Source organism: Cibotium barometz, chromosome 51 (genome assembly GCF_041138505.1).
Source record: "Cibotium barometz isolate CiBa-2024 chromosome 51, ASM4113850v1, whole genome shotgun sequence".
NCBI lineage: Eukaryota > Viridiplantae > Streptophyta > Polypodiopsida > Cyatheales > Cibotiaceae > Cibotium > Cibotium barometz.
In genome coordinates this window covers 34,476,685-34,620,863 of record NC_141096.1, presented here as the reverse complement: position 1 = coordinate 34,620,863, position 144,179 = coordinate 34,476,685, and the positions used below count along the sequence as shown (strand labels likewise).

The window sequence follows — 144,179 nt, the reverse complement described above, 5'->3', positions numbered from 1 at the left end:
AGAGTTCAAGAGTCTAGAAAGGAGAATAAAATTAGTCTCGCAAAGCTTTTACCTTTCAAAATTTTGATGGAAAGAAAGATAATCGAGCAATACTTACTTGCTTAGTCAACTTGATGATTACTTTTTGGGGGAGAAATTTTCTGAGAAGGACAAAATCAAGTGTGCTAGCAATCATTTAGTGGACATTGCAACTTTATGGTGAAACGTGACTAGAACCACCAAGCACAAACCTAAATCTTGGAAGAGATTTCAAAAGCTCATCAAGAAAGATTTCTTACCTTCACGATGCAAAGCTAGGGCTAGACAACGATGGTCCGATGGTCTATTTTCAGACAACTGCTTATGTAGATATATTTTGGCAAACCTTATTACAAATATAGGTAATTGAGAAAGTTCACATGTATAGTTGGAATCATTACCTGCTCAGCCAGCTCATGAGTCCTCCTATTCTGATCCTTGGATATATGCCAGATTTGGACAGCTTGAAAGCTTTCAAGCAACTTCCTGACCTTGAAGAACCATTGTTTCAACTCATCCTTGGTCACTCTCCAAACCCCTTGGACCTGTCTGATGACCAACATGGCATCTTTCTTTATGATCAATCTTCTGTTTTTTCTCCTCTTACACTCTTCTAGTCCCCATCATAAACCGATGTATTCAGCTTCATTGTTGCTTTTCACCTGTATTTCATAGCATCCACACCAAGCCTCTTGTCCCTGTGCATCTAGAAACACAATCCAGCTCCCTCCTCTGCCCATACTCTTTTTGAAAGCTCCATAAAAATACACGGTCCCCTTAGCATCCTGTAATTCTACATGTAGACTATGACTAGGAACTACTTGTCTGTCAACAGCCTTAGTTGTCTCAAGGATCAACGAAGAAAGTTTATAGCAGGTTTGAAACCCACAATTCGATTAGAGGTGAACATCTTTCGATCGCACTCTCTTAGCTCGGCTATTTCCTTATCCTTAAATTGTGAAAAGAAAAATGGCATTCCAAAGGAAGCAATGACATGTCAAACCTTGTCATCAAATTTCTTGAAGCCTAAAACCTTTTCAAAATCATTTAATAAATCCCTCAAAGGCAATAACATAAGTATTGATACCAAGGTAGATGATTCTCAACATGCTAATAAAGATGATTCAACGAAGTGTTTCAGGTGCAACGAGATTGGATATATTGCATCGAATTGTCCACGGAAGTCCAAGAATATTTCACTTGAGATAAATATGATCGATGATGACAAGATTATCCGACCATCCTCGAGCTTAATATCCTCTCACTGGTACTCTAACTCTTCTCTCTTTGAAGGACTATGGCAAAGTAGCCTTCTCTCTCATAGGGCTACGGCATAATATTCTTCCTTTAAAAGAAAACTATGGAGTTGTGATCGCTTCCTCTGAAAGACCGTATAAATCTAACCTTCTCTTCTAGGAGATTAGATAAGAATGAAGGGATATATACATCTCAAGGTCTAGAATTACCTTGAGACTACTTGCTACCTTCTTACAGTTTTCCTTGTGTAGAGACCCTGACAGAATTAGCAAATTGTTTCGCCCATAACTCTCTGATAAAAACTCAGAATATGGTTGTATAACCAGTCAAAAGAACCAGAAGGCATTTGGTATACAGGCTCGCGTGAGTAGAATAGGCAAAAACGTCTGTATATAGCCGCAAACACGCCTTCTTCTTCAGAAATGCGTTGCTTTTCCACATTTTTAGTATGCATGGACTCTAAATATGTAAAAGTACTCTAAATACAACCTACATCCACCAAATCTCTTCCTCACCAGGAGATGTATCGGGGTTGGGGCTTTCTGGCATCTAAGTTGCTTGAACTGACTCTCCCTGACTCACATTGTAGTCATGCCGACTCTTGGGAGGCTCACAGTTTTCCCAGAGCTAAGTAAACATCCACTACAGCTTGAAAAATTATGCACGCTTCTGCACAGCTTAGCAAACTCTAAGCAAAACCAATATTATATGCACGGTAGTTGACCGTGCTTGCTAATGGCAGAAACTCACTTAACACTTAATTTAACAGGAGGGAGAGAGACTACTTGCAAGACCAATTAGGGTCCCAGAAGGCCCCCACCCAAAGGTGTATGTGCTTTAATTGCTGCTGACGCAAAGCTGAAAACTGAAATGAGGAGAAGGAAAACCGTCCTTGACCCCTACACCTGTGTTTCACTTCACAGAAGCCGGATGCTGGAAATGCACACGCAATGCTGCGCTGCTGCTGCCTGCAAGGAAGCTGTGGTGATTGACCTCGGCTGCTGCACCGGACTGCTCGCACCGAAGAGCAGCAACTCCTGCATGAAGACAAAGGATGGGAGAGAAGCAGGTCAGCATGCCCTACGGCTGGTCGGCCCCTTGCTCAACCTACCCAACTTGCCTTAGGAAAGTTGTGAGGGGTGGTTGGCTGGCCCAGCAACCCAATTGATCTAGCGTTAAAGGTTGACCTAGGCCAATTTGGTCAAGAGCGCCCCCTTACACTTGGGCACCTTGCCTCCCTTGGGTAGCCCAGCAGGCACATTAAAGGCCCAAAAGCCTTTGAGGCTTTAGACCCCCATACTTTCCCAAGTAAGTATTAGTGCCTGGGACATGTGGGGTTCATACCTGTAGCATACACAACCTAATGACCACAAATTCCCGGTACCCGAACTGCCTAACAAGCTCGGGGAAACCCAGTACTGCTTTATATCACAAATGGGTTGCATTGACTGTATAGGACTAGCACAACAGACTGGTGCCAGACAGGCACAACACGACCAGACCAACCGCAGCTCCACACTCTTGATCCCTCCCTGGACTGGGGCTCACAAAAAGCACGACGCCCCGGCCACAAGCTCTTGCACTGGACTGAACAGTATGTCCATGTTGCATCCAAGTTCAGGATGCACATGACAAGAACATAAAAGTACATTGGTTTACTTAGAAAGATATCGAATAACCTTACCATAGTTTTAGCAGAGCCTTGTGATATTTAGGCTTAAGACAGACTAGATGAGGCTCCAAGCCTGATCAAGATTAATGTACTTTTAATAAAGCCTGTGAGTTAGAATTTGATGCAAACTCACCCTGAAAAGCATATCATCAACAAATATATCAAATGACAATCCACAAAGAGATCCATTAAATATATGAGGGTAAAAATCATCGCCATCCACAGAATGCACAGGACAATCCCATCCCTTGAGTTGCTAGAGAAACAAAAGAAACCCATTGAACAGGCTATTATGAGGCACGATTGCCATTAAAACCCCTGGCAAAAAGATTGCCCCTCTGCAGACATTATACTCGTGTAGACAACAAACAAAAAGCAGGATAATGTTTTTGAATCCTGTGCATAGACCTTTACTGCCTCCTATATACACTCCGCTATGCATAGACCAGGGCTTAATTCGACTCAGGATAAGAGGGCCCGCTAAGCTACCATGTACACATAAGCAAACACTGTCTCATACTGTACACAAATCAACAAGGCTAAGTGTAATTTGTGTCAAAACTCCTAATGCAATTATAATGTTGGTAAACAGAATGGCCTGAAATTAACTGTTACAACGTGAGTCAACCAGAATTTCAAATACAAACTACAACATGAATCAAGGTAAAGACTCCCAATCAACACAACTGACAATACTGCTACTAAGGTCTTACTGCGGAGGATTGTGCACTGGGCCCCTCCTCTGAGACTTACAGATTAAGACCACAAGCAAAGATCAAAAGATAGAATGAAAAAAAGGCATGATAAGTTCCAAAACAAAAATCTTTGATTAAAAAACTAAACATCAGATCAGAAGCAGCCAAGTAGAAGTTAAACTCAACACCTTAAAAACGTTAAGGGTACACAAGTCGAATCCTAAGAAAAATGCTTAAGTAGCACTCAGAAATTTCCACACTGCAGGTGCACATTTGTAGCATTCCTGTGCAAAGGGAGTGCACTCATCTCTAATGGCTAACTATTGCCACATTAAGCAGCTGCACCAGCACCCTTTCCTTTCTTTCTCTGAATCTTCTTTTGATAAAACTCCAATTCTTTTCCTTCAAGAATGTAGCTGAAAATAAAAACAACACACTCCGAGGTTTAGAGTGAGAAATTAAACATCCAAAGTTCAAAATGTAGAACCAAATAGAAAAAAAAAAATTGCAAGGAATCTCTACCCATCAGCACGACCACACTGGCCCGGACGAGAAGATATAGAAGCTAGTAGGCGCCCACTAGCAAATTGATCCTCCAGGTGTGCATCCAGCTTATGACCCTCATTTCGCTTCTCAATCTTTCGCTGCACATGACTGCTTAGCTTTTTTTCCTCCTCTCCTGCAGGAGTTTCTCCTTCCTGCAATAGGAGCAGTAAATGATTAAACCATGACACCTGACATAGCTAACGGCAGATGGCTTTTGACACATGCCATCCCAACAGTTGTACCACAGCTGTGTGTCCAGTGAGGGTAGAATGGACTAAACAGATGGCAAATCTTAGCTTTACTAATCAAAGATAGTGAATCCATAGCCCATCACATCAATGCATGGCATTCAATACTACACCCATCAGCAAACTATGCAGACAATATGCCAAGAAAGAAGAAAGTGTAGGGTATTGAGTCACTGGATCTACGACCTCAGAGTCTTTCTTGACACTAGTAGCTTTCTTCTTCCTGCCAATGTCAACACCATAGTGCTGGCTGTACCACTGGCGGAAAGGTGCAGCATCCACCTGCACAATAGCAGACTTCACGAGAGTCTGTGTTCTGACAAGCTCATTGTTGGATGCATTGTAGACCACATCTAGGATACGAGTCTTCCGAGTAACAGCCTCCGATCCCCACGAGTAGTTGCCTGTGTCCAGCCGCAGCGCACGGAACTTGAAGTTGCCCCCTCGCACACGGATCTTCCTCACAGTCTTGTTGCTGGACAGCTTTGTCATGGCCGACTGCCGTCCAAGCTCGTACCTGGCATTTAAACCAACATCAGGCATTGGCCATGGCTACGCAGTTTTGCAAAAACACAAATTCTACTGTTGGATAGAAGCAATTACTTCCTCTCTTTGAAAAAAAAAGGAACATGATACAATTTCTATCACCAGGCGGGCCATGGCATAGCGATGACACTGCCAAAAACCCAAATTTATTCTGTACAAAGAGAATCACAAACAATAATTATCCATCAATCGCCATGGCTCTTTTTGAAGAGAATCACAGATAATACTCCGCGGCCTGATTTCTTCTTTTCAAAGATAACCCTAGACAGGAACTCTGTCAACAATGGCCGTGGCATGAAACTCTCACCTTCAGAGATCATATAAATCACTTATTTCATCTCTAAAATAACTGCATACTTCCTTCGACACTTACTTTCTCTTCTTGCGCCATGTCTTCTTCTTGCCTCCTGTCGCCCGCCTCTTGTGTGTTGAGTCCCGCGAGATACCTAAGATCAGGATAGCTCGTGAGCATGCAGGAGTACTGAAACCAGCAGAGAGTCATGTCTTCATGAGCCATCAAAGAGAGAACGCATACATACCCATGACAAGCGCTAGACCACAGATGTATTCGCCTAACAGGAAGCCAAGAACCTAAGTCAGTTTATATACACTTTTTTTTCTCTCTTAAAAAAAAAAGATATTTTCTATATTATTAAAATAAAATTATGCCAAGGGAGATTCAAGCCAAAAGGTCGGGAGATCTCAACCAATCAAGGGCACTACTGTGTTTTGTCTATGCAGCTCTAAAAGATCCCCGTATATGTAGACCCAAGTGACCAAAAGAGTGTGACCAATGTCACTCCATATACTACAAATACACTAGGTGCCATAAACTTGAATACCCTAAGAGACCTCTGAGCATGTGGTCTTCCAAATATTCCACGGTGTGATACTAAGCAATAATCTCCCAAGTGGTGTCCGTTGTCCCACTATAATGGGATCTCACATGATCATCATGAGGATTAAGAGTGGGTGCACACATGTCAACTCGTCTATAAACCCAAGACAAATTGGGGGCAACAGAAAATGGAGGTACTATAGGTTGTGTCGCCTAAGGGGCACATTTTTACCATCTCCTAGTGCGACCCCTAGCTCTAGAATAGTGTCCAACAATGTGGCCCTTTTACTGGCAAACACGGCACTGATCTGATCTATCTACAATCTACATCCACTAAATAAAGAGCCATATGATCCTAGCCCATCACCACATGATCGTCTGTAAAAGGCAAGGGTCATTGAGAAGTGTCATGAATCATGATACCCCATCAATATTGGCCGTGCTACTAGAGCCATGGAAGGTGTGTCTAGAAGGGTGGGGACTTCCAGAACCTGTTCAAAGGTTGACCGTATGGAAGCCAAAAACTTCCAATAGATATGTGAGAGCACCTAAGAAAGATTGGATAAAAGTTGTGGTCGTCTAGCACCAGGTCAAAGTTCCAACGATATCGGAAGAAGAACAATTTCCTCAAGCCGAGAGGAAATGGACTATAAGGTTACCTCCACCCGAATTGAAATCTTTCCATTCCAAGCAAGCTCTTTGGGAAGTGTGAGAGAGGCAAGCTCTATAGTACCACTAGGAACAAAACCTAGCCTAAAGTGGAAGGATGAGTGAAAATCTTTCCAAAATGAGTGTGGTCCTGACTTCTTTATCAAAATCTACCTATAATGTCATAGGCTCATCTTTGGAGAAAAGGATTATTCTCCTGACCTCGCTGGTCGGGGTGGAAGATAACTGGATTGGGTAGAAGCCATACTGCCAATCAAAGGGTAAGAGGCTGACTTGAAAATAGTAAAAAAAATTCGTATGTTAACGCAAGCAAAGAAGCCTTGGAGGCAGGAAGAGGGGATTATCTATGCAGGAGAGGGGAGAAGAAGGTGAGAGGCAAAGAAGGCATAAACAAAGAGGGGGGGGGGGCAAGGTGAATGACAGGTGGGCATGAGAAAAAAGCGTAGAAAAGAGGGGGAATGGCAAGCAGAAGGAGAAGGGGAAGAGTGGAGCAGGAAAGAGGAGAAGATAGTAAGCAGAGAGGTGTGTAGATAGAGACGTGAAGCAGGTACGGAGATGTGCGTAGGTTAAGAGGTACATAGATCAAGACATACGGGAAGCTCGTCCTCACTTTTTTCTAATCTTGTCTCTCTGTTTTCCCCCCCTAGAGTGGGTATTGTAATTACATCCATCATGTCCACACTGTGGTGGCAATCACACCCACTATGTGGCAATCATGTCCACTATCTAGGTTCTGCAATTACATCCATCATGTCTATCTATTCATGTAATGAAGTAGGTTTGGGTGCACATGCACATGGGGGATGGGGCCTATGCACTTGGGCTTAGGGACATTTACATGTGTACTTTTGGGAGCCTTGGGCTATATTAGGCATAGTGCTCATGGACATTGTACCCTTTTTATCATATTCACTCTAAAGACATTCATGTCTTCTGGGTACTCTTGCCCAAGCTTTCATGGTGAACTTCTCCCATATGAGATGTGAGGATGGTGACCCACACCCATTTTGTCACTCCATGCTTTGAGTGGCCAACCCTAGTCTCTTGCATTGGTATCACAGCTCTTAGCTTAGATCCCTAGGATCAGAGTTCTTGGCTTAGATCCTTGCTTAGGGAGTGATTAATGATAATCATTTTTTATGTATTGTTAATCTAATTTTTTGAAATGTATTTTCTTAATCTTGTTAGTGTTAATCATTTTCGAAATTGATTTTTACACTGTTTTTAGATTTGCTAATTTCTTGTTTGACAAGATTAGTAATGAAATCTATGTTAATCATTTTAGAATTTATATTAAACACTATTTTCAAAACCCTAATCCACTTTACTGTTTGATTTCTTGAACGTCTTGATCTTGATTTTTAAAATTAGGGTTTACAGAGATTTCAGCAACAACCAATATTGAGGGATTTTCTTGCATTATCTTGCTTAGAGAGCCTACAATTCCAATTATTAATCCTTTAATATCTTAATTCTTCAAGAACAAATCCTAGATTCCCAGATCTTGAGTTCTTGGAAGAAACATTGCAAGAAGCAGGTTGCTGTGGAGAAAATCAAGGTTACTGTGCAAAGTTTTCAGAGAAAACTGTGTAGATTAATATTGCAGATTTTCATATTATTGTGTAGAGAGTATTCAAATTGTAGAGTTTATGCAGAGTACAGTTTGCTGTGCAGAAATTCGATACAATTTCAAGAAAGTATGCAAAATCTTGGTGCAGATTTCAAGATTTAAGACAGTAAGTACATATTTTCAAGAATTGGTGCAGATTTTATAAATTTCACTATAGATTATTGAAAACAATTTTTTCGTAGGCAACAGCAAGGTTCAATAGTGCAGATTAACATACAACAGCAAAGTTCAACAACAAAACCAGGAAAGTCATTAAGTTTTACCTCTATTACTGTTCTGCAAGCATTTTCAAGGCTATTGATTAATAAGATTTATCTATCATACTGAAAATGCAACATGCATGTTGACATGGTGAAAGATTTAATGTTTGCACACATGTTAAAGTTGTAATACATAAAAAATGTTGTAAAACTGGTACAATCCCTCTTAGATTTGAACTGAGACCTCTGGTTAGACCAACGTGCTTCCATTACACCAAGGGATTCTAGTTTTCCATGCATAATGTTTAAGAATAGCATGAAAAGCAGAGTGCAAGCGACAAAAAAAGGTTGAGTTATACAAGCTACTAGCCATTAAGGACACAGATAACATATAGGTTGTTGGATTAGATGTAGATTGAGGTTCTTACAGAGAAGAGCTATTAGAAGCACAACATTCCTGCATAATACTAAATTTCAAGCTCATATGGTTAAAGTCATACACACTGTAAGAAGAACTTAGCTCCTATCTCTTGAAGCCACACAAGAAAATCTTACAATTGATGGAGAACACTATTGTGAATGACAACAAGAAGGGTGGGCAACAATACTTGCAGGCAACTTTTGCCAGTTTGCAGATTGGATATAGCTAAACCTGAACATTTAAGCCACCAATGCAACTAACTAGGAGATCTATGGTTTCATTGCCTTCCTTTTGGCTCAGCCAATAACTAAGAGCTATATAAGATCATGGCTATGGACATGAAATGATGCATCACAAGCAGTTTGAGTGCATGCAATAGCTTACATTTGTTCGCTCTAAACACCTATTAGTTGTGTGAATGGACCCTGCAGTCACATTCATTTGCAGTGGTTTATCGCCGATGCACAAGGCAGCAGCTTACAATGCCATGATGGCTATGCGAAGTAGACGTATTGCCTCCTGTTATTGAGCCAAAGACATTTACCTCACCAAAAGCTACCACACAGGCCTCGTGTAAGATTCCTCTCCCTCCAGCTTTTGAGGTGTACAAGTTTAAGAACCTCCCCTTCTGATCTTATAAGTATTCCCCTCTCTGAAATAAAAGAAAGATCATGTTTTACCTTGTTTTGGTCTGGAAAGAGAAAATGTCTAGAGAGAGGTAGTCCAGAATTGAGATATTTTTGGATATAAAAATCCTCCTAGTGTCTAAAATGGTTTCCCCTGAACAGAAATTCAAAAAGAACTTTTCAATGTGGAATTGGAATTAATTGAAAATAGGTATAAAAGACCTTAGCCTAATTTTACAATTCCCCCCATAGAGTGGGTTACCTAGAGTGGGTGCTGTAATTACATGCATCATGTTGAGATATCGAGCTCAACTAGTGATGTGAACATTGATGACCCACTTGGGTGATAGCTTCTACACTTATGCCACTAGCATGGTTGGTGAGATTATGGGTAATATGCTACGAAAGGTCTACAAGTTGTGTGATAGGCGCTTTGGTGTACTATAGTTATGGCATACTTATAGCACTAGCTCATGTAGTCGGGTTCATATTATGGACCGACATTTGAATGTTATAGTAGGAGTGTTAGTCGTAACCTCTATGGGGACGCCCATTATTCTATTAGGACCTTCAAGACCCTTGGAGAAGGAATTCTAATTTCTCAACACAGAAGTTAAAGCATAATATATATTTGCACAAATTAAAAGCATAAACCTTAATAAACCAAATGAAATAAACCTTAAAAGGAAGGGAGAGGACCCACATGGTGGGTGCCCATTCTTAAAAGTTATTCCAGTAAAAGCATGCTAGTGTGTGATGAGCATCCATGCTTCCACCATACGGATTATTGAAAAGCAAGAGTGGAGGGCACTATTATATGTGGATTATTGCACTAAGAATGTTGAGCTTCTGATATGAGAATATAGTTTATGCTCTCTTAAAAATATTATTCTACCCTCTTAGATAATTCGGGGACACTTGGATTATCTTTGCATCAAGCCAAATCATGTTAATATCATGGGTGATGCCATTATAAATATTAATTACATTTGGTATACCTTGACGTATGGTTGGGGCCTCCAATGTTTGTTATAGTTGGTTTGTATAGAAGGGTGATTCCTGAGTTACTTATGCCTCACAAATATGTGTGTGGTTATGGTTTGTATACTTATGAAATATTTGTTTACCAGTTTGTTGTTGGTTATCTTAGAGGTGAAGTGGATTCAGAAGATTGAGGAGAATACGCACAATATTATTCGTTGGCCCACATTTTTGTAAACAAGCTTTGTATATACATGTGCTACCTTGTGCACATTTTGATTACATTGGAAAGCTTTGATTTATCAAGCTTAGACTTGAACTTTAATATAAAGAGTGATATGCTTTAATCGTAGCCTCAATTTATGGACACTCTATTTCGAGCATAAGAGAGTTCCGTGCAAGTAAAAGCACCTTTTTGTATTTTTGGAGGCTATGGCCTATTTTGGAATGGAGAATCACGTAAATACTCATGTGTGGGGAGAGGCCACACATATGAGGGGGGATGATTACACCGAATGTTTGAGTCGTTACCTTGAGCTAAGTATTTTATTTGTTATTCATTCAATTCTTGAGTATGTTGAATTTGTGGATTTGATGAGTTATTTGAATTGAATAATCTATTTTCTTGCAAGTACCTATTTTCTCTATTTTCTTAGAATTGGATCTGTGTTTATGGGTCTGGGAAGATGGAGGTAAGATTTAAAAGCTTGAAAGCTTAAATAAAAAATTTTCAAGAGTTGTAGGCTTTTAACTAAAGGTTAAAGACCAAAAGATAAAGGAGGTGGTAAACCACTCTACAAAAACCACCAAACCACCCTTTTTCTTGAAAAATGGTTTTTCCAAATTCTTAGCCTCTCCATGATCCAAACGTATGGATGACTTCAGCTTGAAGGAGGCATGAGCCCAATTAATAGATTGCTAAACCTCTGCCCTCTACAAAAGAAAATCCATTATGGATGGTGCACAATCTCCTACAACTCAATTTTGTGAATTAGCATTAAATCACAGTTTTCGGGGTGGTTTATTTTTGGATTAAAAAAAAAGCTTAAATCAAAGGGAGAAGCTTAATTTTGTGTAAGGAAAAGAATTTTTATCTCTTTCTCTCTAATCGATGGTGGCGGAATCTCGAATTGTTGGCGGTCTTCTCGTTTTTCCTCACTTGCGCACCATTGACGGTGGGTTTCAACAGTCGAGAGCAGTTTTTATTTAAGAAGCTTAATCTTCGTCAGATTTATAAAAATAAAAGAATTAAAAGCTTACGAAGCTTAAGCTTCTTAATAAAAACTGCCCTTATCTCTTTTTCAAAAAATTGGAAGGCTTTTTGCAACCAAAATTTTGGGCATCATGAAAGGGGATCAAAAATCAAAAGTTTTTGGAGGTGTTATCTTTGGCTTCGGTTTCTTCATCACATCAAGATTTGACAGGATTTTTGGATACTCAATGAATTTGAAGTGGCTTTAAAAATCTTGCCAAAGTCGACCAAAACTCAAGCTTCTTGACCACTCTTGGGATTCATTTGGAATTGGAGTAAAAGATGGTGCTAAGGTCAACAACCCAAATTCAACACAGTTCAAGAGCTAAGTTTCTCATCTTTATTTATTTATTTGCATCATAAAATTGCACTTTATTTATTTATTTATTTATTTTCAATGTCCAATCTACCTGCATAGCTCACTATGCAAGAGTAATTTTTTGCACTTCAAGAGAAAATTGCAAGTGAGCGTGAACTCGATGCAAGCGCTAGAGCAACATGTCAAGTGTTCTAAGCGCAAGTACGACTCTTCCGACTTTGAGAAGGAGGAAAGTGATCATTTTAGGGGCACTGTCAAAGCTAATTTGCATGCTTAGAGTTCCCAGAAAGATTCATAGATTAGCTTAACGAAAGGCATTCACTTTCCAAAACTATGATGGCAAGAAAGATGTACAAGTACTTATTACATAGCTCAGTCAATTGGATGACTATTTTTCACGCAAAAAAAAATCTCAAAAAAGGACAAGATTAAGTGTGCTTGTAATCACTTGATTGAAAGTGTTGCTTGATTGTTGGAATGTGATCAAGCAGGGTAAACATCGACCTATGAAGGGAAAGAGTTTCAAAAACTCTTAAAGAAGCACTTTCTACCTTCTCAATACAAGGCTAACGCGCAACGATGGAACACTTTACGCCAGGTCGGGAAAGAGAATGTCTAAGCCTACATCGACAAATTCTGGGACATTATATTATACAGGTTAAGGTGATTGAGAAAGTCAAAGAAAAAGAGAAACGAATAAATTTATTGCTGTTCTTAAGCCTACTATTAGTGCTTATGTCAATATGTTTCATCCTCATAGTCTTAGTTTTGCTATGGATCTTGCTTTAAATTCTAAACGTAAAACATCTATTTCTAGAGATTTCAGAATGCAGGATAAGTCTTTTTTGAAGTCCTCTAAACCATCCTTTCCTTCAAGTACTTTTGATAAATCCAGGATGCACAAGGGTAAAGATGTGGTCAAAGGAGATGCTTGGAAAGACAATAACAAAAAACCCTCTAATGGTCAACAGAAGAATTGAATAATCAATGTTTCAGATGTCACAACAAGGAAGGACACCTTACACCAGACTGTCCATAGAAGAAAAATACCTCTACACCTATGTCTCATCTCAACTTTCTTAAAGAGGATAACGATGATTCTTTCAAGCAAGAGGGTAATTCTGATCTTGATTATTTAGATCAAGGTAAGGTTTAAATTCATGCTTTATTGAGAATTCAAGGGAAAATAAAAGGAAAATCAATTTCTACTTTGAATGATGATGGTACCTCACATGAATTCATTTCTGAAAAAGCATTGAAAGAACTTAACCTAGACGCATCGTACTCTAGTTATAAAGTGAAAGCTACAATTGCACTAAAGAGGTTAAGAACGTAGAATTGCAGATGGATTCACTGAAAGAAAAGAGAACATTCCTAGTTTCTCCTTTGCAAGGTATTGATGTTATCTTAGGAATGCCATGGAGACATGAGCATAATCCCCATCTTGATTATGAAACCTTTACCATGTGGTTAATGGAAGGTAACAAAGAATTTGTCTCCAATGTAAGGCCAAGGGTGACTTAGGTGCACTTTTGACTCATATCCAAACAAAAAGAGCTGTAAGGAAAAAGGAGAAGACGTTTTTTGTTCTTGCCAGCTTAGTGCTTAGGTTGACTCTAAACTAAATGTGTCTCATGATTCTTTCATCTCTAAGTTCTCTAACTGCTTTATGGACAATCTACCTCTTGGCTTACCTAAAACTGGTCAGAAGTCATAAAATTAAAATAATCCCTGGTAGCTCTCTGCCATGTAAAGCTCCATATCTAGCTAACATGCCTGAAGAGATGCTTAAGCAAAAAGAGATTCAGAGACAAGTTGAAGAGCTGTTAGAGAAAGAATTGATTAGACCCAACAATTCTCCATTTCATGCTCTAGTTCTTCTCGTTAAAAAGAAGAATATGACATATGGAATGTGTATTGATTATCGTGCTTTAAATAAGATTACTGTAAAAAATCAATATCTAATACCACGAGTGTCATCAAGAGCACAAACAACATTTAGAAAAAATGTTCTCACTTCATTAAGAGAATCAGCTCTATGTTAGTTTTGATAAGATAAAATTCTTTTAAGAGGAAATTGAATACAAGGCATATTGTTTTTGTTTTAATGGTATTCGAGTAGACCCAAAAAAGATCAAAAGCATTGATAACTGGCCTAGGCCACGTGATATTCATGGACTCTGACCTTTTCTTCGATTATATATCTACTATAGGAAGTTTGTTAGAAATTTTGCATATATTGCATGTCCTTTAATGGAACTCCTTAAGAAAGCTAGACATTTTGATTGGACTAGTAGACATGACCATTTCTTCTCTAAGCTTAAGAAAGCATTGACTCATGTACCAGTTCTTGCATTACTAGATTTTCAACGACCATTCTTTGTTGTAGTTTTTATTGATGCAAGTGGGCATGGTTTTGGTGTTGTTCTCATGTAAGAGGGACATCCCATTGCTTATGTAAGTCGTAAGCTTAAACTAATAGAAAGAAATTATAGTACACATGACAAGGAATTACCTGCTATTGTACATGCTTTAAGACTTTGGAAACATTACTTAATGGGATCTGATTTCTTAATCAAGACAGACCAACAGAGCATTCGCTCGTCATTTGTTGACCCAACCATTGCTTTCTAACCGACATATCAAATGGGCTTCATTTATCCAGAGTTTCCAACCCATGATTCAATATCAACCAGGCAAACAAAATGTTGTGGCAGATGCTTTAAGTAGATGTCCTAGTGTTCACAACATTTTTGTCATTTAGAGTGAGCCTCTTTGAGTCCTATGAGAGAATCCTATGATATTGACCTGAATTTTTCTGAGGTTTGGACTAAACTTAGAGACAATAATTGGAACCCTATTGATGATATCTATGGACTTCATTACAGGTTTGTCTACTATATCGGGTCATAATGACATGATTTGGACTATATTTGATCGTTTAAGTAAGCAAGCTTATTTCTTACCTTGTAAGAAAACATTGATTTCTCAGCAAGCCATGCATATGTTTATCAAGCAAATATTTGTACATCATAGATTGCCAAAAGTCATTGTTTTTTACAGAGACTCTAGATTTTGTAGTAACTTTTGGATCACTCTTTTCTCCAACTTAGGCACTAAGATAGATTTTTCTACACCTTTCCAATGGACAAACTGAGGTTACTAATATAACTATCTTGGATCTACTCAGAGCCTATGTTGCCCAACAATCTAATTCATGGAATAAGTACATTCATCTTCTCCAGTTTGCTTACAATAATCGAAATTGTATATGGAAAACCTATTCCTATTCTGGCTACTAGACTTTCCCACAAATCAAAGTTGCTGATTAATTCACTAAAATGATTTTAGTAGCATTTTAAATGATGTAAAACATTCTATTGCACAAGATCAAGAAGAATATGTTAAGAAAGCAAACGGTAAACGTAAAGCTATCTCTTTTGAAATTGGAGATTAGGTACATTTGAGAATTGAGAAGTGTAGACTTAAGAGTGTTGAAAAATTCCCAGCTATATGTACTTTTGATAATTGAGAAGTGCAAACTTAAGAGTGTTGAAAAATTTCTAGCTATTAAGCTCGTCCTAAAATTTCATGGACCTTTTAGGTGATTCACAAAATTAATGATGTTACTTACAGACTTGAATTACCTTCTCATTGGCAGATTCATAACTCATTTCATGTGAGTTTGTTAAAACCTTTTAGGGGATCACTTACCACTCATCCTGTGTATGAGGAACAAAATCATCCTCGTAAAGATGTAAGATGGGTGCTTGAGAAATACTTTCGTGTGTGGGCCTGAGATCCTCCGTTCTTTTCAACAAACCCGCAATTGAGGGTAATTGCAAACTCAAGCAAGAGGGAATGTTATGAGAATATATTTTAAGCTCTCTTAAAAATATTATTGTACCCTCTTTGATAATTCGGGGACGGTTGGATTATCTTTGCATCAAGCCAAATCATGTTAATATCATGGGTGATGCCATTATAAATATTAATTACATTTGGTTTACCTTGACGTATGGTTGGGGTCTCCAATGTTTGTTACAGTTGGTTTATATAAAAGGGTGATTCCTGGGTTACTTATGCCTGATAAATATGTCTGTGGTTATGGTTTGTATACTTATGAAACATTTTTTAACCAATTTGTTATTGGTTATCTTAGAGGTGAAGTGGATTCGGAAGATTGAGGAGAATACGCACAATATTATTTGTTGGCACACATTTTTGTAAACGAGCATTGTATATACATGTGCTAGCTTATATATATTTTCATTACTTTGGAAAGCTTTGATTTATCAAGCTTAGACTTGAACTTTAATATTAAGGGTGATATGCTTTAATCGTAGCCTTTATTTATGGACACTCTATTTTTTGGCATAAGAGAGTGCCGTGCAAGTAAAAGCACCTTTGTATTTTTGGAGGCTATGGCCTATTTTGGAATGGAGAATTACATAAATACTCATGTGTGGGGAGAGGCCACACACATGAGAGGGGGGATGATTGTACCCAATGTTTGAGTTGTTATCTTGAGCTAAGTATTTTATTTGTTATTCATTCAATTCTTGAATATACTAAATTTATGGATTTGATGAGTTTTCTGGGTTGAATAATCTATTTTCTTGCAAGTTCCTATTTTCTCTATTTTCCTAGAATTGGATCTGTGTTTGCTTCATCATAAAACTTATGGTTCATAATTATTGCTATAAATAAGCAATTCATATTATTGGGTGCTTATTAAGCATGAGCATAGTAGTTAGACTTAAGGACCAATGGAGTCATACGAGAGATGCCAATCGTACAAGCTTGGGTATAGTATAATTTGAAAAGATTGGGGGAGGAGAGAGAGCCTGAGCTCTTTCAAAGCACACATAAACTCACATAATGGATAAGACAAACATAAATATGGAAGGCTGAAATCTTCTTCTCCTTGTTACTCTCAAAAGAGGCCTATAAAAGATAAGTGAAAACTAACATAAGGACTAGAGTAATATGTACAAGCGGTCCATAATGTGAACATGCTAAGTAGGTGAGCTGGCAAGATAAGTATGTTATAACTTGTTTGGAATAGGTAGGTGTAGTCTAGCTGTAGAATCATTGGCGAGGATATGTCATGTTAGCTACCAAACACACAAGTGGTGTAAAGGTAGAATGGTCACCCATGCACGTCATGAGTGTCAGCTCGTGTTGATCTTGACATCTCAACATCCCCCTTAAGCTCAACTCCATCTCGAAGACTCCAAGCATAGTGCATAATCTGTGAAGCTTCTCTGCTCCCAAGGTCTTGGTGAAAATGATAGCTACTTGTTCCTTTGTGCTGACGTATATGAGATTAACATCTCTTTCTAAGACCTTCTCTCTCATGAAGTGATAATGGACCTCTATGTGTCTGGTACGTGCATGAAACACTGGGTTCCTAGCCAACTCTATGCTACTAAGGTTGTTGCTAGATAACAACTTTCCTATCCACATGTAGCCCCAAATCTCCAAGTAGCTTACCTAACCAAGCTACCTCAAATGCTGTCCCATTATGCACCCTGTACTTTGCCTCTCTACTTGATAAGGCAATTGTCGGCTACTTCTTACTACTCCATGTAACAACACCACTCTAGAAAGAACCACCACCAGTGGTGGACCTATGGGTTGAAGAGGGCCTACCATGCAGAGGGAGAAAGATTGCAAGCATGGAAGGTAATCAAGCATGTAAAGAAGATGTGTTGGTCAGAACATACATTTTTTATCAATGCTTTGGACCATAGTACCCCATTGGCACTCTTTGCACAATCACTCTGTTTGGAGAGAAGGTGACCTTCAAGAAATATGATGGTATGTTCAACTCCATTCATAGTCTCATAAATTTGAAGCTTATTTTTTGTGTTATTGTGGCAAGATTAGTCATACCTAATATCGACGAAGACACTACTGCCACTTCATTTTTTGAGGATCTTTGAAAGTGACCTCTTGCCCCCATGTATCTTGAGTGTCCTCCACAACGAGTTTCAAAATTTTCATCAAAATTTGCATCCCCTACTCTAGTACACCAACAAGGTCGCACAGTTGTGGGCGTCAATAATTGGACCTATAGATTTAGTGGGACATCGGTTGTTTTTGTCCTGGAAAGTTTCTAAGAAGCGCTTGAGTCAACCCAAAACATGGAGTTCAAGAGCAATCATGGAAAGTTGAAGGTGGTTCAGTCCCAATCCACCATGCCTAAGGTGTGATAGTTTGGCAAATAACACGTAACCTTGGCGCAATTGATAGGATCCCCTAGCTCCAATTTTGCAGAGACCACACCCAAGTTGACCCCTTCCTAAAAGGTGTAGAAAAGGGTTTGTTTGAAACCAAATTATAGCAGTACCAACACACAGTAAACAGTCATGTCCACATGACATCCTCCACCTCTTCCGTGATCTCATTTATTGCTCAATCTTTCTTAGCAATACTTCAAGGCTAGCCGTAATTGTCAGAACCATCCTTAGTTGGAACTTCCTAGAAGATAAATAGTAGGACTCCACTTAGCGTTGATGCCAACAAACAAGGACATGTCCAAGTTTGTGAAGGTATGAATCTTAGGATACATTTTGTAATCCAATGGGTGGAATTTTTACAAGATTTCATAGTCGCAACATGACTAGTGTAAATGTAATTTTACCCATTGGTGGTTTTGAAAGTTCCAACCCAAGTATTCTATTATCAAGGAAAGTTTAAATGTCTACTATATATGTCTCAGTAGTCATTAAGCATGCACATAAGGCATGCAAAAACTGCTATTTGTTTCTATGTAAGTATTATAGCAGGCAAAACTATAGTCATATGAGAGTCCTGAAGATGTGTAAGTATTATAGCAGTCGTATGGGAGTCCTGAAGCTATGTAAGTATTATAACATAAAAAACTACAGTCATATAAGATTCCTAAAGCTATGCGAGTTGTAAAACAAGCATAACTATAGTCATATGATAATCATGAAGCTAGAAGGACTACTATTAAAGTCATATGTAGGTTCTAGTCATCATTAAGATCCATGTTCCAACACAATTAGCCAAAAAGAGCCCTCTTCACTTGGGCATCTTAAAAGGCCCAAAAACCTTTAAGGATTTTGACTCCCATTTTTTTAAAAGCTAGTATTGGTACATAGAACTTCCAGGAGGGTGTGTACATAGTAGACGCAACCTAATGACCATGGATTCTCAGTGCGCAACAACTGCCTAAGCAAGCAACCAAAAACCCAATGCTGATTTACATCACTAGAGTAGCACGATGGACTCTTGTGTGACACATGCACAACATGACCAGACCAACCTCAACGGCACACTTGTAAACTAATCCCTCAACTAGGGCTCAAAAAAGGCACAATGTCTGACCCCATGAGCTTGCAACAGTGATTGACCAACATGTCAACGTGGCATCCAAGTGTAGAATGTCACGACATCCCCACTTGCTATCTTGTTGATAGAGTTGGCACTGTTTTCAAGCAAACCATCAACAACATTGGGTCCTTGCAAGAAAACTTCTTAGAGGATCTATTCCTCAAGGATAAAAAATTGTTAGGGTTTTGGGTGGGGGGATTTTGAGGGGCAGGTGGGGCCTTAGGCAACAAATCCATGGACTTTGATATCCCTTGGACTTGATACTTAGTCTAGCCTGATAGAAAATGAAGTTATTTAGGAGTGTCGGACCACTAGATGTTCAAAATTTTATTTCCTCTTGTGGTCCTCCTAGTACTTGCCTTGTGCTTTGGTTCAAACTTCAAATAATTATAAGAAAACATGCTCATAAGATCAGCCATAAGTAAATGAGATCTAGTTAACACAACATTGTGCAAACTACAAATGTTAATACAATGGAGAAAAAAAAACTCATAGCAAAGCCCACTATCTTATTTGACTACTATATAACATTAGGGTTTGCTAGTCTTTGTTGTTAATTGATATATATAACAATCTTTCCTAGTCTTACATGTATGCATATACATTATATTTTATTTATCTTCAAAGGCTAGGTTTGTGCTAAGTAGCCTAATTACGGGTACACGTAGGCTATAAGTGACTTATGTGTACTTTATGGGTGTGGGATGGTGTGAGAGCCTATAAATTTGAACAAGTGAGTGTTTACTCTATTATTGGATCCCTAGCCTATATAACTTCCTTGAGGGCTTGTAAGTGATCATATTTTGGAGGGGAATCATGACCCAATTGAGGCCTAGACTTTGGTTCTTGCCAACTCCTCCAGTGGTATGGAACATCATAGTTTTGGTGTAAAACATGATCACGGTTGTTAACCCTCATTGGAAACCTTTTGTAATTTATTCTTGGAGAAAGATTTATGAGGATTAGCATGTAATTAACCCTAAAATACAACCTATCTTATTCCAAGATAGGTTGTTAACCCTCATTGGAAACCTTTTGTAATTTATTCTTGGAGAAAGATTTATGAGGATTAGCATGTAATTAACCCTAAAATACAACCTATCTTATTCCAAGAGCAAGAAATGCATAAGATTTTGAAGAAGAGAGTACTTCATTCAGAACTCGAGGCATTATTGCAAACAAAAGAGAAGAAATGCAAAAGATTATTGAGCATTGTGACCTTAAGCCTATTTAATGCACTACAACAGAATCAGGGTATAGCAGCGAAACTAGCAACGCTTTTATAACTAAAAGGGATGTACAAAAATGTCGAGCCCATTTTGCTGCTATTTTCATTGCAACAGGATCGCTGCTCAACAAAATGAAAATAGCAAGGAAAAAACGCTACTACTATGCTCCTGAGTGAGTAGTGAAAATAAGCCTGCAAAAAAAAAACTAGGGCATGTGAGAACTCCCTAGTCTACCCCAGCTCTAAAACAAAGTTGTCTATCCAGCCTTTATGAGCTTCATGAAGCTATCAGCATGCCTAAAAAAAAGTTGTCTATCTAGCCTTCATGAGCTTCATGCAGCTATCGGCATGCCTAGATAGCACTCGGCATGGGTGCTCTCAATGCATGTCGGTAGATCTTGATACATGTCGATAGTTACCATCATGCATTAGAAGCTACCATCATGCCTAGGTAGCACCGACATGCATTGGCTACTCCTGGTTCATGTCATTAGTTATCGACATCATGCATTAGAAGCTAAGAGCATGCCTAGGTATAGCACCCGTGCATTGGGTGCTCTCGATCATGCCCTTAGCTACCAAAAAACTTAGGTAGCACCCGACATACATTGGAAGCTCTCGATGCATGGCTCCTAGTGCATGTCGATAGTTACCGGCATGCTTATATATAGCACTCAGCATACACTGGGTTCTCCCGGTGCATGCTTTGATGCATGTTGGTAGTTAGCGGCATGTATTAGAGGCACCTGCATGCATTGGGTGCTCTTGGTGCATGCCAATAGCTTTCGGTGCATGCCGGTACTTATCGGCATGCATTGGAAGCTATTGGCATGCCTAGGTAGCACCTGGCATGCATTGCGAGCTCCCTGTGCATGCTAGTAGCTACCGGCATACGTAGCTAGCATACTTAGGTAGCACCTAGCATGCATTGGGAGCTCCCGGTGTATGTCGATAGCTAGCGGCATACTTAGGTAGCATCTAGCATGCATTGGGAGCTCCGATTGCATGCCGGGAGCTACTTAGGTAGCACTCGGTATGCATTGGGAGCTCTTAGTGTATGTTGATAGTTACTGGCATACTTAGATAGCTCGATATGCATTGGGAGATCTCGATGTATGTCGGTAGTTATCGACATGCATTAAAAGCACCCAGCATGTCTAGGTATCACCCGACATGCATTGGATACTCCCGCTATATGTCTGTAGCTATCGGCATGCATTGGAAGCCACTAGCATGCCTAGGTAGCACCCGACATGCTTTGGGTGCTCCTGGTGCATGTTTGTAGTAGTTACCAGCATGCATTGGAAGCTGTCGGCATGCCTATGTAGCACCCGACATGCATTGCATGCTTCGGTGCATGTCGATAGCTACTGCTATGCATTAGAAGCACCCGCCATGCCTAGGTAGCACCCAACATGCATTGGGTGCTCTTGATGCATGCTAGTACCGATACTTATTGGCATGCATTCAAAGCTATCGGCATGCCTAGATAGCACCCGACATACATTGGGAGATCTTGGTGCTACATGCCAGTAGCTACTGGCATACTTAGGTAGCACCTAGCATGCACTAGAAGCTCCCGATGCCTACGGGTAGCTAGCGGCTTACTTAGGTAGCATCGAGCATGCATTCGGAGCTTTGAGTGCATGTCCGGAGTTACTTAGGTAGCACTTGGTATGCATTGGGATCTCCTGGTGTATGTTGGTAGTTACTAGCATACTTAGGTAGCACTCGGTATGCATTGGGAGCTCTTGATGTATGTCGGTAGTTATCGGCATGCATTAGAGGCACCCGACACGCCTAGGTGGCATGTGGCATGCATTGGATGCTCTTGGTGTATGTCAGGAGCTCTACTGGCATGCATTGGAAGCTACCGGCATGCTTTGGGTGCTCGCGATGCATGTTGGTAGTTACCGGCATGCATTGGAAGCTACTGGCATGCATATGTAGCACCCGACACGCATTGCATGCTTCGATGCATATGTTGGTAGTTATCGACATGCATTAGAAGCACCCAGCATGCCTAGGTAGCACCCAGCATGCGTTGGGTGCTCTTGATGCATGCCAGTACTTATCGGCATGCATTGGAAGCTACTGGCATGCCTAGGTAGAACCCGACATACATTGGGAGCTCCCGGTGCATGCCGATAGCTACTGGTATACGTAGGTACCACCTAGCATGTATTGGGAGCTCCCGCTGCATGCCGGTAGTTAGTAGCATACTTAGGTAGCACCCAACATGCATTGGGTAGCTATTGGCATGCTTAGGTAGCACATGGCATGTCAGTACCCACATGCCTAGGTAGCACTCGGCTAATGCATAAGCCTTATGCGTAAAGCTCATGCATAGGCCTTATGCATAATATGCATAAGGCTTATGCATAGCATTCATAGCTTGCACTAGGCTATGCATTCCTAGCCTGTATAAAGTTATGCATAAGCCTCATGCATAAACAACATGTATGGAGCTTATACATAAGCCTCATGTATGCAGCTTATGCATGATGTTTATGCATAAAACCTCATGCATAAAGCTTATGTACCTGGCTTATGCACTAGCCATATGCATAAGCTTTATACATAAGGCTTGTGCATGTGGCTTTATGGCTAATGCATAAGCCTCATGCATAAGCTTATGTATAAGGTTATGCATAAAGACTTATCTCACTAATGCATAAGCTTTATACATGAGGCTTATGCATGAGGCTTTATGACAAGTCTCACGCATAAACCTTATGTATAAGCCTCATGCATCAGGCTTATGCATTTGGTAATGCATAAGTCTCATGCATGAGGTTTATGCACTACCCTTATGTATGAGGCTTATGCGTATGGCTAACGCATAAGCTTTATGCACTGGCCTCATACATGAGGCTAAGGCATATGGCCACCTCTTGAGAAGAGCTATCCTATCCATAGAGGGGAGAAAAAATAACAAATCCTAAAACTTACAAACCCTGTAACATGTAAAAGCATAAGAGAGGAAACATAAAAGGGGGAGATCTCTTACCTTATGAGGCTTGTATGTGTGGATAACCTACAAAATCAAACCAAATAAGGAAAAAAAAAGTATTAATAACCCTAATCGTAACCCTAATAGAAAGCATATACAAAACCCTAATCTTAATAAAAATCTTGATGAGAGATTTTGCATAACACAGAAAACTTATTGAATCTTTCTTTTTTCCTTCTCATTGAAGCTTAACCCTAACCCTACCTTCTAGATAGAAACCCCAGTAGAGAGCTTTGATGGAGAGGTCTCCATCAAAGCTCTCTATTAGGGTTTCTATGTAGAAGCTAGGGTTAGGGTTAAGATTCTACATAGAAACCCTAATCGAGAGCTTTGATGGAGAGCTCTCTATTAGGGTTTCTATGTAGAAGCTAGGGTTAGGGTTAAGCTTCAATGAGAAGGGAAAAAGAAGAAAACAAAAACTTAAAAGAGAGGAAAGAGAAGGAAAATACTCAAAAGAAAGCTTTCATGGAAAGCTTGTTTGCATTGGAGGTGAAGAAAAAGAGAAGACATACCTTGCTTGAGTTTGAGGAGGATAGGGTAGGAGAGGTAGAAGAGATAGATTAGATATGAACCTGCAAAAAAACCCAAGGTATCAAGGTTAGGACATGCAAATGATAAAATCGGCGGACCGCAATAAAAGAAGTGGGATTACTTTTTCCAAGCCATGCTACTGTGAGCAGCATTTTATTTTTTTACAGTGTAGTGGCATTTTTTCACTGCTAAAAATGTAGCTGAGCACCGAAAAAAGCATTGCTGCATAGTGAAAAAGCCCCAACACTTTCTCTTCTGAAATGCTGTAAAAAACACTACTATGTCCCCAATGTGTGTTGTAGTGATGGTGGCCGTCATAGTAGACGCACGCTAGGTTGGATATGGTGCCATTGTTTTTTGCTCCTTTCATGCAAATCGCATTGCCTACACTGCCCACCCCTTTCTTCAACTTTCCATATTCTTAATGCTTAGAAAGGAGCCATCAAAACCCTAGTAATCTCACAGGGTACAGGCGGCCAATTTCCATGCTTCTTCACCATGTTTTTTGAACTTCTTTTCACATGTGTAAGCTAAAAATGGCTCCACACCCATTTTCTCCATGACAAGGTGCTAAAATGATGGAAATAGACAAATGTTTGCTTAATTTTGGCTTAAAATCCACCCGTTTGGTGCTTGGTTTGTTTTCAAGATCCTTATGGCCATGAATGGAGTTTCTATAGGCCCTAGCATCCCAACTTGAAATAATTCAATGCTTGAATCAATATTTTTCAAGAAGATTTGAGAAAAAATCAAGAAACTGCATGACATCAAGAAAACTTCTCAAACTTGCTAGGATCAAAACCAAGAGCTTGCCAAGATCAAAGCAAAGCTCTAATACTATTGAAAGAAAGCTACATCTAGATTAGCCTAGCTTAGCATGGATTATCCTTGGATTAGCCTAGCTTAGAGAGATTAGCTTAGGATTAAAAAGAGAAATGATAATTTTTTATTAGTAAAGTGATTAGTGTCCAATCAAGATTAAGTTTAACTTATATACATGGCTACACCTTAAACACTAGTTTTAAAAGTGTCCAGGGCATGCCCAATTCTAGTCCTAACCCTTGGCCCCTTGTATATACCCTTAATCCCTTGGCCTTGGGCCCAAATTTAATTAAGTCAAATTTTAACTTTGCTACACATGCTCACCAAGTAGTGCCAATGCAAGCAAGTGGAGAGGAGGACTAAATAATACATAAGGGTGATGGATTAAATCAAGAATCAAATTTATGATTTTCTTTGTATGAGTATGCTTTATTTTGAACCCCAATGTACATTTTGCTTGGAATTATCCATGTCTAATAATCCATGAGACTATACGCATGATGGAAAACTAGGAGAGAAGAAAGAAGTTAGAGCCCAACAATGAACAACCATTAAGGGAAATGTTGGCCTTCATACCTTCTTCTCAAGGCATATGCAAAAGAAGAGTAAATAAAATCAGACAACCATTATGAATAATGGTGGCCTCTACATGTCACAAAGATGGAGGATAAGGTGTGGGGATCAGAGGGGGTACTGTAGGGTCACAGGGAATTACTTGAATAAACCCTCCATTAAGCTAAGGAATATGAAAACCACATAAAACAATTTGGTGATGCAAATGGGGTATCATTATAGAAAATAGAAACAATAGATTGGAGGGAAACTAGAATGGGTAAATAGCACATTAGCATCGGGGTTTAACTTCAATCAATTAGGGAACCCAATATGAGTAGAGGTAATGGAGAATTATAGAGGTGGGTCATTCATCACCAAGTTGAGGGTTAGCTCTATTATGAGTTTTTCTCATCTTAGCCCTCTGTTTACCTTCTTTCCCTTCTTTCCCCTCTTCTAAGTTATCTTCTTTGCCCTCTTCTTCCTCTCTTTTCTTTATCTTCTATGCTTTCAATCTTTCCATGAAAGCTTCATCTCCCTCTCCTATGGTCTCAAGCTTCATCTAAGTTCTATTATGAGTTTTTCTTTTCTTTTCCCTCTTCTAGATCATTTTCCCCCTCTTTTATTTATCTTCTATGCTCTCAAGCTTTCCATGAAAGCTTCATCTCTCTATATCTTCTATTCTCTTAAGCTTTCCATGAAAGCTTTATCTAAGGTCTATTGTGAGTTTCCATTCTTTCCCCTCTGTTGAAGCCTTACCCTAACCCTAGCTTCTACATAGAAATACCAATATAGAGCTTTGATGGAGGAGAGCTCTCCATCAAAGCTCTCTATTAGGCTTTTTATTTAGAAGCTAGGGTTCGGGTTAAATAAACCATAAGTTTCTATTAGTGTTAGGGTTAGGGAGACTCATTTTTCTTTTCTCCTCTTGCTCTTCTTCTCTTATCCTATTCCCCTCTTTCTTTCTTATATAATAAAATGCATAGTATACTTTTTAAGTTTTTTATTTGACTATTAATAATTACTAATTTAATTTATTTTTATTTGATTTTGTAGGTGCTTCTTCTACATCTTTAAGTCAACACTCAAAAGTCTCTTGAGGTAGGAACTCATGTAGGTGATTTTGTAGGTGCTTCTTCTACATCTTTAAGTCAACACTCAAAATTCTCTTGAGGTAGGAACTCATGCCTTTCTCTTATACTTTTACAGTTTTGGTATGCCTTTGATTTTAGTATGTTTTATATGTAAAGAGCTTCAATGCATGAAGCTTTTTTTACATAGTATCTCTATGCATATAGAGCTTCTATGCATGAAATCTCTAATAGAAAACTTAATGGAAAGCTCTCCATAAAATCTCTCTATTAGAGAGCCTTCTCCTCTTAATTTTGTACTCACTTTTTTAATCTTGGTTTGATTTTTTAGGATCTCATTCTCTACATCTTCAAGTGAAGACTTATAAGCCTCATAAGGTAAGAGATATCTCTCTTTTATTTTATGCTTTTTTTTCTTTTACGATTTTTATATGGCATGAGGCTTAGCCTCATGCATGAGGCTCATGCATTTATTTATGTTTTAGGGCTTAAGCACTCACTTATTTGTATCTTGGTTTGATCTAAGCCTAAGCATAAGCCTCATGCATGAGACTTATGCATTTGCCTCATGCATATAATGCATAAGCCTAAGCCACATAAGCTTAAGCTTCATGCATTAGGCTAAGCCACATGCATTAGGTTAATTCATGAGTCTAATCATAAGCCTAAGCCACATAAGCTTAAGCTTCATGCATTAGGCTAAGCCACATGCATTAGGTTAATTCATGAGTCTAATCATAAGCCTCACGCATTATGCATGAGCCTCATACTTAGCCTTTATGCATAGAAGCTCATGAAAATAGTTGCTTAATAGATTCTTAGTAGCTATTTAATAGTTATTTATGCATAAGCCTTAATTAATAGCTTCTTATAGCCATTTTATGCATGCAAGAAAAAGGTAATGGAAATGTGAGAGAAGAGAGTGAAGCTGCAAGCATCAATAATAATCAGTATGTGTGAGGTGAGGACCTCGATATAGCCCCTAACTCCATATATTTTCATTATGTTTTATTTTGTATATGGTTATATGGTCAAAGGCCTTACCATTATTAGCCTTGTGTATAAGTCTTTCAATTTACCAATAAGTAAAAACCATTTTGTATTCACTTATTTCTTTTATGTTTTCAAGTTTTACTATGTTACTATCTCTTATGTATTCTTAAAAAAAAGATGGGGTAGACTGGGTGACCAGTCTGCACAAGCTTTTTTTGATAGATTTCTTTTTTGCTACTCTACTCACACAACGATTTTTTTTAGTATAATTAATGTTTAGTAGCGATCTCATTTGCAATGTCGGTAACAACAAAATAGCCCTGACATTTTTCAAGACTTATAGTTATGAAAACATTTCTATTTTTGTTGTTATACCCTAATTCTATTATAGTGTTGCACACCCTATGTTGCATGCATATTCTCTATGCTACATGCATAGAGCATGCATGCATAGGGCTTAAATACCCTATGCATGCATAGAGTATAGAGCATGCATAATGCATGCTCTATCATGTATAAGGATTGCATATATATGGTTGCATAGAGCATGTATAATGTCTATGTATGCATAGAGTATATGTGCACACATAGAGCTTGCATACTCTATAGAGCACGCATACTCACTATGTATACCTAGAGCATGCATATTGCTCTTTGCATGCATAGAGCTTAGGACATACATAATGTATACATTGAGCTTGCATACTCTACATACATGATCTATGCATACATGTAGAGCATAGAGAAAGGCTTTATGCATACATCATAAATAGAGAGCGTACTCTTTATGCATGAATATTGTATATAAACTTTTTATGTATACATAGTGTATCCATGCAGTGTATATATACTATTTATGTATACATGTAGTATATGCATAGTCTTTATGCATGCTCAAAGTATCATGCATAGAGTATGCAAGAGAATACTCTCTATGCATGCTCTGAGTATCATGCATAGAGTATGCAAGAGCATAGAGCATGCATAATGTATGCTCTATACATGCATAGATCTTCAATACTCTATGCATGCATAGAGCATGTTTATTCTTTATGCATGCATAGAGTATGCATGCATAGAAAATAGAGCATAGAGCTGGCATAATGCATGCATAGAGCATAATGCACACATAGAGCATAATGCAGGCATAGATCTTGCATACTCTATACATTCATAGACCATAGAGCATGTATGTATAAAGCTTGCAAACTCTATGCATGTATAGAGCATAAAGTATGTTTTATACATACCTAGAGAGCATAGTCTTTATGCATGCATAGAGTATGAATACTTTTTATGCATTTATATAGCATAGAGCATGCATAATGCATGCATAGAGCTTGCATACTCTTTATCTGTTGGATGAGGGTGTAGATGCTCTACACACACACAGAGACACACATGTACACATAGTGGAATCGAGCTTAGAGAGCGAGAAGGATACCAAAAACGATAGCTAAAAGTACTCCTCCATGATAATTATGATATTAAATGAGTGGAGTACAAGTGTACATAAGTAGCCCTACCCCTAGCCCCAGGGCTGATATGGTTAACACACAAGAGTGTGTTCACAAGGGGAAGAAATCCCTCCTAGGAGAGGATAAAAAGTGCATGTGTGTAGGGTTGTTTGCACCAGAGCTTCCAAGGCTAACAAACCCCCCTGTGAAGTAAATGGTGTGAACATGTATACGGTGTAGTAGACTACCCTGGAAAGGGACTGGGTAAACGCATCTGCCACATTGGTTTGTGGAGGCACATAAGTCAAGACTCTTCCTGACATAATGAAATTCACCTCAATGTGCTGTGTCCATGCATAAAACCCCCCACCCTCGCCGGCTCAGAGGGAGTTCTACCTGCGCTCCCTCTACCCACTCTTCGCCTGCTCTTTTTTCCCAGCCACCGTCGACAAGAAGCGTATGCTGCTCCTGGCCAAGTTATGGACCTGGTTCTTCATCCTGGACGACATCGTGGATGAGGTGTCAGGCCCCTCCAGCAGCCAGCTGGACATTTTCCACCACCTCACGGCGGCGCTGCGCCACGAAATCTGGCAGCCGCTGCCCCCTCCCGCCGACCGCCGCATGGCAGCCTTCGTCGGAGCCCTCGTCCCAGTCCTGGAGGAGATGAGCAGCCACATGTCCCCGCGCAGCTCCTTCAGGACTGCAACTGTGCAATGCTGCATCAGGCCTTGGTGCGCATGCAGAGGGAGTCCGACAACAGCGGCGAGGTCCAGCTGATTCAAGAGCTGTCGGACTTCATCCCTTCGCGCACCAAAACAGCCTATTCCATGCCCCTCTTCATGCTCGCAGATTATTCCCTAGGCATCGAGATGCCAGAAGACTTCTGGAGCTCAATGGAGACGCAACAGCTAATCGAGGCGGCAACGAATCACTTCGTGTGGACCAACGACCTTCTCTCCTTTCGGAAAGAGTATATGCGAGGTGATACCTACAACACCCTCTCGGTGGTCCGCCTCTCCAGGGAGGAGGCGGTGGCAGACCCGTCACACGAGAAGGCGAGCTTCCAAGATACCTACGACGAGCTGTGGCGGAAGATCAAAGAGCAGGAGCAAGAGTGCATGCGCCTCATGGACGAGATCATCAAGGGCAGCTCCCACTTAGAGCACCACCCCAGCTTGGTTAAGGTAATGGACTTCATTGGCTGCTCGTTGTCAGGAAACATGTACTGGTCCACTGTCACCGCTCGCTACCAAGGGTATGACCCCCTCCCTTGGAACTGTGCCGCTGTGAGATCCCTCAAGCCAAATAACACTGTCCAGTTCAATCTCAAAGGAAATATTCTCATTCTCTCTTACTTTTTGACTTTTCTCATACTTTCTCTCTTACTTTTGGAATTTTTTATCTTCACTCTCTACAAATTGAATCTTTCTTGTCAGTTTGAAATCTCCTTTCTCATTAACTCCCACCATATCTCCCTCTTCCACATCAGCAAAACATTCTCGTATTTAGGTGGGTCCCAAAAAGTAATTTTTTTTATTTTTTATTTTTTTACATTTTGAGGTGAAAAAAACACCACCCAACCAATATGTATGATGAAAATAAAATTTTCCCTCCAAAAAGCTTGTAATTCAAGGGTCCCGTTAGAAGCCTGTCAGGAGCCAGTACATCCTTGTAATTCAAGGGTCACGTTAGAAGCCTGTCAGGAGCCAGTATATCCATAACTAACTGTTAGGTCCCCACAACCCCATAAACATAACTAACTGTCAGGAACCACTACATCCATGAGATCCCGAAATTGTGGAGACCCCAAAATTTTTTTAAATTTTTCTCATAAATGTAATTTATGAAAAACTCCATGTTAGTGTAATTGTATATCAAAAATATCATTTTCTACTTAGAAAAATGGATTTGTGTTAAACTTGCAACAACAAAGTTTTAACAGTCTCTCTCACTCACTCTCTCTCTCTCTCTCTCTCTCTCTCTCTCTCTCTCTCTCTCTCTCTCTATGAGGATCTCTCTGCTTAGCTATGGAGCCTTTGCAAAAGCTGTGTGTATAGCCCCTTGTGAATCTAGAAAACGAAAGGTTGATTTACACATTCGTATTCCCTGCGCAAGAGGCACGCAAGGCTGCAAAAAGTCATGCTCGGCTTGAATGGATGCAGACCAATGCTCCCCATAGGCATGGTGCTTGGCGTGCACAAATGAGGAGACAAGGGAGGCATTGGGTTGTGCACGCACCAGCATAAATCTAGATGTAATAAGGCTAAGAAAATAAGTTTAGTTAGGTTTTTTTCTCCCTTAAAAAAAACTATTAATAGTTCCTTCTCTCACTTCATTTTCATTTCACTTTTTCAGAGCTCAAGATCTATGTAGACACCCATGTAAGGACCAGAAAGTGTAAGGGTTAATTCTAGACATGTAGTGGAATTAGATATACCTTTCTTCTCATCAACTTGAAACTTGACTCTTCCACATTGTCAAACCCCATGTGTTGACGCAGGTCTCCTAGGCTCCAATGCTTGCTTGCTATCACTCGCTCAATCCATATATTTTGCATCATCACAGCTACCTCAATAGGCATAATTTCTTCTTCTGAGGCTTGAAGTGGGATCCGTGTCCGTGCTTTTGCATTCATCTTTGGCAGTGCAGATGCATGTACAAAATAGAGCGTGCCTTTAAGAACGTGAAAGACATTGTAGAATCTACTACATTGCACTTGTACACATCACCTTGATGTGACCCCTCATTAACCTCCCAACCCTCTCCTAGTAATCCTTGAATGAGATCAGACCATACCTCCTTACAAATGTACATTGTTTTTGTTTGGTGCATTGGCATGGAATTGAAGATGTGCATAAAAACATGTAAAAGGACAAAACCAATTTAGCCCTACTGACCTAGATGCCTTTGAAAACTTGAGTGATGTCTTGATATCACTTACCATCTTAAACTTTAAGCATAAGATGGTCCAAGCATCAGGTTTGGGCCATTCGGGATCGTCAAGAGGGGAGTTGGGGATCTCTTCTAGCTTGCCAAAATAAACCTGGTTTTTTATCTACAAAATATGAGTGAGAAAAGAAAAAGATATTGTTCTGTACAAGATCACTTGGGCTTTGAGATACAAACATTCCCTCTCCAATGGATGCATGCATAGCATAGAAAACTCCAGTGAGGCTTTGGAGTGGTTGTTACTCAACATAATTAGAGGGGAAAATATCTGCAGAGAGACATAAGAAAATGGAGAATCATAAGAAAATTGGAAACAAAAAATCCAATATTAGCATGTTGTTAAAGCTGTGTTTATGTTACACTGACAATTTGAAAGAAACCTTGGTCGTTGGCCTTGAATGTATAGGTCTCCAAGGGTATACACATGTTGCACTATGGCAACCAATCCTTCCTTCTTAGTATGCTTGAAGCCTTGTAGTCGCCCCTTCCAATGATGTAGCATATTCCCTAGTTGACGCACTTGATGTGGTCCCTTAGAGCTTGGCTGCATGTAGACCCAAGCCCCAACCCTGAATCTTGTTGGAGCCCAAACTCCATTCTCATCTCTTGTGTTATGCAGCACAAACTCTTCCACCTTCTCCCTAGGTCTTCTCACATTACTCGAAGAGGCCATGGTGGTAAGAAAAGAGAAGAAGGGAAAAGAAAAGCTTGTTTTACAACAGAGGAGTGGAGAGGAGAGAAAGTTCAGGGTTTTCAGTGCAGCAATGGAAAGCTTAAAAGAGGGTTAGAGTTTGAGAATAGGCTTCCTGAACCTAGAGTAGACTAAAGAGGGATAGAGTTTCTGTAGTAATGGAGAGGGAGGGAGCTTGAGAGAGAGAGAGAGAGAGAGAGAGGGAGATTGAGAGGGAGGGAGCTTGAGAAGGAGAGAGATCTTGAGAGGGATGGAGTTTCTACAGCAATGGAGAGCTTAGAAAAGGAAGAAAGAGGGAGAGGGAGCTTGAGATTGAGGGAGCTTGACAAGGAGGGAGAGCTTTAGAGGTATGGAGTTTCTGTAGGCAACAATGGAGAGCTTAGAAGAGGAAGAAAGAGGTTCAAAATGAGCTTTCCAAACCTAGAGTATGTTGGGGAGAAGTTTGAGAGGAAAAACACGCTTTTGGGAAAAAAATAAAAAATTTCAATTTTTAGGGTTTTTAATCTGCGCGATTCTAGGTAGGGGGACCTCTAAGTTTGGGCCCAAGAGGTAGGGGGACAAGAGTTGTAATTAGGCCCCATTAGCAAACAAAAGCCTAGGCCCCCTAGGGTCAAAGAAGTAAAAAATGTGCACCCAGTCCTCTTCCTATTGGTCCATTCCTAATCAAAAGTTAATCCAAGAGGCCCTCTTTGTGTCCAAAAAATTCCTAATGCATACACGCAGTGGTCAATGTCATACTTAAAACAAAAGCCGCCGCCTATTCCAAAACCCTATCGCTTTCTTTAATTTCATCTTCTTCATCACCACCAAAGCATCACAAGTGCAAGGAGCTTGCAGGCGGGTGGAAGGAGCACACGGGTGCACACAAAAGCCAAAAAGGAGACTCACTTGTCAAGAGGTGAGTCAGTTGCACCTGTCTCTTCCCTTCCTTTTCTTTATGCAAATGTCCCTTTTCTTTATGCAAGTGTCTCTATCCTTTCTTCTCTTTCCTGCAAGTGTCCCTTTTCTTTATGCAAGTGTCCTTTTCTTCATGCGAAAGTGATGTTGGTCGGTAGGCGGCCTTTTTTCGGCACTTTTTTTCGCAGAGTCGCATGTATAATCGCGTGTATCAGTTTTTTCACGGGGAGATACACGCGATCCTGGATGGGATTTTACACGCTCATTTACATGCGACTTCATGATGCATGATACACTTCATGATACATGATGCATACAAATGGATTCTTTTTGCAGATTCTTCATGGATCCAGGTTCTTCATTCGATCCATTTGCGTATGACACTTGGATGATGGAGATGCTAAATCATTTTGGGTGCCACCCTGGCGCAGTTGAGCTTACAGAGTATATGTATGCCCATCCTCCTCCTAGATTCCGTGGTATAGTCACCCCGCTCCCGAGTGCCCATGTCACTCCACAACCTTCTGTGCCTGCGAGTCCGGTGAGGAGACATACTCCTTCCTAGACACACTCACGCACCCCCTCCTAGGCACTGTCCAACATCAGGGCTCATAGCCACCATCACGTACTCCCTCACTCACAGCCACCGTCATGCTCAGTGTCACGTCCACAGTCACGTACACAATCCCCCAGTCGTGAGTGACTGCACCTGCAGAGTACAAAGGAGAGCAGACACCGCAGTAGGGCATTAGGGCCAAAAACGTCTCAAAATGGACTGTGTAAGGAATTTCGCTAACTTGCTAATTAGTAGAATGTTGACGGTCAAAACGGCTCCAAATTTAGCCGTTTTGGATATTTAAAGCATATCTATCTGATTGAATACGTATCTAAGTACATATTTTAAAATCTAAAAAAATATATCGTTTTCATGCTACTCTTTAATGGCTCGTCTCGAAATTTGTCCTCTTTTAGTGACTGCGCGGCAAAATGACCATTCCCTCCAAATGCGCTCTTATCCATTCTCCAAAAAAATTTCACTCCTCTGCTTCTCTAAAAATTTCACAAGCTACATCTCATTCTCATTCTTCTGTGTCTCTCATGTTCTAATAGCTCTGCTTATATTTTTAACTCTGTTAGTAATGAGTGATACATCTAATCGCAAGTTTCATTTGAATATCAAGCTCAACCAAGAGTATGCAACTACACGGAGTGTCTACCAAAGATCCCTTTCATGTGCAAATGAAGCTCAACATCTTCGCAATGAAGGAAAGAAACATATTGACCTATGGACAGATGGAAGTCTATATCCACCAGATCCCAAAACAGGAAGGTATCCTTCTTTTCACACACCACATGATTTGATTAGATTTGTTGGTGATGGGATGGATGGCTTACTTGGTTATAGTTCAAGACTATCTCAATCACATATTAATTATGCAGAATATACTACATATCTTCAAAATACTTCATCTTTGAATGTAACAAAAATTATAGAACTTGAAAACAAAATAGTGTCTTTGAAACAAGAAAATGATCAATTGAAAACCTTAAAAGAAACTCCAATAGGATTAAGAGCACGAGTAAAACGAATGCGGGATGTAGTTAACTTAACAGAGAGATCCGGACAAAGAAAAAAAAGGTTGAAACTTGTAAGAGATCATGTTACTAACCTTCTAGGATTTGACATGTCTAATGCTCAGGAAAGGGTAAGATTTTTGAACGAGCTTATGAATAGGTCGGATATCTTGAAACTTTTGGAACTTCCTGAAAATCAAACTAAAAAAAAACTAGTCTTTCAACATCTATTAAAAGATATGGACTTATTAGTCTAGCCTTTCCAAATGCAAGAAGTTTGTGACACAGTGGGAGTGAGTAGAAAGGGATACAGAGCCATCTCTAAAACCTGGTTCAGGGTCCTTAAGTATTACAAAATCAAAGCTTTTGGGTTGCCTAGACCTCACAATGTTGGGAAATATAGAACTCTGTTAAATGAGGAAATTTCTAAACATTTCGGAGAGTATTTCCATATTGAGGGAACAATGCCATATGAGAGACAAAAAAAAAAAAATCATCTTTTGAATACAACGTTTATAATAATATTTGGATGAACATTAGAAAGTCCAATCTTTTATGGTGAGATATTACAACATAAGAGAAATAGATTGTGAAGGAAAACTTGTATTTGTTTTAAAATTAGATGAAGCTCAAATCCAAAAATGTCAAAAAATGGAAAGAATATCTATATCCCTAATGAATAAAGCATTGGACTATAGTCAAGGTAAGCTTGATTCTCCATACCACAAAACTCAATCAGAAATGGAGCTATGGTGGATTGGATCAGCTCATGTGCCAGTAGAGAGTCATGAAACATTAAAGTGGCTCTTTTCACATACAGACATTCCTTCAGTTATTCAAAGCCAAAATCCAGGTGAACACCTTCATGTAGATGACATAGGTGATTTCATTGTGGAATGGCATTTGAGTGCCGATCTCAAGGCGTTGAAGTGTATGTTTGGTGTATGTGGAGGAGCAAATACCAAATATCCATGTCTTTATTGCATGGCAACACAGGGACAAGAGAATGGCTTGCAGAAAATGAGATTGGAAAACCACCATCCAGAAATAATGTGAATGTTCTCGATTATCCAACTTCTATTAAAATATGGGATCCAATTCTACCAATACATTTAAAAAATGTGCATATATGTACATTGCATGCAGAGATAAGAATCTTGGACAAATTGCTCAGACTTCATCTGGACTATGCATATTCTATTAAGCCGACTAAACTTGCAGATGAGTGCATAGAAAAATGCGAAGCCTTGCTCTCTCAAATGGGTTTTCATGGTGGGGAAGTGCATCTTAAAAAAGATCCTGTTCTTTCTGGAGGTACAGGTGATGTTTTGCAAGATGTTTCAATGGGAGGAGCAAAAGCGAGAAGATTTTTGAGCAACCAAGACACCAAACAAGTCAATGCAATGTGGAACTGTTGGAAACAGCTATGTTTCATCACCACAAATGTCAAAAGTAGACCAGATGTAGCCTTTGGAAAAAACTCGACAATTTTTTCAAAGTCCTTAGACAACAAGTTGGTTCAAATACTTATGCAGATGATTTCAAAAAAGCAATAAAGCTTTTGATAAAAGCTATCATAGATGCCTGGGGAGAAAAAGACATAACTTATTACTTGGTGAGTGTTCAGACTTATCAAAACAGTTAAAATATAAGTGTAATTTCTTAAATGTACTAACAAAAAATTATCTTTGTAGCATATTCTTTACTTGCATGGACCATATTTTGCTACAGAAGGACCCCTTGCAACATGGAATACACAAGGAATGGAAAAGTCTCATTATCAAGCGAGAACTTCCTTCTTTAGATGTACCAGAAGAGGAGGAGGTGGTCAAAGAAGAAGCAATGCACTTAAAGAATTACTCAATTGGTTCTACAGGAGGCAATTACAAAGGATGAGATCAAAGACCCAGCAATCTGAAACTACACCAACACCTCAAGACAGAGACTAATGATTACTAACACATTTGTACCTCTAACAAAATATTTGCTGAAATATAATGTCCTTGCAAAATATTGTGTACATTAGTTTTTGATTCTCTTGGGACTACTTGGCATGTCACCTCTGTATCTCAAAAATTTTCTCCTTCTATAACCTCCAAGAAGATTGATATCTGACACCTCAGCTGCAGCTGCATAGCTAGAGTAGCAAAGAAAGTATCCTGCTCTTGAGGCATTGAAACCTGCAGCATATCCAAAGATTCTAAGAGCAGCAGCTCTCTCCAGAAGCAAAACCTTGTTAGCATTTATTTGAAGGGGAGTGTATCCCATGAACCTTGACAACACCTTCAAGGCAAATATTGGCAACTCAGCATCTTCAGAGAAGTTCATGTGGAATGCACAGAACACAGCCTTATCCAATGTAGGCAAGTAGTGCATGAGAGCAGATGAAGGCCTTCTTGACCTAGTGTCTGTAGATTTCACTCTGCTGCCTCTAGCTCTTCCCAGAAAATCATCCTTATCAAGCAATTCAATCTGCAAGACAAAAACCTCAATTTAAAAAAATTACAAACACAATAACATTTTACAAAATATTAAATGGAAGCTACCTTCTGCAACTCATCCTCAATTACTACTTTGTCTTTCATCAAGTTGCATGAGCTAACCCTTTCCACTTTCTCAGAATCTGCCTGAAGCTTGAAATCTCTGCCAAAAGACTCAATACCTAACTCAATAAGCCTGCTCTCAAAATCCTCATCTCTCAGGGAAGGTTTCCCCTCATCCACTTTTTTAAGGCACAAGGCAAGTGCATCAGTAGTAGCAGGGATAAATGAGTGGTCAGATGTTTGCAAATCAAGTGCCAAAAACTCTTCCTTTGACTCTACTTCTGTATCAATAAAGTCTTTGGCCACTTCACAAGCTTCTGAAATTGCTGCAATACAGTAGTCTTCTCTGATATTGAAGAGACATTGAATAAAGGACAGATGAATAAAATCTTTCTCATTGATGTAGAAGAAAGGAAGGTTTGGAAGAGTAACAAAGGATTTAGATATGCTTGCTTCCTCTGAGGGCTCTTCAGTAATAGTGAAAGCCCTAAATTCTGCAACATCAAGATTGGCACTTTCTCTCTCCTCAGCTTGAACATCAATTTCTTCCTCTTCTAAAATCTCACTTTTCTCTAACTTTGAGACTGTGGTGACATTTAAGTTTTCTTCCTCATTCTCTACATCAATTTCTGGTTGTTGCTCTTTATCCTGTATTTTTGCTTTCAAAAATAGGAAGAAAAGAAAGGAGACATCCTTGGGGACAAGGTTGCAATGCTTTTTATGGATTGGACAAGAAATGTGTGAAGGGCATGTGAAAGAGGTTCTTTTTGAAAATCTACTGAACCTCTTTGTTACCTTGGCTCTCTCCACTGACAGCTGTGTAAAATCTGTAAGATGACAAAAATCATGGTCTCCGATACGAAAACAATGATCTTCAATTGACATTTCAAATTGTTTGTACTCATCTTCAAGAATGTCCTTAAGCTTCAACAAAACATCTGAAAGAGAAAACCTTGGATTGAATATCTCCACTGCATCAACGTATATCTTTATATCATGACCATCTTGCAAAATAGCATTCAAGAGTTTTTCACTTGGGCTTTCATCAACAAGTTCATGTCGACCCGCAACACTTTGACTCATTGAGATACTTGAGAAAAATGCTTGAATAATTCTGATGAGCCCGAACGAAGCGAAAATGATAGGTCCAAAAAAATTGGAATTCCTCTATCGCTTGGTGCGGGCAATGGCAATTCAAGGGTCCCAGAAAAAAAACTGAGTTTTGCAAAATAGGGGTAGGAAGACAGTACGGTGCACAGCTTGATTTGACGCGAATAAGTGGCCCAAAGCGTGATAAAAACACCTGAAATAGTGACCGTTTAGGCCACGTGGCAAAAATGATTATAAGACACGTGTACCCAACGGTCATTTGTACGACAGATTCGGGGTATAAAAAGTAAATTTTGTTGAAAATATTCATATTTTTCACCGACACTGTATCAAGCGAGATCAGGCCACCTTATTTTCACAAACCTACTTTTTCATTTCTTTCCCATATCAAGCGACTGCACCTTTCCAGGACATTCGGAGTCCTTCAATCGCTTCGTTCCATCCTTTTCCCGATTGCCCGAATCAAGCGATTAACCTCATCCGACTTTTTTGGATCTGCGTCATCGCTTCATTCGGGACTCCTGCATTTGTGATTTCCCGAATCAAGCGATTATCCCTTTCCATTATCTTTGGATTCGCTCTATCGCTTCGTTCGGGCCACCTTATTTTCTTGTCTTATTATACAAATCTCTTCATCGTGTCTCTTTTTTCAAGCTTCAATGGCAAGGACAAAACAGACTGCAAGGAAAGTCTACCCACCTTTGGAGACTGAAAAAGCTGAGGACAAACCAGGACCTTTCAAAGAAGAAAAGCCTCTTCCAAAGCCTCGTGCGAGGGCGACAGCAAGAAAGAGATTAAATTATCAGGTGAAGTCCTTAAGAGAGATAAGAGCAGCACAGAAGTCTACTAGTCTTCTCATCCCTCGACTGCCTTTTACTCGGGTTGTCAGGGACATATCAGAAAGGTTAGTTGGCAAAATGAGAAACACAAATCTTCAGAAAGTGCGATGGGAGACCCAGGCCCTCAGGTGTCTTCAAGAGGCTGCTGAAGATTTTTTAATCGACTTTATGAATGATGGCTACATTGCTGCTACATTTGCTCATAGGATCACTCTTATGAGCAAAGATTTTGTGCTTGTGTCCAGACTTAGATATAAGTTTGACAAAGCTTTGGAGCCCATTCCAAGTCAAGATATGAGAGCTTTTGAAATTCTTAATATCCCTCCAGCAAGGCAACCCAAACAATCAGTTGTTATTCAAGATATTTCTCATACTTATGATACAAGAAAAGCTCAGGATATCAAAGAAGAAGTTGAAAAAGAGAGAGAGCAGGAGAAGATTACAGAGGATGCCATTCTTTCTCAGCAACCTGAAATTCTCCATGCATCCAATTCAGAGCTTTATCAGAATGTGACAGGTCAAATGATAGTAGATGTGTCCATGCATGGAGAGGATGAGGTTTATTGTGACATTGCCCCTGAAGACACAAGTATGCTTGTGAATCACAATATTGAGATATCTGACACAGTCCTCTTCATCTGTCTGAGGTTTGTGTGGATTTACTTTTGTTTTCTTGATGAATATCTCAGACTCCATATATTTTGTTGACATGTTTTGTTTGTGTCTCCAGATGTCTTATGAGGGATCTACATGAATCAATGGCTGTGCAAGTGACCATTCTTGATCCCCTTGTTACACAGTGCCTTTTCAATAGGCAAGGGGATCTTGCAAGTTTTCTCAAAAACTTTGATATGCTTACCTGCAATTACATTGTATACCCTTATGTTGAAGTGTAAGACTCATACTCAATTATCTTTTGCCTATAATATACATTACAATATCTATAACTAATTACAGTATTCATCTTATCACAGAGGCCATTGGAGTCTTATTATCTTCAATCTATTGGATAGAGATGTGATCTTTATGAACTCTTTAGCATCCATTCATGGGAGAAGTAAAATGTAAGAATCAACTTTTCCATGGTTTATGTTTCAGAACAATTTCTTGTATGTTTTCAATTATTTGGTTGACCCTCAATATTTTATGCTTGCAGTGCTGCCAAACTTATCTTGAGTTTTCTAGGTTCTACCTATGTAGACTACAAACTTGAAGATTTCAAGTACTACAATCAGGAAGTTCCTTTGTAGAAAGACTCAACATCTTGTGGATGGATGGTGCTTGCTAATGCTTGGAGATATCTTGAGTCAAGATTTAGAATGACAACACTTACTGTAAGTTCATGAATGAAAACCATTGATTGATTAAGTGAATACATTTAGTGACCTATTTTCTTACTTTCTTATTTTCTTTTGTCTTAGTTGCATGAGTATACAGATTCTTGGGTAAGTTGGGTAAGGGAGAAGGCAGTGTCCATGGTTTTGAGCAGATCCATCAATCCATATGATCCTGATTCTCCCTTTCCACCTAATAAAGGAGCAAAGGATACAACTTCAAAGAAAAGGAAAAGGGAGAAGAAGGAAAGCAATGTCAAGGATGACTCATCCAAAAAGGAAAAGACCTCTGCCAAAGAGAAGAAGAAGAGAAAGAAGATCCCTACTAAGAGCAGATCTTCCAAGGGGAAAAAGAGCCATTCTAAAGAGAAGACCCATTCTAAAGGAAAGATCCCTCAGGCTACAGAGAAGAGCCCTACCCTCTTGCTAAAGAGAAGAGCCCTTAGCCCTCTTGCTAAAGAGAAGACCCCTAGCCCTCCTGCCAAAGAGATGAGCTCTTCACCAGCTCAAGGGAAGAGTCCTATCAAAGAGAAGATCCCTAGTCCTCCTGGCAAAGAGAAGAGCACTTCTCCAGCTCAAGAGAAGACCCCTATCAAAGAGAAGACCCCTGTCAAAGAGAGGAGTGCTTCTAAAGGTCTTCCGTTTCACTCACCAGTGAGATTTAAAATTCAGAAGCGTCGTTTATCCAACAAAGGTAGTAAGAGGGCAAATGTTGGCTCTCCATTAAATTACTTTTTCATGTTCCCCAAGAAGACTGCCAAGTCTCAAGGCCAACCTCCAAAGAACCTTCTCCAAAAGCAGACCCCACTGCCAAATCTCCCTCGCCAACACCTGAAGGTCTCAGAGAGGAGCCCAACTTACCACCATTAGTGGAATTCACTCTAAAGTCTTCCTCTCCAACACCTCAAGAGCTGAAAACTCCAGAACTTGAACCTCAATCAGCAAAATTTGATCGAAGCAAACAGAAGAGAGAAAGATTCTCTAAAGATGCAGGGTCATCTCATGCCAAAAGGAAAGTTGATTTTGTTGAGTGATTCCACAAATTGGCTTTTGTTTTGTTCATTTTGTCCATATGAACACACCCTTTTAGGGACAATATTCCACAAATTGGCTTTTGTTTTGTTCATTTTGTCCATATGAACACACCCTTTTAGGGACAATATTCTGTACTTAATTAAATTCAGTATCAATAATTTGATATTCAACTGTTAAACCTTGTTCTGTGTTGCGAACAATATGTTAACCATTTTTGTGAAGAAAAGACGAAATCTAGCAGAATATATTGATTACATTATTGGAGAAATCCTTTTCAACTATACAAACTTGCCCTTGCAAGTGGCTCAAATACAACTTTTTTTGGGGGGAGACATGTGATGCATGAGGTTACACTCTCCATCTTTGTATTGACAACAATATCATCTACTTTGAATCTATATTCAGGTGATATTTCATCCAGAAACTCAAGCGACTCTCTTACATGTTGTAGTCACCAGTTTGATGTTACTATGAGTTTTCTGGGATCTATGAATGGATGGACTATGATGTTAAATTCAAACTCTGGATAATTCTCTTCAGAATCCAAAGGGACCCAACTACCAAGCTTACTTTTCCATCTCCTATAGTCATAGCCCAAAACTAGGGATTGGCGACACAGTTGGTATGAGATAGACAAAGAATTTGGGCTTACTCTACAACTGATATTGTCCCCCATATGAAAAGTTTCCTTGGTACTCCATCCTTCTCCAAGTACAGTGTCCAGATCAGTCAGAGATAGTCTTCTATTAAGCCACATCGTTCTTGTCCTCTCCAATTCCATTGTTTTGAAACATGCCACAAAGACATGTATAGGCAAGAACCATTGAATTTTTATCCTTCTTGAAATCCTTCCAGGAGACATAGCTTTAAGAATATCATCTTTGATTTTCGATTTGAAGCTTGTTATGGTATGTGGATCAGGAACTTCCCATTCTAGTGACATTAATGTGGGAATAGGTATGTCATATAATTCTCCATGAACACCTTCTCTTGATGGAACCCTGTATTCTGCAAAATACACAAATAAATCCACTGATTTGTAAAATGAAGGTGGTTTGTCTGCGTACATGACATCTGCAATCCCCTTGTGAATTGCTTTGAATGTGCCACTTAAGCTCTCAACAAGCTGCCACTCCACAGCTGTTGACGGAAAAATAACTGAAATTAAACAAACAACAAATATATCAGAAAGAGAAATATTGTGTTGTATCAAATAGATAATGTTTTGTTGAATTACAGTAAGAATGGAGAATTGGATGTTGTTGAATTACAGTAAGAATGGAGAATTGGATGTTCATCCAAGTTCAACACCATGTCTTTGGCCATGTAGACATGTTGAACTTTTGCAAGCCAGCCATTGTCGGTCACTTTGAATGCAAGAACACGACCTTTCCAATGGGATTTCACTTCATTTCGCTTGGTTCTTTTCACCCTGTGGGCACCTTTGCAAGAGGGAAGCATTGTTACCCAATCATTCACACGAAATGACATGGGTTTCCAAACACCATCTTCTCTCGTGTTATGAAAATCACAAGAAGTTATATTATGAGAAGGACGACGTGAGGATGCCATAGAAGCTCACAGATGAGAGAAAAATAGTGAATCTTTTGAATAGTGAATCTTTTGAAAGTGCAAAGAAAGGAGAATAAACCATATACCAAAATGAAGGGAAGGTGGAAAGTAGACGTTTGAAAAAATTTGGTGTTTTGTCATTAATAGCATTGTTTTCAAGGCCTGAAAAGAGGATTTCCTATCTTCATGCTTGATTTTTTGAAATAAAAAATGGAACAAGATGTCACTATTTTGGACCCAAACTTCAATGTTAGCCATCGTAAACGTCTAAATTTAGACGTTTTAGCCATTCGCCACTAAAATAGAACCGTTAAGAAGACATTTAGAGGAGACAAGAATGCCATACTTTTGTATACGTGTCAATTCACAATTGGACAATTTCTTAATCCTTAGATTAACAAACAGCCCTTTTCTAGCCGTTTTTGGCCCTAATGGAGAGCAGACGCCGTAGTAAGGAGAGTGGAAGTGGAGGATGGGGAGGATGTGACGGATGCTTTGGTGGGGGAGGTGGTATTCTTCGCGAGATGAGAGAGGAGATAGAGGGATAAGAGTTGGAGGAGACAGTAAGGATGAGGAGGTGGTAAGAGAGGTAGAGGGAGATATATACTATGATGTGACGGATAGGGGCGAGATAGTGATGATGGATAGGGGCGAGATAGTGATGATGGATGCGAGGGGGAAAGAGATAATGGAATACATGCGTGGGGTAGTATCAAACTTGTATAGAAATTGTTTTATTAAATTTAAAGATCAAAATAGCCGATTAGTTGGGGAGGTGATAGATGCTGTACATAGTCGGTACCCCAATCCCCCACATGCGACATTCTCGGATGTATGGGGAAGGACACGAATAAGGGAGATCTTAAGTAATAAAAGATCTCACCTTAAGAAACTCGCGTATGATGATCGGGTAAATCAAGCTGGGGGTGGCTATCCTGCCGAGAAACCTGCCACTACCCACAAACGCGAGTGAAAGAAGGCAAAGAAAGGAGAAGAGGATGGCGTGAAGAGCAGGCAACATGTGGAGGCACGATGGATCCAGATGGAGACCATTGGATCTTCGCATTTTTGGATGTGGAGGCGTTGAGTCATGGGAGGCAGAGTTCGTAAGTATCTTGCCACCTTATTCGATTCTTTACTTAATTCATTGATGCGTTGATTGTTTTAATCTTACAAATTGTGTTGATTATGTTATAGCGATGGGTTATGGGGAGGAAGCCCATAGCCCACGAGACTATGTATGCTCGCCCGCGCGACATAGTAGACGTGACATGTGGGCCCCTCTTCAGAACCAAGGGACGTATTATGGACGTGCAGTTTAAGATGGCCATGAGACTCTACGGTTGACAGGTACTTGAAAACTCTAAATGAATGATTTTGGTTTATTAAATTTTGAATTACATATATATATATATACTTATATATGATATATTACTTCAACAGGCACAAGCTGCTGCTGTACTTGCTGATGCTTCTGTTTGCTGATGATCCATCCGCCACCGTTGCTCCTTCTCTTGCTGGACGTGATTGACAGGGTGAGCACTACTCTTCAGACATGTATATCAATGTGATCTCATCTAATCCATAGTATCACATCTGTATTGAGGATGTGGTTGTATATATATTTTTGTAACTAAAGCCATGGGCTTTTTTAGACAAACCAATTTGATTTTGTATATATTTATTTATATTGAAGCCATGGGCCACTTCAACATATGGACTCCCTTGTATATTGAAGCCATGGGCTACTTTGACATATGGACTCTCTTGTATATATGTTTTTACATAATGAAAGCCATGGGCTTATTTTAGCACACATAAAATTTTGATAGTATTGCATTCATGTCTTTCTTGAATCGTGTATTGATAATGTCGTTCTTGAATCGTGTATTGACAATGCACAAAATGTTCTCCATGGTGGATGGTGCAATGCACCCAAAAAAAATCCAAAGAGTGCTATTGGGTGCTCGAATAGCTTTCAGGCACCAAATACCACTCTCTGGATTTTTTATTTCTGCTCGCTGTTCGCATATATCTGCGCGTAAAGTCTGCCAAAGTCACGTTTATATGCGTAGAAAATCTATTAAACACGCGTGTATCGGCGCAACAGAACTGGTAAAATGCGTGTATAAGCCTGTGTATCAATGCATCTGACGGCCGGGCATCATACACGTGCTTTTACACGCATGTCTATGGCCGCGATTATACACCCACTGATACATGGGCCTGCTACTTTTTTTTCACGTCATTTTCCATGGCTAACAGCGCGGGTATGAGCTCGATCCCTTGTAGTGTTTGGCATACACGAATCTAATAAGGCATAGGATCACTTTGGCTTACACGAATCTAAACATCCACCTATCTCATAGGAAACCTAAGTGACAGCTATACCACACTTTGGTGCACCATAGTGTGCCACATAGTCATGTACCATGTAGCTTACATAACAAGTGATGTATTCAAAAGTGAATGCCCCAACCTCATAAACCGTAGGATCACTTTGGCATACACAAAATCTAAAGGTAGACACCTCAAAATCAACATCCGTATATAAACACAAGAGTCATCCTCAAAATCCACATGAATGTCTCCACTGTAAAGCATAGAATATGTGTCGTCATAGTGAATATATTTTTCATCAAGACTACCATCATCCACATATTCATAGACAACCTCGTCCTCCATGATGAACGGTAGTACCATAATAATCAACACTAACCACCAACCTATTGTCCCTATGAGTCATCAATGCACCATATGGAACATCCTCATAAAGATCACAATCATAAATTTTCTAATTCTTTGTGAAGGATTACTCAAACAATGCATTGCAATAGATCTTCCATGTGCATGGGTGCTAGCATCGAACGCATACCAGAGAGTCCTTCAGGAGAGCCAGATCACAACACACAAGCATGTGGGTGGTGCTGGTCGTCCTAGTGGCACCTCGGGTGATGGTGCTAGTAGGAGTGCTGTTTCACATGAGCAGCATCATGTCCTTACAACAGAGGAGCTTACACACGCAAAGTGGCAGGCGCACGGACCATCGCCGATTATACAGATTTTAGGTTTACAGACAGAGACGTCTTGCAGTAGCACAGCGTAGAGAGAGAGAGAGGGTTGTAGCAACTTATGGGACTCGTGAGCTCCCGAGTACACTAGCACCAGCTTATGATCCTACCTTTGAGGCAGACCTCCTCACAGATATTCAACGGAACTTGTAGCCGGCCAACCTCCTCGATGTACATAGCAGCCTTGACGTGCACGTCCACCAATAGTGAGAGAGATGACGATTTTGATTGGGTTGTTGTTGATAGTGACAAAACTCAGGCTAGCTAGGTTAGCTCACTTATATTATACATATATTTTTTGGCACAGTGACTAACCTCCGACTAGCTTGGGTAGATCATTTTCATTATGCCTTGATCTATTGAGTTAGTGACTAAACTCGGAGTAGCTAGGTTAGCTCACATTCTAATGTACTTGGTTGATGTTTATATCATTATAAGTTTTTTCATTATTGAGGATCATTGCATTTTAGTTGATGTTAATGATTTTTGAATTTTTTAACACTTTGGCTATTATATTGTTTCTTAAAAATCCCCCTACCATCAAACACAAACATGCTTCGATGTGGGGAGGACCCGCCCCCACACATGCTCGCAAAGTTTGGTCACCATCGGAGCATATTTGGATAAGCAATTAGTCCCCAGTGATGATTTATCAACTCTCTTGGTCCTTGAGAGGCCATGGAAAATCTCGCTCTTCCCCATGCCATCGCACCCAAACATGCTCCGATGGTTCCCCCCACATGCTCCGATGGTTCCCCCCACATGCTCGCAAAATTTGGTCACCATCGAAGCATGTTTGGATTACCAATTAGCGCCCAGTGCAGATTTTATGAGCCTACTGGTGCTTGAGAGGCCATGGAAAATCCCGCTCTTCCCCATACCATTGTACCCAAACATGCTCCAATTGATGACCAAACCTTGCGAGCATGTGGGGGGTCGGTCCCCCCTACATGCTCGCAAAGTTTTCTCTCCATCAGAGCGTGTTTGGATTAGCATTAGCACCCAATTATGATTCTTCAAGTCTCTTGGTGGTTGAGAGACCATGCAAAGTCCTGTTGTTCCCCATGCAATCGTACCTAAACATGCTCCAATGGTGACCAAACTTTGCGAGCATGTGGGGATGGATCCCCCCCACATGCTTACAAAGTTTGGTCACCATCCGATTATGTTTGGATTAGCAATTAGAGTCTAGTGCAGATTCTTCAAGTCTCTTGGTGCTTGAGAGGCCATGGAAAATCCCGCAATTTCCTATACCATCGTACCCAAACATGCTCCGATAATGACCATACTTTGCAAGCATGTGGCGGTGGGTCCCCCTCACATGCTTGCAAAGTTTGGTCACCATCGGAGCACGTTTCAATTAGCAATTAGCACCCAAGGATGCTTTTTCAAGTCTCTTGGTGCTTGAGAGGCCATGGAAAATCCCGCTCTTCCCCATGCCATTGTACCCAAACATGCTTTGATGGTGACCAAACTTTGCGAGCATATGGGGGTGGGTCTCCCTCACATTCTTGGAAAGTTTCATCAACATCGGATTATGTTTGGATTAGGAATTAGCGCCCAGTGCGGAATTTTCAAGTCTCTTGGTGCTTGAGAGGCCATGGAAAATCCCGCTCTTCCCCATACCATTATACCTAAACATGCTCCGATGGTGACCAAACTTTGCAAGAACATGGGGGTGGGTCCCCCCCACATGCTTGAAATGTTTGGTCACCATATCGGATCATGTTTGGAGCATGTTTGGATGAGAAAATAGCGCCCCGTGTGATGATTTTCTAAGTCTCTTGGTGCTTGAAAGACCATGGAAAATCCCGCTCTTCCCCATGCCATTGTACCCAAACATGCTCCGATGGTGACCAAACTTTGCGATCATGTGGGGGTGGGTCCCCCCCACATGCTTGAAAATGTTGGTCACCATCAGAGTATTTTTGAATTAGCAATTAATGCCCAGTGTGGAGATTATTCAAGTGTCTTTGTGCTTGAGAGGCCATGGAAAATCCCGCTCTTTCCCATGCCATCGTACCCAAACATGCTCCGATGGTGACCAAACCTTGTGAGCATGTGCAAGTGGGTCCCCCCCACATGCTTGCAAAGTTTTGGTCACCATTGAAGCATGTTTGGATTAGCAATTAGCCAGTGTAAAATTTTCAAGTCTCTTGGTACTTGAGAGGCTATGGAAAATCCCGCTCTTTCCCATGCCATCATACCCAAACATACTCCGATGGGGTGACCAAACTTTGCGAGACTCTGGGGGTGGGTACCCCACATGCTCGCAAAGTTTAGTCACCATCAAAGCATGTGTGGATTAGCAATTAGTGCCCAGTGCGGATTTTTCAAGTCTCTTGGTGCTTGAGAGGCCATGGAAAATCCTGCTCTTTCCCATGCCATCGTACCTAAACATGCTCCAATGGTGACCAAACTTTGCGAGCATGTGGGTGTGGTTCCCTCCATGTGCTTGCAAAGTTTGGTCACCATTGGAGCATGTTTTGATGATAAAATAGCACCCAGTGATGATTTTTCAAGTCTCTTGGTGCTTGAGAGGCCATGGAAGATCCCGCTCTCTCCATGCCATCGTACCCAAACATGCTCCGATGGTGACCAAACTTTGCGAGCATGTGAGGGTAGATCCCCCCACATGCTTGCAAAGTTTGGTCATTATCGGAGCATTTTTGGATTAGCAATTAATGCCGAGTGATGATTTCTTGGTGCTTTTTCAGAGGCCATGGAAAATCCCGCTCTTCTCCATGCCATCGTACCCAAACATGCTCCGATGACCAAACTTTGCGAGCATGTGGGGGTAGCAATTAGCATCCAATGATGATTTTTCAATTCTCTTGGTGCTTGCCATGGAAAATCCCGCTCTTCCCCATACCATCATACCCAAACATGCTCCGATGCTGACCAAACTTTGCGAGCATGTGGGAGTGGGTCCCCCCCCACATTCTTGCAAAGTTTGGTTACCATCGGAGCATTTTTAGATCAAGAATTAGTGCCTAGTGATGATTTTTCAAAACTCTTACAGCTTGAGAGGCCATGGAAAATCCTGCTTTTCCCCATGTCATCGTACCCAAACATGTTTCGATGATGATCAAACTTTGCGAGCATGTGGGGGTGGTTACACCCCACATGCTCACAAAGTCAAGTCGCAATTGGAGAATGTTTGAATTAGAAATTAACGTCGAGTGATGATTTTTCAAGTCTCTTGGTGCTTGAGAGGCCATGAAAAATCCCGCTCTTTCCCATGCCATTGACCCAAACATGCTCCGATATGTTGACCAAACTTTGTGAGCATGTGGGGGTGGGTCCCCTCCACATGCTTGCAAAGTTTGGTCACCATCGGAGCATGTTTGGATTAGCAAATAGCACCCAGTGTGGATTTTTTAAGTCTCTTGGTGCTTGAGAGGCCTTGGAATTTCCCGCTCTTCTCCACACCATCGTAAACAAACATGCTCCGATGGTGACCAAACTTTGCGAGCAAGTGGGGTGGGTCCCATCCACATGCTTGCAAAGTTTGGTCACCAACGAAGCATGTTTGGATTAGCAATTAGTACCCATGATGATTTTTCAAGTCTCTTGGTGCTTGAGAGGCCATGGAAAATCTTGATCTTCCCCATGCCATTGTACCCAAACATGATTCGATTGTGACCAAACTTTGTGAGCATGTGGGGGTGGGTGACCCCCACATGCTTGCAAAGTTAAGTCACCATCGGAGCATGTTTGGATTAGCGATTGATGATTTTTTAGGTCTCTTGGTGCTTGAGAGGCCATGGAAAATCTCGCTCTTCCCTATGCCATCGTACCCAAACATGCTCCGATTGTGTGACCAAACTTTGTGAGCATGTGGGGGTGGGTCTCCCCCCACATGCTTGCAAACTTTGGTCACCATTCGGAGCATGTTTGGATTAGCGATTAGCGCCCAGTGCGGATTTTTCAAGTCTCTTGGTGCTTGAGAGGCCTTGGAAAATTCTGCTCTTCCCCATGCATCATACTCAAACATGCTCTGAGATGGTGACCAAACTTTGCGAGACTGTGGGAGAGGGTCCCCCCTAATGCTCGCAAAGTTTGGTCACCACCATCAGAGCATGTTTGGATTAGCAATTAGTACCGAGTGCGGATTCTTCAAGTCTTTTGGTGCTTGAGAGGCCATGGAAAATCCCGCTCTTCCCTGCCAAACATGCTCTGATGGGTGACCAAACACGTTGCGAGCATGTGGGGGTGGGTCCCCCCCACGTGCTTGTAGAGTTTGGTCACCATCGGAGTATGTTTGGATTAGCAAATTAGTGCCTAGTACAGACTTTTCAAGTCTCTTGGTGCTTGAGAGGCCATGGAAAATCTTGCTCTTCCCCATGCCATCGTACCTAAATATACTCCAATGGTGACCAAACTTTGCAAGCATGAGGGGGTGGTCCCCCCCACGTGCTTACAAAGTTTGGTCACCATCGGAGCATGCTTGGATTGGCAATTAGTGCCCAGTGATGATTTTTCAAGTCTCTTGGCACATGCTCGCAAAGTTTGGTCATCATTGAAGCATGTTTGGGTACGATGGCATGGGGAAGAGTGGGGTACCCCACATGCTCGCAAATTTTGGTCACCATCAGAGCATGTTTGGACTAGCAATTAGTTCCCAGTATGGAGTTTTCAAGTCTCTTGGTGCTTGAGAGGCCATGGAAGATCCCGCTCTTCCCCATGCCATCCCACCCAAACATGCTTCGATGGGTGACCAAACTTTGCGGGCATGTGGGGGTGGCTTTCCCCCACTTGCTTACAAAGTTTGGTCACCATCGGAGCATGTTTGGATTAGCAAATTAGTACCCAGTGCGTATTTTTCAAGTCTCTTGGTGCTTGAGAGGCCATAGAAAGTCCCGCTCTTCCCCATGCCATCGTACCCAAACATGCTCCATTGGTGACCAAACTTTGCAAGCATGTGGGGGTGGTCCCTCCCACGTGCTTGCAAAGTTCGGTCACCATCAGAGCATGTTTTGCCTAATAATTAGTACCCAGTGATGATTTTTCAAGTCTCTTGGTGCTTGATAGGCCATGGAAAATCCAGCTCTTCCCCATGCCATCGTACCCAAACATGCTCCAACGGTGACCAAACTTTGCGAGCATGTGAGGGTGGATCCCCCCCACATTGTTGCAAAGTTTGGTCATTTTTACCAGAGCATTTTTAGATTAGCAATTAGCGCCTAGTGATGATTTCTTGGTGCTTGAGAGGCCTTGGAAAATCCCACTCTTCCCCATTCCATCGTACCCAAACATGCTCCGATGATGACCACACTTTGCAAGGATGTGGGGGTAGAAATTAGCGTCTAATGATGATTTTTCAAGTCTCTTGCTGCACCATCATACCCAAACATGCTCCGATGCTGACCAAACTTTGCGAGCATGTGGGAGTGGGTCCCTCCCATATTCTTGCAAAGTTTGGTCACGATCGAAGTATTTTTAGATCAGTAATTAGTGCCTAGTGATGATTTTTCAAGTCTCTTGGTGCTTGAGAGGCCATGGAAAATCCTGCTCTTCCCCATGCCATTGTACCCAAACATGCTCCGATTGTGACTAAACTTTGCGAGCATGTGGGGGTGGGTGACCGCCACATGCTCGCAAAGTTGGGTCACCACCCCCATCGGAGCATGTTTGGATTAGCGCCTAGTGATGATTTTTTAGGTCTCTTGGTGCTTAGGAGGCCATGGAAAATCCCGCTCTTCCCATGCCATCGTACCTAAACATGCTTCGATTGTGACCAAACTTTACGAGCATGTAGGGAGAGGCCTTGGAAAATTCCGCTCTTCCCCATGCCATCGTACCCAAACATGCTCCAATGGTAACCAAACTTTGCGACATTGTGGGGGTGGGTCCTCCCACATGCTTGAAAATGTTGGTCACCATCAGAGCATGTTTGGATTAGCAATTTTAGTGCCCAGTGCGGAGTTTTCAAGTCTCTTGGTGCTTGAGAGGCCATGGAAGATCCCGCTCTTCCCCATGCCATCCCACCCAAACATGCTTCGATGGGTGACCAAACTTTGCGGGCATGTGGGGGTGGCCCCCCCCACCTGCTTGCAAAGTTTGGTCACCATCAGAGCATTTTTGGATTAGCAAATTAGTGCCCAGTGCCTATTTTTCAAGTCTCTTGGTGCTTGAGAGGCCATAGAAAATCCCGCTCTTCCCCATGCCATCGTACCCAAACATGCTCCAATCATACCGGGCATGCTCCAATGGCGAGCATGTGGGGGTGGGTGACTGCCACATGCTCGCAAAATTGGGTCACCATCGGAGCATGTTTGGACTAGCAATTAGCGCCTAATGATGATTTTTTAGGTCTCTTGGTGCTTGAGAGGCCATGGAAAATCCCGCTCTTCCCCATGCCATCGTACCTAAAAATGCTTCGATTGTGACCAAACTTTGCGATCATGTAGGGGTGGGTCCCCCCCACATGCTTGCAAATTTTGGTCACCATCGGAGCATGTTTGGATTAGGGATTAGCGCCCAGTGCAGATTTTAAAAGTCTCTTGGTGCTTGAGAGACCTTGGAAAATTCCGCTCTTCCCCTTGCCATCGTACCCAAACATGCTCCAATGGTAACCAAACTTTGCAACACTGTGGGGGTGGGTCACATGCTTGTAAAGTTTGGTTACCATCAGAGCATGTTTGGATTAGCAATTAGTACCCAGTGCAGATTTTTCAAGTCTCTTCGTGCTTGAGAGGCCATGGAAAATCCCGCTCTTCCCCATTCCATCGTACCCAAACATGCTCCGATGATGACCAAACTTTGCAAGGATGTGGGGGTAGAAATTAGCATCTAATGATGATTTTTCAAGTCTCTTGCTGCACCATCATACCCAAACATGCTCCGATGTTGACCAAACTTTGCGAGCATTGGGAGTGGGTCCCTCCCATATTCTTGCAAAGTTTGGTCACGATCGAAGTATTTTTAGATCAGTAATTAGTGCCTAGTGATGATTTTTCAAGTCTCTTGGTGCTTGAGAGGCCATGGAAAATCTTGCTCTTCCCCATGCCATTGTACCCAAACATGCTCCGATTGTGACTAAACTTTGCGAGCATGTGGGGGTGGGTGACCGCCACATGCTCGCAAAGTTGGGTCACCACCCCCATCGGAGCATGTTTGGATTAGCAATTAGCGCCTAGTGATGATTTTTTAGGTCTCTTGGTGCTTGGGAGGCCATGGAAAATCCCGCTCTTCCCCATGCCATCGTACCTAAACATGCTTCGATTGTGACCAAACTTTGCGAGCATGTAGGGAGAGGCCTTGGAAAATTCCGCTCTTCCCCATGCCATCGTACCCAAACATGCTCCAATGGTAACCAAACTTTGGGACATTGTGGGGGTGGGTTCTCCCACATGCTTGAAAATGTTGGTCACCATTAGAGCATGTTTGGATTAGCAATTAGTGCCCAGTGCGGAGTTTTCAAGTCTCTTGGTGCTTGAGAGGCCATGGAAGATCCCGCTCTTCCCCATGCCATCCCACCCAAACATGTTTCGATGGGTGACCAAACTTTGCGGGCATGTGGGGGTGGCCCCCCCCACCTGCTTGCAAAGTTTGGTCACCATCAGAGCATTTTTGGATTAGCAAATTAGTGCCCAGTGCCTATTTTTCAAGTCTCTTGGTGCTTGAGAGGCCATAGAAAATCCCGCTCTTCCCCATGCCATCGTACCCAAACATGCTCTAATCGTACCGGGCATGCTCCAATGGCGAGCATGTGGGGGTGGGTGACTGCCACATGCTCGCAAAATTGGGTCACCATCGGAGCATGTTTGGACTAGCAATTAGCGCCTAATGATGATTTTTTAGGTCTCTTGGTGCTTGAGAGGCCATGGAAAATCCCGCTCTTCCCCATGCCATCGTACCTAAACATGCTTCGATTGTGACCAAACTTTGCGATCATGTAGGGGTGGGTCCCCCCCACATGCTTGCAAATTGGGTCCCCCCCACATGCCAGCATGTGGGTCCCCCCCACATGCTTGCAAATTTTGGTCACCATCGGAGCATGTTTGGATTAGGGATTAGCGCCCAGTGCAGATTTTTCAAGTCTCTTGGTGCTTGAGAGGCCTTGGAAAATTCCGCTCTTCCCCTTGCCATCGTACCCAAACATGCTCCAATGGTAACCAAACTTTGCAACACTGTGGGGGTGGGTCACATGCTTGTAAAGTTTGGTTACCATCAGAGCATGTTTGGATTAGCAATTAGTACCCAGTGCAGATTTTTCAAGTCTCTTCGTGCTTGAGAGGCCATGGAAAATGCCGCTCTTCCCCATTCCATCGTACCCAAACATGCTCCGATGATGACCAAACTTTGCAAGGATGTGGGGGTAGAAATTAGCATCTAATGATGATTTTTCAAGTCTCTTGCTGCACCATCATACCCAAACATGCTCTGATGCTGACCAAACTTTGCGAGCATGTGGGAGTGGATCCCTCCCATATTCTTGTAAAGTTTGGTCACGATCGAAGTATTTTTAGATCAGTAATTAGTGCCTAGTGATGATTTTTCAAGTCTCTTGGTGCTTGAGAGGCCATGGAAAATCCTGCTCTTCCCCATGCCATTGTACCCAAACATGCTCCGATTGTGACTAAACTTTGCGAGCATGTGGGGGTGGGTGACCGCCACATGCTCGCAAAGTTGGGTCACCACCCCCATCGGAGCATGTTTGGATTAGCAATTAGCGCCTAGTGATGATTTTTTAGGTCTCTTGGTGCTTGGGAGGCCATGGAAAATCCCGCTCTTCCCCATGCCATCGTACCTAAACATGCCTCGATTGTGACCAAACTTTGCGAGCATGTAGGGAGAGGCCTTGGAAAATTTCGCTCTTCCCCATGCCATCATACCCAAACATGCTCCAATGGTAACCAAACTTTGCGACATTGTGGGGGTGGGTCCTCCCACATGCTTGAAAATGTTGGTCACCATGAGAGCATGTTTGGATTAGCAATTAGTGCCCAGTGCGGAGTTTTCAAGTCTCTTGGTGCTTGAGAGGCCATGGAAGATCCCGCTCTTCCCCATGCCATCCCACCCAAACATGCTTCGATGGGTGACCAAACTTTGCGGGCATGTGGGGGTGGCCCCCCCCACCTGCTTGCAAAGTTTGGTCACCATCAGAGCATTTTTGGATTAGCAAATTAGTGCCCAGTGCCTATTTTTCAAGTCTCTTGGTGCTTGAGAGGCCATAGAAAATCCCGCTCTTCCCCATGCCATCATACCCAAACATGCTCCAATCGTACCGGGCATGCTCCAATGGCGAGCATGTGGGGGTGGGTGACTGCCACATGCTCGCAAAATTGGGTCACCATCGGAGCATATTTGGACTAGCAATTAGCGCCTAGTGATGATTTTTTAGGTCTCTTGGTGCTTGAGAGGCCATGGAAAATCCCGCTCTTCCCCATGCCATCGTACCTAAACATGCTTCGATTGTGACCAAACTTTGCGATCATGTAGGGGTGGGTCCCCCCCACATGCTTGCAAACTTTGCGATCATGTAGGGGTGGGTCCCCCCCACATACTTGGAAACTTTGGTCACCATCGGAGCATGTTTGGATTAGGGATTAGCGCCCAGTGCAGATTTTTCAAGTCTCTTGGTGCTTGAGAGGCCTTGGAAAATTTCGCTATCGTACCCAAACATGCTCCAATGGTAACCAAACTTTGCAACACTGTGGGGGTGGGTCACATGCTTGTAAAGTTTGGTTACCATCAGAGCATGTTTGGATTAGCAAATTAGTACCCAGTGCAGATTTTTCAAGTCTCTTTGTGCTTGCGAGGCCATGGAAAATCCCGCTCTTCCCCATGCTATCCCAGCCAAGCATGCTCTGATGGGTGACCACAAACTTTGCGAGCATGTGGGGGTGGGTCCCCACCTTCTTGCAAAGTTTGGTCAACCATCGGAGCAAGTTTGAATTAGCAAATTAGTGCCCAGTGTGGACTTTTCAAGTCTCTTGGTGCTTGAGAGGCCATGGAAAATCTCGGTCTTCCCCATGCCATCGTACCCAAACTTTCTCCAATGGTGACCAAACTTTACAAGCATGTGGGGGTGCCCCCCCCACGTGCTTACAAAATTTGGTCACCATCTGAGCATGCTTGGATTAGCAATTAGTGCCTAGTGATGATTTTTCAAATCTCTTGGTGCTTGAGGGGCCATGGAAAATCCCTCTCTTCCCCATGCCATCGTACCCAAACATGCTTTGATGAATGACCAAACTTTGTGAGCATGTGGGAGTGGGTTACTTCCACATGCTCGCAAAGTTTGGTCATAATCGGATTATGTTTGAATTAGCGATTAGCATCCAGTGATGATTTTTCAAGTCTCTTGGTGCTTGGGGCCATGGAAAATCTCTTGGTGCTTAAGAGGCCATGGAAAATCTTGCTCTTCCCCATGCCATCGTACTACCCAAACATGCTCCAATGGTGACCAAACTTTACAAGCATGTGGGGGTGGTCCCCCCCACGTGCTTACAAAATTTGGTCACCATCTGAGCATGCTTGGAGCCTAGTGATGATTTTTCAAGTCTCTTGGTGCTTGAGGGGCCATGGAAAATCCCTCTCTTCCCCATGCCATCGTACCCAAACATGCTTTGATGAATGACCAAACTTTGTGAGCATGTGGAAGTGGGTTACCCCCACATGCTCGTTTGCAAAGTTTGGTCATAATCGGATCATGTTTGAATTAGCGATTAGCATCCAGTGATGATTTTTCAAGTCTCTTGGTGCTTGGGGCCATGGAAAATCTCGCTCTTCCCCATGCCATCATACCCAAACATACTTCGAATGCTGACCAAACTTTGCGAGAAATCAGGGGTGGGTCTCCCCCACATGCTTGCAAAGTTTGGTCACCATCAGAGCATTTTTGGATTAGCAATTAGGGCCTAGTGATGATTTTTCAAGTCTCTTGGTGCTTGAGAGGCCATGGAAAATCCCGCTCTTCCCCATGCCATCGTACCCAAACATGCTTCGATGATGATCAAACGATGATGATCAAACTTTGCGAGTATGTGCAGATGGGTCAGCCCCGCATGCTCGCAAAGTTTGGTCACAATCGCAGCATGTTTAAACTAGCAATTAGTTTCAAGTCTCTTGGTGCTTGAGAGGCCATGAAAAATCCCGTTCTTCCCTATGCCATTGTACCCAAACATGCTCTGATATGTTTACCAAACTTTGCAAGCATGTGGGGGTTGCCCCCCACATGCTTGCAAAGTTTGGTCACCATCGGAGTATGTTTGGATTAGCAATTAGCGCCCAGTGTGGGGATTTTTTAAGTCTCTTGGTGCTTGAGAGGCCTTGGAATTTCCCGCTCTTCCCCACACCATCATACCCAAACATGCTTCGATAGTGACGAGACTTTGCGACACGAGCAAGTGGGAGTGGTTCCCATCCACATGCTGCAAAGTTTTCTCACATCAAAGCATGTTTGGATTAGCAATAAGCGCCCCCAGTGATGATTTTTCAAGTCTCTTGGTGCTTCACAGGCCATGGAAAATCCTCCATGCCATTGTACCCAAACATGCTCCGATGTGACCAAACTTTGCAAGCATGTAGGGTTGGGTCACACCACATGCTCACAAAGTTTGGTCACCATCAGAGCATTTTTGGATTAGCAATTAGCGCGCCTAGTGATGATTTTTTAGGTCTCTTGGTGCTTGAGAGGCCATGAAAAATCCTGCTCTTCCCCATGCCATCATACCCAAACATGCTCTGATTATGACCAAACTTTGCGAGCATGTGGGGGTGGGTCCCACCCACATTCTTGCAAACTTTGGTCACCATCGAAGCATGTTTGGATTAGCGATTAGTGCCTAATGCGAATTTTTCAGGTCTCTTGGTGTTTGAGAGGCCCGCTCTTCCCCATACCATCGTACCCAAATATGCTCCGATGGTGACCAAACTTTGCGAGCATGTGGGGATGGGCCCCTCCAAATGCTCATGGATTAGCAATTAGTGCCTAGTGATGATTTTTTAAGTCTCTTGTTCTTGAGAGGCCATGGAAAATCCCGCTCTTCCCCATGCCATTGTACCCAAACGTGCTCCGATAGTGGTGACCAAATTTTGCGAGCATGTTCTCGAAAGTTTGGTCACCATCAGAGAATGTTTAAATTAGCTAATCCAAATATCCTGCGATGGTGACTAAACTTTGCGAGCATGTGGGGGAGAGGTCCCCCCCACATGCTCGCAAAGTTTGGTCACCTCACCCCCCCATGCTCGCAAAGTTTGGTCCCCATCAGAGCATGTTTGGATTAGCGATTAGGGCCCAGTGATGATTTTTCAAGTCTCTTAGTGCTTGAGAGGCCATGGAAAATCCCACTCTTCCCCATACCATTGTACCCAAACATGCTCTGATGGTGACCAAACGTTTCCAGCATGTGGGGTGGGTCCCTCCCACATGTTCACAAAGTTTAGTCCCCATCACAGCATGTTTGAGCTTATGTGGCTTAGGCTTATGCATTATATGCATGAGGCAAATGCATGTCTCATGCATGAGGCTTATGCTTAGGCTTAGATCAAACTAAGATAAAAATAAGTGAGTGCTTAAGCCCTAAAACATAAATAAATGCATGAGCCTCATGCATGAGGCTAAGCCTCATGCCATATAAAAATCGTAAAAGAAAAAAAAGCATAAAATAAAAGAGAGATATCTCTTACCTTATGAGGCTTATAAGTCTTCACTTGAAGATGTAGACAATGAGATCCTAAAAAATCAAACCAAGATTAAAAAAAGTGAGTACAAAAAAAGCATAAAATAAAAGAGAGATATCTCTTACCTTATGAGGCTTATAAGTCTTCACTTGAAGATGTAGACAATGAGATCCTAAAAAATCAAACCAAGATTAAAAAAAGTGAGTACAAAATTAAGAGGAGAAGGCTCTCTAATAGAGAGATTTTATGGAGAGCTTTCCATTAAGTTTTCTATTAGAGATTTCATGCATAGAAGCTCTATATGCATAGAGATACTATGTAAAAAAAGCTTCATGCATTGAAGCTCTTTACATATAAAACATACTAAATCAAAGGCATACCAAAACCGTAAAAGTATAAGAGAAAGGCATGAGATCCTACCTCAAGAGACTTTTGAGTGTTGACTTAAAGATGTAGAAGAAGCACCTACAAAATCAAATAAAAATAAATTAAATTAGTAATTAAAATTTTATTAATAGTCAAATAAAAAACTTAAAAAGTATACTATGCATTTTATTATATAAGAAAGAAAGAGGGGAATAGGATAAGTGGAAGAGGATAAGAGAAGAAGAGCAAGAGGAGAAAAGAAAAATGAGTCTCCCTAACCCTAACACTAATAGAAATCTTATGGTTTATTTAACCCAAACCCTAGCTTCTAAATAAATAGACTAATAGAGAGCTTTGATGGAGAGCTATCCTCCATCAAAGCTCTATATTGGTATTTCTATGTAGAAGCTAGGGTTAGGGTAAGGTTTCAAGAGAGGGGAAAGAAGGGAAACTCACAATAGACCTTAGATAAAGCTTTCATGGAAAGCTTGAGAGAATAGAAGATATAGAGAGATGAAGCTTTCATGGAAAGCTTGAGAGCATAGAAGATAAATAAAAGAGGGGGAAAATGATCTAGAAGAGGGAAAAGAAAAGAAAAACTCATAATAGAACTTAGATGAAGCTTGAGACCATAGGAGAGGGAGATGAAGCTTTCATGGAAAGATTGAAAGCATAGAAGATAAAGAAAAGAGAGGAAGAAGAGGGGAAAGAAGATAACTTAGAAGAGGGGAAGAATAGGGGAAAGAAGATAACTTAGAAGAGGGGAAAGAAGGGAAAGAAGATAAACAGAGGGCTAAGATGAGAAAAACTCATAATAGAGCTAACCCTCAACTTGGTGATGATTGACCCACCTCTATAATTCTCCATTACCTCTACTCATATTGGGTTCCCTAGTTGATTGAAGTTAAACCCCGATGTTAATGTGCTATTTACCCATTCTAGTTCCCCTCCAATCTATTGTTTCTATTTTCTATAATGATACCCCATTTGCATCACCAAATTGTTTTATGTGGTTTTCATATTCCTTAGCTTAATGGAGGGTTTATTCAAGTAATTCCCTGTGACCCTACAGTACCCCCTCTGATCCCCACACCTTATCCTCCATCTTTGTGACACGTAGAGGCCACCATTATTCATAATGGTTGTTTGATTTTATTTACTCTTCTTTTGCATATGCCTTGAGAAGAAGGTATGAAGGCCAACATTTCCCTTAATGGTTGTTCATTGTTGGGCTCTAACTTCTTTCTTCTCTCCTAGTTTTCCATCATGTGTATAGTCTCATGGATTATTAGACATGGATAATTCAAAGCAAAATGTACATTGGGGTTCAAAATAAAGAATACTCATACATAGAAAATCACAAATTTGATTATTGATTTAATCCATCACCCTTATGTATTATTTAGTCCTCCTCTCCACTTGCTTGCATTGGCACTACTTGGTGAGCATGCATAGCAAAGTTAAAATTTGACTTAATTCAATTTAGGCCCAAGGCCAAGGGATTAAGGGTATGTAAAAGGGGCCAAGGGTTAGGACTAGGATTGGGCATGCAGCCCTGGACACTTTTAAAACTAGTGTTTAAGGTGTAGCCATGTATATAAGTTAAACTTAAACTTGATTGGACACTAATCACTTTACTAATAAAAAATTATCATTTCTCTTTTTAATCCTAAGCTAATCTCTCTAAGCTAGGCTAATCCAAGGACAATCCATGCTAAGCTAGGCTAATCTAGATGTAGCTTTCTTTCAATAGTATTAGAGCTTTGATTTGACCTTGGCAAGCTCTTGGTTTTGATCCTAGCAAGTTTGAGAAGTTTTCTTGATGTCATGCAAAGTTTCTTGATTTTTTCTCAAATCTTCTTGAAAAATATTGATTCAAGCATTGAATTATTTCAAGTTGGGATGCTAGGGCCTATAGAAACTCTAATTTATGTAGCATTCATGGAAACCCCTAGGGCCAAGAGGAATTAGAACAATGTCTTATCTGTAAGTGTGGATCTCTAGTTCTCTTCAGAAAACTAGCGTTGACAAATTCGCAATTTGCAGCTGCAGCTCTCGGCGGTTTGATAAATTGATTAGTTGGGCTGGAGCATAGGGCTTGTGGCTATGTGTGGCTAAAGAAACAAACCAAGCACCAAACGGGTGGACTTTGAGCCAAAATTAAGCAAACATTTGTCTATTTCCATCATTTTAGCACCTTGTCATGGAGAAAATGGGTGTGGAGCCATTTTTAGCTTAACACATGTGAAAAGAAGTTCAAAAAACATGGTGAAGAAGCATGGAAATTGGCCGCGTGTACCCTGTGAGATTACTAGGGTTTTGATGGCTCCTTTCCAAGCATTGAGAATATGGAAAGTTGAAGAAAGGGGTGGGCAGTGTAGGAAATGCAATTTGCATGAAAGGAGCAAAAAACAATGGCACCATATCCAACCTAGCGTGCGTCTACTATGATGGCCGCCATCACTACAGCACACATTCGGGAGATAGTAGTGTTTTTTACAGCATTTCGGAAGAGGAAGTGTCGAGGCTTTTTCACTATGCAAAAATGCTTTTTTCGGTGCTCAGCTACGTTTTTAGCAGTGAAAAAATGCCACTACACTATAAAAAAATAAAATGCTGCTCATCAGCAGCATGGCCTGGAAAAAGTAATCCCACTTCTTTTGTTGCGGTCATGCCGATTTTATCATTTGCATGTCTTAACCTTGATACCTTGGGTTTTTTTGCAGGTTCATATCTAATCTATCTCTTCTACCTCTCCTACCCTATCCTCCTCAAACTCAAGCAAGGTATGTCTTCTCTTTTTCTTCATCTCCAATGCAAACAAGCTTTCCATGAAAGCTTTCTTTTGAGTATTTTCCTTCTCTTTCCTCTCTTTTAAGTTTTTCTTTTATTATTTTTCCCTTCTCATTGAAGCTTAACCCTAACCCTAGCTTCTACATAGAAACCCTAATAGAGAGCTCTCCATCAAAGCTCTCGATTAGGGTTTCTATGTAGAATCTTAACCCTAACCCTAGCTTCTACATGCATGAGGCTTATGCATAAGGTTTATGTGTGAGACTTGTCATAAAGTCTCATGCATAAGCCTCATGTATAAAGCTTATGCATTAGTGAGATAAGCCTTTATGCATAACCTTATACACATAAGCTTATGCATGAGGCTTATGCATTAGCCATATGCATAAGCATCATGTATAAAGCCATATGCACAAGCCTTATGTATAAAGCTTATGCATATGGCTAGTGCATAAGCCAAGTACATAAGCTTTATGCATGAGGTTTTATGCATAACCTTATACATAAGCTTATGCTACATGAGGCTTATGCCTTAGCCATATGCATATGCATCATGTATAAAGCCATATGCATAAGTCTTATGTATAAAGCTTATGCATATGGCTAGTGCATAAGCCAAGTACATAAGCTTTATGCATGAGGTTTTATGCATAAACATCATGCATAAGCTACATACATGAGGCTTATGTATAAGTGTGCGCTTTTGCCGCACAGGTCGTAGCTGGGGACTTGCCGGACACCTATGCGAGCCACGAATGGCTGCAAGCATACAACCAGGAAGGCAAGCTCAAAACAGAATGCAAAAGGTGTGTCACTCACCGCTTAACTGCCGCCTTGAAGGATTCCCGCGTCGCAGCCGTGAAGGAGGAGCCGCCGTCGCCACTCTACCGCCTCTCCGCCGCCGCCGTGCCGCTACACAGTGCTCAATCGCTCTCTCACTCACTCTCTCTCTCTCTCACAAACGCAGGAGAAGGAACCCAAAGAGATAAGGCAAGAGCACTCTTGTATTCACAACACATGAGAATGAGGATTTTAGGGTTACATTTTGACTCATATAGGTGACTTGGCCGTTCACACTTGGGCGCCCATACATGGTCGGCCGACCCTAACCCTTATCCTACTGATATCCAAAGTGCGCCTCTCATCGGCGATCACCCAATCCCTTCATCCTTAACATATGGTGCCGACAAGCCTGGCCCATGACTCAGAATATTTAAATTAATGACGTAAAATATAGTACGTCGCCATGTCCGCCATGGGTTAACATGCCCCCCTTCCTGATGTAGATTCCGTCCTCGGAAGCTATGGTATGGTAAGCTCAGGAGGGTTGTTGTGGTAGACCGTCTGCAAAACAGGGAAGTAGAGTGAAGGTATGCTAGAATTCAAAAGATATAAAGTGTATAAATTCAAGCATGTGAGACCACAATGGATGTTGCTATGAGAACTTAGTTTAAAAGTCACATGAGTGAGCTAGTGTAGCAAATTAATAGGAGTTTAAAATTATTGAAAGGAATTCAAGAGTTAGCAAGGTGTCACAGGTTAATCGAGGTTTATAACTGGCCTAAGTCAAGGAAAATAACCAAGCTTAATAAATAAACAGATGACCACACTGTGTCTACTCTAAGAACAAGTTAATACCACACGTCTAGGGACACAAGAAACATCACAGTTACAGGAGCCTTTTGCCTTTTTAAAAAAAAAAAAATAATGCACGTGACAATTTTTACACACAATGGCGACCTTCCTAAGGCAAAACTAACATCGATCCTGGTACCATGTTTAACACAAAGCATTATCCAGGAATCTATTAGCTCACTTTAGGCAAGGCTACCCCCTACCAACCAAGGCATCGGTCTGGAGTAGAATACTCCTCGCCTACCAAGTATCAATAAGGCGATAGGCTAACATTAAAGCACACTAACCCTTGTATTGCCATTTATTGTAGGCTTTTTTTTTTAAAATCTATTTCTTTTGATCTTTGCTCCTGAACTAAAATGTGTTCTTACATCCTTTCGACAAGGGGTAAAAGCTATGTCCTAGAGGTCAACACACACACAGCCAGGTGTTCAAACATTAAGATGGTTTGACCCTAGACCTAAGACAATTGTATTCCAAGGTTAACTAAAGACGTCATGCTGCCTAGGAATATTTCCAATAAAGTTAAGCTCATTAATGATTTACACTAGCATGCAAGCAACTTCAAAAACTAAGTAGTACATTGATAATTTCCATGTGGTCATGCATTATAGTTTATGCAATTGATTGAACAGTAAAAACGAAAGAGAGTGGGTATGGAAGAATTACACCTGTAATTGGAGATCTCCTTGATTTGACGAGACAGCTTGCAATTTGATGTAGATATATTTTGATGAACGTTGCGGCAGTCTCTGGACTTGGAAGCGAACCCACCTCAAACTTTTTAACCTGTACAATCAACTAACAAGCACTATACCTCGAGAGGCACATCAGTGTGAAAATTTCAAGACTTGTTTAAGGAATCTAAACTAGAAAAAACTTGGAAACGCTAACCTACCTACCAGTCACCACACTACTACTGAGGATACGGTAAGAGGATGTTGTAGAGTCCTGGCTCTAGCCCTAAGGCTAAGCCTCTATCCGCATCATCCAAATAAATAAAATCAACCTCAGTAGTGCCATGAGTTTCATCCGTCCATTCATCATTGTCAGATATTTCCTTTTCATTTTCCCATCCACATAAACTCATCAAAAATGTAACCATGCGAGGATAGTCATCTTGTGGAAAAGGAAAGCATTGGGCTATCGGGGATATGTCCTCTACGGAGTAGGGGTCGGTCATGGTCAATAGGCGAATTAGCCATTCTAATTCCTCAATATTTTCCTCTCTGGCTAGTACATCTATATGATCCCATTCAGTTTCAATTACAGGATAGCACATGTGGAATATCTGAGAAAGGTACAGATGATACCTCTCACCAAAGGTAGGAGTGGATGAAGTGTATGATGATCGGGCATCTGCCATATCTGCAAACACAGATATAGCATCAGTAGGTTTATGACAGGACAATCTAGTTCTTGATTGTATACGGATATCTCTGCTCTTAACGTGCTCTTGCTCTTTTTACTATTTTTTTATTTTGTTTTCTTTGTTTTGTTTATGTATGAAGCTATATATATACATCCCCTTGAATTTGGCAATTACATGGTCAGGGGAGAAGGTTAAGGAGGAAGCATTAGAATGTCGAGCGTGAGTACATGCTCCCCCTTTCCTTGGGTAGATCATATTATTTGCAATGATGTTGCAGCCTCTTGGAACCAATTTGTCCAGCGGGTCATAGGTTGTGATGTGGGCAGATAGCTTTTTATGACCCTTGTGGCCACATCCAATTGTAGAGATGGTAGTGTACGCTCCCATTGACGAATGGAGGAAATGGTTTCCGACGATACTATTACAAGGGGAGACGTAGACTCATCGGTTTTTTGTTGGGTGTTGACAAGAGTAGGTGTAGAGCATGTAGAAACTTCTATATGATTGTGTGCCTGGCATGAGGAGCTAGAAGCTTCATGTGGCTCCCCCCTTCCTGAGCTAGGTGGTAATGATCGATATCGTTTGGGAATCCAAACTAACTCTGGAAGTGGTGCGGAGCACTCTGTTACCTTTCCCTTACCACGGTCTTGAATTGTCATTGGGGTGGCAACAATTGATTTGCAAGGTTTTACAGGTGATGTAGAAGGATTCGCCTTATGTTTAGGGACCCAAATCTGGTCATTCCCCTCGTAGTACCCTTGGGCTACTAATAATTTTTTAGGGATCCATCGCGATGTTACATTGCCCTTTCTCGGGTGGGTAGCTGCTTTCCTTTTACGAGGCTTCTTGGTGGCTGAACGAGATTGAGCAGGGGAAGTAGCTGTTAACGAAGCTTTGGGGACCCATTTGTATGTACTCTTTGGCATAGTAAGCGAAGCTTTAGGGACCACCTTGCCTGTTTCCACTCTTGGCGTTGAAGCGTTAGAGGGGTGGTCAACAATCGAAGATGGTTTTGCCACTGGACTTGGTGATTTTTCGTTATCCATCATTTTGTCCAGAGTCGATGGCTTAGGTGCGGGATTTTGAGCGGTCAGACCTAGTGTTGGTTCTTGCGTTGTGACTTGTCTGGTTGCCCAATCGATATTGCACTTGGTGGCCATCATCCATTTGCGCCCTAAGATTACAGTCCCTTCCATGGTGCCAGCAGGCATAACCAAAAAGCTTTGAATTATGGTTCCCTTGTCATAAGCAACCGGAGTGTGCAGAATTCCTGAGACAGGGGTTTTCTTCTTGTTGATTCCTTGAACTTGGATAGAACTCTTGGTTAAAGGTGGTTTTCCCAGTTGACACCACACGCCATATGATAGCAAATTATGTTGAGCTCCTGTATCCAATAATGCATTATACAGCACCTCCCCGTAAGGACTCTGTAACTCAATTGGGTATCTTAGAGGTGGGTCAAATTCCAGTGCATCCTCCTCTGCTTCCTCGAAAAATACTTGCGTAATTCCCAAGTTGGCTTCTCGTTGTCTCCTAGCACGCTGTTGACGTTCTTTGGCTTCGACTCTTGCTTGTATCTTTTTAAGCTCAGCCTGTTCTTTAGCTGCCTTCTTTTGATGGATTGCGTGTAACTCCTCCTGGCTCAGGGGGTCATAGTATATTTTGAATTTACTCCCATTAAGGAATCCAATGGTTTCAACTCCGTCGAGAGTCTCCACTCTGATGGTACCTTGCGGTGTAATTTCACATACTCTATATGGTCCCTTACCAGCATATTTGAGCTTCTTCTTTTCGTTTCGCACTCCATACATCAGGACTTTATCCCCAACCTTGATGTCCTTGTCCTTTAGATGGCGATCAAACCATTTTTTCCTTCTATCCTTCTCCACAAGGGCATTGTATACAGCCAATTGTCTTTCTTCGTTTAGTCGCTCAAGGATATACAGACGCTCTGCTAAGGGATTACCATCCCAACCCTCTTGAGTAGCAACACGAAGACTAGGAATGACAAATTCCCACGGCATGACTGCTTCTTGGCCATATACCATTTTGAATGGTGTGCAATTAATAGCCACTTTGTACGCAGTACGATAGGCCCATAAAGCTGTTGTAAGCTTTAGATCCCAATCCGTGCGATGAGCTTCAACTGTCTTTGTCAAAACAGAGATTAATGTCTTGTTTGTACTCTCGGCTTGGCCATTCGCTTGCGGATAATAAGGAGTAGATTTGTGATGGGATATCATGAAATTTGTTGTGAGCTCCTTAATCACGTCATTTATAAAATGCGTTCCATTGTCGCTCACAAGTTCAAAAGGACAACCGAAGCGTGTGATTATATTTTCAAAGAGGAACTTGGCTGTTGTCCTCGCATCTGCCTTACGTGTCGCTTTCGCTTCAGCCCATTTGGTCATATAGTCAGTGGCCACAATAATATAGCGAGATTGTGTGTTTCGGGCCGCTGGGCTAATTGGACCTACAAAGTCTAAACCCCACTTTTCAAATGGTTGGTTTACTTTGATTGGATGTAGGGGCATCTGATCTTTCCTCTGGGGTTTCTTATATCGTTGGCATTCATCGCAACCCTTCACAAAGAGTGATGCATCTTGGAACATAGTGGGCCACCAATACCCTGATTGTAAGATCTTTCGCGCAGTTAAGTCTCCTGAGAAGTGACCACCGGCTACACCCATATGTGCCTCTTGTAAAATGTATAGATACTCATCCTCTCGGGCACAACGCCTAAGAACGTCATCCTTTCCTCTTTTATAAAGAGTCCCGGCTATCAGGCAATAGGGTTCGCATTCTTTGATTAGCTTTCGAGCTAGATCTTTACGAAGCTCCTTGGGTGGAAAGCCATTAACCAAAAAGTTAACAATCTTCTCACTCCATTCAGGCATTGTCTCCACCATGAACAGGGAAGTGTCAGGTAAGTCATCATCAACCCCCGTAGGAGCCTCACCATTAGGTATGCGAGACAAATGATCAGCCATAACATGTTTTTTGCCAGGTCTCACAACAACAGTGAAATCAAACTCAAGAAGAATCAATAGCCATCGTGTGATTCTTCCTGTGGAGCATGGTTTGTTTACCAGATACAACAATGCTTGATGATCCACATAGAAAATGGCAAGGAGGTAATAACGAAATTTCCTTACTGCATATATCATTGCCAACCCTTCTCGCTCCGTAGTGGTGTAGTTCATCTCAGCATCGTTCAACTGGCGACTGGCAAAGCTAATGGGGTAGTCTAGCTTATGTTCTCTAGGTTGAGTTAACACACACCCAATAGCAAAGTTTGATGCATCAATATGCACATGGAAGAGTAAATCCCAGTTAGGCATTCTCAAGATTGGAGCACTCGCCAAGGCCTTCTTTAATAGCTCATAGGCACGGTCACATTCTTCGGTCCAAATAAACTCGATGAGAAGCTTATACAATGGTCGAGCTATCTCGGCGAAGAAGAGAATAAACCTTCGATAATAACCAACGTGGCCCATAAAGCATTGGACTCCCTTGTAGTTGGTGGGTGGGGGTAATTCCAGAATGACCTTGATTTTACTCTCATCAGTGGAAATCCCATTTTTGGACACTATATGCCCTAAGATAACTCCGTGTTTAACCCAGAATTGGCATTTGAAAGGATTCAAGGAGATGCGATATAATCTACACCTTTCAAATATTTTTCGTAAACACATCAAGTGCTCGTCCCAAGAGGAATGAACACAAAGATCATCTAAGAAAGCTTCACAGAAGTCCCTTAGATATTCCTTAAAGGCCGTGTTTTCAATCGTTGGAATGTTGCAGGTGCATTGGTCAGGCCAAAAGCCATGACGCGAAAGGCAAACACTCCAAACTCCGTGATAAATGCTGTTTTAGCTTGGTCCTCGACTGCAATTGTGATCTGATTGTAACCCGAGTACCCATCTAAAAAGCTATATGCCTCCTTGCCTGCCACTCTTTCAAGCATATGTTCAGAATATGGCAAGGGGTAATGATCCCTTCTGGTGGCTGCATTAACCTTTTTGAGATCAACGCACACTCTGAGTTTCCCATTCTTCTTTGGCACGATGACTATCGGAGAAACCCATTCTGAGTGCTCAATAGGATATATGAATCCACATTTTACCAGCTTTTCAATTTCCTCTTGTACAATCTTTGCATACTTAGGATTCATTGGGTAGGGACGTTGCTGGACTGGTTTAGCAGTGCTAATCATTGGAATCGTGTGTTGCACCACCGAGGGTGGAACACCCTTCATATCATGATATGTCCAAGCAAATATGTCCTTGAATTCTTTAAGAAGCTTCGTAAGTGCAGCTTCTTCCGCCTTGGTGAGGTCTTGAGCAATATAAACTGGTTTAGACTCCTCACCCGGATCTGCTAGGTCTATCTCCTTAACTACCGCAGGGCCATCGTAGACACCGCTACTCCCATTGGTAGGCGTTCGTTGGGCTTTTGTGTAGACTACTTTACGTTCCCCTGTGGTGAATGATTTGAAATGCTCGGGTGTGGGGTGTAAGTCTACTGGTTCCTGTTGTGCCAGACTTTTTTCTTTCAATTCCGCTTCCTTTTGCTGCTGAGCCAACTCTTGGTTTTGTCGCCTTCTTGCAGTACGACTTAGTTTTGGCTTCTCTTCGATTTCTAATTGGGCGACGTCATGAGGTTGCGGAATACACCACATGACACTTTGGAGGTATTGTCCCCAATTATCCGCTATCTTCCGATGAGCATAACTAAGCCATTCTGCAGTGGATCGCTCCTTGTTTATTGCAGTTCGTACCTTAGCTCGATAGCGTTGGCGCTTATGTCTCGTTTTCTTCTTACCAAGTTTTTGATTATGGCTCCTACATAACTAAGCCATTCTGCAGTGGATCGCTCCTTGTTTATTGCAGTTCGTACCTTAGCTCGATAGCGTTGGCGCTTATGTCTCGTTTTCTTCTTACCAAGTTTTTGATTTTTGTTTCTATCAGATTCGAACTCACTTGGTCGATCTTCACTTTCCGATGAACTGCAAGAGGTCACTGTCCTAGGCCTTGAGCACCTTGCTTCCACCTTTGGGTGAATATTTGATTCATTTTCCCCATCAGGCTCAGGGTCAGTGTCTTCTTGAGATTCATACTCAGAGTTGCATTGGTCAGAGTCTTCGCTACTTTCAGTGTCGGTGGAGTTTGCCACGTTCTCGCCATCAGGAGTCAAGTGCATAACACCTATCATGTTTATTGGCACTAACGGTGGCATATCTTGCCCCTCAGGTGTTACCCAACTTGTGCCTCTATTTCCCCATGTGTCTATGGTTGCCGCTAGGTGTACCCAATCCACGTTATCCGACTCAGTCATACCCGGTAGGACATCCATATAAGGAGAATCTTTCCCATCATCAGTCTCTTTTTTGCATGTATAGCAATACCTTAATGGGGCGGAGTGAATAGTGGTATCCGATCGATTTTCAATGATAACCTTGCTTCCTAAAGGATGTGCACGACCATTCTCAAGATCAACTCGAATGACAGAGTCCTGGAATTGTAGGTAGACATGGTTTTTCGACCAGTCATGCACCATTTGTGCTTCCCTCATGAAAGGACGTCCTAAGATCATTTGATATGACATAGGATGCTTGGAGAAATCCATTACAATGAAGGTATGTTTTACCTTGTATCCCAGGACCTTGATCTTAAGGTCCCTTAACATTCCAATAGGTTTAGCTATGGTTCCGTTTGCCATCTTAACCACTATGTTTGTGACTTCGAGATGAGGCCTTCCCATAGATTCCCAACAGTTTTTAGTCACAATGCTCACTCCAGCACCACCATCAAGGATTCCCTTTAGAGTTAATCCCTTGGTAGTAATGGGGAGGGTGGCATTAGATTCGTCACCTTCAAAGTACTGTCCCAACTTGTTCACAGGTATTTCCACGACCGAATCTTCATCAAAGTTGGGTTGTAGATCCCAATGCTCCCCTTCATCTTGAAGCGTGTCGGGTCTATCCATATTTGCAAATTGTGGTAGCCCTGCCTTTAGTTCTCCATTGAGAAATGCCCGAAGAGCTAAGAATAGCTCAGGATCTCCGTATAATTTGGATATGATCGTGGTTCTGATCTCAGAGGACATGAAATCCATTAGCTTGGACACATTCAACGGTACTTTTCGAGACATCGCCCCTTGACTAGGGACTGGTGAAGATGGAATCACTTCCTCTTCGATGGGGTCAGGCATTCCCTCACTAAACATTCTTTCCAGCAAGAAGGGTGTTTGCCCACTTCCGGATGTCCTATCCTCACTTTCTTCCCGAATGATACTCGGTATAGCTAACGGTTTATGGTTCCGGTGAGGCTGAACTTGCGTAGGAAACACTGTGTCTGAAATTTTGACTTTTCTCGGGTTTGGCTCTAGTTCTCTTTGTGTTTCTTCCACCAAACCCCTTAAGTGTTGTACTTGTTCAATCTCCTCAACTGGGTTTGGGTAAGTTCCAATCTTTTTCTTGAGGGTTTTTGGCCCACGTGGCTTGTCTTGGGGAGTCTCAGTCAGTTTGGGTGGTCGAGAGGGCATTAACTGACTTGGTTGTGGGGCCGAGGAAGTTTCCTTCTGTTTTCCCTTATTTATGTACTCGCTTGATTCCCCTTCATTGAGCTCCCGAGTGGGTTCCTCCCTTAAGGTAGTGGCTTTGGTCCCCATGGTTTCTATTGAATCGGAATCATCTTCAGGATCATTCATATACACGGGGTCATCTCCTGTCCCTATGTTAGTCTTCGAACTGGGCTTGGAGCTCGTGGCATTAAGCGATCTCTTCCGCCTTGTTTTCTTTTTCTTTGCCTGAGCGATTGATGCAGTATCCCTCTCTTCAAGAATGTAGTTTTGATTTTGAAGCATTGACCGTGTAACTACATTCACAGGTACAACGGGTGTGGTTCCTTGTACTTGGTTGGTGACCTCAACCAAATTCAATGGCGTAATCTTGGGTGCATTAGGATTATGTGGACATTGAGCGATCAAGTGATCTATGCCACAACGATTACATGTAAGCACCGGCATTCCCGATGTGCTCGCTTGATTTGGTTGCATCTGAGTAGAGATCTTCTGTAGCCTATTAGGGCACTCTGCTACACGATGCGGTCCACCACACTCGTAGCATTGAAGAGGTGGTCTCCTCGCCAAGGTATTAAGGTTTTGCCCCCTTGTGGCGAGAGCAGCCGCTTGATATACAGGCTTAACTTGCCCGAAATGATCCTCCATGTAGTACTGGGGAATCATTTCAAACGTATCAATTCCGTATGGAACAGTGGGGTCTATCTCCTCTTCATAATCCCCACATGCACTATGTGACTCACAACCCATCTGGTTTATTGGGGTAATCCTTGGATGTGGAGGTTGTGGTCCTAGCACTGGCGGTGGTAACGGCACAGACTGGACTACATTCGGATTCCTTGGAACTATGTGCTGTGACGGTTGCTCGATAGGTTGTGCAGGCATTAGCGCGGGTACTTGAGGTGTGTTTGACCAAGCTAGTGGTGCCTGGTTTGCCAACATTCGCTTAAGTGTTAGGCAATCTTTAGATTGATGGCCATACTTACCACATGCATTGCAATTCCCATTGAATTTGACTCTGAATGTGGGACATTCACTCGTGCTATGTGGTCCTAAGCACACCGAACACCATTGTTGCTCTCTCCTTGGGTACATATGGCTATTCTGAGGAGCTCGATTACCCCTGAAGTATTCTTGGAGAGCCTTAGTAAGGTCGGTCACAGACATTTCAGATATCTTGGGCTCCTTGGCAATTGGTTTTACCGTCATTGGCTCGTGCCCAGATACTTGCGAACTAACGGATTTTGTTTCTGAAGACACCTTTTTACCTGCAATCATCAAGTTGTCTTCTAACTAGATTGCATTGGCAGTGACTGCTTCCCACGTTGTAAGACCTCTAATGACTAGGCCATTGTAAATGTCCTCGTGGCGCAATCCTCGGATGAATCTATCGAGGAGTTGGTTGTTATTGAAGCGTTCATCGGGAGTGCAGCGAGAATTTAGATGCTTCAATCGACTTATAAAGTCTCTCACTGACTCCCCTTCCTCGCGTTCAGCTTTTTGGAGTTGAGATGCTACCCCCCAAAGCACACCCTCACGTATGTATTCTTTCAAGAACAATCTCTTGAGAGTGGGGTAGTGAGTGCGCTCTTCAACCCTTAAGGTTCGATACCAATCTCCGGCCTTCCCACTCAAGGTTAAGCCTAAGGCTTTACACTTATGCAGCTCATTGTGTTCTTCCAAGGAATCACACACGTGCTCAAAGACTTCAATGTGCTTCCTAACATCCTCGTTACCACTGAAGTTTTGAGTGAGCTTAGCCACTTGTACTGCCTTGCTTCTAGGTTCTCTCTCAGGCATACCCCGCATGTTTTCCGCAATAGATCGTCCGATCGTCTGAGCAAACGCTGCGAGATCACCTAGGTGAGCAGGCATAGTTGGTGGAGGCACTTCTGGGATAGCCTGGCTGATAGGAGTTGGCGTTGGTCTGAGTAGGTTGGCAAATGACGTAGGATATGATATGTGACTAGGCCTAGCTCCCCTTGGATAATGGTTATGATAAGGCGGTCTTGGAGCATACGCCATTGGCATACTAGGAGGCGTAGGAGCTACATGAGCATGAGTAACAATAGGTACATAAGGCCGATAGGCACTGCCACGCACTGTTGTAGGTACTGTTCCACTAGGTAGTGGTGTCGTACTAACTACAGTGGTAACAGGTGCGCTTTCTGTCATGCTCATCATTGGGGTAGGCATTGCGGATTCCTTAATGGAAAGTTGAGCCAAGGTTGGAAAACTAAAGTTACTACTCGTGGGCTCAACCTGCATTGAGACTCCAGGCGAAACAACATATGAAGGGTCTATGGGACTCACCGAGGGAGTCTCCAATTGTGATAGGGTTGGTTGTTTGGCCTTGCCCGTATCCAAAAACCTCATAGGGCCAGTGGAAACTAGGTCCACTCCCCTATTTTGCCTCTCAATTTGGATAATTCTATGAATCACCTCACATATCATGTGTTGTTGCTCCTCTAGATTAGTGGCGCTAGATGTAGATCGTAGGACTTCTAACCAACCTACATGGTATGTGTAACCCGTGTATAGGTCCGTTAGAGTCTCTGTGTGTAGATCATATTCCCAGTTTTCATTGAGAAATATCCCATCTAGACTTGGTGTGCCAAACGGTTCTCTTGAAGTGGACGCAATGTCACTTCTTATGGATTGGCTTCTAGGGACCTCTACTTTAGGAAGAGCATCGGAATGTGGTAGCTCAGTAGGGCCCTCATTAAACGAAGTGGGTAGAATATCCACATGGACACTCTTTGGGAGGGTAGGGTCCACATAAGATGTGAATGGCGAATCTACTACCCCTCCTTCCTCATTTACTTCGCTTGTCGCATGCTCAGAGCGTGTAGCTCTACTAAAGGTCTCTATTAAACGACTAAACATGCTAGATCCGGGCTGTGGGACCCACACTGGCATGTTTTGGCTTGTCTCCTCAGGGTTCTTGGTAGGGTGCCCTTCCATGGCTTCTGAGTCAGAGGATGAGTCACTATCCACTATTCGTGGATCTTGGGTTGCACTCGCTTGGGTTCCAGCCGAAGGCCAAGATGCCAACGTGGAGGGATGGTGTGAGCCTGCGTAGACTGAAACGCTTTCTAGTGGTTCAGGCTCTAGCACCCGACCAGAGCGTAGATGCATGTGACGTGGGTACCCTACGTGCGTTGGTAACTACCCTTGAAACTCACACAAGTGGTTTCTTAGGGTATTTTGCACCTCGTTTTTACTTGTTTTTAGATTGTTTTTAACTCGTTTTTGACCCCCTTACTTACGGTCGAACTTGGACTAGGGCGTGTGATAGCTCGAAACGAGCGTATCGTTTAAAGGGTCCTAGTGTGCTTTACAGCACCGTGTTCGCCTATATAGAGCTCCTGTAGTCCTCAAAATAGTCCGTTTCCTTTGGGGGGAAGGGGCAAAAGCCTATTTGCTTGTGGAGGAAAGGGTGAGGGCTTTATCCCACATGCTCACTTTACTCCTTGGGGAGTGGGCTACATATAGGGCACGACTTCCCATAAGCTCTCACTTGAGAGAAAGCTATGGAGGCTCACTCTCCTATATATATATATCAAAAGACCGAGACCGAGACCGAGGCCGGGGCCGGGGCCGAGGGTCAATTGGGGTTCTTTCTTTTCAAAATTTTTTTCTCCAATTAGAAAATCTTTCCTCTCCACATGTTTGGTTCTTTCTTTGAAAATAAAATTTAATTTTTTTGTTTTTTATTTTTTTTAATTTTTATTTTTTGTTTTTTTTTTCTGAGATAAGTTCTCTAGGGTTTCTAGCCTTGGCCGCGGCGCAGTTCGCACACACAGCACAGATCTGGGGATTCAGAAACCCCCTCGCACGCAGAAAACCAGATAACCGATCGTGCGCCCACACGCGGGGCGGAAAATTAACAAAAGAAACAGAAATGCAGAAGACAAATTGTAGAAACAGAGATTGCAACCACTGAAACACCTCAACAGCAAACACACAGTCGCTTTCCTATAGTGTAGATTAAACTTCACGCAGCAGCCGAGCTGCAAACTGGAGCTTGGTGCAGGGCAACTCCCCGGCAGCGGCGCCAAAAATGTGCGCTTTTGCCGCACAGGTCGTAGCTGGGGACTTGCCGGACACCGTATGCGAGCCACGAATGGCTGCAAGCATACAACCAGGAAGGCAAGCTCAAAACAGAATGCAAAAGGTGTGTCACTCACCGCTTAACTGCCGCCTTGAAGGATTCCCGCGTCGCAGCCGTGAAGGAGGAGCCGCCGTCGCCGCTCTACCGCCTCTCCGCCGCCGCCGTGCCGCTACACAGTGCTCAATCGCTCTCTCACTCACTCTCTCTCTCTCTCACAAACGCAGGAGAAGGAACCCAAAGAGATAAGGCAAGAGCACTCTTGTATTCACAACACATGAGAATGAGGATTTTAGGGTTACATTTTGACTCATATAGGTGACTTGGCCGTTCACACTTGGGCGCCCATACATGGTCGGCCGACCCTAACCCTTATCCTACTGATATCCAAAGTGCGCCTCTCATCGGCGATCACCCAATCCCTTCATCCTTAACATATGGTGCCGACAAGCCCGGCCCATGACTCAGAATATTTAAATTAATGACGTAAAATATAGTACGTCGCCATGTCCGCCATGGGTTAACAATAAGCTCCATACATGTGGTTTATGCACTAGCCATATGCATAAGTCTTATGTATAAAGCTTATGCATATGGCTAGTGCATAAGCCAAGTACATAAGCTTTATGCATGAGGTTTTATGCATAAACATCATGCATAAGCTGCATACATGAGGCTTATGTATAAGCTCCATACATGTGGTTTATGCATGAGGCTTATGCATAACTTTATGCAGGCTAGGAATGCATAGCCTCGTGCAAGCTATGAATGCTATGCATAAGCTTTATGCATATTATGCATAAGGCCTATGCATGAGCTTTACGCATAAGGCTTATGCATCAGCCGAGTGCTACCTAGGCATGCCGATAGCTACCCAATGCATGTTGGGTGCTACCTAAGTATGCTACTAACTATTGGAATGCACCTGATGCTCCCATTACATGCCATGTGCTACCTAATGCCGATAGCTACCCAATGCATGTTGGGTGCTACCTAAGTATGCTACTAACTACCGGCATGTACCGGTCCCAATACATGCTAGGTGCTACCTACGTATACCAGTAGCTATCGGCATGCACCGGGAGCTCCCAATGTATGTCGGGTTCTACCTAGGCATGCCAGTAGCTTCCAATGCATGCCAATAAGTACCGGCATGCATCAAGAGCACCCAATGCATGTCGGGTGCTACCTAGGCATGCTGGGTGTTTCTAATGCATGTCGGTAACTACCGACATATGCACGGAAGCATGCAATGCATGCCGGGTGCTACATAGGCATGCCAGTAGCTTCCAACGCATGTCGGTAACTACCGACATGCATTGTGAGCACCCAAAGCATGCCGGTAGCTTCCAATGCATGTCGGTAGAGCTACTCACATACATCGAGAGCATCCACCAATGCATGCCAGGTGCCACCTAGGCATGTCGAGTGCCTCTAATGCATGCCGATAACTACCGACATACATCAAGAGCTCCCTCGAGTGCTACCTAAGTATGCTAGTAACTATCGACATACACCAAGAGATCCCAATGCATACCAAGTGATACCTAAGTAACTTCGGACATGCACTCAGAGCTCCGAATGCATGCTCGATGCTACCTAAGTAAGCCGCTAGCTACCCGCATGCATCGGGAGCTTCCAGTGCATGCTAGGTGCTACCTAAGTATGCCAGTAGCTACTGGCCTGCACCAGGATCTCCCAATGTATGTCGGGTGCTATCTAGGCATGCCCGTAGCTTTGAATGCATGCCAATAAGTATCGGTACTAGCATGCATCAAGAGGGTGCTACCTAGGCATACTTCTAATGCATAGCAGTAACTATTGACATGCACCGAAGCATGCAATGAATGTCGGGTGCTACATAGGCATGACGACAGCTTCTAATGCATGCTGGTAACTACTACAAACATGCACCAGGAGCACCCGGGTGCTACCTAGGCATGACGACAGCTTCTAATGCATGCTGGTAACTACTACAAACATGCACCAGGAGCACCCAAAGCATGTCGGGTGCTACCTAGGCATGCTGGTGGCTTCCAATGCATGCCGGTAGCTACAAACATACACCTCCCCAATGCGGGTGATACCTAGGCATGCTGGGTTCTTTTAATGCATGTCGATAACTACCGACATATATCGAGATCTCCCAATACATATCCAGTGTGCTACCTAAGTATGCCAGTAACTATCGACATACACTAAGAGCTCCCAACGCATACCGAGTGCTACCTAAGTAGCTCCCAGTATGCAACCGGAGCTCCCAACGCATGCTAGATGCTACCTAAGTATGCCGCTAGCTATCGACATACACCAGGAGCTCCCATGCATGCTAGGTGCTACCTAAGTATGCTAGTAGCTACGTATGCCGGTAGCTACTAGCATGCACATGGAGCTCACAATGTATGCCAGGTGCTACCTAGGCATGCAGATAGCTTCCAAGAGCACCCAGGTGCCTCTAATGCATGCCGCTAACTACCAACATACACCAAAGCATGCACCGGGAGAACCCAGTGTATGCTAGGTGCTATATAAGCATGCTGGTAACTATCGACATGCACTAGGAGCCATGCATTGAGAGCTCCCAATGTATGTTGGGTACTACCTAAGTTTTTTGGTAGCTACAGGCATGATCGAGAGCACCCTGTCGGGTGCTACCTAGGCATGCCGTTAGCTTCTAATGCATGATGTCGATAACTAAGGACATGAACCGGGAGTAGCCAATGCATGTCGATGCTACCTAGGCATGATGGTAGCTTCTAATGCATGATGGTAACATGCATTGAGAGCACCCAATGCATGACGACGAGTGCTATCTAGGCATGCCGATAGCTTCATGAACCTCATGAAGGCTGGATAGACAACTTTTTTTTAGAGCTGGGGTAGACTAGGGAGTTCTCACATGCCCTAGTTTTTTCTTTTGCAGGCTTATTTTCACTACTCAGGAGCATAGTAGTAGCATTTTTTTCCTGCTATTTTCATTGTTGAGCAGCGATCTTGTTGCAATGAAAATAGTAGCAAAATGGGCCCGACATTTTTGTACATCCCTTTTAGTTATAAAAGTGTTGCTAGTTTCGCTGCTATACCCTCATTCTGTTGTAGTGCATTAAATAGGCTTAAGGTCACAATGCTCAATAATCTTTTGCATTTCTTCTCTTTTGTTTACAATAATGCCTCGAGTTGTGAATGAAGTACTCTCACAAAGTTATTAATACATAAGTTGTCACCATATGAGCATGTTTGGGTACAATGGCATGGGGAAGAGCGGGATTTTCCATGGTCTCTCAAGCACTAAGAGACTTAAAAAATCATTACTGGGCACTTATTACTAATCCAAACATGCTCCGATGGTGACCAAACTTTGTGAGCATGTGAGGGGGAGCATGTGAGGGGGACTCACCCCCACATTCTCCCAAAGTTTGGTCACCATCAAAGTATGTTTAGGTACAATGGTTTGGGGAAATGCGGGATTTTCCATGGCCTCTCAAGCACCAAGAGACTTGAAAAATTCGCACTAGTGGGTGCTAATTGCTAATCCAAACATAATCCGATGGTGGTGACCAAAATTTTCAAGCATGTGGTGGAGACCCTCCCCCATATGCTTGCAAAGTTTGGTCACCATCGGAGCATGTTTGGGGTACGATGACAAGGGGAAGAGCAAGATTTGTGATGGCCTCTCAAGCACCAAGAGACTTGAAAAATCATCATTGGACACTAATTTCTAATCTAAACATGCTCTGATGGTGACCAAACTTTGCGATCATGTGAGGGGGACCAACCCTCACATGCTCGCAAAGTTTGGTCACCATCGGAGCACATTTGGGTAGGATGGTATGGGAAATTGTGAGATTTTCCATGGCCTCTCAAGCACCAAGAGACTTGAAAAAATCGCACTAGGTACTAATTGATAATCCAAACATAATCCGATGGTGACCAAACTTTGCATGCATGTGGGGGGACCCACCCCCACATGCTCGCAAAGTTTGGTCACCATGGGAGCATCTTTGGGTACAATGGCATGGGGAACAATGGGATTTTGCATGGCCTCTCAAGCACCAAGAGACTTGAAAAATCATCATTGGGCACTAATTGCTAATCCAAACATGCTCTAATGGGGAGAAAATTTTACGAGCATGTGGAGGGGATCCACCCCCACATGCTCGCCAGGTTTAGCCACCACCATTGGAGAATGTTTGGGTACAATGGTATGGGGAAGCGCAAGATTTTCTATGGCCTCTCAAGCACTAGTAGGCTCAAAAAATCCGCACTGAGCGCTAATTGCTAATCCAAACATGCTTTGATGGTGACCAAACTTTGGGAGCATGTGAGGGGGACCCACCCCCACATACCCGCAAGTTTGGTCACCATTGGAGGTACAATGGTATGGGGAAGAGCGGGATTTTCCATGGCCTCTCAAGCACCAAGAGAGTTGATAAATCATCACTTTGGACTAATTGCTTATCCAAATATACTCCGATGGTGACCAAACTCTGCGAGCATTTGGGGGCGGGTCCTCCCTACATCAAAGCATGTTTGGGTTTATTGGTACGGGGATTTGTAAGAAACAATATAATTGCCAAAGTGTTAAAAAAAATTTTAAAATCATTAACATCAACTAAAATGCAATGATCCTCAATAATGAAAAAACTTATAATGATATAAACATCAACCAAGTACATCAAAATGTGAGCTAACCCAACTACTCTGGATTTAGTCACTAACTCAATAGATCAAGGCATAATGAAAATGAGCTACCCAAGCTAGTCTGAGGTTAGCCACTGTGCCAAAAAATCTAATAAGTGAGCTAACCCAGCTAGTCTAAGTTTTGTTACTATCAATGGCAACCCAATCAAAATCGTCATCTCTCACTGCTGGTCGTCGACGTGAACGTCGAGGCTACTGTGTATGTCAAGGAGGTTGGCCGGCTATACGGGTGCCGTCGCATAATTACGGGGAGATCTGCCTCAAAGGCAAGATCATAAGCTGGTGCTGGTGCAGTCAGGAGCTCACAAGTCCCATAAGCTGCTACAATCCTCTCTCTCTCTCTCTACGCCATGCTACTACAAGACGTCTCTGTCTATAAACCCAAAATCTGTAATCGGCAATGGTCTGTGCTTGCCACTCTGCACGTGTAAGCTCCTCTACTCTAAGGACACGCTACTCATGTGAAGCAGCACTACTACTAGCACCATCACCCGATGTGCCACTAGGACCAGCACCACCCACACACTTGTGTGTTATGATCTAGCTCTCCTGAAGGACTCCCTGGTATGCATCAAACTCATGTGCACTCCACTCAATCTCTGGAGGCACCTCAGGATCCTGATCTCTGTCACATCAGTGGCGTCGAGTCCTAAGTCAGTAGGTTGAGGTAAAATCAAGTGGCCAGCACCACCCACACGCTTGTGTGTTATGATTTAGCTCTCCTGAAGGACTCCCTGGTATGCATCAAACTCATGTGCACTCCACTCAATCTCTGGAGGCACCTCAGGATCCTGATCTCTGTCACATCAGTGGCGTCGAGTCCTAAGTCAGTAGGTTGAGGTAAAATCAAGTGGCCTACTAGTCCTAGCATCTACTCGAGCAAAGCCTAGGTGAAGATTGCCAATTCCAAAAACTCTATATGTCTCTAGGTCGATGCGTGCTAGGAAAGAGGGACATGCCGAGAAGTGTACTAGCTCCTGGGGGTGATGCAAGACAAACGGAAAAAATGTCCACATCCTAGAGCATATCCACTAGTACTGTCAATGTGCTTGAGGTGGCATAGAGCATAGCACACATCACAGAGGAATGGTGGTGCATCCTAAGGGAGAGGTCATCGAACAACCTCTGGAAAACAGGCCATGGATATAGAGGCAAGTAAGGCACTATCACGTTTGAAGATCTATAGAACTCCCAAACATGTAGCATCAACTGCTCTGCCCTATGCTATGCAATCCGCTCCATAATCATGTGCTACTTTGCCTCAGCTAGAGAACTCTCTACCTCAGTCCGAGCCTACTCAAAAAGTAAAGCATACAAATAATTGATTACTCTCTCTTATTAGGTATTACTTAAAGAAATTTATAACTTTAGCCCTTAATTATAACTACTGTACGTACAAGAGAAACCTACTGCTGGATGTCAGACTCTCTCGCATGGCGTGCCTCTGTAGTGGCTGCCTCTGCCGTCCGCAATGCAGCTCTAAGGCGATCAATCTCTTCTCTCACCTCTATCAACTCCTGAGTGAGTCTCTCAATGGTAGGTGTGGGACCCGACGTGACACAATCAACCATGCCGTTCATTTTAAAAATATAGAAAAGTACATATAAACATGTAAACAAATGACTATGAAAAAACTTAAGAAGTAATAAATGTGTAAATACCTTGATATCTATCATCGATGTATCAATCATGAGAACAAGTACACTACATGCTAGATGCTCTCCGTGGAACTCCGTACGTTGATACCCACCTGGTGCCAAGAGCCTCGACCGTCAACAAAGGCCCAAACGCAAGATCTGTAGCTACACGAAGGGCTGGTGGAGGCCGCCTACCCTGGTCCTAGAGATGGCCTCGACCAGCACTACCATCGGGCCGATGGCTAGTGTAATCCACCTCCTCCCCTAAGACAAACTCCACATATAAATGCTTTGCGAGTATATGGGAATCTAGCGGTTGTTCGGCATCCTCCCATATGCAGCGACATATTGACTATAGCTATGTGCCACCATACGAGGATACGAACACCACGAAATAGTAAGGGCTTGGCCACCCTAGGCCACATCCCACGGCTATCGAGGAAAAAGTCTAAGTAGGCTCCATCCCCAATCAGACCATAATCATAGACCTGATGATATGTGAGGCCATGTGACATAGGAGCAGTGCAATGGTGGTGGGCTATCCACTCATCTACATAAACAATATCGTGAAGGCTACGAAGGGATGATAGCATCGCCTCCAAGTCTGACATGATATGTAACGTAGACGGTGTGTCTCCTCTAGTAGTCCTACGGATAGCCACGCTGCTAACTCACGGTCTATCTCTGCGATGAGGTCCACAATAGACGCGTGGCCCTCCTAGTGGTCCTCCATGCTAGAACCTAAGCCTAACACAAACGGGTAGGTCAATGTGAAATGTCCAATGCTTAGTGCTAAGTAGCACTAATGAAGCTATAAAATAATACTATTGAGCCCACTAATTCCTAATCCAAATCAAGAGAGCAAGGAGAGTGAAAATGACGTGTGAGAATGAGGAGAAAAAAAAACTTTCCAGTTTTATAACTCGTTCGAGGTTTTCAATGGCTTCGATTTCATCTTGGTATCTCGAACAAGATTTGTGGATGGATGATATCACATCTCTATACTTTGTTCGAGATATGTGGATGGTGGAGATGGCATCATTGAATATGTTAAATGTACATCTATGAGGGCATGTCGAGGGGGATCCAGTGTGGCATTGACGTGGATCCGAGTGGCATGCATATATCAATCGAGATAATGTGGTGCTGGTGACATGTACTGGTGACATGGATGGTGACTTGAAACCCGGAGACCTGCTAGCATGGCGTTCTTTGGTATCTCATTTGAGATATGGCTCTTTAGGCTCGGGAGGCACGTGTCATGTTTTAATTGATGGCGATATCACGATCGAGGTACTCCGCGCGTGAGTTGTGTTGATGTCCCAATTTTAGAGAGAGTGAACGAAAGTGAGCACCCTCATCTTGCAATCAACCTGGAAGCTACCGACATGCATGGGTAGCTACTATCGGCATGCATAGGGTGCTATTGGCATGCCTAGGTAGCTATCGGCCTACATCGGAAGCTACCAGCATGCCTAGGTTGCTACTAGCATGCATTGGAAGCTACCGGCATGCATAGGTAGCTATCGGCATGCATTGGAAGCTACCGGCATGCCCAAGTTACTACCGGCATGCATTGGAAGCTATCGGCATGCATAGGTAAATACCAGTATACATAGGCATCTACCGGCATGCATTGGAAGCTACTGGAATGCATTGGTTACCTACCGGCATGCATAGGCATCTACCGGCATGCATTAGAAGCTACTGGCATGCATTGGTATACCGACATGCATTGGAAGCTATCAGCATGCATTGGTAGCTATCAGCATGCATTGGAAGCTACTGGCATACATAAATAGCTACCGCCATGCCTTGGAAGCTATTGACAGGCATAGGTTGCTACCAGCATGCATAGGAAGCTAGTGGCATGCATAGGTTGCTACCGACAAGCATAAGTAGCTACTACTGGCACGCTTAGGTTGCTACCGGTATGCATTGGAAGCTATCGGTATGCATAGGTAGCTATCGGCATGCATAGGTTGCTATTGGCATACCTTGGAAGCTACTGGCATACCTTGGAATCTACCAACATGCCTAGGTTGCTACCGGCATGCATTGGAAGCTATCGGCATGCATAGGTATAGCTACATGCATGCATAGGAAGCTACCAGCATGGCTAGGTTACTTTTGGCATGCATTGTAAGCTACCGGCATGCATGGAGTAGGGAGCATGGAAGAAATAACAAACCCTAATCTTAAAATCCCTAAAACTTACAAACCCTAAAAACATGTAAAAGCATGAAAGAAGAAACATACAAGAAAGAGATCTCTTGTGAGGCTTGTATGTGTTGAAAACCTACAAAATTAAAGCAAGTCAAGAAAAAAAAAAGTAGTTAAGAAAAATCAAGATTTCTTACCATATGAAGCTTTAATGGAGAGCTCTTAATTAGGAAAAAGGAAGAAGGAAAAATACTCGTAATGGTTAAGCTTCAATAAGAAGGGAGAAAGAAAAAAAATAAAAACTTAAAAAAGAAGAAAGAGAAAGGAAATACTCATAAGAAAGCTTTTATGAAAAGCTTGTTTGCATAGGAGATAAATGACAAGAGAAGATATACCATGCTTGAGATTGAGGAGGATAGGGTAGGAGAGGTAGAAGTGATAGATAACGCATAAACCTGCAAAAAAACTTAGAGTACAAGTTTATTGTATTCAAAAGATAAGACTACAAAAGAAGCGACAAAAAAGCAGGATATTTTTATAGTATAGCACCATTTTTTCGTTGTTATACACACTGCTGAACAACGGTATTTTTCACTACTCCACAACGAAAATAGCGGCTGCTATTTTCGTTGGATCAGGGAAAGTACTGCAGAGTAAAAAAAAGCTGGGGCAGGCTGGGGAGTCTGCCCCCCAACCCTTTTTTTCTAATGTAGACACAGTAAAACTAACACAACTTGAGAGTCTGCACAAGACTCTCGAGTCTGCCCCCCAACCCTTTTTTTCTAATGTAGACACAGTAAAACTAACACAACTGCATGTCCTACTCATTATCATGGACAAGTGTAATGTAAATAAAACTTGGTTTTAGGAATATCGAAATTCAATTACAATACTTGGCGGTATTACATAGTTCTATGATTCCGAAAAGCTCATATACAAAATAAAGCGTAATGAAAAACTATGGAGCTAGGGGCTACATTGAGGGGATCTACATCTCATGCATTGCGATTATTATTGTTCCAGTTCCATCCCCTTCACTTCTCACATTTCCATTGCTTCTTGCTTAGACATTTGCAACATCGTTTCTAGTTACATGATACTAAAACACAATAAAATTATCACAAGTTAAAATGAGTTTTGCAAAAACAAAGACGTTTAGGGCTTAGGAATGTACATACTTGCCATGCTTGCCAAGCATGTCCTCAACTGATAACAATATATCCTTTGTCTTGCACCCTTCCAAATAGAACTTCCAAACCCCGTGGTAATGCAAAATCATATTCACCTTGCGACGTAGGGGGACGGTCCACTACTTCAAGCTATAGATATATAAACAAATGAACATTTTAGAAAGTTATTATTTAGATAACCTTGTTTAATTAAAAGAAAATATATAATTTGAGGCTAATATATACTTATAAATATTGTTGGGATATCAACTCCTCCTTCACGTGTAACATCGCACCACAAGTTATTTGCCATCTATCCAAGAAAAAACATAAATACTTAAAACTCTTATGCATATGGCCTTATGCACGTAGCCTTATGCATACGGCTAATGTATATGTCTAATGCATACGGCTAATGCATATGTCTAATGCATACGGCCCAGCATGCCTAGGTGGCTATGCATGCATTGGAATCTCCAGCATACATAGGTAGCTATTGGCATGCATTGGAAGCTACGGGCATGCATTAAAAGTTACAAGCATGCATAGGTCTATCGGCATGCATAGGTAGCTATCTGCCTAGCTAGGTTGCTACTGGCATGCCTAGGTTACTACCATCATGCATTGGAAGCTACCGGCATGCATAGGTTGCTACTGGCATGCCTAGGAAGCTACCGACATGCATATATAGCTGCTGGCATGCCCAGGTTGCTACCTGCATGCCTAGGTACCGGCATGCATTGGAAGACACCAGCATGCATAGGTAGCTTCCAGCATGCCTAGGTTGTTCTCGGCATGCCTTTGAAGATACCGGCATGCATAGGTAGCTACTGGCATGCCTAGGTAGCTACCGACATGCATATGAAGCTGTCAGCATGCCTAGGTTGCTACTAGCATGCATTGGAAGTCATTGACATGCATAGGTAGATATCAACATGCATAGGAAGCTATCAGCATGCCTAGGTTGCCACTAGCATGCATTGGAAGCCATTGACATGCATAGGTAGATATCGGCATGCGTAAGCATCTACCAACATGCATAAGTAGCTGTCGGCATGCATTGGAAGCTACTGGCATTCCTAGGTTGCCAGGCATGCCTAGGTTGCTATCGGCATGCATTGGAAGCTTCCAACATGCCTAGGAAGCTATCGGCATGGCTAGGTTGCTATCGGCATGCATAGGCAACTACCGACATCCATAGGAAGCTACCGGCATGCATAGGTTGCTACTACCGGCATCCAATAGGAAGCTACTGGCATACATTGGAAGCTACTGACATGCATAGGAAGCTACTGACACGCATAGGTAGCTACCAGCATGCATAGGTTGTTATGCGTAGGGGAGTGGTCCACTACTTCAAGCTATAGATATACAAACAAATGAACATTTTAGAAAGTTGTTATTTAAGATAACCTTCTTTCGTTAAAAGATAAGATACAATTTGAGGCTAATATATACTTACAAATATTATTCAAATATCAACTCCTCCTTCACGTGTAACATCGTGCCGTAACTTATTTGCCATCTATCCAAGAAAAAACATAAATATTTAAAACTCTTATGCATATGGCTAATGCATAAGACTACCAGCCTACCTAAGTTGCTACCGGCATGCATTGGAAGCTACCGGCATGCCTAGGTTACTACCGACATGCCTAGGTTACTACCGGCATGCATAGGTAGCTATTGGCATGCCAAGGTTGCTACCGGCATGTATACATGCATTGGAAGCTACCGGCATGCTTAGGTTACTACCGGCATGCATTGGAAGCTATCGGCATGCCTAGGTTACTACCGGCATGCATTGGAAGCTATCGGCATGCCTAGGTAGATACCGGCATGCATAGGTATCTACCGGCATGCGTTGGAAGCTACTAGCATTCCTAGGTTGCAATCGGCATGCCTAGGAAGCTACCGACATGCATAGTTGCTACCGGCATGTATTGGAAGCTACCGGCATGCATAGGTAGCTACCGCCATGCATAGGGTGCTAGCGGCATGCATAGGTAGCCACCGGCATACCTAGGTTGCTACCAACATGCATTGGAAGCTATCGGCATGCATAGGTAGATACCGACATGCATAGGCATCTACCAGCATGCATTGGTAGCTATCGACATGCATAGGCATCTACCGGCATGCATAGGTTGCTACCGGCATGCATAGGTAGCTATCGGTATGCATTGGAAGCCACCGGCCATGCAAAGGTAGCTACCAACATGCCTAGGTTGGTACCGGCATGCATAGAAAGCTACCAGCATGCATTGGAAGCTACCGGCATGCCTAGGTTACCGACATACATTGGAAGATACTAGCATTCATAGGTAGTTACTACCGACATGCATAGGTAGCTTCCAATGCATGCCGATAGCAACCTAGTCATACATTGGAAGCAACCATGTCTATGGTGGATCAAATGCAAGAATCAACATCATTAGCAAAGTGATTCAAATTGAAGATAAAGGAGGGAAAAGAAACATCTAGGCATGGGCATAACCATCTTTACCCCCACAGGGAATTGGTGTGGTGCTCTGTGTGTAGATTGAATCACACTACCACCCGAATGTCCACAATCAAGAGCAAGTCCATTACTCTATTGTGCACACTGTGTAAAATTAGGGAATCATGAGGTTGCCACCGACATGCATTGGTGGAAGCTATCGGCATGCATATGAAGTTACCAGCATGCCCCGGTAGCTATCGGCATGCATTGGAAGCTACCAACATGCCTAGGCTGCTACTACTGGCATGCATTGGAAGCTAATGGCATGTTTATGTAGCTATCGACATGCATTGGAAGCTATCGGCATGCATAGGTTGCTACCAAGATGCCTAGGTAGCTATCGGCATACTTAGGTAGTTACTGGCATGCATTGGAAGCTACCGGTATGCATAGGTAGTTACCGGCATGCATAGGTATAGGTATCGGCATGCATAAGAAGCTACCAGCATGCCTAGGTTTGCTTCGAGCATGCATTGGAAGATACCGGCATGCATGGAGCATGGAAGAAATAACAAACCATAATCTTAAAACCCTAAACTTACAAACCTTATAACATCTAAAAGCATAAGAGAACAAACATACAAGAAATAGATATCTTACCTTGTGAGGCTTGTATGTGTTAAAAACCTACCATTTCAAACAAAAATAAGAAAAAAAAGGATTAATAACAAACCCTAATCTTAAAAGTCTTAAAACTTACAAACCTAAAAAAACATGTAAAAGCATGAAAGAAGAAACATACAAGAAAGAGATCTCTTATGAGGCTTGTATGTGTTGAAAAGACACAAAATTAAACCAAGTCAAGAAAAAGCAAAGTATTAAGAAAAATCAAGATCTCTTACCATATGAAGCTTTAATGGAGATCTTTCAATTAGGAAAAAGGAAGAAGGGAAAATACTCGTAATGGTTAAGCTTTAATAAGAAGGGAAAAAGAAGAAATTAAAAACTTAAAAGAGAAGAAAGAGAAAGAAAATACTCATAAGAAAGCTTTCATGAAAAGCTTGTTTGCATAGGAGATAAATGAAAAGAGTAGGCATACCTTGCTTGAGCTTGAGGAGGATAGGGCATGAGAGGTAGAAGTGATAGATAAGGCATAAACCCACAAAAAAAACTTAGAGCACAAGTTTATTGTATTCAAAAGATAAAACTACACGGCGACAAAAGAAGCGAAATATTTTTATAGTATAGCAATGTTTTTTCATTGTTATACACACTATTGGACAACAATATTTTGCTGCAAAAAGCACTGCTCATAAGTAGCGGAAAAACACTGCAAAGTAGCGATTTATCACTACTCAGCATCGTGAAGACCCTCGATATTTCCCTTTTGAAAACGCTACAAAAACGTTGCTAAAAATCTCTCTTGTGCTTTCAATGTATTGTAGTGTTTCAAAATAATTGTACGTAGCCTCAAGGGGTTCACCTAAAAATATGTAAGTGTAGCACATGAGTTCACCAAGAGGGGTATATTAATTCAAAAAAGTTACGATTTTTTTTTAAAAATTGGTTAAGAAACCCTTAGCACAACGGAAAATCGCTACTAAGCAGCATTGTGAAAGCCCTTGATATTTTCCTTTCAAAAATGCTGCAAAACATTGCTAAAAAAATCTCTTATACTTTCGATGTGTTGTAGTGTTTCAAAATCATTACACGTAGCCTCAGGGGGTTCACCTAAAAATATGTAAGTGTAGCACATGAGTTCATTAGTAGGAGTATATCAATTCAAAAACGTTACAGAATTACATTTATAGGAGGGGTTTTTTAACCAATTTTGGAAAAAAAATCATAAGTTTATGAAAAAGAAGGGGACCGGTCATTTTATTCATAAAAGTATGTAAGTGTAAGGGGTTTTTTAAAAACCCCTTGAATGCATGTGATACATAAAATTTCTTAGAAGTGAACCACCATGTAGCATTCTTCTTCTCTAGACTATCTATTTTCAAAATCATTCAACATAGCACTCTTCTTATCTAGACTATCTATTTTCAAAATCATTAAATATAGAACTCTGCTTGTCTAGACTATCTATTTTCAAAATCATTAAATTTATAGAACTCTTTTTGTCTAGACAATCTATTTTCAAAATCATTAAACATAGCACTCTTCTTATCCACAAATCATGAACCATGGAATTTTTCTTCCTCCATACTCTTGTAATGCACAAGCCATCACGATTTAATATTTCTATGCAACGTTACAGTGAATTATATTATAATGTGAAGATTTTAAAATAATGCATCTACAAACTCCATACTATTTTAAAAAAATACATTGTTGTCCACTTCTTAGACTTGTAAGTTTGTGAGATGCGATGTTTGAACAATATAATAACACACTGTTGAGGTCCACCAATATTATTAACATATTCCTCTTGCCTTTTTTGATGCATACAGTGAGTTGTAATATTGAGATCTACTTAGAGAAAGTGCTAGCTCTTTGATTATACATCAGAAAAATAGGATAAAAAATTACTCTAAAGCTTTAAGTATAGAGCATATTAAAATCTACACATTGATTTTGCTAGTCATATGATTTATCTTCATATGACTCTTAAACAGGTCTAAATGCATGTAGAAGTAGTTAATTGCATGAAAAATGTGTGGGTGCATGAATATTAAGATCTTCTTACATAGTTGTAGGTGGGCTACATGCACTAGTCTTGTGCTCGAGTATTGTATTAATAGTCCCTAGTCTTAACATTTTGAAGTATAAAATGGTCCCAAGTCCATTTGAAATACATAAATTTTTTCTAGCATGCTAGAGAGCACATTTTGTATCAATTTCAATGTTTAGAATGGGTTTTGTATAAGCCTATTGTATAGGGTACCTACATAGTACTTTAAACCATGTCAATTTCTGTGCCTTGGGGATTGTTGTTGTAGAATTAAAAGTCAAAAGTAGGCATATTTGTTTTTGGAGAAGGGAGCGTAAACATCATCCAAATTAGCATCTCCATCGACCCCAAAGCTCGGCTATCAAGGTACAACACGTACAAATAATCCAATTTATGTATTTACTTGTCTATTTTTGCAAGTGAATGCTTTTAATGATTGTCTATTGAACTAGTTGTGGGTTGGGTGGTGAATGGCTTTAATCATTTTCTATTGAGCTAGTTGTGGATTGGATGGTAGAGAAGAAGAAGGGTGTTTCACATATAGCTTAAGGAAATACCTCGACTCCACCCTACCCCACTGTAGATACAACCATGGCTAACACTCAACTTGGTGGTGATTGACCCCCCTCTATATATCTTCATTTGCCACTTGCTCATAATACATATAGATGCACGTATATTGTGGATAATGTTAATGAAAACTTTAATGTGGGACCTCAATCAAGAGAACATGATGAATATTCTAGAGACTCTAGTGGAAAATTATCATCAAGCACAACAATTCCTTTTTCTTCCTAGGCTGCTTCTTTGCACCGTGGCCTCCTCTCACAAGTCTCAGCTCCTTTCTCTCTCACCTCATCACCAAGCAAGAAAGAAAAATGTATTTTCTTTTGTTCTCTAATGTGTCATTTTAAAGAAATTCTCCCTAGCCTCCTCTCCCCAGTCTCACCTCCTTCTCTTATCACACTAAGCAAGAAAGAAAAATGTATTTTCTTTAATTATCATAAGACTCACCTCCTTTCTCTCTCACCTCATCAGCAAGCAAGAAGAAAAATATATTTTCTTTTATTCTAGAGCTATTGTGTCATTTTAAGGCTAAAAGTTGGTGCTATTTTAGTAGGTATTCTTCTTCTCCTTCTTTCAAACCCAATACCTCCCTTTTTCTCTCCTCCCTTACTCCAAGAGATCATCCTAATACTTTTGCATAATTTAGGCTTAGTTTTTCTTAACGCATACTACCTGCGATGTTGTTATAAGCATCGATATCATCATCACTACCCAAGCATCAATATACACATTGATATGTACGGCAGACATGAATTCCAACCCTGATTATTATCAAACCATAAATATTTACATTAGGCAGTGATGTTCATACCGATGCTGGATAATACCAACAATGATTATATGGACTTTGATATCGACACATATACCGACACTATGGGGGGAAAAACTGGGTAGAATGAGACAGATGGGAGTAGTTTATCCCAACCTGTCTCATTTTTCCCAAAGTTCCCAGCCAAGTATTTTAGATATAGACACATTAGGATAAAAATAGACAATTCAACATAAAAAAGACAAACAATGCAGAAAACATGATTGAATTTATTAGTAATTTGTGCACAAAATTTAGACAACGTTGTATCAGGAAAACAATATGAGCGGAGCTAGCACTCTTATATTATGAAAATAGCTCTTACATATAAGCATGTATAAACAAAAAGCCTATGTAAGAGCTAATCGTCGTGCCCACTGCCTCCTTCCACTTCCACGTCATTGCATGGAGGCATTTGCATGAATAGAACCATAAGTTTTGACAATGTTATGTACTTATGTAGTTGATGATGTGGGCCCAAATTGAGCTAGTGTCCTTCCTAATCCATATTTTCAACCAAGGATGTAGTTCCATGAGACCATGCAAAGTTATATTAGTAGGTATAGCCACGTCCCACTACTTTTCACTACACATATTCAAAGATGAATATTTAGTATATTTAGCAATTCATACATACATTATTAAATATATTTAAAAAGAATAAGTAAAAAGCTTATAAAGTATGTATGAAAGCGCTCATTGCCACCACCACTACCAAGGTCAGAAGTCCCTAAGCCTTCAAGGCATGCTTTAGTAGCCTCCTCGTTGTTGCATGTACTTGGTGGGGATGTCATGGACCTCTTACTGCTTCCTTCCTTTATTGCATTTTACACTTTGGACCTTCATTATGACTAGATGTCTCATTCTCTTGAGCATCCACTTGTTAAATTCCTTATTTTGGGCTGGCACATAATGTAGTTATAGAGCTGTTTTACAGTATCTATAGGAGTATAGGGATCATGATGCTGGAGAGCAAGGAGTAATGGGAGTGTGATAATAAGGAGTACCTACTAGAGTAAAACTCGGAGGGACACCCAAAGTGTCTCTAGGAGTGAAACAGGAGTGGATATAGGAGTGAAACCCTGAGTAGCATATGGAGAATTCTCTCAAAAGAATGTATAGGAGAACGTGGAGTAGCAGCATCACTACCACCACCTCCATATATACTAGTGCCACAATCACCACCACCATATCAATGCCACTACCACTACTACTGCTAGGTCACGCGACTACCACTATGGCTACTATGAGACCTATGTCTAGAACTTTGTGTATTTCACTCGCATCAGTCCAAGCAGTGGGGGTAATAGGACACTCGATGAGCTAGAAACGGGCGAGGTTAGCCAGGTGACATTATCTCTAACCTAGCTATCTCACACTACTCAGCAGGAGAGCATCTAGAAGAAATTATGGATTTCATCCCCTACATATAGTCATGAGAAGGGCTAATAGCTCAAATAATACGAGCGACCTACAATATAGGAAAATGAGGTAATCATGAGAGGAATGCTAAAAAAAATATGTATATAGGCCATGAGCCTTACGCATGCATAGAATATACAAGCTTTATATATACATAAATCATGCTATATGCATGCATAGAGTGTGCAAGATCCATGCATGCATTAGAGTATGTAATCTCTATACATGCATTAGAGTATGTAAGCTCTATACATGTATTATATGTCATGTATTTTATGCATATTATGCTATATGCTCTATGCATGCATTTGGTGTGCAAGCTCTATGCATTTATTATATGCCATGTGTTATATATGTATGTTGTGCTTTATGCTTTATGCTCTATGCATGCTGTATACTATATGCATACATAAAGCATGCATATAGAGTATACATATATAATGCAAGCATAGATTATGCAAGCTCTATGCCTGTATTATATGCATGCTATGCTCTATGCATGTATAAAGCATGCATGCATAAAGTATGCAAGGTCTATGCTCTATGCCTGTATTATATGCATGCTATGCTCTATGCATGTATAAAGCATGCATGTATAAAGCATGCATGTATAAAGTATGCAAGGTCTATGCTCTATGCCTGTATTATATGCATGCTATGCTCTATGCATGTATAAAGCATGCATGCATAAAGTATGCAAGGTCTATGCATGGATAATGTTAGCCTTGGAAGCTCTGGTGTGAACAGCCCTACACATGGGCAATTTTTATTTTGTGCTGGTAGGGGGTTTTTTCCCTGTGTGAACACACTCTTGTGTGTTAGACACATCAACCCTAGGGCTAGGGCTACTAGAAATCTTGTACTCCCATCACAAGGGAAGGACTAGCCACAAGCTCGGCAGGGGGGGGGAGGAGGTAAGTGTAGCACGTGGGTTCAGCAGAAGGGGTTTTTTAAATCCCTTTTTAACACATTTTTTACATACAGAGGGGTACCATTTAAAGGGGGTATTTACAGATAGAATAGAAAAAGTGTGGTTTATTCATTAAAAAATTAAATATAAGGGGTTTTAAAATTAGGCCTTGAACACATGTGATATAGAGAGTTTACATATAGTGAACCCCCTGAGGCCACAAGGTAGATTTTCGAGCAAGACTTCTCAGGGACACTAGTAGTATTCTTGTACTCCCATTACTAGTAGCCCTAGGGATAGGGCTACTAGTGCTCTTGTACTTTCATCACAATGAAAAAGTATAAAAACTAGCCACAACGAAGATTTTAGAGCAAGACTCTCTCAGGGACACTCCCATCCTATCAAATGAAATGAGCAATGACATATTCCAAAGGTGGGTAGAGTAGTTCCGTACTCTATTACAAGTCATGTAGAATAATTAGACTACCCAAATTCTTGTATGTTAAACTCAAAGATCACTACGGACCTCACTCTAAGAATACTACAAAACTTAGAACAATTGCTCTGTATGGACCATGCATGAGTGCTGCGGACTAAGCATAATATACTAAGTTGGTTGTTAAGTAGCACAACACTCTAACTGTTTAGTATGTCTTGATCCAAGAGATCGTCTCATGAATCTAGGACCATACAAGCACTTTCAAACTCTATGGCTTGACTTTGTTAAGTGCAACATTCACTAAGTCTAACGGGCTAGGCTACAACATCAAGGCCCAAAAATGCAAGTCAAAAATAAGCAATGGATTGATATACATTATCCCAACAACAGAAGCTAGCATCCTTGTGTGTGACTCTGCACACACAAATTAGAAAATGTTAGAGTTCATGCCTTATGTGACTGCGCACACAAATTAGAAAATGTTAGAGTTCATGCCTTGTGTGACTGCGCACACAAATTAGAAAATGTCAAAGTTCATGCCTTGTGTAACTGCGCAAACCTAGAGTTGAAAAAAGTCGAGTTAAACTCACTCCAGTCATCCAAAATTCTTGGGACATAGTACACACTGGAGGTAATATATATATCTAATCCCATACCACAACATCGAAGGTATCAATTCTTGTTATGGATGTTATGCATGAGCTACGTCGCTTGCAAACTATTTCCAGACTATGCCAAAACAAGACCTCAGCACACACATGTTACTTTGTTTAAAACTTATGTCATCATGTGTGTGTTTCACACACACATTTAAAGAACATGTGAGGTTACTTTCCGTGGGAACCTCCCCCAAAGCTTTTATAATAATAAAAAAGCTTTAAGACCTTATCATCATCTTGTGGCACTCTCATGAGGCAGTTGCTTTGCTGGGGGATTCTCTTCTGCTCGCAACAAAGGTGAGATGTCAGGACTTGCTATAGCTATGTGACAAGAGGGTGTTCCCCCATAGGCAAGGGCCTACTAGGTACCACATAGAACAGGGCACATGGGAGCTTGAGGCATGTGGACTACAATCTTGTCACACAAAATCTACCTTTTTTGTGCTCCAAGTCAAGTTCATAGCTGCCTAATCTTGACCCAAAGATTATCAAGTAGCGCTTCTTGGATTCACACTGGTTGGTATTGGCATTGGTATGGAATTGGCAATAATTGTGCAAGGCAACACAATGGGAATGTTTATAGTTTTTCATTGAAATTTGCAATTGATACCCAAAGATCATGCCAAAAAAATTTCACAATTTCTTGGGAACACTTAACACTAGTGTGGTACCAAAAAAGGACACTTAAGTGTCCTTTTTTGGACGATGCAAATAAAATGATTCTTGCGCTAGGAAAGACATATTCAAAATCCCTCTTGAGGAGTTTGAATATGTGACCTAGTGTGTCTTTAAAAAATGTAACCTTGCAATTTGGATACTGGCACGATAAGGAATTACACCCATAAATAGGACTTGCATGAGACTGCAACTCAGGTTTGAGAAAACTGCCTTATAAGCTTAGAGAAAAAAATCACTAAGCCTCATGAAAAATTCCAAGTAATTATTTCATATTTGTGTCAAAGATTTTGCCAAGTTTCACATGAAATAAAATTCAATTGAGAGTGTCTAAAATAGTAGGAAGTTGTGTGTGTTTGATACACCACTTTTTAGCATCCATTTGTATCCAAACCAATACATGGTTTTAATGTGTTTGCAAGTTTTTTAAGGTGATACAATGCTTACTCTATCCATTGAGATCTTAAAGTTATATGTAAAAGCCCCTTAGTAAGCTACAAATATTAATTATTTCAAAATGTCAAAACTGCACACAACAAAAATTTTGGATTTAGATTCTTGAGTCATACGCATTATATTCCTTAGTAAACTTGCAACATTTTATCTGTATAGAATAATTCCGCTAAGGTACATTGTACAAACATAATTTGGGCACCTAAAACCTTTGTTTCATGGTTGTTGAGAGAGAATTTAGAAATTTTGAAAAATGTAGCACGATTGAAAAACTAAGATAACGCTCAAGTAGCAAGATTTACTTGAGCTTGGGACCCCAAAAAAATATGTATTAACTTGGTTTTGAACTATACAATCATTTTCGATTGCCAATTTGCACTAACATAACCCTAGTTTTAATGGAAGTACCTTTGGAAGGCCAAAATTTTTCTCTTTTTCAGCATCTTGGTAATTATGAGATTTTTGTTATAGTTCACACAAGTAGCTTAGGAACTAGGACCTAAAGGAGATTGTGTTGTTTTGAAACCCCAAGTTCTACCAATTGACTTTTACAAACATTAAAAACATGATTTATTCAAGAAGTTATAAGCATTTTATGGGATTTTTGACAAAACAGCTTCAAATTTCAATGAAAATTTCAAGTTAGAGTTTTTTTGTCAAATTTCTAATATAGCTTGTGTTTTGACATCATGAAAAATCCCCTTTATTTTTTGACTTTTAACTGACCTATGGTTGAAACAAGGTGTAGAAATATTGTTTCTAGGTTCCCCAAAAAATTCCAAAGTTTTAGTGAGAAACAGGACACTAAAGTGTCCTCAGGACACTTTAGTGTCCAATTACAGAACTAGTGTTAATGGCATTGATTGATGTATTATTGAGCAATGAATTGTTGCCATAGACAAATGCATGCTTCAGATTCATGGTTTTAGGTCTTTTGGCAATCCTGACAATTTCTTACAACATAGGAAAAAACCCTAATTCAAGAGAAGAAATTTTGGATTGAGTAAAAATTGATATAGGGTTGGATTTTCCATACCTTAATCTCACATTCTAGCCCTTGACCTCTCCATTCGGACACTCATGGGAGCCGATGGCTAGGTCACATTTTGTACCGACTCTATCCTATTTTTTACACTTTTGATCCTTTTATACTGAACCAAAATTGAATTCATAGTTGGATAATACACTCTGTGAACACCCTATAGAGTCGAAGAACTCCCAAGTCGAAGACTATTTTGGGGGTCAAACGGCCAATTTACTACCAGTTGACTTTTTGTAGAAAAGTCAAAACAAAGAGTACTACAAATTTCACCCAATCAAAGGTGATCACATATGTGCATTATTGTACACTCTATCACCTCTCTATAGAGCTAAAGATCACTCAAACGGAAGGTTGAGAGCTTATCCAAAGGGGAATCAACATGTTTAAGATGATGCCAAAGCGCAAACCCAGAGTAAACTACAAAGAAGCCCTTGAGCACGAAACAGGCACATCAGATGCAAGTCATGATGCCCAAGGAGCTATGTAATAAGAGATCAACATTAATTTTTCAATGAGGAAATGCATGAAGAGGCTAATGTACCACATATGCCTAATGTTCCACACATGCCTAAGGACGGTTGGGACATGAACATGAACACCATGATGTTCTTCATGCAAGACATGCTTAATAAACAATGACCATGATGTTGTTTATGAAAAACATGCTTGATAGAATCGACCAAAATTTTCAATGCATGGTGGAAAAGTCCAAAAATTTGGAGAAATTATATGCACCCATTTGGAGAATATTTGTAATTAATATATACAACATGAATGAAGAGTTCACCATATGAAAATGTTGTGTATCACGTGCGTTCAAGAAATATTCTTAAAATCCCTTACTTGTGAAGATACATTATAGTTTTGGAGGTAATAAAGCCACCCTTCTTTTAGCTAAACATATGGTTCTTTTTTGTTGCTTTCAAAGTCATAAACTCTTATGTTGCTAAAAGATTTAAGAGATTAAAAGACCATGGGAAATTCTACTTTTTGAATTAAGGCTCCTTAATAAAAGTGTGAAATAGATCAACTTTTAAGGATAAGAAGGAGTTTTATTTGGAAGATCTAATTACCTTATGTTAAACCCAAACACTGTGACAAAAAAAATTAGGCACAATGGGATACATGGGTGTAGTTTACCGCAACCTATCCCATTATGTCCATAGTTCCTAGCCATGTACTTTAGATATAGACGCATCAGGATAGAAATAGACAACTTAACATAAAAAGGACAAAGAATGTAAAAAAGATGATCAAATTTATTAGTAATTTATGCGTAAAATTTGTACATCGTTGTCTTAGGAAAAAAATATAAGCAGAGCTAGCACTCTTACAAAAATTTTGAACATCTAGCTCTTTAAAAAAATAGAAGCATGTATAAACAAAAGGCCTATGTAAGGGCTACTGGTCGTAATCATCATGCCTAGTGTCTCCTCCTACTTCCACATCATTGCAAAAGGTCTTTTCACCAATAGAATCATGAGTTTTGATGATCTTATATACTTACATAGTTGATGATGTGGACCCAAGTGTCCTTCCTGCTCCATCTTGTCAAATAAGGACTCAATTCCGTGAGATCATGCGAAGCCATACTCTTCTTGGATATAGCCACATCCCACTACTTTTCACTACACACATTCAAAGAAGAATATTTAGTATATTTAACAATTCATACATACAGAAGAGGAACTCTGCGGTTGCTTTGGTTGCTCGATGGGCTATTGTGGCAGCCATAAGTAGCTCCCAAATGAAGAGTAAGGTGAGTACCACATCTCGCATCCTTTCCATAGCACCACACGCACTTAGAGTTGGGTCTATTAGATGGCCAAGTTTAGATACCAATGAGGTTGGTGCTTTGTGGGGGTGAGTAGTAGTGGTCATGTAGCTAGGCGTGATCGCCTACTACTACATAAAACCACTAGAGTCTTGATAGAAAGTTTTTGGGAGGAGAATTGTTGTGCCTCGCTAGTTTTCAAGAAAGCTTTGTGTAATAGAGTGACAAGAGGAGTGTTCATTGAGCACGGTACTTGCTTTCTTGAAATGACCCAAACAGAGTTGTATTCTCAGTTTGTGGCATCATATCTAGAGCTTAAAATTGGGCAAAGGTCATTTGAGGGGTTTAAGCCTTGGTTTGTGAGGTACTCACAATAGCTTGACACATGTTGCTGTCGCTACCATGTTGAGTTTCAACTTTTTTATGATGTGTTCCATTCTCTTAGTGGGCATAGAGAGTTGCCTTATAGTCCTCATGATTTGATCCATGCTCTTTTGTGTGTACACATGGAGGATGCCCAGGTCCATAGGATACCTTGTGTGGAGAGTAATTGCAGATCATGTGGTTCACTTGCACATCTACAGTGTTGAAAAATAGGTAGAGGGAGAGGAGACATACACACAGGAGCAAACCCTAATGTATATTGCAAACCCTTACCATAGAGGGAAGCCATCTCCCTTCTCACACAATGCATAAAGCCATAATCCATAATACACACAACACACTATGAGTTGTGTCCACATACATCTAACCCTAGCTAATGTCCACACACTATGACCAGCTGGACGCGGTCATTTATGTCTCACACATGCTGCTACCTAACATGCCAGCACATAGCATAGCTGGCACACACTGACATCGAGCTTGAATCTCAACAGCTCCTCTCAAGCTCATGATGTACTGCTATAGATGAAGATGTAGATGAGCTTGGGATATCAAGGCTCTCAACACTCCCCCTCAAGCTCATCCCACGTACTCCCAACATAGTACGGAAGTACTCAAACTTCTCCCTGCTAAGTGGCTTTGTAAAGATGTCTGCCACCTGCTCTTCAGCCTTCACATATTGTAGATCGACTGTACCATCCAGCACCTTCTCTCTGACAAAGTGATAATGGACCTCTATGTGTTTGGTCCGCGCATGAAACACTAGATTCTTGGCCAACTGCTCATGTTGTCACAATGAATGACAACTTTGCCATCAATAGGCTCACCCAAATCTGCCAAGAGACTCTTTAACCATATTCCTTCACAAGTAGCAATGGCTGCACCCCTGTATTTAGCCTCTGTACTAGATAAAGCAACTGTAGGTTGCTTCTTGCTACTCCAACTCACCACCACGGCACTTCCAAGTGTAAAGGCATAACCACTAGTAGACCTCCTGTCATATGGGCTACCTGCCCAATCAGCATCTGTGTAGCCATGTATATCCAAGCCTTTACCACTCTCATAAAGAAGACCATAATGTGCAGTGGTCTTTACATATTGCATAATGCGTCTCACTGCATCCAAATGAGGTTTTCTGGAGCTCTGCATAAATTGGCTTACTAGCCCCACAACATAACTCAAATCCGGGTGTGTGATAGTCATCTAAATGAGACTACCAACCATCTTTCTGTACATAGATGGATCATCCAACTCCTCACCAAAATCAGCCCGCAACTTTACATTCTGCTCCAAAGGTGTACTCATAGGCTTACACCCTGTCATGCCATATTTTGCCAACATATCCAATGCATATTGGCGCTGCACTAACCATGTACCTGGAAGGTCTTTGATCACTTCAATTCCAAGAAAGTATCTCAATTCACCCAAGTCTTTCATGTCAAATTGCCCACTCAATGCTTTCTTGACATGCATCACATCTGTACCATGATCACCTGTGATAATCAAGTCATCCACATAGATGACAAGTAAAACAATCCCATGATCTGTTTTCTTCACATAGAGTGAAGAATCTGCTATAGAATCCTGAAATCCAAGGGAGATAAGATATCTGCTCATCTTATCACTCCAAGCACGAGGTGCTTGCTTCAAACCATATAATGCCTTTTTCAATCTGCATACATGAGTGGGATACTTTGGGTGTACATAACCTTCTAGCTATGCCATATACACTTCTTCTTGTAGATCACCATTTAGAAATGCATTTTTGACATCCATTTGATGCATTTCCCAACCATTAGCTGCAGCCATAGCAATGACTGCTCTCAGTGTTCCCATCTTTGCCACTAGACTAAATGTTTCATCATAGTCCAAGCCTTGGGTTTGTGCATAACTCTTAGCTACCAATCTTGATTTATGTCTTTCAATGGAACCATCTGACTTGCACTTCACTTTGTAAACCCATTTACAACCAATGACATTTTGGTCCTGTGGTAATGCAACCAAATCCCATGTCTCATTAAACCAATGCGTCCATCTCGACATCCATTGCTTTCTCCCATACATGCTTTCCAATAGCTTTTGTATAGCATGTAGGTTCCACATGCTTCACCAAAGACGTCATATATGCATAATGCATAGCAAAATCTTAATATGTCAACCTGTCAACAACTGGATATCTGACCCTTTGGGATCTCCGCAATGCATGCGGATCACTCTGAACACCTGCCACTCTAGCATGTGGTGGCATATATCTATCCTGCCTAGCACCAAGTGTGCGTAAAATAGGTATACCAAGTTCCTCATCCAAACTCTCTGAATCTTGATGACTCATAACCTGTAATTCCAATTCCTTCAACCTTCTTCTTACCTTTATCCAACCATAGCACTACTCCCAATGCTCACACTCTCATGCCTCAAACGTCCTGACCATGGATGTACAGTACTACTCTCAGCCTCTGCTGGCCCAGATATAGAAGTAGAACTAGAACTTGCTTGTGGCAAGTTCACATGCACATCAGCTTCAAGTGACTCAATGACACCCTCATCCTTTGCTTTGTACCAACTAGAAAGCTCATCAAACACCTTATCTCGTGAGATAACCACTTGTCTAGTTTGTGGATTGTAACATTTATATGCCTTACGATCCTGTGTATATCCAACAAACACACACTTTTCTGCCTTAGGATCCAACTTCCTCCTTCTCTCATCAGGCACATGTACATAAGCTATGCAACCAAATACTTTGAGGTGTCCAATGTCTGGCTGAAAACCTGTAAGCTACATCTCTGGCGTACTTCCATGTATGGCTATTGTAGGTGTCTTATTCAGTATATACACTGCAGTAGCACAAGCTTCTTCCCAATAATAATCTGGCATGCTCTTTTCATTGAGAGCATCGCCCTGGCCACTTCACAAATGACTCTATTCTTTCTCTCAGCCACACCATTTTGCTAAGGTGTATACCTGCAAGTCAGTTGTCTTCTTATTCCATGCTTTCTCAAGAAATGCTCAAAAGCATTTGAGGTGTATTCACCACCTCCATCTGTCCTCAAACATTTAATCCAAGAACCATATTGCTTTTCTGCAAAAGCTTTGAAATCCATAAACTTTTCCAACACCTCACTTTTCTCTCTGAGAAAGTATATCCATGTCATTCTGCTGAAATCATCAATGAATGTCACATAATATAAATTGCCTTTAATAGATGGGTTTTGTGCAGGACCCCATACATCACTATGTACTATCTCAAGTGGCCTGCTACTCATGTTGCCTTCTCTAGGAAACCACAACCTCGCCTGCTTTCCAAACTGACAGGCTTCACAAACATGCATATTCCCATCATACTTGAATCTAGGCAGCCCACTAACAATGCCTCTTACCTGCATGTTCTTTAACCTTTGTATATTGACATGTCCAATCCTCTTATGCCACATATCAATGTCCTGTACCACATTTCTATTTTTAGAGAACATGGCTGATTTTAACTCAGGAATCCGAGCATCAGCTTAAACAACCTGCCTTCTTTCTTGCCTTTAGCAATGACTCTACATCCATGTTTGAAATCCTCAACGAAGAAACCATGCTTGTTGAAACAAACCTGTAATCCCCGTTCCACCATTTGACCAACTGAGGCCAAACTTTTTGTAATAGAAGGCACATACAATACATCTGACATAGATTTTGTTTGACCATTGTGCATAACCAATGGTACACTTCCAACATGTGTAATGGCATGCTGAGTATCATCTCCTGTCTCCACATAGCCTCACATCCATAGGCTTTATATGCTCAAACCATTCACCAACCATGACAAGTCATATGGTTTGATGCTCCAGAGTCCATATACCAAGTGTCATCATTTTCAGCATTTGTCATCATAGATCCCACAACATGTTTCATGGCAAACAAGTGATTTTCAGCATTTGTCATCATAGATCCCACAACATGTTTCATGGCAGTAATGATTTGCGTTGCCATCATTACTGCTTGATGCATAATTTCCACGATGTTGTGCTCTACCCCCTCTCAAATCATTTTGTTTGCGGAAACAATCATGTGCCATATGACCAAATTTTCCATAGTAATGGCATTCCACATCTTGCATAGATGTTTGTTGGCCTTGCCAACATCCTCTACCACGAGGATTACCTCTGCCTCTCGGAGGTGTATATCCACGACCACCTCTAGCACCATATGAAGGCTGAAAATTCTGTTGTGGTGACTTGTCCTGCCATCCACGACCATTACCACGGCCATGTGATGTAAATCTCCCCCTACCTCTAAAACCTCTTTGCAAATAAAAAGCCTGATTTTTGCCATTATCATCATGGCTAGTAGATGCATCCTGAAATGAATCACTGAGTTTGATTTCCTCAACAAGCAAGAGTGAAACCAACTCATCAAAGTCTGGTAAACATGTACTCCGAACCGAGATGGATGTATCAAAAGATTTATACTCCTTACCAAGACCACGCAAGGTAATGTCTACCAAATCATCATCAAGCATGGGGGCATTGATTGTTGCCAATGCATCTGTAAACTTCTTTATCTCTTGTACATAATCATGGATGCTCCTTCTATTTCGCTTCACATTATGTATCTGTTGTCGCAAACTGAGACTTGCGAGCACTAGTGTCTGTATCAAACAACTTTACCAATGTATCCCATGCATCCTTGGGATTCTCAACATCATGTATGTGTATGAGCATAGCATCCGAAATACATATAGATAGATAATGCAACACTTTGAATGCTCTTTCTGACCATTGCTTATTATGAGCTATAACCTGCTACTACTGTGTAGGTTGTCGGGGTAGTTCCGGTTCTGGCGCAGTACCTGTAATGAGATTCCAAAAACCTTTTCCCTTTAGAAAACTTTTGATCCTGTACTTCCATGCTAGCCCTCATGGAGGGCATGAAAGTCACATGCATTCAAGACATGTATCTCTTGGTAAGGGAGACAGGTCTGCTGCCAGAAAAATTTCACCTTCTGAGTTGTCTCATGGAGAGACATTGCCATATGCAGGTAAGTCACATGCATCTGAGTTTCAAGTTTGTGGAGCACATGCCACCGTGCCTGATGAAACTTCTATGACGGCCCATGGAGCCCATGCAGATAGGGCTGCCCCGTTGGATAAGGGGAAAAGAAAAAGAGAAGACCATGAGCCTCATGCCAGAAAGCTCAAGGAATTCAAAGCAGGTGACAAATCTGTTAAAATTGATGTCTTTCATGGTGAACATGATGCTTCTAAGGTGTTAGCATTTGTGGCACAGTTCGACATTGCTTTTAGCGATGAGGACTTTACTGAAAAGTCAAAAGTATGCCATGCTAGTATGTTTTTGAAAGGGATTGCTACTCATTGGGGTGGATCACTGAAAAGATCACCAAGGATCCCATTTCTAGGAATTTAAGGACAGATTCTATGCTCAGTTTTTGCCACCAAATGTGGAGCAAACTCTCACTCAAAAGTGGGATAGGCTGGAACAAAGAGACAATGAAAGCGTGCAACAGTATGTTAAATCTGTAAACGAGCCTTCCTTAGCTCAACCACACTTCAATGAGTGTTCCAGATACTCTAAAGTAGTCAACAAACTTCAATTTTGATGTAGAAAATCAACCTGTATACATCCAAAATGAACTGGCTCACGCAGTCCGAGATACCCTATTTTGATGCACTTTCCAAGGCTCCGAATTGTAATGTAGTGATTCAATCAAGTGTGCATAACTTGCATTGACACCTAAACAACCTCAATGTTGAATATCAACACCATCCGAGGTGTGTACATACCAATTTTGTCAAACCCCCTTCTCTACTCTGAGAAAAACTAGAAAAACCATAATAACCAGTAGTAAATTTGCTCTAGTTTCTTCAATCTTTGTCCAAATTGAGAAACCAAGCATTCATTATCTTAGCAATGATGTCCACTAACTCCATGTAAAAGGAATTAGACCAATTGTTTAAGACAAGTGAGTAATTAATCGATTAATCACACTCTGTTTCTCTACAACCACTAGACAGCCTGTTTAATCAGCTCATTTCCAGCTCCATAGATGATAATTGCTCAATCCAATCATATAGCAACCTCCTTGGGTATGTGAATTACAAATTTGCTAAGCCAATTGTGGAATTAATCAAGTGAAAGAGTTGATTTGTGGCCTCCTCGCATCAAAAAGTGAAAAATTATGCCCTGTTTCTCTGTATGAGTTGCGTCGCCTACTCCTGAGGGCTTTGGGAGTGTTTATGTTGATAATTGATGATGTAATTGAGTACCCAACACACCTAGGCAAGTGTGAAATCCATCAATGCTTTGATTTTTGCCAAAAACTTGCTCCAAATGCATCAAAATTTGGCTTTCTTTTCTCTATTTTGTGAGAGCTCAAAAACCAGTAAATTCCACACATTCAAATGCATCAAAAATGCTCCAAAATCAGTGTAGGGCTTGTACATGAGTTGCCAACACATTCTCGCTTGTCACATACATATTTATTTGCCAGATTTGCATGTATTTCACCATACATCACCGCTTCCAAGCTTCAATGGAAAGCTTCCAAAAACCAAAAATTTCCTTTGCTTTGGGCAACCCTAATTTGCTTTGTTTTTGCCTAAATCACCTGCAATCTGCTCAAGGATGTATAGAATACCTTACCTGGTAGGCCAAGCTCTCAGATCTGATAGTAATCGGTGTGCTCCAAGCTTCACAGCATCAATGGCAAGCTTCACAGGTTTTCTTCACAACTTCTTCTTCCTCTTCTCTCACTCACTCATAAACCCTAATAGACAGCACTAGGCTGTGATACCATGTTGAAAAATAGGTAGAGGGAGAGGAGACACACACACAGGAGCAAACCCTAATGTATATTACAAACCCTAACCATAGAGGGAAGCCATCTCCCTTCTCACACAATGCATAAAGCCATAATCCATAATACACACAACACACTATGAGTTGTGTCCACACACATCTAACCCTAGCTAATGTCCACACACTATGACCAGCTGGACGCGGTCATTTATGTCTCACACATGCTGCTACCTAACATGCCAGCACATAGCATAGCTGGCACACACTGACATCGAGCTTGAATCTTAACATATAGATGGTAGATATTGATGCAAGTGACCGAGAGATAGTGCCATGGCAACGTTATGAGTATGTGACACACCAGCTCTAGAGTGGTGGGAATTCCAGGAAGTTGTAGCTCGTGGACAAACATACACCACATTTTCACTTCACAGTCACATTTAGGGAGTAGATCTACCCCTATATACGATAGCACAGTCACTGTGCCAAGTGGCAGGACCATCAATTTCAAGCATGCCTGATAGAGTTTCTTATTGGTGTGGTCTTCTCTGTGGCTGATTTTGCAAAGAACTACACCTTATAAGCCTCACGCATTAAGCATAGCCTCATACTTAGCCTTTATGCATAGAAGCTCATGAAAATAGTTGCTTAATAGATTCTTAATAGCTATTTAATAGTTATTTATGCATAAGCCTTAATTGATAGCTTCTTATAGCCGTTTTATGCATGCAAGCAAAAGGTAATGGAAATGTAAGAGAAGAGAGTGAAGCTGCAAGCATCAATAATAATTAGAATGTGTGAGATGCGGACCTCGATATAGCCCCTAACTCCATATATTTTCATTATGTTTTATTTTTTATATGGTTATATGGCCAAAGGCCTTACCATTATTAGCCTTATGTATAAGTCTTTCATCCCGCTGTGCGGGATAGGACTAGGTCTTACCTAGAGGATCATGCTCTTAGATGTGTTAATCCCAAGATACTAGATGTGTAATTTTTAGAAAACTAATCAGTTCCGAGTCCCTTATTTCATGTGTTTGGCTTCTTTTGTTGTGCCTCCAAAAGGTCTATTATTCTAAAGTTAATTGGCCTTATTATCCTAAGTTCATGTATCCATATACCTCTCAAATGCTATGAACCTTCGAATTCCTTATTCTATACCCCTATGTAATATGGTACTTAACAAATTGTCATGGAGAAACGTAAGGGAATCAATCCTTTACACAATCTAACCTATGATAGCAATTTCATAATCTTAGTATCGTCTTGTAGAATACCTCTATTCATCATGCACATTACTGAATCACATGAATCTTGCACCAATCCTCTTCTATTTACTCATAGAAATACTTGTTGAATTTGGTTATCTTTAACCCTGCTATCCCTATTTCTTGACCTAAATTTTGCTCTAGCTCATGATTCCTTGTAGCCAGGGGTGGGCTTGACGTTCCTCTTGAATTAGCAGACCTCTTCTTGATTAACATGAAAGGACTCATGTCCTTCTCGACACTTCTGATATAAAAAAACTTATCATAGTCTCTAGCTATAATTATGGCTTCTGAAATAGAGGATGGTTTTGCATTCTTGTGTGACAAGGTTATTCAATGGTAGATTAAGCTTCCAAATGAATCGATGAGAAGAGTTACTTCATCCATCTCTAGAGCAAATTGGAGAAGTTTAACAAAAGTTTGGTGGTATTCTTTTAGGGTCTTCCTTTCTTGGGTTAGCTCCAAAAATTCATTCATTTTATCCTCTCAAAATCCTGGAGGACAAAACCTTTCTTGAAGGTGTAATTTCATGGCATCCCATAACTGATTCTGATTCTAGTGGTTAGATTGACAACAATGCTTCCAACTAATTTGGCATTTCTAACGATTTTTAGACACGAGCAAGGGTGAGCTTGCTTCTTTCATTGTATCCATTAAAAGTTCAAAACTATCAAATACTTATCATAGCACCACATTTAAAGGCATTCGACCATTGGGAGAATGAGGTGCGCCACGATTGAGGCGAGTGATTGTGATGCTGCCTAGTTCTGAGGGCCCAGGCTAGTGCGGTGAATTAGCCCACCCTAGTGTGCAGACATCCCTCTGAGGGGTGGGAGGATCAAGCGATGGAGCCTGAGAGGGCAACAGGCCGGCTTGAGTCCTCGCCGCTAGTGGCCAACGATGAGGTGTATGGTCCCGTAGGGTTTTGCCCAGTATGTTTTGCTAGAAGACCGAATTCTAGATCATCGGCGGTATAAAGGAAAAGAATAAGAGAGCCGGCTGGGCTTGTATGAAATTGATTCATGTATATATAAATCTTGTCTTGGCATTATTGTATTGTGTAAAAAGGCTATTTTAACAAACCTTGTGAAAAGGGCCTTACTTAAGGAACATGTTTATTTATGTCAAACAGTGTGGTAGGATTAATTAGAAAACAAATTGATGCGTGAGTAGGGTGGAAAGTGGGAGGATGGAATGCCCCGACGGCACCATCCTACAGACGGGTGGACCCGATTAGTCGGGTAGCTTTCCAACATATTAAGTGAAAGCCCTACATTAGATAAATAGGTTCTCGGGCAATTCTATTCTAGAAGACTAGTCCAGCGGCTGTGCCTTGCATGGATGAGGAAAAAAGCGCTGTCTCTAGGAATCAAGACTAGTAGCTACCCAAATTATGATCAATTACCCTATGGGTGATTTGATTTTTAGAAGGCCACACTCCCCCTGTGGGATAGGACTAGGTCTTGCTGACCCTTACGTGTTCCCTTGAGAAGATGTTTTGCCTTGACTACCCTAGATTTAGGTTTTCCTGTTATTCCCTGAACAGATATTACTTGGCCATGCTCATTTTCAAAAGTGATACTCCCCTGGTTACGATGAATGCTAGCTTTGTTTGCAATTAACCAATCCATCCCAAGGATTCCATCATAAACTCCTAATGGCAAGACTCTAAAGTGGCCATGAGTTTGCTCATTACCCACAGCTCAAAATCAAGGTTTCCTATAGAGTGGCGAGATATTACTTCTTTCCCATCGGCTAACTCTACAGTCATTCTTCTAGCTATTTTTTGACCCAAGTTTAATTTTTGCAAACACCTAGGAGAAAGAAATGAATGGGTACTACCATAATCAATCAAAAGCTGAAATGGCTTACCATGATGAGTGGCTGGGGTTTGGATTACACCAAATTGTTTATTCGGACCTTGGTGTTCTACTGCTGCATGGACGGTGGTGCGCTCTTCTTCAGCCATTTCCAATGTCGGTTCTTCACTTATAATACAGGTGGTCCTAGCAACTGCTCCTTCGCGGCCTCTGCCACATCCACTGCCTCTTGCACCTTGGTGGATAGGGGTTCCACGGCCTTGATTTCCTCTGCCACCTTGGGAAAATGATGTTGCCATCTTGGGACACTTGGCCCTAACGTGTCCCGGCTCATTGCACTTAAAACACAGAGGGCCTTCTCTGGAAGAAGCAGCATACGAGCGGGGGACAAAAGAGTTTCTTTGTCGCCCTCTATTGTAGTAGGGAAAATTTTGTTGGGGTTTCTTGTAGGGTTGATCTTTAGGATTTGCCTCAGGGTAAGATCTCTTTTGAGGCTTAGGTTTGTCAGTCCTCATTTCTTTCACAAGGGGCTTTGCTCGTATGAGAGCATCCTTTAATGTGCTTGGCCTCATTGCTTCAAGGCGGGAATCTAAGGGTTCATTTAACCCTTGGCAGAAATGAGCCACTTGCTGGGAAGTAGTCATAGCTGGGGCATACTTCCAAAGAGTGATAAATTTGGAATAGTAGTCCTCAAGAGTTAAGCTGCACTGCCTAAGACTAAAAAACTCATTCATCTTTATGGATTCATGGGATGGGGGAAGATATCTTTCCTTCACGGCTTGCTTGATGTCTTCCCATGTTTGAGAATGTTGACTTCCTTGTCTTATGGCACCACTGTTTCCACTAGAGTTTAGCATCTCTGATGAGGCGAAACTGTGCAAGCATAGACTGATTTGCTACTCCAGTACCGGTGGCAGAGAAATAATCGTCCATCGCTTCAATCTAGACTTCAGCATCCTTCTCAATCTTTGAACCTTGTCCTTTAAACCTTTTCAATCTTTGATCCTTCTCCTTTAAACCTTCTCAATCTTTGAATCTTCTCAATCTTTGAACCTTCTCCTTTAAAGGAGGGAGGTTACATTTGCTTGAGCAGGAGCTTCTTCTCCTAGATATCAGTGTAAAGCGCATTGGGAAGTGGAGGGTGATCATCTTGGCCATCATTGTAAAAATAATTTTAAGATTACAAGATTCATACTTGCACAATGCTTATTTTGGAGAGTAAAACATTGAAATCATTTTATTTCCAAATATTTACAAGGATGAGTTTTATTCTCAGACTAATATAATTAATCTTATTTGCCATCAAGGGAAATTCCTAAGCTTGACTCTATGACATAAGGGTAGAGCGGTCCACATAGGTGAAATATGGGGGTTCCGCTGTAGTTTCTAAGACTCTAAAAACTGGTGGTAAGGGTGGTAGACTCTGGATTAGGGTAGGTCCCAACACAGCTACTTTGTGTGTTCAGTAGGTAAGACTTGCATCACTTGGTCATAAACCTAGCGATCTTGAGGTATGTGAATCCTATCTATAGTCACAGAGGTGTCCGCCCTAGGGGTACCGAGCGATGAACCAGAATAAATGGATCATCTTCAACTTTTCAATCCAACGAATCCGCTTTAGGTCGATGGTAAGGTTCCCAATTTGATCTTCTTGGATGAAGAAATATCTCGGCCCACGACTCCAAAAATCTCTACCCAATCCTCTTTCAATACAAGAGAAATGAGGGAGGGACATCTTCTCTAGTATCTGCACCATGGTGTCACGGAACTCGAAATTTGAGGAGTGACTAGTAGTCTCGAAGATGCATTGGAAAACTAGAAACTTCGAGTAGGCATCTTCCTCTTCCTACAATCATTCAAACATCAATTCAACTTGCTTTTTTAGTAGGATGTTTGTATTAATTAGCATTATGTTAGGTAAAACATTCATTGCAAAATAGTCCTTAAATGCCAATTCCTAGGAGCTAAGACAGGCTCTGATACCAATTGTAAGGTTCCCTCCTTCTAAAATAGGAGAAACACTTAAGATAGTCCAGACAGTGCCATGGAGGACAACAAAGGGGCACAACTCCAAATTGAAGAAACTCCTAACTCAAGAGCAGTAGCAAGTAGCAGCTTAAGTTTCCTACATGCAGATTATATGTCTGATGCCTTGAAGATGAAAGCATTAATTGAAGATGTAGAAATAAGAATGAGAGATGCAAAGGATGTATATGCGATTTGTGAGAAGAAATTGGAGGCTGCAAAAGTTCATAAATTGAGTGAGAAGAAATTTACCAAAGCCCTCAAGCTGTTAAAAGAACAAATGGAAACAACACAATCCAAGTTGGCTTCTCAACTGATGAAGACTCCATCACACAAGAACCACACTTAGTGAGCACCTAGCAACACAGGAGTCGATGTTGTAGGTTCTTGGAGGAGGATCACAACAGATTTTGTGGACTTATCTATGATTGAGGTGAATTTATTAGTTTTTTTATTTTTTATATTGATTGTATGTGTGTACATTTTGATTGACTGCCTTATGTGTGCTTTCTATATGGATATTGACTGTAGGTTGATATGGAGCTGTAGGTTGATGTAATCAAGGAGCTAGAAATGCAGCATGCTTTGCTTGTAGAAATGCTTAGGAGAGTCGAAGAGTGAGCCAGCAAGTGTGCCTCTTCCCAACTCCACCATCTGTGGTCTCTCACACCATAGACAACCTTACTGTAGATAGCAGGAAAGTGTGCTAGGTGTGGGCAAGGTTTCAACATTGACGAAACCTTGATGTTGGTGGTACTGCCATGCAAGCACACATATCACTCAATGTTCTTTGCATCATTATGCACTCTTAGGGATCGATGTATATTTCCCTAAGAGTGCATCATTATGCACTCTTAGGGATCGATGTGTATTTCCCTACTGTACTATAGTGATTCCACGTAGTACTGCTCATTTGAGTGTGGTTTGGAGAGCAGGCAACGACCTTTGTTTCATTTTTACTTACCTATAATTTGTCACCAATATTCTAGTTAACACTCATCTGTATGGTAGTTGATAGGATCCAGTATGCTAGTTAACACTAACATGCTAGTCAATAGTCACCTATGTTAGTTAACACTCAACATTTTCTAGTTTAGCAGTCACCTGTTCAAAAAACCTGTTCAAAAGTATGCTAGTGAATAGTCACCTATATGCTAGTTTATAGTCTCCAGTATGCTAGTTAACACTTACTAGTATGCTAGTTAATAGTGCCCAAGTATGCTTGGTGATGACTGTCAACAAGCATGATAGTTAACAATGCCCAATATGCTTGCTAATAGTCACCTATTAACAACCATAATAGTTAACATTGCCCAATATGCTAGTTTATAGTCCTGACTATGCTATTTTATAATCCCCAATATGCTAGTTAACACTTATCAGTATGCTAGTTATTAACAATGCCCACTATGCTTGCTAACAGTCACTTGTTAACAATCATGATAGTTAACAGTGCCCAGTATGCTAGTTAATACTCTCTAGTATGCTTGTTAATAGTTTCCAACATATTAATTAACAATCACCTGTTCACTAGCATGCTAGCCAACAACCACCCATGTTAGCTAGCACTTAAATATGTTTAGTTAACAATCACCTATTCTCATTAGCATGCTAGTCAACAGTCAACTATGTTAGTTAGCAGAGTCAAGTATGTTTTGTTAACAATCACATGTTCACTAGTATGCTATTTAACATTACCAATATGCTAGTTAAGAGTGTCTTGTATTATGCAAGTTAATGTTAGCTCTCACCTATGTTGGTTAGCCAATGACCAAATATGTTAGTTTTAGCACTTCTTACCTATGTTAGGTCTTAACAATGTTAGTTAGTAGTGACTAGATATGAGAAATAGCACTTTTGAACTATGTTAGCACTTTTCAACCATGTTATTTATCAACTATGACCAAGTATGATAGTTAGGAATTCTCAACAATGTTAGTTGGCACTTCTCAAATGTGTTAGTTCTCACCTGTTTGTTAGCAATGACCAAGTATGCTAGGTAGAACTTGTGAACATTGCTAGGTCTCAACTGTGCTAATTAGCTTTGACTAGGTCTGTTAGTTAGCACTCATAAGTAGATAGCACCCATATGCTAGTGCAGTCAACCACTGCCTAGACTCATATGTTAGATAGCAAATGCTTTCCAGTTTGTACTTATGTTTTCCAGTTGGTTTGTCTATTTTTGCAGCTCCGTTGACATGCAGCTCATCAAGACAAAAAAATACCTAAAATATGTTTTCATTTGGGAAAATGGACGAGCAGCATAATAGCAGGTTATATGCACATGCAGGATAAGAATGGTGAAGACAACGACTCTTCTACAGATTTGACCAATTTGAAGAATGCTACTGATAGTGTCGGTGTTGACATACACCCTATTTATGACATGTCAAATCTGGAGCAGAAAGGTGACATATAGGACCTGAATTATAGCGAGACACAAGAGTTGGAGGAGGAAAAAAGGTACAAGATGAATCAGACCACCTACAAGAGGATGCACTACCATCTTCCCGATATGAAGAAATTGTTGATGTCCTAAAGGAGTTGGAAAGTCAAGGGTATGATCCAAAGATTGTGAATGTAGGAGATGACTCTCCCTTGGGCCACCTTCTAGGTCGGATTGCAAGGAAGAAGGGTCGCGAGCACATGGTGAGCCGCCGGGCATCTCTCCTGTAAAGAAATGGAAGATCATTGAAGGTACAACAAAATCCCAGAAACCAAAATCACCTAGTGTAAAAGTTGGCAAAATTTGTGCATGCAAGAATATGTGAGGTCACAAGGCTAATTCTTTCTTTTGTCCATCCTAGTAGCTGCACACCCTCATGGAGGTGCTATATTTTGTAGTTCTCAATTATATTGGAACTATGTTTTGTAAACCAATGATATAATAAAAAATGTCATTTTTTATCCTGTGAGTTTCAATTTTGTGTATGACTGCATAAGTACTACAACTTTGTTTGAAGAGGATACTTTGTTTTAGTGATGTGGGTGCCTTCATGTTTATATATTGTAGTTCATTACAAGCAGTTTAACGATTTGAACACTTTGATAGTTGATGATTCAGCTTACAAGTGTTTCAAAAACCCATGTCACTGCTGTTTAATCATTCCAAAGCTTGCAGACGTGGAAATGTTAGAAATTGCAGGGTTTCTTAATGACAAGATTCTTAATTGGATTTGACATTGGTGGGCCAATCTTATGTGTACACCCTTGGATAAATAGAGCCTGGAAGTGTTTCACAAGGTAACCAAAAAGTAGATGTAGATGGATTTTGTAAATTTGTATTCCAATATGTAATCAATACTTCTTTTCAACTCGTGCGGCCTTTTCAAGGGCTTTTGTAAATTTTTGGCCTAATATGTAATCATTACTAGGGCAGCCTCTTAAGAGGGCAATTGTAATTTTTTGGCTTGATGATAATACAATGAATATACATTCAAAGAATGTGCAGTCTATTAAAGTGTGTATAAACTAACATGTACAGTTTATGAAAAAGTGTTGTTTATTCAAATAAATCACCTGTTGATTAGTTATAACAGTCACCTATTCTCTCTATTTAGTCAATATGTTTAGTTAATAGTCACTTGCAGTTACTAGTGCTAGTTAACACATAGTTTATGAAAAATCGTAGTTTGTTTCAATGAGGCGGTTTATAAAATGCCATGTAAAAAAAACGTCACATATTGAATGGCATGCTATTATAGATTGCCTCATAGGTTTCTAGAGTGATATAGTATAATTCATTTTCTGGGGATATGCTCCATGGGTATCTTAATACAATGCACAAGATGTGATAGTATGTGAACTCGGGGCATATTAGAAAGAAGATTAAAGGAATTTACATCTCTATTCTTGTAATACAAACCCTTGATGACATATGTTACTTTAGCAATTTTATTTTGCCATTCATCCACATAATTGTCTTCAGCCTCGTCCTTCTCTGCAATACATTTGATGAGGTAAAAGTCATCCACATAATTGTCCTTCAGCCTCGTCCTTCTCTGCAATACATTTGATGAGGTAAAAGTCAACTGCTTTGTATTGGTTGCAGCATCTAGTTGTACTGCAAAAGTGTCACCAATTTGTAGTGCATTGCTCAACACATCATGATGTCCCTCATATGACACTTCATCATATGCATCTTCGTCATCAAGAAGGGGTTCAAAATCAGGCAAAGGTTGCAAAATATGATAATCCCAAGAAGGAACATGTGATTTGTTGACACATCTATTCCAATGACCATACATACATGCATCACAAAAGCAAGCCAAATGTCTAGTGGCAAGTCATGTAGAATCCTGTGGGTTATGAGCACGAATGACATGCATAAAGCGAGACTTTGGGATAGGTTCATAATTCCATTTTACCTCCCTATTTACATCTCCTACTTTGACCTCCCAAAAAATGCGGGCACAGTTTCTTTGTTTTGAAGAATAGCAAGCTTCAACACCCTCTAATAGGTTGGCCCTACAGTAAGCGACTACATCAACGGCACACTTTAAGGTAGCACCATCTGGCTTTAATTGTTCATGTGTCAACGTTCTCTTTACCATAGCTCCTGCCTCGTCATGTTGTCCCTTGCCATGTCCTGATATGCTGAGAAGAAATGACTCATTTGTATCCCAGTCAAACCTGCATACCTTGCTACAAAATAGAATGGCCTACGTGCCTTGAACTGTGAAGTAGCACCATCAGACCACACCTAATGTGATTTAATTGTTACCCCTTGTTGCTTCAACCATTCAAAGTGCAACATAAAGCAATGTTGCATAAACAAGGTGTCATGAACTCTGTCATCTGAAATGAAGAAGTGGACAGTTTTGATGAGTTCAACTGCCTTCCTGTAGTAAGTTATATGTACAAGTATGGTAACTTGTGTTGAATGCCAATGCATAGACTGGATCTCATTATTCTCTTTAAAAGCATAGTTTTCAGTAAAGTCGATCATCACAGATACAACCACATCATCAGGGAAATTTTAAATACATTCTTTAAACTGTTGTGCTTGCCACCGAGCAACGTAATTGTGAGTAATGAAGAAACTAAGATTGGATTTCAAAAGTGCAAGAAACTCCCAACACTGCATCACTTTGTTGAAAAGATCTTTCCTCTTCATTTTGTTTCCTTCTTTTTCCATAGTCTCCACAAATGCAAATACCTTCACAATCATAGAATGCCCTCCCTTTCTTGTCTCCAAAAGAATGCCAAATTCTTCACACCACAGTTTTTGCATTGCCCCATCAAGCACTTTTGTTATGAAAGGACTCCTCTTCTTTCTTCAGGCAAACTAATGACTCCCATAACTATGTGACACCATTGAAGGTATGCCCTATAGACGAGCATGTTTTGTTGGTACCATCCCCAGCACAAATCTCACAACTTCATGGACATCCACAACCATGAAGACCAAACTTCTAAGAGTGCATGCAATTGAGTGCATCTTTCAAGAAGAAAGACATCTACATATGATATTCACAGCAACATGTATATCTGTCCTTCACTCGACGAACAAAGAAAGGCTTCAAATACTGGAATGAATGCGATTGAATTTTGCATTCTAGATGGCAAGCTTTGAATCTACGAAGCAACTCAACTTATAGATAAAAAAACCAAAAAGATACATTACTTAGCATGAAAGATGTGCTACTTGGGTTGAAAGATATGCTAACAGCACACGATAGATATGCTACTTAGCCAGAAATATATGCTAACAACATGAAAGATATGGTACCTAGAGTGAAAAATATGCTAACTAGCATGTATGATATGCTACTTATCATGAAAGATATGCTGCTTAACATGAAAGATATGCTACTTATTATTAGCATGAAAGACATGCTAACTAGCATGCGCAATATGCTACTTAGCATGACCTGAAGCACGAAAGATATGCTAACTAACATGCAAGATATGCTAATTAGCATGAAAGATATGTTACTTAGAGTGAAAAATATGCTAACTATCATGCATGATATGCTACTTAGCATGACCTAAAGCAGGAAAGATATGCTAACTAACATGCAAGATATGCTAATTAGCATGAAAGATATGTTACTTAGAGTGAAAAGTATGCTAACTAGCATGTATGATATGCTACTTATCATAAAAGATATGCTACTTAGCAGCATGACTTGAAACTAGCAAGATCAAATAGATGTCCTACTTAGTAGGAAATATATGCTAACTAACATGCAAGATATGCTACCATTAGGGCCAAAAACGTCTCAAAATGAGCTGTGTAAGGAATTTCGCTAACTTGCTAATTAGTAGAATGTTGACGGTCAAAACGACTCCAAATTTGGCCGTTTTGGATATTTAAAGCGTATCTATGTGATTGAACACGTATCTACGTACATATTTTAAAATCTTAAAAAATATATCGTTTTCATGCTACTCTTTAATAGCTCGTCTCGAAATTTGTCCTCTTTTAGTGACTTCACGGCAAATACTTATTTCTCTTACTTTTGAATGACCATTCCCTCCGAACGCGCTCTCATCCATTCTCCAAAAAATTTCTCCTCTGCTTCTTTAAGAATTTCACAAGCTACATCTCATTCTCATTCTTCTGCGTCTCTCATGTTCTAATAGCTGTGCTAATATTTTTAGCTCTGTTAGTAATGAGTGATACATATAATCGTAAGTTTCATTTGAATATCAAGCTCAACCAAGAGTATGCAACTACACGGAGTGTCTACCAAAGACCCCTTTCATGTGCGAATGAAGCTCAACATCTTCGCAACTAAGGAAAGAAGCATATTGACCTATGGACAGATGGAAGTCTATATCCACCGGATCCCAGAACAGGACGGTATCCTTCTTTTCACACACCACATGATTTGATTAGATTTGTTGGTGATGGGGTGGATGGCTTACTTGGTTATAGTTCAAGACTATCTCAATCACATGCAGAATATATTACATATCTTCAAAATACTTTATCTTTGAATGCAACAAAAATTATAGAACTTGAAAACAAAATAGTGTCTTTGAAACAAGAAAATGATCAATTGAAAACCTTAAAAGAAACTCCAATAGGGTTAAGAGCACGAGTAAAACGAATGCGGGATGTAGTTAACTTGACAGAGAGATCTGGACAAAGGAAAAAAAGATTAAAACTTATAAGAGATCATGTTACTACCCTTATAGGATTTGACATGTCTAATGCTCAAGAAAGGGTAAGATTTTTGAATGAGCTTATGAATAGGTCGGATATCTTGAAACTTTTGAAACTTCTTGAAAATCAAACTATAAAAAAACTAGTCTTTCAACATCTACTAAAAGATATGGACTTATTGGTCCAGCCTTCCCAAATGCAAGAAGTTTGTGACACAGTGGGAGTGAGTAGAAAGGGATACAGAGCCATCTCTAAAACCTACGATTATCCAATTTCTGTTAAAATTTGGGATCCAATTCTACCAATACATTTAAAAAATGTGCATATATGTACATTGCATGTAGAGATAAGAATCTTGGACAAATTGCTCCGACTTCATCTGGACTATGCATATTCTATTAAGCCGACTAAACTTGCAGATGAGTGCATAGAAAAATGCGAAGCCTTGCTCTCTCAAATGGGTTTCCATGGTGGCGAAGTGTATCTTAAAAAAGATCCTGTTCTTTCTGGAGGTACAGGTGATGTTCTGCAAGATGTTTCAATGGGAGGAGCAAAAGCAAGAAGATTTTTGAGCAACCATGACACCAAACAAGTCAATGCAATGTGGAACTACTGGAAACATCTATGTGTCATCACCACAAATGTCAAAAGTAGACCAGATGTAGCCAACAAACATATGGAAGTTTGGAAAAAACTCGACAATTTTTTCAAAGTCCTAAGACAACAAGTTGGTTCAAATACTTATGCAGATGATTTCAAAAAAGCAATAAAGTTTTTAATAAAAGCTATCATAGATGCCTGGGGAGAAAAAGACATAACTTATTACTTGGTGAGTATTCAAACTTATCAAAACACTTAAAATTAAAGTGTAATTTCTTAAATTTACTAACAAAGAATTGTCTTTGTAGCATATTCTTTACTTGCATGGACCATATTTTGCTACAGAAGGACCCCTTGCAACATGGAACACACAAGGAATGGAAAAGTCTCACTATCAAGCGAGAACTTCCTTTTTCAGATGTACCAGAAGAGGAGGTGGTCAAAGAAGAAGAGGAGGTGGTCAAAGAAGAAGCAATGCACTTAAAGAATTATTCAATTGGTTCTACAGGAGGCAATTACAAAGGATGAGATCAAAGAACCAGCAATCTGAAACTACACAAACACCTCAAGATAGAGACTAATGATTTACTAACACATTTGTACCTCTTACAAAATATTTGCTGAATTATAATTAGTCCTTGCAAAATATTGTATGTACATTAGTTTTTGATTCTCTTGGGACTATTTGGCATGTCACCTCTATATCTCAAAAATTTTCTCCTTCTATAACCTCCAAGAAGATTGATATCTGACTCCTCAGCTGCTGTAGCTGCATAGCTAGAGTAGCAAAGAAAGTATCCTGCTCTTGAGGCATTGAAACCTGCAGCATATCCAAAGATTCTAAGAGTAGCAGCACTCTCTAGAAGTAAGACCTTGTTAGCATTTATTTGAACGGGAGTGTATCCCATGAACCTTGACAACACCTTCAAGGCAAATATTGGCAACTCAGCATCTTTAGAGAAGTTCATGTGGAATGCATAGAACACAGCCTTATCCAATGTAGGTAAGTAGTGCATGAGAGCAGATGAAGGCCTTCTTGACCTAGTCTCTGTAGCTTTCACTTTGCTGCCTTTAGCTCTTCCTAGAAAATCATCCTTATCAAGCAATTCAATCTGCAACACAAAAACCTCACTTTAAAAAAATTACAATCACAATAACATTTTGCAAAAGATTAAATGGAAACTACCTTCTGCAACTCATCCTCAATTACTACTTTGTCTTTCATCAAGTTGCATGAGCCAACCCTTTCCACTTTATCAGAATCTGCCTGAAGCTTGAAATCTCTGCCAAAAGACTCTACACCTAACTCAATAAGCCTGTTCTCAAAATCCTCATCTCTAAGGGAAGGTTTCTCCTCATCCACTCTTTTAAGGCACAAGGCAAGTGCATCAGGAGAAGGGATAAATGAGTGGTCAGATGTTTGCAAATCAAGTGCCAAAAACTCTTCCTTTGACTCTACTTCTGTATCAATAAAGTCTTTGGTCACCTCACAAGCTTCTGAAATTGCTGCAATATAGTAGTCTTCCCTGATATTGAAGAGACATTGAAGATAGGACAAAGGAATAAAATCTTTCTCATTGATATAGAAGAAAGGAAGGCTTGGAACAGTAACAGAGGATTCAGATATGCTTGCTTCCTCTGAGGGCTCTTCAGTAATAGTGAAAGCCCTAAATTCAGCAACATCAAGATTGGCACTTTCTTTCTCCTCAGCTTGAACATCAATTTCTTCCTCTTCTAAAATCTCACTTTTCTCTAGCTTTGAGACTGTGGTGACATTTAAGTTTTCTTCCTCCTTCTCTGCATCAATTTCTGTTGTTGCTCTTTATCTTGTATTTTTGCTTTCAAAAATAGAAAGAAAAGAAAGGAGACATCCTTGGGGACAAGGTTACAAAGCTTTTTATGAATTGGACAAGAAATGGATGAAGGGCATGTGAAAGAGATTCTATTTGAAAATCTACTGAACCTCTTTGTAACTTTGGCTTTCTCCACTGACAGCTGAGTAAAATCGGTAAGGTGACAAAAATCATTGTCTCCGATATGTAAACAATGAGCTTCAATTGACATTTCAAATTGTTTGTACTCCTCTTCAAGAATGTCCTTAAGCTTCATCAAAACATCTGAAAGAACAAACCTTGGATTGAATATCTCCATTGCATCTACGTATACCTTCATGTCATGACCATCTTGCAAAATAGCATTCAAGAGTCTTTCACTTGGGCTTTCTTCAACAAGTTCATGTCGTCCCTCAACACTTTTACTCATTGTGATATTTGAGAAAAACGCTGAAATAATTCTGAAGAAGGCTTAGAAGTCTTGATATGAAAGAGCCCAAATGAAGCGAAAATAAGTGGTCCAAAAGTTTTGGAATGCTTCTATCGCTTGGTGCAGGCTTTGGCAATTTGAAGGTTCGAAAAAAAATAGAGGGTTTTGCAAAATAGGTGTAAGATTCCTCCCCAGCCTCTCAAAATGTCCAGCATCTTTCCCTGTAATCAATCTCCTCTTCAGAAATATAAAAGACCTTGTTTCTAACTGTTTTGACTTAGAGAGAGAGAATATTCTAGAGAGAGAATATTCAAATTTTGAATATTTGTAAATAGAAAAATTTCTCATCTTATTAAAATAAGTTTCCCTGAAACAAAAATTCAAAAAGAACTTTCCAATGTGCAATTGGAATTAATTGGAAATGGGTATAAAGGACCTTAGCCTAAGGGTCTAGATTTTCAGAAATTTTTGGATTATGGTCCAATTAAGGTTCCTATGGGCCAATAGCATCAATCCATGTGTAGGGAGGAGATAAATCTAATTTGTAAAAGAAGATACCCAAAAATGAGTAAATGCTCACATAAGATGAAGAGTTGAAAATGTACAAGGTTTATTAGTAAAAAACTATGAGCAATATTAAAAATATGAGATATTTGGGTATAATGATTCCATTTTGACACATATGTAAGGAAGGGGAGTTCTTTAAAGGAGGTTCATATTTCACATAAGATGAAGAGTTGAAAATATACAAGGTTTATTAGTAAAAAACTATGAGCAATATTAAAAATATGAGATATTTGGGTATATTGATTCCATTTTGACACATATGTAAGGAAGGGGAGTTCTTTAAAGGAGGTGCATATTTCACATGCTTGAATGAGTTTTAAACTCATAAAAATTGAGATATTTCATCTCTCCTCATTCAAGTCTAGTTCCAAAAAGTTAGCTTAACTGACCTAAAAATAGTCAAAAATTGACCAAACTGATTTGGAAAATTCTAGAATCAGTTTGTTTGGTTAGGAGCTCAATTTTTCCTATAAATAGAAGCCTCCCCCTTGTTGAAAAATATATAGTGTTTATGCATCGTTACTCTACTCGACCTAAGCCAAGAACTGTGAATTCATTAATAATTCACTAGTTTTTGGAGCTTCCTTCTTTCTTCAATCCCCATTAGTGGCTCCATCAACATACTTAACCAATTGATTGGTTGGGGGCCTCTACCGTGAACAAAGAATCAAGCAATTTGTAAGGTAATTAGTGAATTTTGATCATTTTCTATAATTTCTCAATGCTTCTCTCTTCTCAACCCCTCTCAAGCTTGAGAAGCTTAATTGAAATGGTTTTTGAATGCTATTGAAGTTAATTGATGAATGTTAGTGAAGAGTTACATAATTTGATGAATGCTATTGAAGTTTATTGATTAATGATAGTTAAGAATTAGATAAATTTCCATTTATGCTTAATTCTAATGGTTTTTATGTAATTTCTCTCTCTCACTCAAGAAATGGTCATACTCATGATCCATTCTCAATCCAAATGAAGCTTTTTATAAAGTTTTTCCTTAATCCAAGATTAATCTATGCTTGAGGCAAAATTAATGGCTTTTTTCTATGCTTTTAGTTTATGTATTTCATGAATATTGATGATTCAATCCATTATGGATTATTGATCCAATTAGGGATCATTCTAATTATTTCTTTAATGATAAGCTTTATCCCTTAGAAAAATTGAGATTTATCAGTCATAGCAGTGGAGCTATGGCAAAATTTTTATAAAAATTATACATAAAATAATTTCATTCAAAGCATGAAAAGAGGACTTCCTACCATATTCTAGGAATTATCATCCTAGATTAATTGAAAGATATTCATTGTAATCCTAGAGAAATTGATTTTTATATTATGCATAATTGATTTTCATGCATAGAGGTATACATAAAAGATTATTATTTTAACATAAAAGTGTTACTTTTATCATATTTGGATTTCATGCATAGAGGTATGCATAAAAGTTGACTATTTTATTATAAAAGTGTTACTTTTATCATAATTGGATTTCATGCATAGAGGTATGCATAAAAGTTGATTATTTTATTATAAAAGTGTTACTTTTATCATATTTGGATTTCATGCGTAGAGGTATGCATAAAAGATGATTATTTTATTGTAAAAGTGTTACTTTTATCATAATTGGATTTCATGCATAGAGGTATGCATAAAAGATGATTATTTTATTGTAAAAGTGTTACTTTTATCATATTTGGATTTCATGCATAGAGGTATGCATAAAAGTTGATTATTTTATTGTAAAAGTGTTACTTTTATCATATTTGGATTTCATGCATAGAGGTATGCATAAAAGATGATTATTTTATTGTAAAAGTGTTACTTTTATCATATTTGGATTTCATGCATAGAGGTATGCATAAAAGTTGATTATTTTATTGTAAAAGTGTTACTTTTATCATGATTGGATTTCATGCATAGACGTATGCATAAAAGTTGATTATTTTATTGTAAAAGTGTTACTTTTATCATATTTGGATTTCATGCATAGAGGTATGCATAAAAGTTGATTATTTTATTATAAAAGTGTTACTTTTATCACAATTGAATTTCCTGCATAGAAGTATGCATAAGAGTTGATTATTTTATTATAAAAGTATTACTTTTATCATATTTGGATTTCATGCATAGAAGTATGCATAAAAGATATTCTTTCTATACTAAAAGTGTGATTTTCATCATAAATAGATTTTATGCATAACTTAGATGCATAAGAGAAATTCTTTTATTCTAAAAGTGTAATTCCTACCAAATTGAATTTATGCATAGGAAGATGCATAAAAGATTGATTCAAAAGTGTCATTCTCATCTAAATTGAATTTATGCATAGGAAGATGCATAAAAGATTGAATTTTAATTCAAAAGTGTCATTTTCATTTAAAATGAATTTATGCATAGGAAGATGCATAAAAGATTAATTTTTACTTCGAAAGTATTAATCTCCTTAAATGGAATTTATGCATAAATAAATGTGTAAAGAAATCTTATATCAAATATAAGAGTTCTCTTGTATTCTATAAATAGATATGAGATGTGATAGGATGTGATAAGAGGTGTATAAGATGTGATAAGAGGTGATAAGATGAATTAAGATGTGATAAGATGTGTATGAGATGAGGTAAGAAGTGTATGTGATAGGATAAGATGTATATGGGTTGTGATAGGGTAAGAATGGATGTGATGTAAAAGATTAGATGTGAAGGTATATGGGGTTATATGAATGGGAATGTGGAAATGGATGTATGTATATGGATGTGTGAATGTGGAGATGGGAGTGTGGATGTATGAATGTGAAAATGGATGTATGCATGAAGATGTATATGCATAGATGTGAATGTGGATATAGATGTGCATGTATGTATGTGTGTGGATGTATAGATGTGAATGGGAATGTGGATGTGGATGTATGTATGTATGTGGATGTAGATGTGAATGTATAGATGTGAATGGGAATGTGGATGTGGATGTATGTATGTATGTGGATATGGATATATGTATGTATGTGGATATGGATATATGAATGAGGACGTGATAATGGATGTATGCATGTAGATGTGGATATATGGATGTGAATGTGAATGTATAGATGTGAATGGGAATGTGGATGTGGATGTATGTATGTATGTGGATATGGATATATGAATGAGGACGTGATAATGGATGTATGCATGTAGATGTGGATATATGGATGTGAATGTGAATGTGGATGTGGATGTGGATGTGGATGTAGATGTGGATGTGGATGTGGATATATGAATGTGGATGTGAATGTGGATGTGGATGTGGATGTATGGATGTAGATACGGATGTGGATACGGATGTGGATGTATGGATGTAGATACGGATGTGGATGTATGTATGTATGTGGATGTAGATGTGGATGTATAGATGTGAATGAGAATGTGGATGTGGATGTATGAATGTGAATGTGGATGTGGATGTGGATGTATGGATGTGGATATGGATGTGTATGTATGAATGTGGATATGGGATGTGGATGTATAAATGAGGATGTGAAAATGGATGTATGCATGTAGATGTGGATGTATGGATGTGAATGTGAATGTATATGTGAATTAATGTGTCGTCGATATGAGGAAATGGATGAGAATGAGTACACATTAAATGGAATGTGGAATAAGTAATGTGGACTAAGGAGGGATAATGTAGAAAGACGAGAGTTCAATTTAGAAACTGTATTTTGTGACTGTTTGTAAATGACTGTTTTATGTCAAGAATGCTGGGGAAGCATTTTGACCGTCTTGTGGATTAAGGTCATGAAGACCTAATTGTTAAAGTTGCAACTGCTGACGGAGAGTCAATGGAGGACGTCTCGCGTAGCAAGGTCGACCGAGGTCTTGACCAGCCTCATTTCGATTTAAATGGTGAGCTTCCGGTACGGTGGATGAGGGACCAAGGAAGCGGCCTATGAGTGAAGTGCTAGGTCACCTGCGAAGGATCCTAGAGGGTGTTGACCATACAGTGCTCGGGCTCTGGGTCGCCGAAGATACCCACACGTGCGTCGTGGAAGATATTGGAACAAGGAATAAGAGTTGTTTTCTGAAACCGGGCATGGATCTGGTTGATTGACCTTGCTGGTCCTCAACGGATGAGTCCATGGCTCTTTTATATGGATCTGTGGGTTGATCTTGTTGATCTTCCATGGAGATTCCATTCTGTTATATGAATATATTGCCGGTTACTATGAGCTAGGAACTATGGAAAAGGCCCCTGAGTGAACAGGTGGTGAGCGTTCTGGTTGCCAATGATGCCATAAGTATACCGATGAATGAATGACTGGAAATAAGGATTCAACCAGAGACTATGAGGATTGTCATCAGTGACATAATGGTTTCATTAAAGGATTGTTTTAAAGTTAGCTGATGCTAAGAAAAAGGCAATTTCATATTGGGTGTGTAAGTGGTGTGACTAGTTTTATGTTTGCATGAACTTCCGGCTAGGGGGCCTTGGAACTCTTTTCCTTGGTACCCGGGACAAAACCTAACCAAATTCTTAATTGGATCCCATCACTACAGTGGTTGGGCGGTTGGCTAACCCATGGGACTGGATGGGGTTAGGCTGGACTGATGGATCCGTAAATCGAGACTCAATTTCTGTTATTACGATAGAAAAAGTAAATCCTGGATAGTAATTGTTCTATGGATAGGAATCAACGGCTGTACCTCTTGATGGGGAAAAAAGCGTTGATCCCAATGATCCAAGTGCAAGTTTCTTCCTTGATCCGACCGAGTATCTTTATAGGTGCAGCTGGATCAGCGTGATCAGTAATGATCTTGACTACGTTAGAGTAAAAAGTTATCCTGGTGGAATCGCCCGTGCTTTTCGGGTAAGGAAAGTTTTTCCGGGTTCGGTTTTGGAAAAACCGACGGATTAGTCTCTTGTCCGGATATCCATGGACGAGGCCCCGACGAGTGTGGGACCCTGCTCCGCGCATGAAGTGCTACTTCCGCTGCTAGTAACCCGAATCCATTGCGCGGTGGGGACAGGGATCTCACAGTTGGTATCAGAGCTTTTTGGTTAATGAGGATCAACCGAGAAGCCAAATATATCAAAAATTTATCAAGAATCAAAAAGGTTGTAATTGTGTGATATAATTCATACAAATTGATATTCAATCTGAAAGTTCATAATTTAGTAATTGGGTCTTCAAATGGAAGTACCGCAATTATATGGAATCCTGACTTACTTGAGGCCTAGACATGATGGTATTTACCTTATAGTTCCAAGTATTATGATGACCCGTATATACCGAGGGTATAACTGCAGCTCTTTACCGGCAGTATATACGAGTAAATCCAAGACTTGAAATTATAAGCGTTAATGCTATCTAGATGATGATTTTGAATGTGGTTGATATGATTTTAATTTTGTTTGAGAACTGATGAATTGATTTGGATTCTGATTGAAAAATGATGATTTCTGAAATTTAGTTGAAATATAATAACCTGAGCAAAACTACAATGAGGATGAATGGGACGAGTCCCTGTGATGATAAATGATGATAATGATTTCAGCAAATCACTATGAGATTAGTGGATTATGCTATCAAATTGCTACTGTTAACACTTGACCGTTAGATCAAGTTAAGGGATGACAAATTGAGAATTTACTTGACTGAAATTCCCGTGGAGGAATGTTCAGAAGGAAATTTTTCGGTCTAATGGACCATTATCATGTTAAAGATATGAATGATATGATCTGAATGAATTGTTATTTAATGATGAGTTCTAAGGGATATTTATCCCAGTATTCTATTGGGTTGACCAGAATATAAGGAACCCCAGAATAAAATTGAATCTTAAGAAAAAGAGTTATCCTCTACCTTGCGAGATGAGGACATCTCGCACTTTTTTAAGTGGGGTAGAATGTAAGATTCCTCCCCAATCTTCGAGGTATACAAGAGTAAGAATCTCCCTTTTTGATCTTATAATTATTCCCTCTCTAAAATAAAAGAAAGATTTTGTTTAAAAAAGGAAGACCCTCTCCCTAGAATACTTCTCAAGAGTCACGCCTCACACATGCTACTACCTAACACGCCAGCACATAGTGCAACTGGCACAAGCTTGAATCTCAACAGAGCAGCAATCACAAGTGTTTATTGGACGTGTAGAGTCCTCTAGTAGGTGGATCCAGTGTTAGTCCATGGTCAAGCAGGTTGAGGATAGATGTAGGTACACATGTATCATGCAAAGGGAATTAAAAGGTAGATCAACCTTTTGTGCTTGATTTGTTAGGCCAGGTCACTCATATGTGGATGGTGACTCTGATCAGAGCCTTGATGAGGAGCTTGGAATTATGTCTATGGTTACTTCTAGCGTAAGGAGAACTAAGGCTATTTTGAGGACACCTGGTAGTGATGCAAGTGTACGCAGGTCTCAAGGAGGATTAAGTACCGTGTTGGATAGGTTGAGATATGATGGATATAAATCCCATCATTATGCTTACATGGTTAAAGAAATACAAGAGCTGGAGCCCACTTGTTTTGATTAGGCACTTGGAAATAAAAAATGGAAAGATGCCATGTATAAGGAGATGGCAGCATTGGATGCAAATGCAGCATAGGAGTTAGTGCCTTTGTCTAAGGAAAAGCCTAGGAAATTGGATGTACATTAGGAGAAATATGGACTCTCCATTTTGCCCCTTAAGGAGTGAATAAAAAAAGATTGGCCTGACCAATGAGAGAGCTGGGATTCTAGATCCATGTAACATGGATCTTTTTGTCATATCTTTGCCCAAATCTCTTAAAACAATAAAATATTAAAGCCCATATCTTAAAAAAATAGAGAAATGTCGGATTCTATATCTTTCATGTCAGATGTACATAAAAGTTAAAAAACTGATTTTTTTTCCATTTTTTATGTTTAACTTTTTACTTTCCCTCCTATAAATGACTCCGCCGATCCTTGCTAGGGAACTCAAAGACAACCGCCCACAAACACTATGGTTGGGGGAGAAGGGAGCGTGGATCCTCTCAGGGAAGTATACCCGCCGCCAAGGATGAGTCGACCTCACTAGCTAGACATGCAAGACCTAGGCTCTACAATGTCTACCGTGCTCTCCAACCACCACCTAGAACTGCAATACCCCTACAGGCCTCTCACTCACACCACACACACCACTCACACCTCACTCACCTCGCTCACACAAAGAGATAGATAAAACACCACAAAGAGCACAACAATACAATCACAATATCAAAAAGGAATGATACAAGGGAGACTCTGCTTTGATAGAAGGACTATGCTAGAACTCCAGAGAGTGTCCTCTTCTGTGAGAGTATGTCCCTGACTGTCTATCTGTTGCCGAGAGAGTGCTCCCCTTAACTCCTCCTTCGGTGTCCTCCTCCTCTCGGGTGGTGCTCAAGAGGATCTTGAAGAGTGGAGAGACGGAAAACTCTCTCACTTGTAGCAAGAGTAGCATGATCCACGTGTAGCTCAATCCAATGGGATTTGCATCCCTTTCGGAGCTAGGGATTCAACCCGTACCGGTGCACAAAAGCTTATCCACAAATGGAGAGAATGCTAAGAATACTACTACCATTGACATAGACTTAACACACACACAAGCTCAATCTTGCCATACTCATTCACTCATCATCCCACTCATTCATGCATCCAATACAAGAAGAAAGCTAAGCTAATGCATACACAAGCTCAAAGCATACTTCATTCTCAAGCACTTACTTCCCTAGCATGCACACAAACCTTGAAGCTATCAACAAAGAAACATGCACACTAGAGAATAGACATGAGAAGAGAGACAAACATCAACTCATTGCATTGAATTAGAAAAAGAGTATTGCTCATACAATAATGTAGATGGGGAGAGAGAAGAGCTTGCACCTCTATGGAAAAAGAGGGAGAGCTAGTCTCAAGAGAGCTCAAACATGAGTTTGCCCAATGTGTACATAAGCTCTCAAATGAGCCACTTTTTATACAAAAACTCTAAAACTCCCAAAACTTCCCATGTGGGATTATTCTTAAGCCCACTCCCACACTCATCTACAACTTGGAACTCTTTACAAGAGCCCTAAATAAGAATGTCACTTGTTTTCCTGCTTGCATCTTTTTGTTGCATCCTTGCATTGATCTCCACTCGTCACGCAACACTCCCCCCTTCCTATTTTGTGCACGTCCTCGAGCGCGGTAGAAGCAAAAGCTGCAAAAACAATGGATACAAGTAAAGCCTTTTATTGAAAAAAAACCAGCAATGACAATCTCACACGTGAGCATACAAGTGAAAGGCTGATTAGAGTTTTAAAGAGTGCTAAAAGAGGTGAGTAAAAACTAGTCAAAGTGAGACTAAGTGGTAGATAGAGCTATGCAAAGGCAAGTGTGCTTGCACACCACAGGTTATGACCGCAGTCTCAATGTCGTACAAGTATTTAAGTTATTCCTAAGTGGCAAACCTACTCCTAAATATGAGCAATGGTGATTGGACCTCTTCTTCTTTTCTTCATTTTTTTTTTGGTGTGTGTGTAAAAGATGATAAAGAGGAAGGTTCCATCCCAATGAGACCCAAGCAATGGCCAAGAGACCTCCGCCAAGAGAATCTAAAGGCTGCTAAGTATCTCAGGGGCGACAGACCCTTTTCTTTCTTTTTGTCATAAGGAGTACCCCATGAAGATGAGGGCATCGGTCTCGAGGGCCCATAATGTACCCAAGAGTCCTACCAGCATCTATCAAGGCGATAGAGTCCTTGAAGATTTTTCTTAATCTTTTAGACGTCAGTGTTCACCCCATGGAAACCAAGGCATCGGCCCCAAGGTGCTAAGACAACCCCAGGTCCTACCAAGCATTCCACATGGCTGTAGACACGTCATGTCTCGATTCACTTGTATATATTTTTTAGGGCATGATTTTCGTAAATTTTTTATGAATCCTAGCACCTAACCTCTAAGAGGTAGCTACCACTAGGGATAACTAATATACTTCGAGAGCATAAGAACTTGGCATACTCCGTTGGTATATATCCTACACCGTCTTCAAATAGAAATACCTTCTACTAAGTCCTCTAAGAATCTAGAAATCACTACCACATTTTAACAACTAATCTAAAACTTAAACCAGCCAACTGTGTGTGAACATGCAAACAATATATCCAAAAGTTAAAAGCACATAAAGAACAATAGATTATGATTTGAATACACCTATTGTAGTGCTCGTTGATGTTGTGTAGATTGCTTCTCTTTGCTCTTTGTAGGCATTGCATGTCTCCCCCCTTCCTAATTTGTGTGCACGGTAGGTGGACTATTGGGGCGTGTTTGTATGCTCTTGTTTAGGTGAGATCTCTGCAAAATGTTTATTAACAAACAAGAAAAGAAAAGAAAGGAATAAAATTTGTTATTGGTGCCAATCACCGAATATAGCCGAGGGAAAAAACCCAGTGGGAGAAAAGTGCCCTGGCTTGTTGATCTTATTGTGTTACAATCCCAATTAAAAACATTGTAGATAAGATCATCTCAAAAAGAACACAATCCTCTAAAGGCATAAGGAACCACATTAGTAAATGTGAGACTATTCAAACACTGATCTACCAAAGAGCTTCAATTGTAGTGTTAATGCCTTACCTTTGGTTTTGGGTATGTCCTTCTTAAGAGGTGGGAAGGTTAGCAATTGCCGAGGAATTTGAGCAAGATAAGAGGATTTAGGCATTGAAGTGCTAGAATCTATGCTCAAAGGAGACTCATGTAAAGTTGGATTTGTCTTAGGTACACCAGTTGATGGTGGAATTGTGTAACAAGGAGAAATTGGGACAACTGGTGATTCGATACATGTTTTGGGAAGGTCAACACAAGGAGATTTGTAGGTGCTATCACAACCACCTATCCTATCTTGAAGAGGTTGTGTTGATTTCCTTTGCACCCACTGATATGGAAAACCAAGGGTGGATTTTGGAATCTTATTGATACACTCTTTTACCTCTAGCAAACCATGGCATTTGGGAAGCCAAAGTGCTATTGCACCCTCATAATAGCCTTGTGCTTTAAGAACATGCTTTGGGATCCAACGAGTAACAGTCTGAGGTTTAGGCTTAGAAAAGATGTGCTTTTTAGGAGGCTTAGCAACTAGGCTAGATGGTACAAGTTTGTACGCATCTTTGGGTAGCCAAATTGATAATTCCTTCTTGCCTGGCCTTCTTTGAGCAGTGACTAAAGTAGTTGGAACATGCCAGCCATGGCCCTCACTTAAGGACTCATCGATTATCCACATCATTTGTGTTGGAGCTTCAAGAGCAGATTTTGAAAGTGGGTTGTGTAAGGTAGAAACACCACCCTTTTGATATGATAAAGCTCGTGGAGTAGCAGATCCCAAGATGCAATCAGAATCAATTTGCAATTTGTATTGTCTATTCTTCCAATCTAATGAACAATTGGTAGCACTTAACCATGATCGACCGAGAACAGCCTCTACCACTACCTTGGACTTACTTGCCACATAAAAGGGAACTGACATCTGGTGATCCTGAATGGACATCATAATGACACATTTTCCCTCTATAGGGTTATCTTCACCTGAGAAGCTTTGTAAGTCAATAGGAATGTGCACAAGTGTTGGTTGTCCCAAGGCTATCCATGTGTCAAACGAGAGAACATTATAATCTGTACCAGATTCAATTAAGGCAGAGACAAAGTAGGTAGTCTCATGAAGATGAAGACACACTTGAATATTGAAAGGATCGACATATTATTCATCAGTAGCCAATTGTAAGGCCAACATAGAATCCTTGCGACGCTCCTTGGCTTTTGCAACTCTAGCTTTAGCCTCTTCTTGAGCCTGACGTTTAAGTAGGTCATGTGCTTCTTTCTGTGTGTGTGCAGCATGCATTTGTTGAAGCATGGCTTTAGTTAATGGTTCATTGTATTTCTGGAGACGACTTCCATTAATGAAGTTAGGCATTTGCTCACCTTCTAGTGTCTCTAAACGCACTGCACCACTTGGAGTAAGCTCATTAATCACAAACGGTCCTAGGCCATGTTTCTTGAGCTTTCTCTTATGTTTCTTACAGCATTTATGTTTAGGTCGGCTTCGAGGGATCTCTACTTGAACCTCCCTTCCTCTCAAGAGTAGGCGTGCCTTTCCTAACTCTTCCTCAGGGATTATCACATCATTATCAAAATCAGAGTCCCATCCATCTTCCTTATCAGCATCATTAGCAGATTCGAGTGTTAAATCCTCCACTGGGGCTTCCTCTACCTGCAGTGCTGTTGTGGATGCATCCCCATAGTACAAAACATCTAGAAGGTCACGTGGTTGTACCATTCGTATAGGAATAATGTCATATCCATCTGAGTCACAAAATTGAATTGGCTTAGGTAAAGCACAGGTCGATAATGTTGCAAGGACATGACTCCATTCTAGTGGATCAATTAAGTGCTCAGGGAAGGGTTGTGGAATGTATGCCTCATCTGATACACTTCGATTACCCTTAAGTCTCTCAGTGTTGAAATCCCTACATGAGGCTCCACACATCCACAGATCTTCTCGCCCATCTGACAATGTAACTCTTGAGCCCTCAGATGAAGCAGAATCAAACTCATCTATTGGAGACCTTGTTACATCACGATATGAGTGATTCTTTAGGTTTACCCTTGTGATGACAGAATCATGTCGGAGGTACAAATAATTGTATCCCCAATCTTGAATCATTTGAAATTGTCGCATGAATGGTCTACCTAATATCACTTCATAGTTTGGATGTTTTCCAAAATCCACTACTGCAAAGGTGTGCTCATATTCAATCCCACATGTGGTGACTAATATGTTCTCAAGCAGCCCAAGGGGATGTTCTAAGATTCCATCTGCTAGCTACAAGCGCATCCTGGTACTCCTAATAGCTGGTTTGCCCCACCTTTCCCAAATGGACCTTGTCACAATGCCCACTCCTGCACCACTATCAAGTATTGCAGTTAAAGCTACTTTTCGCACTTCTAATGGGAGGGTAGCATTTCCCTGATCGTCCTCACAAAATTTTCCTACTTTGTTGATAGGAACTGGCATAACATGCTTTGTCTCAGGGTGTATAGTACAATGATGGTGACCCTTTTGTAGCAATACCTGCTCTGACAAACATGTGGCAATATCATTCCACAACTCTGGACGAAGCTTTATCAAATCAAGCAAAGGTAAGGTACAAGCCACTGGTGCTGACAAAATAGCTTGCACGATACCCATATCCATCTCCTTTGTCAACCTTTTATGCATAGAGGGTATCCTCAAGGTTTGAGAACAGTTCTCATATTCTCCCAAATATGATGGTAAGGTTTTCATTTTATGCTTACTTCTAGGAGAAACAATTGTTTGAACTTCCTCCTGGATGCTTGGGCGTCTAAAGTTGTTTTCTGTGCCCCTTGTAAAATCCACCTCAGAGAATGGAGGTGAGATAATAGAGGACATATTCTCATTAACTTTCTCATGAACTGCTGCCCACATCTCATTTGCCATGTCCTCGTTAGCATCAATAACTTCATCATTGCATGGGAAGGCAAGGCTAGGTGGTGGCAGAATACCTTCTTTCAATGGGGTGGCAATTGGTACAGACTTCTCACTATGAGATTGTGAGATGAGCTCACTTTTTATTTCCCGACTTGATGACACTTCTGGTATGGTTTCTAATGTTGGCTTAAGAGAGGTTGGGCCCCGAGGGATAGGTGGAGGTGGGCCCTCAAGTATTGATTGAGCTTCCCTAATGAGTTGCTAATGTACAGCTAGATTGATCTTCTCCTCACGAGGGTTTGGGTATTCTTGAAGCTTCTTGGGTAGCTCAGATAAAGCTGCAATGCGACTTCTATGAGCATCGATGATGGCATCTAGAGTCTTGTTCACCTTATCCACAAAAACAGAACCCCCAGAACTATCCTCGGTCATACTAGCCTCATCTTGTTTAGCACTAGGCCCAGGTTGAGGTTGATGCTCCTCATGCACTTCTTGGGATGTAAAAGTTTGATCCCTCATGTTTTGTTTAGAGACTTCTTGAGAACTAGTGGATGCACTCTTAGTTCGCTTGTTGCGGTTCTTTTTTCTCCTAGTGGTCCTTTTTCTATTGGAATGTAGGGTCTTGTCCACTAGATTTGCCTTTGCATCCCTACTTCGAGGTGTCTCATCAGTCAGCATTTCGGCATTTCGTGTCTGTGATCTAGTCATGACTCTAAGTGGCACGACATCCTCATTCTCTGATGAAGGTGGCGATGGAACTACCCCTTCAAGGTTGAGTGAGACCTTTGGTTGAGAGGTGCCTTCCTCATGTGGTTTCAGCAGACAATCCTTTGGGAAGTGTTCTACACAACACCCTAGACAATATCTTTCAATTGGTGGAAACTGTGGTACTGTTGTATTGGATCGAGCTGCTTGCCTTGAGCGATGTGGACAATCACGAGCCCAATGGGGTTCTCCGCACTCATAACAGAGGCCCATTAGTTTGGCTTCTACTTTCCTTTGCTGCCATTGACCTGAGGGGCCTGGAGTCCTAGGTTGGTAGCCGCCTAGCAACATCAAAGAATTTTGTTCCCCTGGTTGAGCCTCCAGTGCTTGGCTTGGATATGCGGGACTTTCAAAGAGATTTTCCTTGGATGAATATGATGCATATTCCTCCTCCACATAGCCTGGGTTTACCAAGTCTCTACACATATTTGAATTGTTGTAGTCAACAACCCTCACAGGAGCAGTCCTAGGAGCAGGAGGTTGAGCTCCAAGAACAGGTCGTGCTTGATCTTGTGCCATCGGTGGCTTACATTCAAAATTAGTATAGTGTTGATGCATTTGTGGAGCCACTCCACCCCTTTGCTGCTCACGCTCCTGTCTCATTCTTGCAATGTGAGTACATTCCTATGTGGTGTGGGTAAAGTTCCAAGCACAGGCCTGGCACCACTTCTTTGTGGGTTGGTTTGTGACTAGAGGAGAAAAGGTATTACATTCTTCGGTTTTATGGTTACCACCACATGCTCCACAAAGATGAGGACCTGTAGGTAGTACACTCCTCATTCGCTGTTGCTGTTGTTGTGGCTGCATGGGTGGGCGATAGGTTTGTCCCAATCTCCTTAGTACTAGGTTAGCTATCTAGTCTGGATTTACTAGCGCACTAGACCCTGAACTTTGGTCATCACTCCACTGATCTCTAGGTTTCACCTTAGGGCCAGTACCATCTTGGAATTTGAAGTTATCTGTGAAATCCATAGCATCATGGCAACACTCATTGAATTTGTATGCTTCTTTGCATAGAGATGTGTATGCAGTGTTGAATTTTTGAGTCCTTTTAAGAAGAGAGAAATTAATCGACTCTGGGTGGGCTTCTCATCTTCTGGGCAACGATTAATGTACTGCTTCATCCTATTTACATAATCTCTAACACTCTTAGTCTCGCCTTGCTTGAAAGAGTAGATGTTTGCTACCGTGTCATGTTGAATCCCCATCAAGGAAAAAGCAGCAATGAATCTCTCTTCCAGAACTCGTAAAGAAGATTTGTCTGAAGCCTCTAGTGCCTGAAACCAAGCAAGGGCCTTTCCCTCTCAAGAGTGAGCCCAAATCCTTCAATTTGCGTATGCTTGTCAGTCACTTGCCTAAATGCTGCTACATGGTCATATGGATCTCCCGACCCTTCGTACTTCTTTACCAGTTTCTGAAGAGTTGATGGCCTTACTTGCTCGAACTGCTTGCCTAAATGCTGCTACATGGTCATATGGATCTCCCGACCCTTCGTACTTCTTTACCAGTTTCTGAAGAGTTGATGGCCTTACTTGTCTTGAATACTCATCATAGGGCCTACGGCCTCTCACTCTCAGTGGAAATTGTTCCTCTCTTTGGTAAGATGGTCTACATGCATCCCAAATTGGTGTGGGTTCCCTATTACCTGCCTCACCAACCCCCTCCAAAGATCTTGTTACCCGCATTTCAGGAGGTGCATTTATGGGAGATTGAGTTGGCTCCCCTACCCTCCGATTGTCATACTGAGAGAAACGTTGTTGTGGTGTGATCAGTGGTCGCACTTTTGGTGTAGGATAATATCTTGGTGCTAGAGTTGGGCTACTTGCAGTGGTCCACTTTGATGTTGAGGGTCCCTCTCTAGTGAACTCTCTTAGGGGGAGGAGCAGCAGTTTCTCCAAGAAAGGCTGTCTCTCCTGGTTTAGCTGTATTTGTTGAGAACACTTCCATGAATAATGGTTGTCCTTTCCACGTGAGCTCCCGAATCTCCTTCCAATCTAAGGTTCGGTATTCATTGGCCCATTTATCAACGATTCGGTTCATGTGTCCTGCAAGCTTCTCGACTACCACCACAAGTGCTAGAGAGGAAGATCTAGCTCTGGCAATCTAGTTGTGGCATAATATCCCTCTAAAGAGTCCTTATAGACCTCTTGAAGTGGGTCATCCTGTAAGACCTTTGTCACTGGAATTTGTCGTACAAACTCCCATTGGTTCTCAGCCCCCTGATCCATTTTGCTCTTGCCTTTCCTATCTCTTTCCAAATTTAGATCTACAAGAAGTAAATCATCTATGGATGGCTTTGAGGACTGGGCATTGGATGGTCCAAGCATGTCCGGCTCAATGAGCCAATCATCTCTAGACTCCCTTGCTCTGGAAAGCTTTGATAAGTCTAAGAACTCGCTTTTAGAGAGCTCCCCTAATTTGTCTACATTCTCTGGATGATAGGTGACTTCGTAGCGAACACCATCTCCACCCATGTACATGTTACCCTGGTCATTGACTAGAGGTGCTCTATCAAGTTCTGAGAAAAAGTCTGCGATCTTAACAAGATACCGTTGTTGTGGATCCCTAAAGATCTCAGCTCCTTGAGCATTCGTGTAGACATATTGGAGTCTCACATTGAGTGTTAACCCCATGGTGTCGGCTTTAAATGGATTAAAAGATCTTGTGGGTGTCCTATTTGGGGCTAAGGGATATTTGACGGCCCTAGATTGTCCATGGACAATGAGCTAGTTGTTCTGGAAAGGGTATCAGACTGGGATTCGAAAAAGGTTTCAGCAATATCTGCCAAATTTCCTACCGATTGGGTCCCACTTTCCTGCGTAGGTACTCTAGAAGGTGCCCTAGGCCTTATGGCAGTGTCTATATGACGTCCCGACTGCAAGTGCATAAGGTCAAATTTTAAGGTTTGTTTGTTTTTTTTTGTTTTTTTATTTTTGTAAAATATATATATATATATATATTTTATTGTTTTCCTGCTTGCATCTTTTTGTTACATCCTTGCATTGATCTCCACTCATCACGCAACAAAGAGGATCTCTCCGTGCCTTGGGAAAGGGAGAGGGGAAAGGAAGATGGTGCTCCGGATCTCGAAGAGGCTCTCTCCCTGCCTTGGGAAAGGGAGATGGGTGTTGCCTCCATGAGTGCCATCGGAGTTGGCCATGCACGTATGAGATGTTGAAGGGGACCAACGGTCAGAGGGGTCGAAGAGCACTGGTGGTCAGAGGGCATCGGCGGTCGGAGTGGTCAGAGCAGTCAGTGGAGTGTGGAGGAACTGGCTTCCCATCCACAGGTCATCCACTACTACTCAATTCACGGCCCCGGTGAATGCCAAGAAAACACAGGTGAGCCTCCGGGAAAAACATCTGGCAAGGCTGCGAGGCATACCTCATACAACGATCCTTCCAGGCTGCGAGGCATACCTCATACAATGATCCTTCCAGGCAAACCTTCTGGAGAGATACAACATAAATAAAAATGAATCAACTAGGCTCCTGGGCAACTTCATCCAACGAGCTCTAGAAAAAAAAATGATTGAACAGGGAGCTCCTGGGCACTTCATCCAGCAAGCTATTTCTTAGAGCTCATGGGCACTTCATCATCCAGCAAGCGATTTCTTAGAGCTCCTGGGCACTTCATCATCCAACAAGCGATCACTAACTGTATTACCACTGTCATCCCCCGGGCAAAGCATCTGGCAGAAGATTACCTCAACAAAAGCACAAAAACCAATCTAAACAATAATAATCACTGGCCACTTTGTCTGGGCAAAGCTTTCGGCGCATGAAGTCCACACATACAAGATATAGAATGAAAGTTGGCCATGGCTAGTACATGCCCGTAGGCAAACAAAGAAAATAAAATAAATAAAATGACAAAAGATTGAATCAGCATCATGAGTGGCATGGGATGAGGCATCAGACCCAAACCATGGTGGACCTGTGGTGGATCTGGAGTGTGGACGGCCAACTGAACAATGCCGCTCAATGAGACACTGGAACTCCGCGCAAGGTCGTCCTCTGCAGATGAAGCCTGTTGGCGAAGCAGCTAACTCAAACACATGTTGCTGACTGAACTCTGTAAGAGTGCGCTCATGTGTGTCCTGCAAACTGGTGAGCTCTCTGTCATGCTCCAACCGAAGGGCCTGCATCTCTGACTCATGCTGATGCTGGGTCTCCACCAAAAGTGTACACTCCAGCTCTCGAATGGCTACCATGGCATCCTCATCAAGGATGGGAGATAAGTACAACTCAAATAGCTCCTCGCCCCGCGAAGCTCCTGAAGCTCTCCGTCGTCCTGCTGGGCCATGGTCTCATGTAACTGCTCAAGGGCCTCCTCTGCATCCTCTACCCGAGCTGTAGCCTCCTGAGCGGTCCGCTCTGCTAGATAGATCGACCGACGCAAGTGTCGGTTAGCGTCGGTGAAGGCATCTAGGACTCTTTGATGAATGAGTCCCACCGTCATGATCCGTTGAGAGGCTTCCATCAATGTGTCAGCCACCAGATAGCACTCCACAGGAAGCCTTATCAAGTATGACGGAATGGTCGGGACTGTCTGAGGGAGACTCGGAAAGAGCCCAACCCGGAGTGGTGGAGAAGATGGTGAAGGTCAAGCTCGGAGGAACTGGCGGTGCTGTCGAGAAAGACTATGTTTGTCGGAGGGGAGGATGAGGGTGGTAGTGGCTGAAGTAGGTAGCTCATGTTGGTGTCGACAGGAGATCGAGGTGAAGTAGAAGATGAGGTGGTGAGACGAGGGAAGTCGGCGCTGAAAAAATGGGTGAGGTGTGGCAAACTAAGGAGTGGAGTGCAGGAGGAACCTCCGTTTTTGGAAGAGATTCCCAAAGGGCTTTGGATGGTGTGGAAGGAGAGGGTGGCGAGGATAGTGGTGACAATGGAGGGGAAACCAGGGAGATGTGGTGTGATGCCGGTCCCTAGGAAGCAATGATCCATGGAAGGAGAATGGGGTGTGAGGGTGACGAAGGAGTAGTTGATGATAGAGTCATCGATGATCAAGGTGGTAGTGGGGGGATGTCGATGATGGGCAAGGTGTCCATGGATGACGAGGGTGGGGGTGGAGTGGATGTCAATGACGACGGTGGGGGTGGAGTGGATGTCGATGATGACAAGGGTGGCCGTGGGATGGATGTCGATGGTGGGCAAGGTGTCGATGATGAGGGTGGGGGTGGAGTGGATGTCGATGATGAGGGTGGCCGTGGGATGGATGTCGATGGTGGGCAAGGTGTCGATGATGAGGGTGGGGGTGGAGTGGATGTCGCTTTGACGAGGGTGGAGTGGATGTCGCTTTGACGAGGGTGGCCGTGGGATGGATGTCGATGATGAGGGTGGGGGTGGAGTGGATGTCGCTTTGACGAGGGTGGCCGTGGGATGGATGTCGATGATGAGGGTGGTCGTGGGGTGGATGTCGATGATGAGGGTGGTCGTGGGGTGGATGTCGATTGACGAGGGTGGCTGTGGGATGGCTGCTCCCTAAGGAGGCGGGCTCGGGTGCGAGGTCGTGAGGGGGAACCAACGTCAGGTGAGGGATGGCGCTTAGGATGGGCCATCGAGTGAGTGTAAAAGTAACGTGCCATGTGTGTAAATAATGAACCAGCAAAGCATAAAGCTGGTGTGCATGTAGATGTGAGACGGGCTACGATGGAGCGGAGAACAGTGGAGATGAGTGCAGCCCAGTAAAAGGGGTGAGTGGTGTGCAAAGAGAGAAATGCATCAAACAAAGGGAGGTGAAGTACTCCTGGTTGGGGATGAGGGGCAAGGTGGGTGAGGAGATAATAGATGAAAAAATGTGGGGGGTGAAGAGATTCTGCCGACATCAAAGTGCTAGCATCCAGGGAGATGATGGGGGATGATGGGGGATGCTGGGTCATGAGGGGATTTCCGCCTAGGAATCATCCTAGGGACTGACCCCTGGAGGTTAAGGACCCAATCCTCCTCAAGAATCCTGGAATACCCAATCTCGTCTGCAAGCTTGGGAGGAATGGTGGAAAATTGAAAAACCTCGCCAATGTAGGCGCAGTGGTGAGTGTGGGGATGCGCTTGGTGGGGCTAAGTCCACCAAGAATGATCTGCATAAATCCTCCGATGTAGTGGTGAAATCTAAAGAGTCAAAGTGAGCCAACCCTACTAAGGCAAGCTCGTGCGATGATAAAACAAGAGATAATGGAGGACCTAGAGGGTGGCGAGAAAATGATACCTTAGCCAGTATAGATGACAGCTCAGTGGTGGCGGTGGCGATGGTCAAAGCAGCTGCGCAAGCCGTGCTGTGGCGATGTCGATGGCGGCCACGAGAGAGGTGGGTATGAGGGGGATGCGAGAAGAAGAGACTGCCGACGGAGGTGGGCCGGAGAAGAGTGATGGTGGCGGGCCGGAGAAGAGGGACACTCTCGAGGATGAAGTCAAACCCTGGGTATAAGCCCTACAGCTCGCTGGGTGCTCTTCCATGATGAAGGCTAGGGCGGAGACACTGACTCTGTTGCAAGGGTGGGGTACGGGAGGAGGCAAATGAGAGCACGAGAAAAGGGTGGGCTAGGAAAGAGAGAGAGAGTGGTGGTTTCTTTGGTGATAGAAAAAGAAGAGAGAGGGTCGATGAATATGAGAGAAAAATAATTAATAACAAGAATAAAATAAAAGAAAAAAAAATGAAAAATAACGAAGAGGGTGAGAGAGAAAAGAGTTGGGAAGGCGTTTTTTCTTTTTTTTTTGCGGTCGTGAGGTAAGGGGGCACAAGGGAAAATGAAGGGGGGGGTTGGTGGTGAGGTGAGAGAGGGGGGAAAGCGAAGGGGGGGGGCTGTTGCGCACCTCAGAGCAGGCGAGGGGGGCTGCTGGTCATGAGGTGAGAGAGGGGGGAGGCTTGGGCGCACAATGGGTAAGCGAGGGGGAAAACTGGTCAGTGAGAGGGGGTTCATGAGGAAGAGGGGTTGGGGGTTTCGGTGAAGCAAGTGGGGGGTGACGAGTGACCATTGCACACCAGCGGGGGGCGGTGAGGAAAGTGGGGGGGAGAGGAGAGAGGGGTCAGCAGAAGGAAGGGGGAGAGGAGAAGAGGGTCGGTTGGTGAGTACGCAGCAGAGGAAGGGGAAGACGAGGGGGGTCGGGCGAGAGGGTGGGGCTGGGTGAGCAAACAAGGGGGGGTGCTGGATGGTGGGGTAACGGTGAGGGGAGAGAAGGTGGTGGGGTCGCCTGAGGAGGGAGGGGGAGAGGAGAGGGATGGTGGTTGGTGGGGTGAGAGGGTGAGGAGCATGTGGCCGGTGAGGAGTGAAGGGAGGGGGTGGTCGGTGGGGTGAGGGGGGGTGAGGGGGGAGAGAGGGGGGGGGTCGGTGAGGGAGAGAGAGAGAGAGAGAGGAAGGTCGGTTGGTGAGTACGCAGTAGAGGAAGGAGAAGACGAGGGGGGGTCGGGCGAGAGGGTGGGGCCAGGTGAGTGAACAAGGGGGGGGCTGGACAGTGGGGTGACGGTGAGGGAGAGAAGAAGGTGGGGTCGCCCGAGGGAAGGGGGAGAGGAGAGGGATGGTGGTCTCGGTGGGGTGAGAGGGTGAGAGGGTGAGGAGCGTGTGGTGGGGTGAGAGGGTGAGGAGCGTGTGGTGGGGTCGCCCGAGGGAAGGGGGAGAGGAGAGGGATGGTGGTCTCGGTGGGGTGAGAGGGTGAGGAGCGTGTGGTCGGTGAGGAGTGAAGGGAGGGGGTGGTCGGTGAGGAGTGAAGGGAGGGGGTGGTCGGTGGGGTGAGGGGAGGAGAGAGGGGGGGTTGGTGAGGGGGAGAGAGAGAGAGGAAGGTCGGTTGGTGAGTACGCAGCAGAGGAAGGGGAAGAGGAGGGGGGGGTCGAGTGAGAGGGTGGGGCCGGGTGAGCGAACAAGGGGGGGGGGGTGCTGGACGTGGGGTGATGGCGGTGAGGGAGAGAAGGTGGTGGGGAAGGGGGAGGGGAGAGGGATGGTGGTCGGTGGGGTGAGAGCGTGAGGAGCGTGTGGTCGGTGAGGAGTGAAGAGAGGGGGTGGTCGGTGGGGTGAGGGAGGGAGAGAGGGGGGGTCGGTGAGATGAGTGAGAGGGGAGTGGTCGGTGGGTGAGGTAAGGGGGAAAAGAGAGAATGAGAGAGGTGGTTGGTGTTTTTGTTTTTTTAAAGGGGGGGTTTGTTTTGTTTTTTAATAGAAAAAAGAAAACTAAGATGGGGGAGTTGTTTTTTTGGAAAAAAATGATTATTTATTTATTTATTTATTAGTTTGGAAAAATAAAATGGAATAAATATCAAGGGGGTTTTTTTGGTAAAGAGAAAAAAATTTAAAAAAATACAAAGGGGAAATTTTTTTATTAGGAGCAACAAGGTTGTGTAAATCAAAGCAACAAGGTTGTGAGCAACAAGATTGCTGTTTATTTCTTGTCGTTTTAATCTCTTTATTTGTTGCTTACAATCTAACATACATATTTATTAATCATGCAGTCTAGCTTTATTAATTTAGATGTCTTCAAGGAGGAGGAATATCAGTAATATTCACACAGGGGAG

General features: G+C 41.4%; 1 protein-coding gene across 1 annotated transcript; it reads right to left on the bottom strand.

Moving 5' to 3' along the window:
- Nucleotides 1-3,753: 3,753 nt before the first annotated feature.
- On the bottom strand, nt 3,754-5,603 carry LOC147609575 (small ribosomal subunit protein eS8-like). The gene is made up of 5 exons (XM_086787635.1): nt 5,522-5,603; nt 5,356-5,428; nt 4,623-4,953; nt 4,165-4,340; nt 3,754-4,058 (listed from the first exon to the last, which is right to left on the bottom strand). Exons 1-5 carry the CDS (start codon nt 5,523-5,525, stop codon nt 3,974-3,976), a joined length of 669 nt encoding a protein of 222 aa, XP_086643761.1. The 5' UTR covers nt 5,526-5,603; the 3' UTR covers nt 3,754-3,973.
- Between the last annotated feature and the right edge of the window lie 138,576 nt (nt 5,604-144,179).

Coding starts and splice junctions, on each gene's coding strand:
- LOC147609575 (XM_086787635.1), bottom strand. Junction 4,341..4,622: donor GTGTCAAGAAAGACTCTGAG/GTCGTAGATCCA, acceptor CTCCTATTGCAG/GAAGGAGAAACTCCTGCAGG. Junction 4,059..4,164: donor CAGTGTGGTCGTGCTGATGG/GTAGAGATTCCT, acceptor TTTTATTTTCAG/CTACATTCTTGAAGGAAAAG.